Source organism: Ambystoma mexicanum, chromosome 2p (genome assembly GCF_040938575.1).
Source record: "Ambystoma mexicanum isolate Mex_15411 chromosome 2p, UKY_AmexF1_1, whole genome shotgun sequence".
Lineage (NCBI taxonomy): Eukaryota > Metazoa > Chordata > Amphibia > Caudata > Ambystomatidae > Ambystoma > Ambystoma mexicanum.
In genome coordinates this window covers 1,191,581,836-1,191,726,014 of record NC_090923.1, presented here as the reverse complement: position 1 = coordinate 1,191,726,014, position 144,179 = coordinate 1,191,581,836, and the positions used below count along the sequence as shown (strand labels likewise).

The 144,179-nt window shown below is 47.1% G+C and overlaps 1 long non-coding RNA gene across 1 annotated transcript; it reads right to left on the bottom strand.

Annotated features, from left to right (window-relative positions):
- Positions 1-54,792: 54,792 nt before the first annotated feature.
- LOC138567316 (uncharacterized) lies at positions 54,793-140,325 on the bottom strand. The gene is made up of 2 exons (XR_011302165.1): positions 140,153-140,325; positions 54,793-57,718 (listed from the first exon to the last, which is right to left on the bottom strand). It is a non-coding gene; the product is annotated as an uncharacterized lncRNA (long non-coding RNA).
- Between the last annotated feature and the right edge of the window lie 3,854 nt (positions 140,326-144,179).

The window sequence follows — 144,179 nt, the reverse complement described above, 5'->3', positions numbered from 1 at the left end:
TTTGTGTAGCAGGGTGAGAAGGCAGCCAGTCGTTCAACTTCTCAGAAGTGGACAGCCTCCTCCTGCCCTCCCAGCCCTGGCAGCCCTGACCCCGAGGCACCTTGAGACCTCACCCAATGGGAGACTGGGTTTGTGGGCTGTGGTCAAAGCTAGGAAGGTGTCGGAACGGACTCCATTGGTGGCTGTGCACACTACTCCTTACTGAGGCAACTGTCTTAGAGTCATGTAGTCAACTTCTTCAACAGTGTCATTTAAGATGCACCAGGTAAAGGCAGTGCAACAGCCACGATGCAAAGTGCTCTGCTATTGGTGGACCTGAAAGCTGGCTCTGTAGTTGTTAGCTTTCCTGATACTGTTGTGCCAGGTAACACTGAACCTGACCCTATATTTGTCAAGGCACACTGCACAAAGCTCCTCAAAGACTCAGGACGAGATCATGAACTTCAAACATTTTTTAGGCTGCTGGATGCCAACATGAGCAAAACATAATCTCCCAGGTGCACTGTCCTGAGTTATTGGATGCCCTGGAAATGGAATCTACAGTTCAAATCTTCCTGAGGCTGCCATGGTGTATACCATGGAGGCAGAAACTGCATCTCCCACAGGCCGTATGCTGATCGACTGAAAGACCAGAAACCAGACCCTGCACCTTCAACCCATCCTGATGGGATGCTTGGTATACTATAACGCTTGGAACAAGGCGAGATCTACTGGATTGAAGCACTTTCATCTTTGGTGCCCCAAGGTGCGATTTGTCTTGAATTGCTTTATCTGAAAAATATCCTTGGTGCAAAATCCTGACCTTATGGGCTTGGTCCTATTAACAGGTGGTAGAGCTTCTTTCTCCATTACCTATGGTTTTCCGGGCATATTGCCTGGTTCTAATTAGGACATAGTGGTCCACACACCATATCACCAGGTGCAGTACAGTCCTGTATTAATTTGACCCCTTAATTGAAGCATATAAGGTAATCCTAGTTTATACTAGGCTAAATAATGGTGTAGTTATTTAACTGGTTGATCTGCGCACCTTGCGTCCCTGGCGCGGCGTGCTCGTGTTGTGTGCCTCTCCTTTTTCACTTTGTGGAAGGGGGCGGGGGCACCCAGCGCGGACTGTCGTCGAAGGTAAACTCTTGTGCAGATGCTGGCTATAACATTGTGCATATATTAACCAGCACTAATAGTCAGTTATTTTCGAGTACTGATGCTTTTACACCCCACTCTGTAAATCTACGGATAGGCTGTCCACTAAATCTCATTTCCAGTGATCCTTTCCAAGATGCTACGCGCGATTGGGTGCAGGACAGGGGGGACTGTGATGGTCTTGTGACCTAGGCAGACCTCTGTGGTCTCCCTTGCGACCTCTGTAAAAAAAAAAAAAATCTATTTTTTTTTTTCATTGCAAGCTCCTGTGCTGTGGCCAGCTAAAAAAAGAAGAAAAATAAGAACCGGAGTGCGACAAGTCTAACGCTTTCAGCATTGACCCTAAATAAGAAAGAATAGGAATACCAAATAATGTGTCTTTCTGGAATTCCATAAAATAATTGCTAGACTCATTAAAAGTTTATTTGAAGCACACTTCAGCAGGTGAGTCACTGATTTAGTCTGTTCTTAAACGCCTCAACTCAGCCTTTCATCCTTCTGAGGTTGATAAATTAGTACCAACACAGGTTGGGTGATATTGGGTGTATATTTTTTCTATATAAAGCGCTTAAGCGTAAGTGCTATACAATAACACATCATTATCATTTGGTCATGGACATCTGCTTGCATTCACAGTAATTTGGTAATATGGGCCTATACACACTGATCTTAACGATACATATGGCGATCCATTCTTGTATGAAATGTACATCACATTATAGTGATATCGTAACCATATTTTTCGTAGTGTAAAATGCTATGTGATGCCACTTCCTGTTTTGTCTATGGGTGAAAGGTCGTGTTACATCGCTTCCCACGATATGAACTTCGGGGTGGGTCCAATGACATCACTTCCTGTACCCCCTGAAGATGGGACGTTCCACAAACGCGCCAGGTTCCAACATAACCTTGCTGTTAGGTGCTACGTAGATGTTAAATAGGTGTTAGGTGGACCACTTTGTTTGGTGTTCTTGTTCTGGTCTTCATTGACACTTCTCTGTCAGTTGCCTTTTTTTTTTTAACTTCTAATTGCTTTGCACGTTAAGTATTTTTTCTGTTTCTGTATTTTTACATGTTTGTCTAAAATTGTTTGTGAATAATTGAATGCTGATCTAAGAACCATGAATGCATTTACTTATGTTATAATAAAAGAATATTTGTTTTAATTTTCAGTGCTGTATTATTTTTGAGTACATGGGTGTACTCCTCTTGCAAAATTGCACCTGAATCGAATGTTTACCTAAGTATATACTATGGGCCTGATTCATGGAACGTTTTCCTATGGAATTGCGCCATTATAAAACACTTCCATGAGTCAGGCCCATACGAGTATTCATGATTTTTCTCTTCCTTCTTTGAATGTTTCAGTGAAGCCTCGATTTTCCTTAAATACCTTGAGTGTAGCCATCTCTCGTGTTTAAGCATTCACTCACCAGCTGCACCATCCACACAGGATAGAGGGATTTTACTCCCCCACCTCCTGCACTCATTGCGGGACCATTGGGATCCCCTCTTTGTTGAATAACTCACCATAGTCATTACCTCCCATGCAACCTTACATGTAACATCTTCACCACCTCCCATCGTTTCCAAGATGCCTTCGTTAAACAAAACAACAGAGAAAAACAACCTATCACCAGCCAGCCATAAACAACTTGGCAACAAAAAGTCTCAATGGCACTGTTCCATTGGATCCAACATGCCTCCATCAGGCGAAACATCGCCATAGGGACTACAGTTGGTGGGTACCAGCAAAATACAGGCCCCTCCTTAACAAGTAGATTTTCGGGTTGTTAGATGGACCACGCCATAAAGGTCAGTGCGATGTTCCCACTGACCTTCCGCATCCATTGAAAGTGCGCATTGTGTCTTGTCGAATTTACAAGTGTCTCGATATAGAAGATTCACGTCATGCCAAGTGCAGAAACCACCAGCTGCTCAGGGACTCTCCCCTATTCTTATCTTGGCCGTCATCAGCATGTTTATCTGTCATGCCATTGTGGTCCATCCACGAATTGGCATCTTCGGGCATTTCAAAGAACATTGCCCTCACTTTGTTGAGTGCTTTCAATTTAGCTGGGTAGATCAGCATATATTTGAGGCTCAGCTTCCGGGGTCTCTTTTTTATTGGAACAAACACATTTCTCTTTTTTTTTGTACTAACGATGAGTAATCCCGAAAAATAGCAAGATTCAAGTTACCAGGCTGTATGGAACCTCCTTCTGTGGAGTGTCACAATAATGGGTCCAGGGTTGGCACCTGGCAGTGGTCTTCGCTCTAGAGAGCAATGTGCCTTCTCAATCTTAAAGCCTTTGGACAACTTCCTGGGTCGCACCTCCTGCAAGATCATGTTCTCTATATAGGTGCTTAGGTCACTACCCTATTCTCCTTCGATAGGCCCAGGACACTGAATTAGACGGGGGATTTGTTAATTACCATGGTTGCGAACAAGAGGACTGGGCCGAGGAAACCCCCCACGCTCAAAAACAGACAAGTCCAACAATGTAACAAAGGTTAACTGCTTTATTAGAGAGGTCTCATACAGGGTTTAAGCAATGGACAATACAGCATTCTCTACATTTCTCTCAATAATCACAGGCTTGTCCAGGTACAATGCCATCACAAAATAAAGATACGTCCTACAAACCTGTGGTGGACTCGGATTGGTTAGTAAGATCAACTAGATACACACAACATAGGGTACTAGTTCATGGATTGGGTAAACATAGCTGGTGGCTCCTCCTCTGACCACCCCTTAAATGTTCCAACTACCTTATCTCAGGTGCGTGTAATGCAATTGCGTTATGCAACAAAGTGTGAGCTTAACGTGAAAGATGAACAGGGTTTGGTCAGAGAATGTCTTCTTAGCCTTGCCACTTTGGAAAGTCACCAGCCCAAGTTCAACAATTCAAGGTGGTGAGAATGGCCCCGAAGGTACTGTATGGTCCCGATAAATTACCATCTACAATGCTCTAGGCCTTGAGATAGAACATTTAAGCTTTGAATCTGGCAATACTTTTGTATCATCCTGTCTTCAGTTGGATGGGAACAACTGCCATAGTCTGGCTAGAATGAATAGACTTGGTTGCTCAGGTTCAGATCACGTCTGCAGGGAGCACAAACTTGAGTTTCTCTTGCCTACATTTACAAGTATTTTCAGCTTTTTTCTCATGCAGATGTCCCATCTAGTCTGCCAATATGAAACCTTTCCTCTGCGTTGTCCTTGGCATGGTTATGTACACCAGCTGCACTGGAAGCCTGGTCTGCATGTCTCTGCGAAATCAGCATGTCTGAGTCTCTCTGTGTTTTCAAGCCCTTTCAACATCTCCCATTCACTTCAATGTGAATGTGGCTTCCATATTGATTTACATGGCAACCCATGTTAGTTGCATTTAACGTCAGCAGACAGGTCATATGTAGTCTTGAGCGACTTGCGGTTGCCGCGTGGCTTTGGTGGTCTCACCTATGTAGGATGTTTCTGAGATATTTCCAGGCTTTTTTTCCCTACGAGTTTTACAGCCTTGTCTGTTGCTGGCTCTGCATGGTATGGGCCTAGAAAGTGAGGCTTGTACCATGACCTGGTAAAATTATTTAACAGTACTGTAAAAGTAAAAGGAAATATCGAGGCTGAGTACCCCAAAAGGAAATACACCAAACACAGGCTATAAAGATTCACAGATCTTTATTCTATAACTGTACAGTTTACAAAGAAACAAAGTATCAGATAGCTATGTGGCCCTCAGTACATCACAGCGAATACCAGCCCTTTCGGTGTGAGAAGTGAGAGGTACTGGACATCTAAACAGTTCTGCTTTTTATACATTTCCAATCATAATGTCCAGCCCCCCTACAGGTTAATAATACTCGGTCTAGGGATCTTGCCGAGTTCACTTCTAGTTCGTCCAACTATATGCATGTGGATCACCTTCAGTTTACACACTAACAAACTAACAAATCACAATGGCAACAGTGTATTCTTGGATCTTACAATAAGCCTTAACACATGTCCTATACAATGTAGTTCAACAAGTGTCCACGTTCAGTATTTAGATAGCATTGTGGTTGATGTATGTCTGCGGATCGAACATGTTGGCGCAGGTAATCCTCTGTCTACAAGTCAGACATGGGACAAGGTCTCTTTACTCAACCCGAACATTCAGCCAACAGACAGTTTAGTCATTAACTTGTGCACAAAGATCAGGCCGGCTCAATTAAAAGCGGAAGACACTGTCCACCATTTTAGAACACAGAGTTACTTTGGAGTGGAAATCAAAATGGCGGATGGACCTAAAATGGCTGCTAAGTCGATCTAAGATCGGAACTTTGTAACGCGAATTTCTTCGCAGAGCGCCTGGGCTTAGGCCAATATATACAGTAAAGGAGGAACAATATGATATCCCGTTTAACAGTACTTTGTCTCCAGGATACAAAAAAGGTGCCTTGAGAAGTTCATGTAGTTTTATTGGTGTGTTATCTTCATCACCCTCCTTCGACCTCCCAAGCCTTACGTCCAGCTGTTCAGATAAAAGGGGCACTAGCCATGATCGAAGCCAGACATTCATACAGTGCATCACCAAGAACAATGGCTGTATTTTGGGTATCTGTCAACGCTCAAGTGGGAGGAGTAAGTGGTAGACGCATGCGTCGCCCTGTCACCACCTCATGAGAGGTTAAATGGTGGTCAGGTGCAGGCTGATTCTGCTGCTTGCGCTGGAAAATGAGAGGGTAGTTTTGCGCTCTTCACTACTTCAAATATCCCGTCCTGTTTTAATTTCACAACTGCTGACCCAGTGTGTCGTTATCCCGTCGTTTGGTCAATTGTTGAGGACCCATCAATAAAAAGTAGCTCCCCCTGGGGAATTCTCTCATGCTCTAGAAATGTTGTAGCAATATTCTGTGTATGTAGCGCAGTCATGTACACTATCTCCCTCCTGTATGGGTTCTGCTATGAATGTCGCTGGATTTACAACTCTGCACCTTACTATCGCCGGATTCGAGATTATTACATTATATCCAGATACTCTCTGTGTGGTCAACGTGCTTTTTGGCTTTTCAAGAATAGCAAAACGGTCATGCTCCACATAAAGACTGGTACTACAGCCCATGGTGACACTTGCAGCAGCAGATAGAGTTTGTTCACAAAGATATTGGCCTTTCATAACTGGCTCTGGGTCTACATCTCTGCTGTAATAAACTATATGTTTATACTCTAAGGCATTCTTCTGTGCTAGTACTGATGTCATTACAGTCCCATTTGTGTGTGAAAATAAATACAATTCTGCACCATAATCAGGAATACCCAAAACTGGAGCTGTACAAATTGCCTCTTTTAAATAATTAAATGCTTCTGTCACCTCCCCTATCCATGTTAGGTTGCCGTCCCACCTCTGAGCCTCCTTGAGCGTGTTTAAAAGAGGTCTAGTGTACATGCTATAATCAAATACCCATGCCCTGCAATAATTGAAAACAGCCAGGAATTGCTGCATCTCCTTCACCTTCCTTGGTGGCAGTGTCCTCTGCTCTCTTGGGGAGTACTTTTCTGCCCTCGGGAGATATTAGCTGCCCAATGTATAGGATCTCTTTCTGGAAATACTGCAATTTTGTTTTGTCAACCTTGTAACCTTTTCTGCCATGATTGTCAGCAACTGTACTGAGAGTTCTCGGCACTGCTCTTCTGATCTGTTGCATATTAGAATGCTTTCTACATACTGAATTATTGTACAATCTAGATATATGTTTTCCAGGTCCATTTGCAAGACCCTGTTGAAAGTAGCAGCCGTGTTACATTGAGGTTCGAATGGCACCAAAATTCCCTGATGTGTTAGTGTGGAAATTGTTTAAAAAATAACTTTGTCGGCTTCCCCAGACAAAGGATACAGCTTTGCCCTCAGCAAAATTGCCCCTGGCTTAAGCTTAATTTTAACTGCTCCTATTCCTTTTAGTAGGCCAACATCATAAGGACTGTTGGTCCATAGTATGCTCGGTACTCATACCAGATCTTCCTCGAGGAAGGGCTTTAGCACCTTTTTCATCACAGCCATTCTCTGTCGGACTTCCCTGTAATGGACCCTCGTCTAGCATGTAATACTCATGTAAAACACTGTTTCAATGCCAGAGAATCATCCTTGAACAATTCTCTGTCTGTCAAGGCAGGCAGTCTGTGCACTTCACCCACTGTAATCAGTGCTCTCCATGCTCGCCCTGTATCAACGGTCCCGTGCAGCCCTAGCCTTTCATCTCTCACTATAACTGTCTCCAACTCAAGTGGTAACACCTTTCCTTTGTCCTCATCTAAGGGAATTTCTGATCTAAACAATACTTCGCAGGGCAGCTGAAGCAGCTTGCACTGTGTCCCTGGAAGCCATGCTAATAAACCTCCCCCTCTATATTGGAATAGCTCAGGGTCTACAGGCACCTCCCTCTGTACAGGCTGTCCGCATAAAGCATAAACAAATTCTCGTGCATTTGCATAATAGATTCCCGGGGTAGAGCACACTATCCCTTGCTCAGCAAATGAGATGGTCATGTTTGAGTTTGCTCATCATGTCCCTTCCCATTATGTTAACTGGCGTCTGGCGGAAATATAACAGTGGCATGGCAAAATCATTCTCCCCAAAGGTGATTGGCAATTTTTCAGTACATTGAACCAAATCTGTAGCCCCAGAGAAATGTTGTGCTTTCATGGCAATGCCTGATATCGGGTATTTTCCCTCCCTAATACAGGATCTGGTTGCCCCTCTATCCATGAGAAAGGAAAAGGTCTTGTCTCCTATGGTTAACCCTACACGTGGTTCCTCGTTCGGGTTGTGTCTAAAGGATAGGATTGAATACATCAAGTCAGTCTGCGGGCTGTCCTATTGTGGGTATAAAGTCATCCCTGTCCCCAAAAATGGATTTCCCCCAATTACGGTTGCTCCCCACAGTTGCTGTGTGGCAGTCTGTATTGCGATGTCTGCGCGTCTTACAGCTACAGTGTTCTGCTGCACGGTGCTTGCGATGCTGCTTGCTATGGCTGTCTGTACACCCAAGTCTGCTGAGCTTATGTTGTGGATTGTTATGACTGACCCAATGCATTCTATGTTTGCACCACTTGCGTTGTATATGACTGAATCAGTGTGTGATCTTGGGCATAATAGTCAGGTTGTTCGGTATTCTGTGCTGGATGGTATGTCACCTCCCCACCCTGCTGCATTTCCCTGCATACTTGGGATATATGGCCTATCTTCTCGCTTGTCCACATGGGTCTGGGCTATCCCCCAATAAACCAGTCTCCTCTCTGCGCTGGGTGCCCTGCTCCTCTCTCCCTTGGCACACCTACTCTTCCCCTCAGCCAATAGTGAGCATCCCCTCTGCCTGCAATGCTTCCCCCTGCCATCCACTCCTGATACTGGGCATTAGAGGTTACCACCCCATCTCGACTTGTCAACATCGCCTGTTTCATGGTGTATTTTGACAATTTCTTCTGAACCAACTTCGCTTCATCCTGCTTTCTCTCCTCATGTTTCTTTCTGGCATTTTCCTTGATAAGCCGGCAGTAATATAGTATAGTCAACTGAATTTCTGACCAAGGCTTAGCCTCCATCCCTACTGGTTTCATTATTTTCTTTAATTGCTTCTGTACCTGTTCTTGTTGTCCCTGGCTTAGTATGTGATTGAATAAGGCCACTGTTTTATCCCACGGTACTCGCGTCTCGAGACTCCTATGTTCTTATTTATCTTGAATATATTGAAGTGGCTCTTCGTCCTCCCGCATTTTGCATGCCATGTTTGCACTTATGTCAGATGTGTCTGGGTACCCTAAGAGCCTGCCATATGGCCGCTCTGCAGTTATTGAACAGCACTCTGTTGTGTGCTGTATTCTGTGCTGTGACTCCGGGATACCCTGCCTGTTTTCAAACATTGTCCGCTATCTCCCCAGAAATGGCTGTAAGTAAGCTCTTCATATCACCCACTGCCAATGTCATCCCTGCAGTCAGTCTCTCCAGCTCATGAATCCATTTCCCTGCTCCGGCAGGCAACAAAGGTAACTTACATCTCAAATTGTCCTTTTCCATCTATAGCCACGGTATAAATTGTGGTTGTACGCCACCCTTTTCTAACAACTGGAACTGCATCAGTTCCACACATCTGTCATGTCTCCCTGGACTTTTTGTAACTGTAAATGCTCCTGTCATGCTGGGTCTCTTTCGACCAGGAAATGCCAAAGGTGCTTCCTAAATCCAGCATTCCCCTTTCTGCGCCCTCCCCTTCATCCCATAGTGTCTCCCACTCTGGGCTTATTCCCCCCGAAGGAGTGGTGTGGTCCCCTCTCTTCATCATCATTGCTTTCCTCTGTATCACCATCTGATTCCCTCGTCCCTAAGCTGTCATTGCTGTCTTCACCCCCACTGTCCTCAAAGCTGAGTCTCCTCAGCGTTTTTATCCCTTGTCTCCCCAATGCATTGTCGAGTGAGTGGCTTCCCCCCTCCGTGGGAACCCCACTACACTTCTACTTGCCTTAGGGGCAAGAGTGCCATCTCTTTTACTCTTGTGCAGTGTCCCAGTTCTTCTCTGTGTTCCCTCTCCCACAGCGTCACTTGAACGTTTGTGTCCTGTCATTATGTCTTCCACCTCTTTGCGGCGTCTCTCTCTACTTCTCCCTCTCTCTCGCTTTCTGGCTCTCTCCTCTTCATCTCTACGTCAACATTTATTTATTTGAATTTGTAAGGCGCCCACTGCCCTGAGGCTTTGTGACGCTGTTAAGAAGGATCACTTGGTTTCATAAGTTCATTAGCAGGCATACAAAGAGGTTGCTTCATGAAAATTAAAAAGTACATGACATAAAATGCATGGGTATAGTGGTAGACTGTATGGCACAAACACATTTTTTATGGTAGCATCACATAGTGTACGTTGTCAAGTAGGTGGGCGAAAGCATGGTGCCTGCCATGTCTTATATGGCGGTAGCTACAAGCAATTGCCTGGTCATAATAGTGATATTATACAGGGTGTCAGCCATAAGTTGCATGGCGGCAGCGACCCATATGTGTGAAGTCGTAATCAAGGGTAAGTGTGTGGTGCCAGGCATAATAGGGCAGTGGAGGCATGTAACACAGGTATGCACGGAGGGTGGGGAGGGCGGACACAGGTATACTGGGAGAAACAGAGGGGGGACACAGGCATACTGGGAGTAGCGGAGGGTGGGGAGGGGGGACACAGGCATACTGGGAGTAGCGGAGGTTGGGAAGGGCGGACACAGGCATACTGGGAGTAGCGGAGGGGGGACACAGGCATACTGGGAGTAGCAGAGGGTGGGGGGGACACAGGCATACTGGGAGTAGCAGAGGGTGCGGAGGGGGGACACAGGCATACTGGGAGTAGCAGAGGAGGACACAGGCATACTGGGAGTAGCGGAGCATGGGGAGGGGGGACACAGGCATACTGGGAGTAGCGGAGGGTGGGGAGGAGGGACACAGGCATACTGGAGTAACGGAGGGTGGGGAGGGGGGACACAGGCATACTGGGAGTAGCGGAGGGTGGGGAGGGCGGACACAGGCATACTGGGAGTAGCTGAGGCAGGACACAGGCATACTGGGAGTAGCTGAGGCTGGGGTGGGGGGACACAGGCATACTGGGAGTAGCGGAGGGTGGGGAGGGCAGACACAGGCATACTGGGAGTAGCGGAGAGGGGACACAGGCATACTGGGAGTAGCGGAGGATGGGGAGGTGGGAGACAGGCAAACTGGGAGTAGCGGAGGGGGGACACAGGCATACTGGGAGTAGCGGAGAGTGGGGAGGGGGACACAGGCATACTAGGAGTAGTGGAGGGGGGACACAGGCATATTGGGAGTAACGGAGGGTGGGGAAGGGGGACACAGGCATACTCGGAGGAGCGGAGGGTGGGGAGGGTGGACACAGGCATACTGCGAGTAGCGGAGGGTGGGGAGGGTGGACACAGGCATACTGGGAGTAGCGGAGGGTGGGGAGTGGGGACACAGGCATACTGGGAGTAGCGGAGGGTGGGGAGGGCAGACACAGACATACTGGGAGTAGTGGAGGGGGGACACAGGCGTACTGGCGACATCGGGGGGCTCACCTTACCAACCGGGCTAAGAACAGGGTGACAAACAGGGCCTTACAAAGGTGGACATTCCTTAACAAGCCTTTCAATTTCCATTTTCCTTTTTTCCCTTCTTAATTGCGTCTGCCTCTCCTTCTCCTCTTCTGCCCTTCTATTCGCCTCCTATTCTATTTCTTCCTCTCTTCTCTCTTTTTCTCTGTCCTTTCTCCCTTTTGCTTCTACTTCTTCTGCCTCCATTCTCAATTTTTCTTGTTCCTTTATTTCCTCTTTTTCCCCTTCTGCTCATTTCCTCTATTTTCTGTCCTCTTCCTCTTTTTCTCTTTGTTTCTTAGCTTCCTCCTCAATGTCTCTGGGTCCCGTTACACTCTTTCCATCTGTCCTCCCACCCAGTGGAAGACTGGACTTCTTCGCCCTCTTTGTGTTCCTTAATTACTTTGTCGCCCTCAGTCAACTTCATCTGCAAATCGCTGCACTCCTTGTGCTCATCAACAAAAGCCCCTAGTTTCTTATTCACCAGCTTAGCGTCACCAAGAGTGTCTTTACTACTATACTCAGAGGATGCATAAACGGGATTAGTGTATCCTGCTGCTGTTTTAACTCCCTTAAGAGGTAAACTCCCTGGCCTTCTGTTGTAGGGTCTGCAGTTTAAGGACGAGGAGGAGGAGCTGTGGGTACTTCACCCCCCGCATCGTGCAGGCTGAGCATCCACTCCTTCTTCGCTGGTCCTTAAACATCTTCCATAGCTCCTATATTGCTAACCGGTTACTCAGTTCCTTTCCCTTATATGCAGCGTATAAATATGTGGACTTGTGTTGCAGCAAAGATTTCGAAAGAGAGGCTTGCCTGAGCCATGCCTTTGCCAACATGCCCTCCGTATCACAAGTCCATTCTGCGTTATATTTGCATATTTTGTCTTTATATTGCAGGAGGGACTTGCACAAATGTCTCACAGGTGAATCTCCCATGGCGGCACATCCCTTACTTGACCTCAAATTGGGATTTTGGATATCCCAGCAATACCAAATGCCAGCAGGGTTGTGTTTTGCACACCGCCCTGAAAAGGGCACAACACAATTCTTCCACATCGTCTTCGAGCTCAACCTAAAATGGTATAACCATCTCCAAAATGTTAACACCATCTCGTCTAGTTACAACCCATCATCTTTCCCCAGTTTCTTTTCTCCTTTAGCAACAATTCTGTGTCCCTCCACGGGCCTTCACTTCTACACCCACCACTTTGAGTGCACTCTCAAACCCCACAATACACCAAGACACAACACCAATACAAACACTTCACAGCCGTCATCCTGCTTTGCTTTTCCAATCACACCGGATACCAACTCTTGAAAACTTTGTTGTGCTTCTTCTACACCATAGCATAGGATTACATCTTCCATGCCCTAAGCTTTCAGTGCCTAGACACAGGGTTTTCTCTCACCATCCATAAACTAAGCTAACCACCTAGCAAACAGGTATACATAAACAATTAATCTGTGAGCTAAGTTTATACCGAGAAACATGTATACTTCTCATGATCTATAAACCAAACCAAGCTAGCATCTAGAAAACAGGTATCCATAAATAATTAATCTGTATCCTAGCTAACGACCGGAAACAGGTATACTTCAGAAATAACACAAAACATCACAAATTGACAACTTCCCTCCCCAATATTTGTTAGATTGTTGGCCCTATACTTACACTCTGTGGATCCACTGAAGCCCACGGGCACCGTCACTTCCCACAATCTGCCACTCTGCCTTCCGGTCTGCTGAGCATACCACGGGAAGCGAGTGGGAATTTCTCCAAGGCAGCTCATGATGACCTTCTTAGTTTACATGAGCGTTCTTTAATCCGGTCCTCGGAGAGTCTCAACGCATCCATTCAGGCATGCAGCGGGAAGAAACAGTATTAATTGCGGAGGTCTTGTCGACCATCCTCTGCTATCTGCGGGTGATTTGTAAATTACCCTGGTTACGAGCAAGAGGAACTGGGCGGAGGAAATCCCCGCACTCAGGAACAGAGAAGTTCAACAATGTAACAAAGGTTAACTACTTTATTGGAGAGCTCTCACACAGGGATTAAGCAATGGACAATACAGCATTCACCACAACTCTCTCAACAATCACAAGCTTGTCCAGGTGTTTTAAGGTACGATATTGTCACAAAATAAAAATACATCCTACAAACCTATTGTGGATTTAGATTGGTTAGTAAGGTCAACCATATATGTGAAATATAGGGTATTAGTTAATGGACTGGGTAAACATATCTGGTGCCCCTCCTTCGACCATCCCATAAATGTTTCAACTACCATATCTCAGCTTAGTGTACTGTAATTCAGTAAAGCAACAAAGTGTGAGCTTAACATGAAAAGTGAACAGGGATTGGTCAAAGCCTGTTTTCTCAGCCTTGGCGCTTTGGAAAGTCACCACTCCAAGTGCATCTATTCAAGGTGGTGAGAACGGACCCGAAGATGCTGCATGTTCCCGATAAGTTACCATCTCCAATCCTCTAGGCCTTGAGACAGAACAAAGCTTTGAACCTGGCAATACCTTTGTATCATCCTGTCTTCGGTTGGATGGGAACAACTGCCTTAGTCTGGCTTGAATTAATAGGCTGTGTTGCTCATGTTCAGATCACGTGTGCACGGACCACAAACCTGAGTTTCTCCTGCCTTCATTTACCAGGATTTTCAGCTTTTTCTAATGCAGGTGTTCTATCTAGTCTGCCAATATGAAACCTTTCCTCTGTGGTGTCCTTGGCATGGTTATGTACACAGGCTGCACCGGAAGCCCAGCAGTGCATCTCTGGGGTAAATCAGCATGTCTGCCTCTCTAGGTAATTTTGAGTCCTTTCAGCATCTTCCATTCAATTCAATGCGGATGTGGCTTCCGTCTTGATTTACATGGCCGTCCATGTTAGTTGTGTTTAGTGTCAACAAGCAAGTCATATGTACTCTTGAGCGACTTGCGGTTACCGCTTGGCAAATGACTGTGTGTGTCCTGTGAAGTTGGCATCATGGAAGAAGACACAGACAACAGATTCAATGTAACATCATACCTTTATTAAGTTAAATGTCCCTATGGTGTGAGGCCTAACTTGCTAAGGTGGGATTTCCCTACCTAAAGATACTAAGGATAGTCGGTGTCAATAAGATCAACTTAAAAGTATTTCTGTGTCCAAAACCTATGCTGGCCCTCACAACTAAACCAAAACAATGTGTAGGGATGTCAACCATAAACTATACAGAGTTCCAAAAGCATAGTTCTGAGCTATTTGAAGCTTGGGCGTATTCTTCAGCTCCTCCTACCCAAGTACCAACAAGTTCACCACAGTGTTCAAATGACATTCTCTTGGAGTAAAGGTAATACTGTTCCCCACATTTTTAAATATCAGGTTTTCCTTTCCCAAGTTCAATACAGTTTCATTGCAACAAGTCTCGGGGTTCACTTCCCCATGTTCAATGTAGCAGTTGTAACAAAAGGAAGTATCTTGAGGCTCAGTCTTTAAAGTAAGTTCCAACAATTCCTCACAGCTCAGGGTTCCCTTCCCCAAGCTTTAAATGCACCAATAGTAGTTTTCCTTGTGACACAATAGAAGTTTGCTGGTCTTGGCGCAGTTGTCAGACCACACGGTCCGCCCATTAGAGGTCACGAAACCAGGAACCTTTAGTTCTCTTGTATCCATTTGATATTCAATAAACAAATAGTTTCTCAAAGGTAGCTTCAAAATCAGTTGGTCAGACTTGACTTCACTCTGCAGTCAAAGTTTTTCAACTTAGTTTATTATTTTCCTTCAGTACATAATTCATTTTTAGCCGGTTTATTATTTTCATTCAGTTCATTTTTCAATCTTGGTAGATTTGCTGCTTTCTTTCAGGTCCGTATTCATTATTAGCAGGCTTGCAGGTTTTCATGCAGTTTGTTATTTAATATTAGCATATTTTCTATTTTCATTCAGTTTGTTATTCAATATTAGTAAGTTTGCTACACCTCACGCCATTTGCCTTGTTTTCAATCTTATTACTCCACAGTTCCATTTGTAACTTAAGCATACATCCCCTCAGCACTGTTTACTACTTTCGCAGCCCGCTCGGAGTACCCCAGTCTCTGGGTAACTTCCCCAGCACTCACTGGTGGTGGGCATCTTCCTCCAGCGGCGTTCGCTGCTTCTCTCCTTCGATGCTTTCAGTTCGGCAAGCCCCTTTCACATGTGGACAAGAGCTCGGCTGGAAAATGCTGCTTCAATAACTGCAAGGCTAGACACAGTGTCCTCTTTGCTCTTGCCTCACCACAGCTCCATTTGCTCCCACTTCACAGTGGAGGCTTCCCTCAGCTTGGGATGTCGGCCGGCGTCCCGTCTCCACCTCAGATTCCACCATGGATGCCTCCAGAGTCCCGGGTTTCCTGCTGATCTCTGCCCAAGTTCCCCAGGTCTCTCTCTCTTCCCACTTCATGGTTTCTCCTTTTATACACCTGTGGCTCTTCGGTAGGCTGCAGGTGTATTCCATTATTCAATTCTGCTTGACTCTGTTTAAGAGGACATGCCTGACCTTCTTACCTTGCAGGCATCTTCTTCATCCCAGCACCTAAGTGGTGAGAGTGAGTGGTGTTCATTACACTCAGTTGCGTCTTCCTCATCTCAGTAATGGAGTGGTGGGGGTGTGTGGTGCTCATTACTCTCAGCTGTTTCTTCCTCGTCTCAGTATTGTCAGGTGTCTCAAGAAGGGAAATAATGGGAGCTGACCTACAATAGTGCAAGAAGGTCAGAGAAGGGTTAGGTTGGTTGTCATTAGGATAAGGGGAATACCATGTCTTGCCTAAATACACCCCACTCTCAATCCCCAAGGACCCTCTACCCAGGTGATCTTCCCTCGCGTGTCCACCCCCAGGGTGAGGATCCAAAAGCAATGGCCTTTTCCTGGCCACCTGCATATAGGATCTAAGGTGAATGCAAGTGAAAATACCCTCAGGTTTCTCAGAGTCCTCTATCTAAGTTAGTCATAAGCAATTTAATGTAAAGTGTTTGTGTAGCTTCGTGTCAGAGTCCAGTCATGATGTCATTAGCTTCTGCATGGTCTTATTCAGTCGACCTTCTCCATTGACTGCAAGCCTATATCCTCAGTGACGTCATTAGCGTATGGTCAGAATTGCTGTCTGAGTGAATAGCGGTTCTTACACCTACGGTACATCGACAATTTTACTTATACTTTACTTTAAATTATTTATATAGCACCGCAATGGACCCATAGGGGTTAAGGCGTGGAACAAACACAAAACTTAATAACAAGAGGCGTTCAACAGGTAGTCATATTCTGAAATCATCAATCAGATCCGTATCGGAGTTCAAGAAAACAGCCAAGTTTTCAGTTCCTTCATAAAGAGGACTAACGAGACCTGGCCTTGCAACGCCGGAGGCAACTGGTTCCAGGTCTTAGGGGCTGCAGTATAGAAGGCACCATTCTCTACCTTCTTAGTTCTACATCTGGGGAGAAATAAATAATTATGGTTGCTAGACCTTAAGGTTCTGCTGTTAACCTTATTAATAATAAGGTCTTGCATCAATGAGAGAGATGGGACCACAAATGAAGTGCAACTCTCATTTCTCGGCTGCCGCAATGACTGTGCGGTGGATGTAACGAGGGCTACGCTTGTCTCCCTCTTCAACACAAATATTATTTTATCTAGATCGACCTCCTACATCATCGACACATAGCTCTAAGATAGCATTCTTAGCCTACAAGTCTTGCACAATAGTCTGCAAGGCGTTAGTGGCAGTTACATTCTCCTTCAGCAATGAATGGTTGGTTGTTACCCTTTCAGCCAGCGAACGTACATCTTGGCGCAGCAGATTAACGTTGATTTTGACTTAATCTATTTTGCCCTCTAAGGAGGTACTTTGGGCCGTGATTGCTATCAGGACCTTGTCTTCATTGCCCAACTCCAGAGTCGTCAGGGTCGTAGTCTGCAATTCCCAGAACAATGGTACAGGGTTCTTTTGTGATCCTTGGGCTGCAACTGATTCCATAATGGATTCCTTGTGTCCCCCTTTCTGTTTGGTGCTTGGCGTTTCGGGGACCTCCTAGCTAATATTTGCAATGCTGAGTCTGATAATGTAGTCCAAACATCAACTGGCGTAAATAGCGGATTACAGCTGTGTCAGTTATTCTCTACATTACGTGTGTCTGGTATCAGGCTAAACCGCCTCCATAGTACCCCCTAGAGATACTCCAAATCCAGCAGAAGGACCATGAACAGCTACCAAGGCAACAGTAAATTCCGCCTTTCACAGAAGCAAGTCCAGCTCACCTCTTGCACATTACTCCTGATCAAGGTGGTGGATCCCCAATGAAAGTCTCAGGGCCTACCAGGGTAAGCCAAGTACATCAACGGCAGGTGAAACAACAGCCCACTCAAGCACTGGACAGGTCTAAGATTTAGGTTAGGGGTTATATGTGATTTTTTCTAAAACAATTTCAGAGAGGGATTTCTTAACAAAACAAAAATAGCAAAAAAATACCGATTTATTTTTTAGTTTTTTTTATTATTTTTCAAAAATATATTTTGTTCTTCTTTCAATTTAGGGGATCCCGCCCCAACCCTTTCCCCCCATTTCCCTATGAGTTTAAGCACACCCCAATCCCCTCCCCATCCGTTTTATCCCCTTCCGTCACCCCAAGTATGTATTTTTTTTAATTCAGTGTTTTTTTGCTGTTTTATTTCATTAAAAAAATCCCTCTCTGAAATTTTTGTCACTGAAATCACTGGATACCAAGATAGGCTGTTTTGCAAGTCGATTAAATGTGCCTCTAGTCTCTTATCTCCCTTGCAGTGCACAACTCCCAGGTTCCCCGCAGTTGTACTGTTTCAGCCGCATCTCTATGGGTAGACACAGTCTGTCATCCAGACATAGTCTTCTGCTAGTTACGGCCTCTGTTCCACCGTCTGAGAGCCTCTACCGCAGCCACTCCACTATTACAAGCCCCACCTATCTCTGGTGTTGCCCGCTGGAAGTGCAGCACTGAGACCCCCTGCACCGCTCAGCGCCTATCCACGCTTCACTTCTCACTTGGTACCACCATGCGTTCCTTGCAGCTTTCCGTCTGCGTGATGCTCCACCATTGCTTCTTTTTCTGGTAGCCCTGCAGAGCAACAGGGGGTCACAAGACAAACCACTCTCCTCCATGGGTAAGTTCGGAGAGCTCGTAAGCCTCATCAGTCCCTCATACCCCCCTCCCCCCGGGCAAGGTCTTGCAATTCGGAGGTAGGTAGCCAGGATCTGCACTTTCCTCCGCTCCATCAGCACCAAAATTCACTGATGAGTTGCTGCAGTGTTCCTGTGAGGAATTCGATCATCCACACCGGTAGTGTGCGCTCGACTGGGTTTTTGGAAGTTTTGTAATTAAATGGAATGTTGGGAGATCAACCTGAGGAAAATGTGTGGGGCTAAACTGCACATATTTTCTTATGCTCGTTGCACAATAAACACATAGTCACATGTACTGTAGGTGGACAAAGCCTACCAGCGCAGTTCCCCTGCAATGTTCAGCTGGAATGTGACAGCCACAGGTACATCGAAGCATCTCAGGAAGGGGGAAGGCAACACCTTCCTCCTGCCATGGCCAGCCTAATTAAATACCAAAGGCTCCAGGTATCCACCCTATCCATTGTCAAAGTTCTGCTGGTGGCAGCGCATACTGATGAAAGTTAATTGAAACAGGCCTGCGAGAGGCCTGATCATGGAAATGACAAAAGGGGACAGGAAACCAACACCTCTTTGATATGTAATGTGTCAAATGGAAGCCTGCTCCCACCACTCAATATGAAGGGCAGTGAATGTCATGTCTGGGACACCTGTTTGCAGTAGGCAACCCCTGCAGGGTGACCCCTTTCAGAGAGAAGAAGTATGTGATTTGAAGGAGACAGAAAGTCTGTTCTCACCACAATCTTCAATGGAGACCTGCGCTTTGATCAGGAGCCACAGAGAGCTAAATTAACCAGAGAGAAACTTTGATCCACAACACACAGGAAGATGGGTGGGACTTAGTATTACATGTTGTCACCCCTTAACTTTCTTGCTGCAAAGCACTCTGGTTATGACCTCATGCATAACAGAAGATTGTTTGTGGGGACCCTGTATTGGTTCATTAAGGTAGGCTTAACCTGCACAAATCAATGGGGCCCATTTGGCTTTTAGAATAGGGATGAGCCCCTCTCTTAGCAGATCATCTGATGACTTTGAAAAGAGTAAGCAGGAGGACTCATTTGGACCCTGGCTGAAGGCACAGTCTGCCTTACAGCTTTCGTCAGTGAAAAAAGGCCAGGCTTTCCAAGAAGGAAGCAAGATTCCTCCCCTAAACATCTCCCAGGGAACAGAGGGAGATACTGACCTCAGATGACCTGTCCAGCAGCTCCAGAACCGGTACCCAGCCAGCACACAGCATGCCCTGCTAGGTTCTGCCAGCAAGCTTCCTAAGTGGGAAGTGCCAGAGAGTCTCTAACCAAAGGACAAGCCCGTTGCCTGCAAACACTCTCATCAGCTTTGGGCCGTCCGCCTTAAAGGATGACACGTCCCCAGCAAAGAAGCTAGGAGGAGGACCACAATAAGCATCAACCAGCGTCCATCTTTTATGGACATTTTCTAGGCAGTCGAGCCCTCGAACCACGACCGGCTGCACCACTGACTGTTGTCATGCTGCAATCACTAAAGCCATCCAAGAGACCCCCACCAGAGTTCCAGATCCGCCAACCAGCACAGAGACAACAATTCTTAACCCTGAGTCACCGTGTAGGCCAGCCTGTAGTCATCCGTCCAGCCTCGCTTGCCGAACTTCCTGTTGCCTAACATCCCTCAGCTGTCTCCCGTCTTGAATTATGTTGCAGGAGCTGTAAGGCATCCTGGCACCAACTCGATGCTGGCGGGCATCAAGATCATCTCCAGGTACATTGTGGTTCTGTCCCCTGGTCCTTCTCCGAAGGCCCCTGTTGACCTCCGAAGGCCTCTATTGACATTTATGACCCCTTGCTCCCTTTGTACTGAAACCAAATAACCTTGAACAGTTAAGATGGATTGCTTTACCGACTACCCTCCTGTCAGTATCCAGAGTGCATCCCTCTCCTTCGTGAAACTGTCTGTCCTCTGTGTTCCTTTACAGGATGGGTTGAATGTTGTAGTGTGCTAGAACTGTCAGTTGTTATAATAATAAAGTAGATATTTTTATACAACCTTAACTGAACAGTCCCTTTAATCATTGGGTAATAATTGTATTTTTGCTGTGTTGCAACTAACCAATGATCCACGACCTTGCAGAGATAAGCCTTCCATTCTGTGCACGTTACCAAAATTGGACAAGGATGTTTATAATTTACTAGTGTTTCCAATCTGTTAGGATCCCTTGTGGTGTGCTATAGATGTGGGGCTGATTGATGGTTTAGAAGCTGATGTTTAGAAGCTGATGTTCATCCCTGGACCACTGGTGCCCTGGAAGTGGATCTGTCACAGTTCTGACAGCCACGTCTAGAAATGTAGGATCCTCCACACTGTATCAAAGGATCACATGTCGTATCCATGAAGGAGCCTGCGCTGGGAACGTCCTCACAGCATGATCTCTAGCCACGCCCACAACCCCTTCTGCTATACAGCCTATGTGAGGGGCACTGTTTATCAATCCCTCTTCTATGTAGCTTGTTTGCGATGTATATGAAACCCTCTTCTGCACAGCTTTTATTAGGGGCACTCTGTATTGCGCTCCCTTCTATACAGCTTCTCTGAGAGGTACTGTTTATAAAGCCCTCATCTGTGCAGCTTCTATGAGGGGTACTCTATTTGAAATCGAGATTTGATGAGCAGGAGCTAAAACTAGTTCCTGGGTGTCGGGCATCACCCTGTTGGCAGGAGCTACCGCAGGGGAAGCAGGAGCCACCAGAGATGCTCCTTTAACTTTTTGTCAATTTTCTATGAACCATTGTGTTTAAATGTATGTTAGATGTGTTCTAATTCTTCTTTATTAACATTCTCAAATACTCAAAGTTAATGTCACGTTTACATGTTTGGAAGGCACAAGTTGGCACTTAGTGCCAAAGTTAGCTCCTGGTGGCAGTTGGTTTCAAGCTAAGCAGGCTCTACCATGCTAGAAGCAGGAGCTAAATAGCTCCCGGCTCCCCTCAATTTCAAACCCTGCAGCTTGTATGAGAGGTACTGTACATAAAGCTCTCTACCTCAGAGCTTGTATGAGAGTTACTGTATATCAAGCCCCTTTCTATGCCGCTCCTCTGGTGGGTAATTTATATAAAGCGCTTTCCTCACAGCTTGTATGAGATGTGCTGTATATATGTCCATCTTCTCTACAGCTTGCATGGGAGGCCCTGCATATAAAGCTCTTTGCGGTACATCTTACATCAGAGGCACTCCCCTTAAAGCCCTCTGCTCCGCACCTTGTGTGAAATGAGCCCGCCATATCCCATGCCTGATATGTGAATGGGGAATTTGCAGGGGGGATGAAAGACTTGGAGAGGGAGGGGTGGTGATAATGAGGCGGGAAGAGGCTTTTTCCAGGAGTCTGCGAGAGGCAGTAGCTAAGCTGCCCCGGGGCCTCGGCAGGCCGCGGCCCGGATGATATCTGTGGGAACCCTTGCCCTTAGCAGGCTCTGAGCGCGGGGCGACCTGCAGATGCCGGCTTTCATTTAAGGCAGGGGATTGCGCGTAGAAGCCGCCTCAAGGTTACGCTGCTGAGAAAGGGGCATTTTAAAGGTATGCGCTGAATGGAGGACCCAGAGGACAACATTTGTAAGAGAGTATCAAAAATATTTATTTAGAATGATACAAAAATTGTTTATGAAAACAATCATGAATAAATCAAAAGAAGCAACAGGTAAAATCACAATTATAAAAATACAGAGCGTGACCCACATTTTTTTTCATTCACATCCACCTATCAGATGATCTAAAAATCTAACCTTATTCAATCATTTAATCACATTTCACCAATCATATTTATACAAAGCAATGAGTAAAATGTCATCTCATTTCAACACCAATACAATAGAATATTTTTGTATCATTCTCAATAAATATTTTTGAGACTTTCTTACAAATGTCCTCTGGATCCTTTCAGTGTGCATATCTATGTGGTAATTCCCCTTCCAGAGAGTGGGGATTTCCTGCTCTTCAGTATAGCATTTTAAAGGTAAACATTTCGCTTCTGAAGGCCTCTTCACCATCGGTAGCAGTAGCGGGAAAAACAGTTTACGGCTACTTCTAATTCTGTAACAGCCGGAAACATGATCTATTTAGTAAACTAGAGCCCATCCAAATCCAGCACGTTCCATTGGTTCTTAGTGTGGGCTCAAATGTGTTTAGTTAGCACCTCACCATGATATGATATGATATGGCATTTATAACGCGCCTATGCACAAGTGTTTCAAGGCGCGACGAGGCAAGGGAGGGGAACAGTGGGAAGACAGACAACGATCCTACTAGGCCAGGTGTCATTCAGATCGCGCAAGTGCATGGGTAGGGGAAAAGGGCAAGCGCCTGGGGAAGGGAAGAGGCAAAAATATTGGTATAGACAGCGGAGTAGGATGTCGTTGCAAAGAGAGACAAAGTCCACAGCTGCCCTTCGGTTCATTGGTGGCACTTTAACATGACAGAGCCAGACTGCCACTTTTTGTCTCATAGGTGTTGCCTTAGATGCAGGGGCAGACTGTGCGTGCCCTGCCTGTGGACTCCAGGCCGCGGTCTGCTTGGGGAATAGTGAGAACACCTGAATAATGCCAGAGGGGAGACGGCCAGAGTAGAAGGGTATTTGGGAAATGGGGCACAGGGAAGTGCTTTGTGTAAGGATGAATATGTGTCACTCCATCTTATATGGCCTGTCTTCTGGAGAAAGTGAGTAGCTGGATATGTGTGTTGGGATTGCATAAGTAAAATGATTCCAAGGCAGTTTTGGAGAGCTATGAATTACATAGTGATTAGTGTTGGAAGTGTGAGGGGCCTGAGAACCTGCTTGGGCTTAATATATGGACTGAATCCATTTAAATGTCCATGGGACGAGCCGGTGATAGGGGTGTAAGTGCCCGAATGTGAGCAAAAGAAAATAAAACATTGGTTTTCAGGTGCACTTTTAATTTATTGATCTATTTTTAACTGTAACCTGTACATTGTCATGTAAAGGCATCGCCACTTTGACTGATTTGTGTCAAGGGATAGAAATCGTGTTTTTAAATAGAAGTAAAGCTGTAGGTTATGGGATGCAAAGACACTAACCAGTCCACAGAGGCTTCGCACACCCGAAATGGCATAGGGAGGGAGGGAGGAAGGGAGGAAGGGGGGAAGGGAGGGAGGAAGGGAGGGAGGCGGGGAGGAAGGAAGGGAGGGAGGGAGGAAGGGAGGGAGGAAGGAAGGAAGGAAGGAAGGAAGGAAGGAAGGAAGGAAGGAAGGAAGGAAGGAAGGAAGGAAGGAAGGAAGGAAGGAAGGAAGGAAGGAAGGAAGGAAGGAAGGAAGGAAGGAAGGAAGGAAGGAAGGAAGGAAGGAAGGAAGGAAGGAAGGAAGGGAGGGAGGGAGGGAGGGAGGGAGGGAGGGAGGGAGGGAGGGAGGGAGGGAGGGAGGGAGGGAGGGAGGGAGGGAGGGAGGGAGGAAGGGAGGGACAGAGGGAGGGAGGGAGGGAGGGAGGAAGGGAGATATGGCAGGCAACACTTATCCTAAACCTCATGTGACTTGGTGGGTCATAAATAATGTCCTGAAGGGCCTCATCTGGTCCGCAGACCATATTTTGTGCACCACTGCTTTAGACCTAGCCAGCACCAAAGTGGGGGAGCAGTGGATATTGGGATTATATTTGTAGGATAAGGCATGCAACTGGCACCAGGGCCAGTATGAAAGGCTGACGGGGGAAGGGTAATGCCAGGGAAGGACATGGGCCCTAGGCTCCTCGTCTTGGCATTGCACTTTTGGCAATGCAGGATGCCTTCCCTGTATACAGTCTTTTCACTGAGATATTTTTCCTCGAGAGATGTTTCACAAGAAAATGTTTATTGAAAAATGTTTCAATTCAATTTTTTAAAATCTAAAATATATGTATCTATGTTTTAGTGCGGTAAATCGTTACATTTAGATAAAGAGGTTTGTGGGGGACCCCCCAATAAAAAATAAATATTTGAGAATGTTTTGGGGTGTTTTAAAGGGCAGAAAACAGGTTTGGGGGTGACTCGACCCCCAAAAAATACAATATTTGGGAATGTTTGGGGTGTTTTAAAGGGCATAAAATGAGGGTTTGGTGGGGGGAACCGGCGCCCCTCCTCCCCCCGCAAAAAGATTCGGTATAGAGGTCTTTGGTGAAAAGTGTCATTAATATACATTAGGAGAAAAAAATTCATTGACATTTTGTACGATGAAACATCTTGCGAGGAAAAAGTTTTCAATGAAAAGACATGTAACCTGCCTCCCCAGTCCTTCTGCCGGGGAGGAGGCCAAATGAGGTCCCTTTAGGAAATGCTAAAGTGAGTGCTTTGCGGGGTGCTTGTAAATAATGATGAATGGAGTTACTGGAGTTACTGGAGTTACTGGAGTTACTGGAGTTGCTGGTGCTCCTTCCCCGAATAATACTTGAAAGGAAAGTAGTGTGTGGTCAACATGTGTTTCGCTAGTGGCAGTTTCTTCAGGGTTTGTTTCCTAAGAGCAGGAATTACACAAGGCCGCGCTGTATGCATGCAGTGAAAGTTTACCTGAGTGGTGCTGTGCCGTCACGGGTTAGAGTAGACGTTGATTTTGAGAGCGCATAGGATAGACATACATTTTTCTAGGCCTATCCAGGTGCAAATTAAATTGTGAAGAAGTGGCTCGTGGGGTTCCATATTTTGTGATCAGACAAAGCCACTCCACAATTGAATAGACAAATGGATCAGATGTAAAAAAATGTTAAGCCAAAAAGGGACTTACTTGAAACCCATGCACATTTGTTCCCTGCTTTCCCCACACATTTTGTTTTATACCTATTACTTATCTGGACAGACCTGCCTTTCCACTGGCTGCCTGTGATGTCACGGACCAATGCCGAGATCTCCGCCCCCACACACCAGGATGTCTGTTGACTGGTCCCCCTTGAGTCACACTGGTACAAGCACTTACACGGCCAGTCACCACCAGCGACCCTCACGGGCAATTGCCCATGAACACCCTTCAGTGAACTAGCCAAGATGTGGAACACCAACTCCCTGGCACTGTCCTTCCCTCCTCCCTTACACCGCTTGCACCTGCCCCTGTTGCAGCCATCAAAACGTGATCAGTCCCTTGTGTCCACCACCCCCTGCACCACACCCCCTCCTGTCCTGGTGCCCACAGCCCACCCTCCCCAGCAGGACAGTGTGCCCTGCACTTGCATGGTGGCCATGGCACAAGGCCCAGTACCTCTGCATCTGCTAATTTCCCCGCACATGCTCACCAACATCTTTCTGGTAGTGCCCGGTGACATTTGTGTATATGCACCATACCCTTTCTGAATGCATGAACTGTATGCAGCATGTACAGGCATCATGACTTTCATCCGTTCAAGTTTGCTGATATATGTGACCCAAAAACAATGCAGTTTCGATGTGGAAATATCCCCAATCAGTGAGTATCTGTTTCTTGGCCACATCTATTTCTACACAGTGTTGACTGCAATTCAATCTCCTCTTTCCATTGGACATGCTGAATCAATGTTTCAATTCACATCCTTTCCCGAGATTGTATCGTGGTGTCTGTACTTCTGCAATAGTTGATAAGAATCACTGTGAATTGTGTTGAATTTCTAGGTGCATCCTTTCCGTGACGCGATGCCGCGCGTGGTCATCTGATCCCAGGAAGAAAGCTGGGACGCGCACACAATGTGAGACGCAGACTGAACACCATGTAGCAAGGCCATAGGGTGGCACAGACTTCACTAATGTAATGCCCATCTCTCCCCCACAGGCAGGTCCTCTGACAGTGAAGAATCTGGCCCTGGCACCTCAAGGTCAGCCCCACGAAGGAGGAGCGAGACGCCACACCACGTCACATTGCTGCAGGGGCACTAGCAGCAGCAATTGCCCCCCCGCTGCACCCACAGTGGCTACACCAGTAGCAACTGCCACCACCCCTGCAGCACCCACAGTGGCACCAGCAGCAGCAACTTCCACCACTCCTGCTGACCAAAGAGGGGCGCCAATAGGATGGCAATCCCACCTCCCCACCAGGAACACATATACATGGGTGCATCCGCATATGCAGATTCTGTGCAGGATGCCAGGGACACTATCAATGGCACCTCTGAACATACCCCCTATCACCATCCCGCATTCAGCCCCCACAGCATTCACAGCCCGCCACCACCGCCCATCCCAGGCATCATGGACATGGATGCATGGCTATGGCGCATGGAGGAGAGATATGAGCAAATGGCAGGACTCGTGCGCCAGAAGGCACATCTGATGCAGGAGGAGGCACGGTTGATCCACAAAAGTGAGCAAGCCAATTGCCGGCAATGCACACGTGCCCTGGGCCGGACCACAAGGCAACGGTCCTGCTGGGAGGAAAATGAGTCTGTGTCAGCAATGGCTGAGAGCCTCGCCCATTCCCTGCGGGCGGCTCTGCAGAACAGGGAGATGGCCGGATCAGACCCACCCTCCACAAACTCCACACCTACTGGCTCCCAACAGAGCAGCCCGAGGCACCGGTCCCTGCACTGGTCCCTGCACCTGTTAGCCTTGCCATAAGCTCATGTGGCAAAAAGCCACGCAAATGAACCAGGCACACATGTGTAGTGACACTGTAGCTCACTAGGGGGTGTTGAGGGGTTGGCGTGATGGGGAGGGGGTGGTGGGAAGGGATAATTGGGCAGTGATGGTTGGTGAGGGAGAGTTGATGAGGGAGAGTTGGGTAGGGGTGGTGGGCCACACGTTCATTGTTCTCTGTATATTCCACAATACACATGGTTCTGCATTTGAATTATTGTCCGGACATTCATTAGTTGTGGTTGAGTGATTTAATATGTGTGCAGTATCACATGCGGTGTGTGGCCTGGGCTGTGTGCAGGTGCTGTGTGGTCAAATGTATTTCTGTATTTGTTTACGGAGGGCTGCATGGCTGTCCCTGTCATCTCTGCGATGGTGTATTTGCATGTCTGCATCTGCATCTGCTTCACTGCCGTCATCTTCGTCCGCCGGAGGCCTGTCTATGTCCAGGGGCAGGGGAATGTTATGCCTGATGCACATGTTGTGCAACATGGCAAAGGCCAGGACTGTCTTGCCCACTTTGACTGGCCTGTATATCAGTGCCCCATCCGAGTGTCTAAGTGAATTCAAAGGTCTGCTCAATTTTGCACCTTGTTCTGATGTGTGCATGGTTGTATGCATTTTCCTGGTGGCTCTGTGGATGTCTGACTGGGGTCATTAAAGCTAAGATGCTATCAATCAGTGAATTTGGATTTCATGAAGGGTTTCTATCTAAAAAAGGAGTATGATTTCATCAACATATCTGAGAATAGGATTCCCCTATTTTATATTTGTCCGAAAGTGCATAGAGGTAGCACCAACCCACCTGGACACCCCATTGTGTCCAGTTGCGAATCCATCTTGGAACCCATTTTAAAGTACATTGATTTCTTTCTGAAACCATTAGCAACTACCACTACCACCTTTCTGTTGGATTCCCGTGCAGTTATTAACCTAGTGGAAAGTGTTCCTTTTAGTCATTTGACTCAACTATTAGTCACAATGGACATCAAAGCATTATACACCAATATTGTGCAATGCAAGGCACTGCATAAGCCTGAGGTTATGCTGAACAGAAGACCAATCCCATATAATGTACCTACTGACTTTTTGGTGGTCTGTATAGAGGTAGTCTACAAAAACAGCTTTTTTATGTTCAAGGATGATTATTTTCTCAAACGCAAAGGCACAGCGATGGGCTGTAATTTTGCCCCCAATTTAGCTCTCTGCATATGGCACTATTTGAGGAAATCTTTGTGCTTGATAATGTGAATCCTTTTTTACAATCTCCATATGCCGTAGGTATATTGATGATATCTGTTTATTCTGGACTGGCACTGCAGAGGCATCAGGTGAATTTGTAGCCTGGATTAATAATCTAGACCCTGATCTACATTTTACTTGTGAACACTCAACTTCTGATGTCACCTTCCTGGATTTGAAAAAGTAGTAAAAGAAACACCACACTACATTTTTCAAGCCAACATCCGCAAAGCTTTCTCAACAATATTCCTTACAGAATGTTTTTGTGTCTTCCTCGCAATTGTACCTCACTGACCAACTTCAATAAACATGCAGCTATTCTGCAGAATGACTGGCCCATAGGCGTTATCCAAAGAGAATGGTACGCCACTGCCTCAAGAGAGGTAGAAATACTGATCGACAAACCCTGTTAGGTTTGACAGTGAAAGAGAGAAATACTGACAAATTGGTCAGTGCCACCACCTTTTGCCAATATAGTACTGCTATTCGTTGTGCTATTCTCAAAAACGGAGAGTCCTGTCTATTATTGATGAAAAATTTGAAAAAACAATGTTTGCTTTTAAGAAAGGACCCAGCTATAAACAGAGGCTGACCAAGCAAGCAGAAAAGATCATAGACCCACAGCAAGAATCAGGGATGTCTTTAATCAACCTGTGCTGGGCCATTACCCTTGCACTCAGTGTATGGCAGGTCAATTCTCTTTGAAAATTCAATCTTTTGAATATGGTGAAACAACTTGGAAGCTACAGATATTCACCACACGTAAGACCAAAAATGTGGCTGTTGGAATTTTTTGCCCATGCAATAAACAATATGTGGGAAAAACATTGCGAGAAGTGCATGATAGAATAAGCGAGCACTGTTCCAAGATTCGCAACAAAATCCAGAATGCACTACTGGTGTCACATTTTTCTGACCTTAGACATGATGTATCAGAATTGAGATGGCTCTGTATTGAGAAAGTTCAAAGCACTACTGAAGGTTCAACAGCTAACTAACAGAACTATAAAGAATGACATTGGATCTTCTTGCTTAAAACTCTTAGGAATGGCCTTAATACTGTTGAAGACTGGGATTGGGAAGGTAATATTTGATTGTTTTTCTTTTCTCCACTGACCGGCTTCTCAATTGCCTTTTTTACCCTATCCAACTACAATTTTCACTTATTCTGAATTGTCTACCGTGCCCTAAATGGGGTGATCATTCTGATTTATTTTATTTCTGGAGTTCACGTGTTGCACGATCCACACAGACTTAACCTTGGCCCTGATCTTTCTAAGATGGCACTCAGTTTAGCGCCTATGACCAACACAGCAGTGCCCTTCTTCTATTTCCTCTCAGGGACTTTCACATGTCCACAGTAACCATTGCAGTCTGCTGATGAATGCTTTGTCTGTTTATTCATCGATGAAAGATGTTCACCTCGCATGCTCAGCAATTAATGTGTCAGCTCTGGTGTTGCACAGACTCAAATGCCATTAGAGGTGAGTTCAGCAGCACCCGGTGCAATGCCATCACACCGGGCTGAGTCTTCTGGAGCCACAGCCACTATTGCCATGACACTTAGCAGGGCTTGCTGCTTTTTTCAGAGCCACTGCCAAGATTTATTTGGGCTCGGCTTCTGACTATGGTCTTTGTTTCATTTTCATTCACATAGCTCATTGCCTGGCCTCAACGACATCTGTACGCTAGTGCCCTGCCAAGCTGCACTTCAGGCACCACCTCCCCTGGTGAATGGTCCGGTCTAGCAGCTGGCTCTTTCCAGCCAATCTAGAGGCATTCCGAGTGGTGCATACCCACTGAAGACACCAGCTTGATGTGGATTCATTTCCACCCTGTCGATTTCAGAGCTGTTTGCACTAGAGGCTCTGACTCGCCCTGTCCAGGTAACTCAATTGTCAAGTGTTCCATTCTCACTTCCATGGTTGGTGCAGCAGAAAGTGGTGATGGTGCGCTGGCACTGGTGACGGTTGCATGGCCGTTTTAGTGACTGGTGTAGTAGGCATTGGTGATGGTGTGGCAGTGTTCAACAAGGGAGTTTAGCTGCTAAGTGTTCCATTTTCACTCGAGCTGTTGGTAGAGCTGACATTGGTGATGGTGTGCCAGTGCCTGTGTCCTTCATTTGGCACTTATAGTCTCACAGGGAGGTACTGGTTATGTTTGGCTGGCTTGTTAGCGTGTCTTTCAATGGTTGGTGGGTCCCACCAATTGGTTACACCCAGAGTTCATTACCCTTTTGTTCCTTCTGCACAGGCTTCCAAATTCACCATTGGTGCCTATAACTTCATTTGGTCGTGTGTGAATTAGACAACGTAGACTGTGAGTACATTTACAGGGTAATTCATAGAATTCAGCGCACAAGTAGCGCACGCGGCTGGCGCACAGCGTGCGCGTGCGATAGTCTGCGCCAGCCGCGTGCGCCAAAACCGAATCCGGCGCACAGCGTATTCATGGATTTTAGGCTCCCAAACCAGCCGTGGCGCAGAGTATCGCAGCGACCCTGCAGCAGCGCCAGTAACGCCCCCAAGAACGCCCTCGCGCAAGGAAAAGCCATCAAAATCGCTAAATCATCGCAAAGGGCTGCGCTAACCCTGGACCAGTTTACAGGGCTGCCAAACAAGGAACGCAAAGCGGGTAACGTGCATATCAGGGGTACGCGTGAAGTTATACACGCGATTAGCCAGGGTACGTGTATTACAGGGGTATGCGGGAAGTTTAACATGCGATTAGCCAGGGTACGTGTATTACAGGGGTACGCGGGAAGTTCAACACGCGATTAGCCAGGGAACGTGTATTACAGGGGTACGCGTGAAGTAGAACACGCGATAGGCCAGGGAACGTGTATTACAGGGGTACGCGGGAATCATCACACGCGAACAGCCAGGGTGCGTGTATTACAGGAGTAGCGGGAAGTTCAACACGCGATTGGCCAGGGTACGTGTATTACAGGGGTACGCGTGAAGTAGAACACGCGATAGGCCAGGGAACGTGTATTACAGGGGTACGCGGGAATTATCACACGCGAACAGCCAGGGTGCGTGTATAACAGGGGTAGCGGGAAGTTCAACACGCGATTGGCCAGGGAACGTGTATTACAGGGGTACGCGTAAAGTAGAACACGCGATAGGCCAGGGAACGTGTATCACAGGGGTACGCGGGAATTATCACACGCGAACAGCCAGGGTGCTTGTATTACAGGGGTAGCGGGAAGTTCAACACGCGATTGGCCAGGGAACGTGTATTACAGGGGTACGCGTGAAGTAGAACACGCGATTGGCCAGGGTACGTGTATCACAGGGGTGCGTGGGAATTATCACACGCGAATAGGCTGGGTGGGCCCTCACAGGTGTACCCTGTACACCCTCCACGGCCCCTGCAGGCAGCCCACAAAACAGGGGACTACCCTGCACACCTGATCATGTCCCCCTGCACCCCCATCCACCAGGGGCACCCACCACCAGGCCCCCACCCATGTCTCCCACCACCCCCACCCCCCAGCAGTGCAGGGGCACCTGCCATCAGGCCCCCACCCATGTCTCCCACCATCCCCACCCACCAGCACTGTGGGGCACGTGGCCAGCAGGCAGTCAGGCAGCAGCAGATGGCAGGTGGGAGCGTGCTCAGGGCTCTGGGGGACTGTAATTCGGCCTCCTGGCCAGGAGCGTGGTCTTTCGTGTTTGGACGCGTGGACAGCCTGATAGGGAGTGATTTTGCACGTAAAAACCCCACACTCAGCGAATCGCGCGAAAACCCGTCACCAGCATATGTGCGTCTATAGTTACCTGCACGTGCAGTGTCAAAGCGTGTGATTGGTGAAAATGGATCTACACGCAGGAGTGACAAAGCGTGTGATTGGTGAAAATTGATCTACACGCAGGAGTGACAAAGCGTGTGATTGGTGAAAATTGATCTACACGCAGGAGTGACAAAGCGTGTGATTGGTGAAAAGTGAGCTACACGCAGGAGTGTCAAAGCGTGTGATTGGTGAAAAAGGATCCACACGCAGAAGTGACAAAGCGTGTGATTGGTGAACATGGGCCAAGCACGTACACGCCGTAAGTGACGCTGTACGTGTGGGCCTGTATATAAGGTAGTGTTGAACACCATTTCCTTGTACGTGCTTTTCGTGGAGAGCGAGTGGGTGAATTCTGTACTTCTTGTCGTTTCACACGCAATTTACTTCACGGCGTTTCCAGTTCGTACTCCCTGTTACCTCTGACAGCTTTTTCTCTTTTTCCTCTTGTACTGGTTTACCTGGGCCTGTTCCCTCAAACAGTGTCCCCTTCTACTGTTGTCCTGTCTCCTCAGACAGCGTACACATCTTCTTTTGGCGGGGGTGTTGCCAACCAAACGCGCTCATTTTTCACGCTCTTTTACCTGGCAGACGGTGAGTCACGCACGTATCTAACTTCTGTGCTTGCCCCGTGTGTAGCCTACCCCTTCATAGGTCATTCTAGGCTGCGTGTGACACGCATACGTTCATTGTGTTACTGGATGCCACAGCGTAGTGCAGGGTTTTCCATCAGCACACGTGGTCTAGGAGGGGTATTGTGCACGTTCCTTAACTTTTCTGGGGTGCCTGTGCGTTGCGTGACCCGTCATCTTTCCCCAGGGGTGTCATATAGCCTTGCCACTGCACTAGGGTACGAATACCATCTGGTACCCAACCCCTTTGACACCCAATTGCCCAGGACAATTGTGCACACCGACTCCCATACGCACAATAACATCAGTGCCATGGTTGGGAGGCGTGCAAGCCGTAAGGGTGGCAAAGGTGGCCGAGCCACACGTGGTGGCCGTGGAGGATCCACTAGGGGACGTGGTTGTGACTTGCAGGGTGCCCCTGTCCCCCCCAGTCTGGAGGACCAGTCAGGGACACCCATGCCCCCCCCCCCAGTTGAGGGTCATGTGGCTGATACCAACCCTGATCAGCCCTTGTTGGACCAGCCCATTGTGGCAGCAGACCTGTCCGAGGGTGATCCCATCGCTGACATCCAGGTCAGCAGGTCCACTGCATGTGCACCGGTGCACATTGGTGTCATCAGGGCACGCGCATCTATGCCAGATAGGTCATCTGCTGGCCCCCGTATCCAGGGTGTGGCTCCATCCACCCCACCTCTTATACACCCTGCCAAGACTGTGTCGGTCCTAGTTCATGCACCTCAGATCAGGCCTGACCCCATCCCACTACCCCCAATGCCTGCACCTACTCCCATGCTGAGTGTGCAATCCCACACACCCAGTACTGAGTCCACCACGGCTCCTGCCCCTAGTGTCCACAGCGGCGTAGGACACTCTGGATCCCCACCCCCTTCCAAGCGCAAGAGGAAGAGTGCACGTCCGGCACAGGCTGATTCCCCAGGCACGGCTGCACAGTCCGGCCCATCAAGGAAGCCAAGCTTCACAGACGCCGAACTGAATGCACTTGTTCAGTATGTGTCAGATCATGATAGGGAAATGGTCATCGTTGCAGGGTCCAAGACCACACATGCCAGATGCCAGGCACACTGGCAGACCATTGCTGACAGAATAAGTGCCCTTGGAGTAGTGAGGCGCACAGCTAGTGATTGCCAGAAGCGCTGGAATGACCTTAAGCGCAGGGCAAAGGATAAGCTGGCCTCAAGTCATGCCGCAACCTTGGTGACTGGAGGTGGGTCCCCAGCACAGGAAATAGAACTCACACCACACGAGTCCGTAGCTGGATCCTACGTCACCGAGGGACAACTCCAAGGTGTGGGAGATCTCCCTGATTACGAGGCATCATCCGGTGAGTGCACATGCATGTGTGTATTATCCATGTGCATGGTGTGTGTGTGAAGCATCCATGTTGGGTGCCTGTCAAGGGGGTGTGTGGCAGAGTAGATAGTGGCACCCATGTGCCTCATCCAGTATGTTCAGTGCAACACCATCTGCCCACAGCACTATCCCAACTGGCAACAGTGCACATATGGCCCTACACCATGGAAGTTGCCCTTGAATTGTCATTTTGTCACTACATTGTTGCTCATACTCCCCTGTCTATTCATCTGATGTCTTACATACCATTCCTATACTTTCCCCCAGCCAATCAAGTTTCATCTTCACATGCCTGACATGCAATGATACCACATGCTAATGCGTCCTCTGTATATAAATGCCAACCAACATGCTGTCATACTGTGGATGTTGCCTTGACATCCACCTCCTACCTGTGTGCTTTGGTACCGTCTGGTTTCGAGCCCCATTCCCTCACACTCCATGCTGCTCTTCATGGTCTATCTTCCCTGACTTCTACAGTTCAGACCATCGTGCCCTACTCACGACACCTGCTTGCTAACAGTCAAATGAGGGCACCCTGCCCTCCAATGCGACCCACCCTATTGCTGACAAGTGCATCTGAGCCTACTCAAAGCCAACTCTCACTGACATCTGCTCATACATGCCTTTGCCTGTCCCATAGACCCTTCACATGGTCCCTGTCCTCTCTCCTTGCTCCTCTTCCACCATCAATGGTGGGACCCGTTGGGGTGTACTCCTGGCCTCCTTCCAATCCTCAGAGGCCACAATTGATGTGCATGGTAATGGGAGCATCTCAGTCCAAGGCCCTTAGGCCAACCTCATTCTCCTTGAGAAATGCTAGCCACATCTCATCAACTTCCTTACCTCTCCTGCTGTCCCCCCTCCTCTCTCCTCATCAATCCTGCACTGCCTCCCTGCACCCTCCCATGATCCTTCTCCGCCTCCCACTCCAACTCCTACACATGCTGCACCTCTGATCTCTAGCACTCCCCGTAAATCCTCCAAGGCTGTCAACCTCCTCCACAATTACACTCCTTTCACTGCGGCTGCATCAGGCATTCCTCCGATATCTGTCACTTACATGAGGTTATGCACCTTGACATCCTTGGTCTCATGGAAACATGTCTGACGGCCAGCTCTGTCTGCATCCTTCACACACTCCTACCTGATGTTCAGGAGACCCTCTCCTTTGCCCGCCACTACTGTGCAGGGGGGGTGTGCCCTTGGCTTCCCTGAGGGTATTCCTGCCACTGTCACTCCTACTTAGACCTACTCCACTCTGGAATGGCTTGTGTGACGTCTCTCTCTACCACACCTTGACATTCACAAACTGTGCGTACTGTGTCTGGGAAAACTGGTCAAATGTACTACTTCCTTTCTGAGTGTCCTCACCTCTCCTCCTCACTCATGTCCCCAGACACAGAAATCCTCTTCCTTGTTGCTGTACGCATCCACCTGCATGCTTGTTGACCCCCCCACGTGACCTTTCTGTGACCTCAGCAACTCCCTCTCACCCTCTAGACTCCCGTCTGTCCCTACTCATTCTGCAGGGCACACTCTTGATGCTCTGATCTCATCTGACTTTCCCCTCTCCGTCCATCTCTGCACTCCTCTCTCCTGGAGTGATCACATTCTCCTCTCCTCCCAGCTCACCCTCACCACACCACAGGCAAAGCCACCCTCACCACTGTCACACACCTTCTTGGTATTCCAACCCATGAAGTGTGTGTCAGTCGAGGCTCATGCTGCCAAAATCTCCCCCCCATCCAGCTCCCCCTTAGGCTCACTCCCATCCTGACAGGGCCCACTCCATGCTCCACTCTATGTCAGGTACACTGGATGTCTTTGCCACGGTCATGACCACCTGTCTGAAGCCCCATGCCAATGCAGAGTCCTGGCATCCTCTGGCAAACTGGCCTGCCACATGCTCCAAAGGCAATAGCGCCTCACCCTTTTCACCAAGATGAGATCCCCAATCCAAGGGCACATATCTGCGGCATGTGACAACTCTGCAGGACAGATAGAAATCTGCAAGGACCTTGCCGAGCCAGATGCAGTGTGTACCTCCCCTGTCCCCTCCGAGCCCACAGCACTGCATGATTGTCTCTGTACCCCTATAGGCCACCCCCCCCAGCACTTGTCTGCGCCTAACACCATCTGCCCTTGACGTTAAGTCCTACTTACCTTGTACAGCACTTCCAGCCGCCACTTCCCCTTGCACATCATTGTGCCACCCACCCCTGCACTTGCGTGACATGAATGACACCAGCACCAGTAGGATTGTTGACTGGCATCCCCTACTGCCCCACCACCCCTCAGTGCTCCGCTGTACCTTCATACATTTCTGGACCGGTGCTTCACGAATGCTATATGATTCCTTTACAGGTGATGGGGAGGTGGAATCTCATTGTTTACTGCATTTTGTTGATGTAGACAAGGCACTGTGCATCGTGGCCAATTTGGACTAGCAGATCCATGTACAACATGTCAACTTATTGATGTGATGATGCAATGTCAGGACCAGAGTGGTAGAAATCCAAAAAAGTTGCCCTCCTCTCCCTCTTCACTTGGTGGCTATGTCACATGCCATGTGTGTGATGGCATGTGCCTTTGACATGGCAATCACCGGCCAATGTGTGATGGCAGTGCTAGGCAGCATGGTGAGCAGGCGTTGCTCTCCAATCTGTACATTGTATGCCCTGAGCCTCCCCTACAGACCCAGTGATGGTGAATGCATAGGAGGTCTCCCAGTCATGTGGGACATGTGTCGTAGAACTACTGCCTCTGTTGTTCATCAGCCCTTGTTGCATGCCATGGTGCTAATGCCTGTTTCCATTTTTCTCTTTCATGTCTTTGCAGGGGACGAAGCACTTGTTGATGCTGGGGATGTGGTGGTTGAGCCGTCCCAGGAGGGCAACCCGGGCCGACCTTCCACAAGTGAGGGACGTGGTGTGTTTGTGGGTGAAAACCCACAAGTGCTGCAGGTCGTGCTGTCGAGGGGTGTCTCTGGGGGTTCCTCCCCCGAGCAGTATTCAGGTGTAGACTCGGAGGATGACACCTATGTGCAGTCGCAGGTGAGTGTTCTTGGGAGAGAATCTCCTCTGTCCGACCCACCTGCAGCCGGGCCATTGCCCTCAATGGGGATGTCAGTGTCGGCAGCTCAGCCTCCGGTGGTTACGGATGCAGGGCCACACCACACAATCTCTGATCCTGTTCCTGGGGCTGCAGATCAGAGAGGGAATGCAGTCCTGCAGCCTGAGGCCTTGCCGGCACAGCAAGGCGCAGTCCGCCTTGCCCCAGGCAGGTGTGGTGCCCGTCAACGTGGTGGCCGTATGCCACCTGGCAATACCGCTTGGGAGCAATCCATCTACGGTATGGCCAACCAACAGGCAGCATCATCCGAGATGATTGCACAGGCCATGGATAGGGTGGCCACTTCCATTGTCCCCCCAGAAAGGCTGATGGAGCGACTGGAGCAGGCTACAGAGTCCATCAGCCAGGCACACAGGGAGGATATGTTGGCGTCCAACAAGGACAGGCGGGCGGCACTGGCGACTCTGCGGGAATCACTTTCCATGGAGTCCCAGCGCCACAGGGAAGGCCTGAGGGAAGAATTCCGTCACCTCAGGTCGACCCTGTTAGAGCTTGAGGCTTCATCCCATAGAAGGACAGAGGAGCAGCTGGAGCGTCTGACACGGACGCTCTCGGCCGAGATGCAGGCAACTCGTGCGGAGGTCAGGTCATCCCGGGAGTTACTGCATGGGGACCTCCGCATGATTATAACCCAGAACCAGAACTACCAGACCCGCCTGCTTGCAGCCATGGAGGAGCAAACTCGTGCTTTGCGTGGGCTGCCTCCCATTGTCACACCATCTTCTGAGGCAGCTCCCCCACCTCCTGAGTCAGCTGCAGGGTCTGGCCAGAGCGATAGCGACTCATCTCCCACAACAGAGTAGCCGTGTGGGCCACGAGCCTATGGGGTGTTTTAGTTTCCCATGATCCACACAGGTGGATTGTGGCGTGCATCCTGTCCTCGGACCTCATAGGTGCCCCCCCCCCCCGCCGGCCCTTTCATGGCCATTTTTTCTCAATTTTCTTTTTTCTTTTCCAAGAGTGTTGCCTTGTGTGGGTACCTGGGCATACACTGTATTGTGGCTGGGCACATGCAGGCTTGTCCTGAGTTTGGTTTAGATGCTTGGGTAGCAGACATCAACACCCCTCCTGCTTCCGTTTCCATGGGCTTGCAAAGGGTGTGCCCAAGTGACAGCAAATTACACGGTGACATTGGACTCCCATGAGCTGTTGGCCAGTCCATAGTCAATACTGTGTAGACATTCATAGTGTACATTGTTGTTGCACCTAACTATGCATGATGGTTTGATATGTGCCTCTACTTACATATGTTGCTCATGTTTTGCAGGTATTTCACACAGTTCTTCACACGGGCATACTCTCTGGAGTCAGACTACATGTCGGTAGATGTGCACTGACACTTTTGCGTGGCGCCATCACTGTACATCTGGACGGTGAGGACATACCAGCAGAATCAGGTAATGAGACTACCATTGATTACATGCATTGTGTCTTGTTTGGGTGGGCTTCAGGGTGGGTTGGTGTGTAATTTGATTGAAATTACTCTTACACAGGTGTGTAGTAGTGGCTCCAGCGCGGTTAGCTGTTCAAGTGCGGCTATGTTCCATTTGGGGCACTGCTATTTGTGACACCGGTGTCATGTTGTGATGGCCAGTTTGTTTGCTCTCACATACCATGACATGGTGTCCTCAGTGGCGGGACTGTGAAGGGAATGGGTGACATGGCAATGTTGTCATGTAGTGAATCGCCTGTGGCAATGCATATTTGATTGATGGAGTTGTGTCTTCTCGTTGTGATGCATTGCTGGTGTATGTGTAGGTAGGGGTGCACACATAGTGACACTTCCATGTTAACAATCTCAGGCTGATGTGTATCTGACAGTTTATTGTCGAGTAATTTTGTGACATTGTCAGGTAGTGTCATCATTGATTGTCAGATGGTATGTGCCAGAGCAGTGTACACTAGCCAGCACTGTGATTCCTAGGTGAAGAAGTTGGCCACCAGTTGCGTACGGGCTGCCACCCCCCGTGCCCTTTCCCCTCCCATGCGCAGCGGGCGTGCATGTGGTTGTGGATGTGGGGGCACCACCATGTCCACGGGCAGGCCCCGGCGTGTTGCAACGTTGTGCAGGACACATGCTGCCACTATGATCCTGCACACTATTCGGGGAGCATATAACAGCTGCCCGCCAGAACGGTCAAGGGAGCGAAAGCGTGACTTCAGCACTCCGAATGTGCGCTCCACTATGCCCCGTGTTGCAATGTGGGCTGTGTTGTACCTTACCTCGGGTGGCGTGGTGGGGTTCCGGATTGGGGTCATCATGTGGGGGCTGATAGGGTAGGCACTGTCCCCTGCGGAGGTGGTGATGGGTATCATTAGTGGTGTTGTGTCATGACCCAGTATCTGACATGCATGCATGTGCAGTGGCATTCATGCTCACCAAGCAGCCATGTATCTCCATGCTGGCCAGCCTCCAGGTCCCGGCATAGTGTAGACATTCTGTAGATGAAGCTGTCGTGGGTGGACCCGGGATAGTTGGCATATACTGATGTGATTATTCCCTTGGCATTGCATACAACTTGCACGTTGATGGAATGCCAGTGCTTGCGGTTTCTATAGATGTGCTCTGTTGCCCTGGGTGGACGTAGAGCCACATGTGTGCAGTCAATTGCACCAAGCACTTTGGGGAATTGAGCCACACCATAGAATTCCTGGATGCACGTCCGCCTTTCTGCATGAGTCCTGGGGAGATATATGTGCCTGCGGACTGATGGCCGTGCAGTGATGATGTTCAAGACCTGGTGTAGGCAGCGTGACTGCGTGGCCTGTGACACACCACCCACTATGGCACTTGTCCGCTGAAAGGATCCAGTGGCCAAGAAGTGCAGTACATTCAGGACCTTCTGCAGGGGGCTGAGTGCTTGGGAGCACAGGGTGGGTGATGTGAGGTCATCCTCCCACTCACTGACCAGGTCCAGTATGATGTGTGCTGGAAACCTGTACCTCCCATACACCTGGTCATCAGGCATCCCGAATAGGCTGGTTCTGGGTGTGAATATTCTGGCCCTGACTCTCCTCCTCCTCCTCCTTTGGTAGCCCACTGCCACTGCTGCTAGGAACGGTATGTTCATCCTGGCATCTGGCTTGTTTATTGATAAGTGCGCAAATTAATGCCTTGTGCGTGTTCTAGGCGAGCGTGTGACCCTCGCACCCCTGGAATCTAGTTCCCACTCCAATAGCGTGTGGAAATTCCCACGCAGCAGGCATACAGGTGCGCTGACGTACTTGCGTGTGTAAGTGCCCGCGCACCCCTGTAATACACGTACATAGGCCAATGGCGTGTACGCGCACTTTTGGCCAATTACACGCGATGTAATACACGTACATTGGCCAATCGCGTGTACGCGCACTTTTGGCCAATTACACGCGATGTAATACACGTACATTGGCCAATCGCGTGTACGCGCACTTTTGGCCAATTACACGCGATGACACTCTGACGTGCAGTATTTCCACGTGTGCTCCGTCATCACGTGCTGAGTGGGGAACGCCCGTGCGGATCACGTCAGACGCGCTTACGCGGTGAGGGACTCTGGTCCAATAGAATCGCGTATGCGTGCTGATGCACTTACGCGCTAAGGCCCTTTCCTCGGATTTCACGCTGACGTGCAGGAATTTCACGTGCCAAATCACTCCGTATCAAGCTGGCCACCCGAAAACACACGGAACACCACGCTCCTGCCCAGAAGGCCGAGTTACTGCCCCCCCAGTGCCCTGAGCAGCCTCCCACGTGCTATCTGCTGCTGCCTGCCTGCCTGCCTGCCTGCTGCCACCGTGCCCTGCCATTTGGTGCCTGCACATCAGCCATCTGCAGGGGTCCAGTTGCTGTGTCCACCCCTGCTGGAACTGAAGACTCCCAACTGGGATTACATCGCTCCACAGCCCAGCCCCAGGACCCAGTTGCCCACCCACACCTGCCTCTGGGGTTGCCATGTCGGGCACTTCGACATCTGGCACCAGTGGCAACCCCAGGCCAGAGGGGCAGAGGGGCACCAGCTTCACTGCCACCGAAGTTGGTGTCCTGGTGGAGCATGTCCTGGGGCAGTATGATGCCCTCTTTGGATCGTCCCGCGCCAGCAAGGAAGGACGGGAGAGGATCTGGGCCGACTGTGTGGTTGCCATCAACGCGGAGGGGGTGGTAACCCGCAACGTCCAGAAGATCAAGAAGCGCTGGGAGGACTTGAGGTCCAGGACCCTTGTGAAGGCCCGGCGCCTCGTGGAGGGGGGCCGGGGCCGCATGAGTTCCATCCAGAAGAGGGTCCTGGAACGCGTACGCCCAGCGCTCCATGCCCAGGTCCTTGAGAGGGAGGCCCGTCTGGAGTTGAGCGGTAAGTGTGCAAGCATTACTGTGTGAGACAGGGCATGTTGCGGTGTGCTGGTTCTATGATACTTGCCTGTATGTGTGCCATGGGCCATGTATGCATGTATGTGTGCAGGGACATCATGGTAATGCATGTGCGACCAGTGATGTGTGACCCACATGGTTGTTGCATGTGTTGAAATGTGGCATGGGGAGCCCTATGCAGATTTAGGACATGAGAGCATGCCAGTCTCTGTACCTGGACATGGATGGGGGTGAAGGATGGGTGCTGATGCCAGGTACATATATGGTAGCCATGTCTGTGTGCCTGACCTGCGTGTCTGTGACTTGTGCATGCCATGGATGCATGACACATGTGTGTGACAATGCACAGATTCTGTGACGCACCCAACTAACCCTTGTTTCGCCTGTGTTCGTTGTGTTTGGGGCCAGATGGATGTGACTGAGGTGAAGTGTGTGCATGTGATATGCATGAGCCATGATGCATGTGAGTCACATATCATTGAATGTTTCAAGAGTCAATTGGACATGCATGGAAATGTGCATGGCATGCACCATGCCTGTTACTGTGTGTGTTTTGCCTGGACTGACCCATGTGTTGTGGAGGGACATGATGGAAGTGTACTTTGACAGGGGTGCTCATCTGCTATTGCTTCCTGTCTAGGGGACCATTTTACAGTAGCCTGATGCTTGTGTCCTTTGTCTCCCTCTACGCAGCGGCTAGTGAAGAAGAGGGCGGAGACGGCGCTGTGGAGCAAGGCGGCGGGGATGCCCCCACGGCTGCAGCGGAAGGGGTGGGTGAGCCCCCACAGGGGCCTGCTACGGCGGGAGACGGTGAGGAGCCATCCAGGTTGGTGGTTTGCACAGAGGAGGAGGAGGCCGACACTGGTGCACACATGGGGCCTGGTGGGAGCATCCCTGCTGGTGCAAGTGGTGCAGTCCAGGGCCAGGGGCAGGAGGCAGCACAGGTCACCGTGGAGGTGCCTGTGCATGTCGCTGTCCCTGACCCTGTGAGTGCACCACCATGCACCAGCAGGGATGCCCCGTCCCAGGCCCGTCCGCAGGTAGTGGGGATGTCCATGTCAACTGACTCCCCTCCACCTGCGGCCGTGGGAACCCCTGGCCGCGTGGAGCAGGTCCTGATTGGGGTCGCGATGCGCACGGCTGTGATTCGTGATGACGTGCGTGCTTCCCGGGAGGAGCACACACGTCATCACGAAGTGCACCGTGCCGACGTGGCCCAATTGGGATCGGCCATGTTCGGGGGGTTCCTGCATGTGTTGGCCAATCTGACGGCCCTCTCCTCCTCTGTGCAGGCTATCCAACGGTCGTTCTCCTTGCCGTCTTCCGGCCCAGATGCCACCATGGCCCCCTGTGGACCTGCCCCGACCAATGCAGCCAGCTCGGTGGGGATCCCATCCCTGCCACAGTTGGGAGTCGGAGGTCCAGCAGGGGTGGACGACACAGCAAGTGGACCCCAGCAGATGGAAGATGTGCCGGCATCATCGGGCAGGGCACGTGCACGACGGCGTCGGTGGTTACCATCAGCCTGGATGCCGTCGTGCTGGCAGAGGCAGTGGCGTCGGAGGCAGCAGCGGGCTCGACGTGGGAGGCATCATGGCTCAGGGCCATCAAGATCAGAGGGGCAGGCATCGGCCGGAGGGCAGGGCAACCCTGGCATGGCGGTGTGTTCCGTGTGGGAGGAGTTTGGCCAGCGGATAGGTGCGGAGCGGCAGCGGGCGGAAGAGGAGTGGCTCGCCATGGCCAGGGCGGAGATCTCCATGCATCGGGCATTGAGGCGGGCTGAGTGCCTCGAGGAGGCTCGCAGGGATTTTGGTGAGCACATGGGGTTGTCCCTGCGAGACCTCGGGGCCAGGACAGAGTCCCGCCTCCAGGACATTGACATGGAGTTCGAGGATGCCCTGGCCAGCATCACCAAGTGAGCCGCAGGACTAGCCCGCTGCCTTTGTATATAGTTTTTTAGTTAGTTAGTGCTAGGTTTCCTTTATTTATTTTTATTATTTTGGACCGCTCGGACAATGGCCACTTTTTTGTACATATTTATTTTATTAGTTAGTATTAGGTTTCATTTGTGCTGTTGGGCTCATGGACCCTGGAACATTCCTGTATATATTGATATATTTTGGGAGATACATTTTTTAAATTTTTTATTGTTTACACCATGACGTAATGGTTTTTCTTTGATTTCCTACTACATGGTTTTGCTTTGGACAAATTATATTGATTTTTTAATCCTTTGTTTTTTGGTTTATCATTTTTGTTCTCGGACATGGACCTTTTATTTACTTTGCCACATAGTTGTAAGTTTTATTGGTTTACTTGATTTGTGTTTTTAATACATTTTTATATTATCTTACACTTGTGTTATTTTCTCTTTGGTTTCTTACATGTCATGATATGGGTTTTGACATTCACTTGCACCCATTGTGTATGTGTGTGTGACAGACATGTGTTCTTTTGCATACTTGCCTTTGGGGTTGTGTCATGTGATTGCATTCACTATGTGGGTGCATGCAATCCTTGCCTGGGTGTTTGTGCTGGGTATGCTGGCCATTACTGCCATGATTGTGTATCGTCAGGACCTGGGGCCAGGGGGAAATGGGTGGGGGCCTGCTGGCAGGTTCCCCACAGTGCTGGGGGTGGTGGGAGACATGGGTGGGGGCCTGGTGGAGGGTGTCCCTGGTGGATGGGGGGTGGGGGTGGTGGGAGACATGGGTTGGACATGGGTGGGGGCCTGCTGGCAGGTTCCCCACAGTGCTGGGGGTGGTGGGAGACATGGGTGGGGGCCTGGTGGAGGGTATCCCTGGTGGATGGGGGGTGGGGGTGGTGGGAGACATGGGTTGGACATGGGTGGGGGCCTGCTGGCAGGTTCCCCACAGTGCTGGGGGTGGTGGGAGACATGGGTGGGGGCCTGGTGGAGGGTGTCCCTGGTGGATGGGGGGTGGGGGTGGTGGGAGACATGGGTTGGACATGGGTGGGGGCCTGCTGGCAGGTTCCCCACAGTGCTGGGGGTGGGGGGGGTGGGAGACATGGGTTGGACATGGGTGGGGGCCTGCTGGCAGGTTCCCCACAGTGCTGGGGGTGGGGGTGGTGGGAGACATGGGTTGGACATGGGTGGGGGCCTGCTGGCAGGTTCCCCACAGTGCTGGGGGTGGGGGGGGTGGGAGACATGGGTTGGACATGGGTGGGGGCCTGCTGGCAGGTTCCCCACAGTGCTGGGGGTGGGGGTGGTGGGAGACATGGGTTGGACATGGGTGGGGGCCTGCTGGCAGGTTCCCCACAGTGCTGGGGGTGGTGGGAGACATGGGTGGGGGCCTGGTGGAGGGTGTCCCTGGTGGATGGGGGGTGGGGGTGGTGGGAGACATGGGTGGGGGCCTGGTGGAGGGTGTCCCTGGTGGATGGGGGGTGGGGGTGGTGGGAGACATGAGCAGGTGTGCAGGGTAGTTCCCTGTGGTGTGTGCTGCCTGCAGGGGCCGTGGAGGGTGTACAGGTAATGCCTGGGAGCACACAGCCATATCGCGTGTGGGACTTCCCGCGCACCCCTGAAATCCACGTACCCGGCCATATCGCGTGTGGGACTTCCCGCGCACCCCTGAAATCCACGTACCCTGCCATATCGCGTGTGGTACTTCCCGCGCACCCCTGAAATCCACGTACACGGCCATATCGCGTGTGGAACTTCCCGCGCACCCCTGAAATCTACGTACACGGCCATATCGCGTGTGGAACTTCCCGCGCACCCCTGAAATCCACGTACACGGCCATATCGCATGTGGAACTTCCCGCGCACCCCTGCAATCCACGTACACGGCCATATCGCGTGTGGAACTTCCCGCGCACCCCTGTAATCCACGTACCCGGCCATATCGCGTGTGGGACTTCCCGCGCACCCCTGCAATCCACGTACACGGCCATATCGCGTGTGGAACTTCCCGCGCACCCCTGGAATCCACATACCCGGCCATATCGCGTGTGGAACTTCCCGCGCACCCCTGAAATCAACGTACCCGGCCATATCGCGTGTGGGACTTCCCGCGCACCCCTGAAATCCACGTACCCTGCCATATCGCGTGTGGTACTTCCCGCGCACCCCTGAAATCCACGTACCCTGCCATATCGCGTGTGGTACTTCCCGCGCACCCCTGAAATCCACGTACCCTGCCATATCGCGTGTGGAACTTCCCGCGCACCCCTGCAATCCACGTACCCGGCCATATCGCGTGTGGTACTTCCCGCGCACCCCTGAAATCCACGTACCCTGACTAATCGCGTGTGGAACTTCCCGCGCACCCCTGCAATCCACGTACCCGGCCATATCGCGTGTGGAACTTCCCGTGCACCCCTGAAATCCACGTACCCGGCCATATCGCGTGTGGAACTTCCCGCGCACCCCTGAAATCAACGTACCCGGCCATATCGCGTGTGGGACTTCCCGCGCACCCCTGAAATCCACGTACCCTGACTAATCGCGTGTGGAACTTCCCGCGCACCCCTGCAATCCACGTACCCGGCCATATCGCGTGTGGAACTTCCCGCGCACCCCTGAAATCCACGTACACGGCCATATCGCGTGTGGAACTTCCCGCGCACCCCTGAAATCCACGTACCCGGCCATATCGCGTGTGGAACTTCCCGCGCACCCCTGCAATCCACGTACCCGGCCATATCGCGTGTGGAACTTCCCGCACACCCCTGCAATCCACGTACCCGGCCATATCGCGTGTGGGACTTCCCGCGCACCCCGGTATGCACGCACACGTTTATTTTTTCTCTCAGCGCGTGTCTGTGTTTGTGGGTACCCCTTTGTACGTCATTTGTCCTGGAGGGCCACAGTATTGGACATTGATCATGTCTGTATATAGGTGCTATTTGTTGGTGCACCTTTTAGCGCACATTTCTTGCAGGCGCAGAGACGCTACCGCCTGCTTTCTTGTGGCGGTCGTGTTTGTGCCTGTTTGTGCCTGTGCGCTGCTTTGAGCGTGCGCTTTTTTGCCCTATTCTATTCCATGAATACGTGTTGTATGCGAGCGTGTGGGCGTTCCGCGCACTTGCCTCCTATACTTTCCCGTGCCGCCCACATTCTTCCCCATTCCGAGTGTTGTGCCCCATTTTATTCCCCATTCCGAGTGTCCCGCCCTGTGTTCCGCCTACTTTAGAGCTGTGCGCTGCGCTCGGAGTGATAGCGCAGTGGCCGTGGCGCACGACGTTGGTTGACCTGTGCGCCGGCCTGCGCCGCGCGCTTTTTCGGCGCACGTCCTCTGCTTTTCTTGCGCACGGACTTCCATGAATCGACGTGCGCTGGTTTCCCTGCGCTTTTCGCTAATTTTCGGCGCAGCGCACGTATTGGCCCCTCTGCGCCGGGATTTTCGGCGCACATTTATTCCATGAATCGGCCTGTTAGTTTTTATTCTAGACTGTATGTGTTTGGATACAACTTTAGGCAGCTTTTCTGTATTTTGATTTGAAAATGTGTATACGTTTATTTTTAGATCTATTCATTTTCCTGATGAAGATGTTCTGAATCATGTTGTCAACGTCGAAACTGGTCGGTGCTCTTTCTGTAGCAGGGAGCCAACATTGACAAGATTGAGCCATTCCAGTCCTCTCCTGTCTACATTTCAAATCACAAATTTTTTCTAGATTTATTTTTATTTGTATAGCGCAAACCAGGCCCAGAGGCTACCGGGCGCATAGATAGTTTTCCTTTGAATGTACAGTTTATATGTGTACATGAATGGATTGAATGTGGTGTATGGGTTGAATGAATTGAATTCTTGAATGAGTAGTTGCAATCTGTTATTGTTTTTATCCCACATGAAAATACTTTTTACACAAATCCAAATAAATATGATTGATTTTCATTGATGAGTTGATAATTCAAATGTTTTGACAATCAATTGTCCAGCTCTCAGTTCTTCAGATATCACCATGACAATGGTCATCAGCCATGGTAATAAGGGATAGCCGGGATCAACTGCATCGGAGGGACACAAGAACAATGTAATTGAGGTGAATGGGCACTGCATGCATTTCTGGACTGTGACAAATGCATATGGGTATGTGCCCTTGTAGGCCATCAATCACCATCCTGCATCCTGTGACAGTTACTGATGGTCAGGACATGTGTAGTATTTTGACTCACATTGATGTTTTGGTGGTGGTGGATGGTTCACAGTGAGGGTGTGCTGTATTTTGTGACATGGGTGTGATGCATTCTGGTACCTGTGGTGCATGTCATGTATCTATCCATCGTTGTCCAGATTGTGCTGGCGCATCCTTCTGGTTACTCATGTGGTACATGCCATCCATGGGCCCCTGCTCTTGCATGTAGATTGTGTCCTTACATTTACATGTTTCCCTGTGGCCCATGCACGGTTGACAGAGAACAACCCCCCCCCCCGTTCCCCAGTACACATGCAATGTGGTGTGTGTGTGTGTGTGTTGGTCCTTTGACTCACCCAGTAGACATGTTTGCTGTCCGCCATAACGCTCCATGTACCCAGGCAGCGTGCTATTGCGCAGGACCATGGAGTAATGTGTAGATCCCGGGAAATGTGTGCACCAGTGTGTGATCGCCAGGTCCGCATCACAGACGAAATGCACATTCATTGACTCGTACAGCTTTCTGTTCCGATATACCTACTCTACAGTGTGGCCCGCCACTCGCTCAATGTGTGGCAGTCCACTTTTAGTACATTGGGCATGCCAGCAAGGGCATAGAAACTGACCTTGGTGGCATTCACCTGGGGCTGTGTCATGGGGAGGGTGATGTGCTGGGACAAATGATGCAAGAGGGCATCCAGGACCTGCACAAGCACCTTTGGGAATCTGTGCTAAGAGATTCCATGCAGCTCCCTGACTATGTGCTGGGATGTGCTGGTGGCGAGGAAATGCAGCACAGGCACCATCTTCAACAGGAGGGGTATGGCAGTCCTGATGCCAATGACGTGCTGGATATTATGGTGGATGAGGTCCACTATTACAAGAATGGTATCCATGTTCAGGCGGTACAGGTGTGTGTATATGCCTGCCAGTCAGGGACCAGGGTGTGGCCCTTGTGCGGGATATGGGTGCTTGCCTCCGGGGCACTACTTGCTCCCCATTGTTCCTATGCCTCATCATCCTCCTCCTCCTCTGCCTGTCAACCTGTCCCCACTGTTGCACCTCCTACTCATGGAGCTGCATTCCTGCATGCCGCGCCTCCAGGTCTATGAATGCTGCTACAAGTGGCAGCATGGTTGTGTTGGAAGGGGTGTGGGTGTGGTCCTTTGCAGCATTCACAGTGCTCATTGTGTGCAGCTGGGTCAGTTGGGTGCACCTGTGGGCTGTTTCCCCGCAGCTGGGCATGCTTACCACCTGCTCTGTGGTGCTCGTTTTTCCAGCGTGATTTTTATGGTGGCACCGGCATTTTGGTGCTAGTATTTCCGTGAAGTCAGCTGTTCTAATGCTGACTTATTACCGTGCTGCTGGTGTTTCCAGCACAGTTCATTGTGGTTTGCGCTTTTCCCATTGGCGGTGCTGTCAGCAACAGTCCCGGAGTGCCCTGTTGCCGGCAACGTTGTTACCGACATCCTGTTTCATAGTATGGCAGTCCGAAATTCGTGCCAGTAATCGGAATTATCGGCACGTTGTTTCCGGACTGCCAACCTTGCAATGAGGCCCATTGTTTTTCTGACCCTCCTTTCCACCAAAGACTGCCAACTTTTATACATCACAATATAGGCGCCAAAACAAGGCAAAATCAATCTGTATTTGTTGGGCGTCTTTGAGAGGCAAATGTATTACGCTGGCAGAATCAAATTTACTAGTACACCAGTATACTGACTTCATGGTTGAAATCACCTTCAATCTAGCCCGCCCCACTTGCTGGCTGCACTACTACTGTTGTTGTTTTTTTATTTTCCTTTGCTCGGCACTTTCCACTTTTTCCCCTTCCCCCCTGCACTTTCCCCCTTCCCTCTGCACATGCACGTTCTCAAGGTCACTGGGCCTAGTAAGATTGTTGCTGTTCTTCTCCCTTGTTCCCCTCTATTGCCTCGTCGCGCTCTGAAACACTTGTGTATGAGCACGATACAAAATATCAATATCAATATCAATCCCGATTGAACCCATTTCTACAATATTTGAACATTAGCAGGCATTCAAATAAGCCCACATGGACAAATTAGGTTGTTTTGTAAGTTTAAAAAATAATCAAAAATATTTTCGACACTGAAGCCAGAAATCATACCAATTGTGTCAAAGTTTAGGTATGGGTAGAACATGTCAGCCAGGACACCACTTTATTCCAGAAAGGCAGCCCCTTTCCCTCTTTTTTCTGCATAGCAGTTATTTAGTAGGTGTGCTAGTTCTCTCCTGTCTGCAGGACATCCCATGTGGGGGGCAGCAATCACCTTGAGCGGGGGAGGGTGTGTCACATCCTCTCCTTAACTCTGGCAGGAAAGACCCCCAACTGGATGAATACCAAACAAATACCTGCTTGGGAATCCACAATTGAGAACTTGGGAACCGAAAGCCAAAGAGATGATAAACCCTGCTCCGTGGCACACTTTGGAGCTCCTCATGCCATGACTTTAGCCATACTCTGATACTGGATGTGGGCATCCTTCACATTCCTGGTCTCCCAGGCAACAGATGCTGCTCCTGATTGTGATGGGGACTGCCTGTACTAGTGCGCCTTTCAATGATCCATTCAAGAGCACAGTGCTTTTTAGGGAGATCTTCCAGACATCAGTACCTTGGAACGGCCTGCAGATACTGCAAATATGAGATTGCATTCTTGTGAGATGAACAACCTACCCCCACCTCTCCAAACCACAACCTCCGTTCTTTCAGGCTTAGCATGCTTCTCTTCATCTTCCTGCAGCTTGGCACCCCCATGACTTGAAGAGAAGGTGCATCCAGTTTCATGGGGAGCTATGAGGTATCCACACCCCACCTTTAACGTTACCAGAGCCTCATGTCATCCAGCATGAGGACCCCCCGCCTGTTTTCAGTATTCTTCCGAAACTGAAAATATAGAGCCACCTCAACACCAGGTGACAGGGCGGGCGGTTCCAGGGATTCATTTTGAGCCTCTGCTTGTGTGCCCTATGAGAGAGCGGCTTGAGGCTTTTTGGAGACACTTGGGTAAAGTTTGGGAAGAACAACCAGGCATTCTGCCACTCTTCCTGGTCACGCAAAAAACGCCTGCTAAATGCCTTTCCTTCCCCTCATGGGCAATGGTCCCAGCATGGCCCACTGAGCACAGCACCTGAGCATGTCCGAGTGAGGATGTAGACAACGCTCACCCTAGCAACAATTATACTAAGGAATGGGAAGTCTCGATGCAGCCTTTCACTGATTGTCTCTGAATCTAGAGCTCCCACCTCCCATAACCATTAGCACGCTGCTCAAGGTAAGGGGTGGAGTCTTCAGTGCCCGTGCTTCCGGTATCTGCTGATTTCCGGAACTTGCTCCACACAGTGCCCAATGTATCTATTTGCAGAGAGAAAGAGAGGGAGAGAGATTGATTACAATGTAATTACAATGGGGCCATTACGTTTACACTGTAGCATTACAGGCTCCACACCACCAAATGTTCATCAGTTGCATTGCAGAGTGCAAATGTAAAGGGCAAAAGGCGGCGTACAAGCGTGTACACCGCCTGATGCCCTTCACATTTGCACTCCGCAAGTGAGTAAACGCAGTCTGGCATGCTAGCAGGCAGCGTTTCCTTTAGCATTTACATTCCCGCATGGCAAGCGGTCCTCAGAAAGTAAAGGAAACCCTCCCGACATGGTTGGACGTCGGGGCATGGCAAGCAGTGTTTCCAGTTGAAATTAAACCCTCACCGAGGGTTTCACTTCAGTTGTACATGCTCCCTGCCAGAGCACGTAGCAATGGATGCCTATGCTTGCACATAAAGCAGGCGGACCCCACAGGGATCTCCAGCATTTGCACCGGCATGAAAAGCCGTTCCGGCACAAATGCTGGTGCATTTTTATGACCTGGAAGAAGGAGGTTGCGGAAATGCACGTTGCGTTCAGCCCCTCCTCTCAATCATACAAATGATGGGAAATGGGGTGTGACATGAATGAAAGCGTTAAAGCCTTACTCTGGACTTTTACACCTCTCATTCATGCTAATCCCCCCACGAACATGAGCTCCAATGAATTTAGTATACATTTTTCTGAACTGCCAAACTTGTAATGAAGCCCTTGGTATATAGTCCCTGTGCCTCCACTCTATATTCCCTGCATTGCTAGTCTATAAAGCACAGCGCAGGGGTTTGAAAGAGGTGCAAAGGGGACCATACACAACATAAAATGATAGATGGGTAGCTAACAACTATGGTGTTCATTTCACCTCAGGGTTCTGCGCGACATCACAGGCCGCTGCACTCTCGCTGTCTATCAGATGTCACTCTGAACTCCTTGGTCGAATATATCCCTATAGTTGATAGCTACTCTTCTTTAATGCTTTCTAGTGCCTTGTAGTGATTCTTTTAAATAACACATTGGCCCACTCATGCATGGCCTAAAACGGCTACAGTGTTGTAATATGTTTCTAATAATATTGTACATTTACATAGTGAATTCCAAAGACTGAAGCGCATCTTATGTCACTCAGTGTTACATCAAATTTGAGCCTTGGTTCTCGAGAATTCAGGGAAAAGAGATGAGACAGAGAAACATAGATCTGAAAATAATTATACTATCATGTTAGTAATGTCATGGAAAATGAACCATAGACTCTTCCAGTGGATTGGTGAATGACCTTTAATGGCAATCAGCAAAGCAGCATACACAGGACAACAGCAACCCAACGAAAAACGAGACTCAACACAGTAACCCACCCTTCCCTCCAGTCACTGGGCTTTATACCCAGAAGCACCCATGCCTTGCAAAGGAAAGGGAGGTTTCCGACATAGCATGACATTACGGGCAAACAATGTTTCAGGTGTAAGAACAGCATCTTAGCATACAAGTCCTAGGCAGGAGCTGCATTTCTCACACTCAGAAAGAAGATGGAAGGCGTACAGCGATACATGTTAGAGCTGACTTCTGCGGTTCTCACACGCCTCTGAGCAGTCGAGCCCGCTTACAGTATGATAACTATATGTTTGCTAAAGCCACCATGACTAAGAAAGCGCCACTCTAAAACCATGGTTCTATATGCCAAAGGGAAATACTTCAGAGGCGAGGACTGTGGAAGCTGGCATAACTAGAGGCAAGATGCTAACTTTGCTTTGGTTGGAACATACACATTAGAATGCTGGGCTTGAATAAGTAATGGCCGTAGGTACTTGTCCAACATGGCAGTTAGTAATGGATGAGCATTAGTTCATTACACTGTTAAAAAAACAAGATTTTCCTCCACAATTCCCTCCTATGAGACCTTCACTCAAGTCGCATCTTTGGGGGAACAAACATCACATCATGGCAAATCATAACATTTTACTTATTCAGTAGTATGACAGTAGTACATCTACAGTTTGGGGATCCTATAAGCACTGGGTACAAGCACGATAATAAAGGCACTTGCAACATCCCCATAGGCAGAATAGGCTCAGGATGAGTACCAGGACTAAAAGGAGGATTTGGTCAATGGTTGCACCCAGCGGTCCCAGCATATTGAATACCCAAGAAATTAAGGTCCATGTTGACTCAGGGCTGACGTGCAGGCGCACTTCTGTACTACAGATATGAGAGGTACAGAAATAAAGGGGAGTAGAGTCAACAGCTACCCAGGCCAAAGGCGTGACAGGGGGTCACAAAGCTCCTTGCAGGAGAGCGAGGTAAGTACTAGCTCGAAAAGAGATCACCGTAAGGTGCAAAAAACAGGAAGGTTTATTTTAACAAGAAGACATATTTACAGAATTCTTTATGTGCCGTGGCACATAATATATGCATACTGAAGTACATTTATAGTCTGCATTTCGGTGGGTTAGTAATAAATAGTGACAAACTATTCCATGTATTGTTCACATTCACAATACATTAAAATTGTCGACACATTGGTTTGGTGTTTCTGTTTCGGTTGGTTGATGGCAAAGGGCAGTGGCTGGATGAAATGGAGCAACGCTGCAGAATAGTACCGAACTGTCTTCAGGACATAAAGTCGTGGTTGGACTTGGTTAAGTAAGATGGGTGTCATCCATGTGCAAGTAAGTTGACGCCATGGTGGTGGTCTTGTTTGCCCAGCTGCTGATTATCACGGCTGGGGGGGCAGTCTGTGGAAGTCAGATGCCCGAATCTGTGCCGGACTGAGAAGGAGCTGTGTCACTGCAGGCTGTTGTGAGTCAGGCCCCCAAAAAAAGAGGGTTCTGCCCATTTTTTCTTCCTTTCCTATGGATATGAGAGACAATGGGCCTCATTACAAGTACGGCGGTAAGGGGTTAACAGCACCGGTAAGGATTCCGGTGCCGTTAACCCCCTACCGCTGCATTCCGAGGTCCCTTAGCGGGTCCCACTAGGGCCGGCTGGTTTTACCAGCTGCCCTTAGCGGGACCTGCTAAGGGACCAGGGAGCAAATAACGGGCCTGCTAATAACGGGCCTGCTATTTGCGGGCCCGTTATTAGCTCCTTTCCCATTCCCATTGAGCCCTATGGGGGCTTGAATGGGAATGGGGAATGGTTTTCAGAATGGGGACTTACTGGGTCCTCCAAGGTTGGAATGACCCGGTAAGTCCCCATTCCGACTACCCGGACCCGTACATGGGTTTGGAGGCAGCCGTGGTGCTAATAGCACCATGGTTGCCTCCAAACTCGTAATGAGGCCCAATGTCAGAGATATTACTGGCATAACTTGATACACCGGTGCAACATTCACTCTTCATGATTGCACAAACCCCTCCTTGTGAGGCTAATAGGGTGTCCAGCGCCATACGGTTCCGAAGAGCCATAGTTTGGACTGGTATTTGTTCATTGGACAAAAGTGTCAGTGAAGATGCAGCAGTGTTTGCAATATCCTCAATCAGTCATGATAATCAGGTCACACGGTCCCAGTTTACCTTGATTCCCAGGGCTGGTGTAAGATAACCCATTTCTATGAGAAACTCATCCCATGCAGAGCTCCTTTTCCATCTGGACTGTGTGGGAAAAGTGCGGGTATAGCGAACTGTTGGCAGAACATAACCCAGGTAACAACTTCCACCCCAATTCATGGGCAACCAGTGGTAAGCTTTATCTCCACAGATGAAGTAAGTCCCAGAATAAGTAGCATATCCGGATTGGGTGAATGAGAAATCTGCATCAAATGCAAAGGTGACATTATTGATGACTTGTGAAAAGAGAAAAATAATATGAGGCCGGGAAACCCAAAGGAAACACACCAAACACTGGTTACAGAGGAACATACATAGTACTTTATTTTAAGGTCAAGCAATGACAAAGTCAAATGACAAATCAGATAGCTATCGGCCCTCAGTACAACACAATGAATTTCAACGGGGTTCGATGTATTCATGGAGAGACTGTACATTGGGACATTCAGGCTTTTATACATTTCTCCAGCCTGCTGTCCAACCCCTTTGCGGGTTAAACATTCCATGAATGTATTACTGGTCTAGGGTCTCTGCCAGGTCAATTCTAATTTATTCATCAGTATGTGCATAGATCAGTTCTGTTGATACAGGTAATCCATTTACATGCCGGTAAACAGTAGGACAAGGTCTCATTTCATGACCCTAACAAATGGCCTGTAGGCAAATTATACATTAGCTGTACGGAGGTCATGTCGACCGGATTCTATTCGGAATGGCATCGTCCACCATTTTGATGTACAGGGTGACTTTTACACAGCAAGAGAACCTAAAATGGCGGTTTGATCAAGATGGCGTCTTACATCAATTTCTAAGGTCAAGACCTTGTCGTAGAGAGTTATTGGCGTACAGTTTTAAGCAACTTGACGTAGGCCAATATACATACAATCGTTTACAATAGGAGGCATAATTTAATATCGAGTTTTACAAACCCTCCTTTTGGCCTATGCTAAGTGCTAAGACTACTTCTGATCTCCTTGCAAGTAACTCCATACGTCATCGTCCATACACCTTGAATCGCCGTCAGAGATATCTATGGCCATCAGGTCGTTCACTAAGATCTCTTTTAACACATACTCCTTGGAAGTTTTATCCGGGGCATATACCTTTTGTCCTATCGTACCTATCGCCTGAGCACAACATCCCCTAGCATCGAACATATACTAGGAAGACATTGGATACAACAACAAAGGAATAACAGAACTCCCAAAATGACCAATAAAACTGAAAGTACCTTCCAACCCCAAGATCGCAAGAAATCCCAAAACCAAGCACTAAGATTCCAGTTCCCCTCGGGAAAATGCACTTCTGAGCTAAGGACGTGCAGATTCTGAATTGCTTTGAAAATGGTTGGGAAGGAGTCTGGTACAAAAACACAGCAAGCGGACCCCACTAATTTACATACTCCACCACGTTCAGCCAGAATGACATCTAATGTCATCCGGTTCTGGAGTGCTACTAATCTTATCGCTTTCTGCTCTAATGTCATGTTATAGAGTATATCTGTGGTCCGGTTGATGGTTCTCTCCAGTACTCTCGCTAGTCTCCTAATGCCTTCGGAATTTGCTATCTGCCCCCAAAATGGCACAACTGATTTCGCTATATCTCCCATCACTTGTGCGGGGGTATCACCATTCTCGTCCCGCCGTGGATGAGCCTTCGAAACTTCCAAAGTGCTTGCTATGAATACCCCAGGTAACAGGATCCCCAAATAACAGGTTCCCTGCCAATCTCTGGGCAACCATGGAAATGCTACATTAGCGCAAACGAAATAGACAGGTTCGCCTACATACAAAGGTCTGTTTTCCCAGTCAAATTTGCAACGTTGGCACAGCCTTTAAAATCTCCCATTGGCCGGGTACCATTCCTCTGTATGCAGAAAGAAACTGAATCGGGGATATGGTTAACAGAGTAAGAAGGAGGCATGGCATCCTTATTGCCTATCAGAGCCATTTTAAAGGAAACCAAAGATTGGAAAGGACGAGATAGTCTATCAGAAGGCCTAATTGAAGCAACGTTGCCAAAAGCGAGCATCCCAGGGGAGTCAGAACACATTTTTTCAAAATTATTCAAATTAGTTCCATCAAAATTCCCCCAGATGCTATCATTCCATCGGCCAAAGAACAGTGCTCTAAGAGAGGCATAACAAGTAGTCGTCAAAGGTAAGGGATGAATATACCAACCTAGCCCCTTATCCCTGTGTTGCGGTAAATGTGAACAGACCCAACAATTGGTTTTGTTAAAAATGGCATGTGTTGAATTCATAATCAGCATCATACTATTATTGTGATACTTCTGTCTATGCTCAGAGTCCCTGGGTGACAGAGTATGGAAATGTACAAAAGGAGTAAAAACAGTAGGTACAATTTCAGTTGGCAAAAGAGGCTCTAGAGGATAAATCTCCTCGACATACCAGAATCCTAAAGCAGTTACCATAAAAACCCCAATTATTATCATCAAAACAAAGCAATACGTTTTCGGCACATTGTTCATTGTCCAAGTTGGTCACCCCCTTATTTACAGTCCAATACGGGTAGTAACGGTGGCAGACATCGTAGTCTTCGGATGGAAACCCCAATGTTTGTTGCTGGCAACCCCCCGGTCACGTGGCTTCTTAGTCCTTCCCCAACCCTAGCCGACGGAACCCCATTTCTCAAATTTGGGCAAAAGAAAGCCCTTGATGATCCTTTCCTTTTTTTGTTTGTACAGTCGAACCGTGCCGTAGATCTATTTTCTCAGCCGAAGATTATATCTGGTGGTTCCCGGTACTGTTTGATCCGGAAATAAGGTAACGTCACTCCCTGAGGGAAGCAACATATCAGAGGCAACGGAAGTTGCAGAATTCAAAGCAATGGTTTCCGGAAATGACTTTTCCAGAGAGTGTGGAGACAAAATGAACACTTCCCCAAGCCCCACGGGCTCAGAGAGATTCTCCGACTCACTCACAGTGCTATTTGCTGCTTCAGGATCATCGATTGCAGCGTTAGTGAGGGGTCCTGTTTCTTCTGTAACGTGCGGCGTCGGGTGAGGAAGTTTCTTGACATGCGTCGCATGTATCCAATTCTTCTTTCCAGCCACCCGCACTGCCGTTTGGGTGACCAACAAGACCTGGAATGGTCCCCGCCAGCGAGGCGCGAGGCAAGAGGACCGCTCGTATGCTCTCACCAGGACCCAGCTACCAGGCCGGATGTTGTGTCCTCATAACGTACAGGTAAAGCTGATCGTACCTGATGATAAATGAAATACAGATTTTTAGTCAACTGGTTACAGTAGTCTGAAAGCAATACATTCTCAACATTTCTCAATGCTTTAGGTTTTGGAAGACCCCAGATATTGGCAGGCCTCCCCATCACCACCTCAAATGGAGAGAGCCCAGTCTTAGTTTGAGGGGTAGTGCGCATGGCTATTAACACGATTGGTAAGGCGTACGGCCATTTTAGTTTGGTACCGGCACACGTCTTAGCGAGTTTGTTCTTTAGGATACCGTTATGTCTCTCTACCAACCCGGCACTTTGAGGATGTCTAGCCGAATGAAATCGCGTATCAATATGTAGTGCCGTACATATCTGTAAAATTACAGCAGCAACAAAATGTGGACCATTGTCCGACCAAATGACTCTTGGCAACCCAAACCGTGGGAAGTACTCCTTTATCATAATTTTCGCAGTGGTCATGGCTGTAGCATCTTTGACAGGGAATGCCTCAACCCATTTACTAAAGGCACAAATGACCACAAGGACATATTTTAAAATATTGCACCGCTCCATCTCAATAAAATCAAAATGAATTACTTCAAATGGGACAGAAGGAGGCCCAAAGCTACCCCTTGGAGTTACCGTCCCCTTCCCCACATTGTGCTGTAGGCAAATCATGCAATTCTGGACATAATGCTGAGCAATTTTCGAAATCTTATCATTTACCCAGACTTTCTGTAACATTTTCGTAATCTGTTGAGCACACACATGTGTGGGACCGTGTACCATAGTGACCATCATGACTATGTAGGCATTAGGAAGTAACCATTTCCCTTCAACTGTGTCCACCCAAAACCCGTCATCATCTAATTTCCCCAAGCATTCAGCCCATTTCTTAGATTCTTCCATTGTGGCATCAGCTTGGATATCCCGCACAGACCCAATATCCTCGTCCATTAAATAGACATCCCTAGTTTCTCTTAGAGCATACATTTCTGTGCGAAGATCTGTGGCAGTTTGTCTGGCTATCTGATCAGCGAAAGCATTCCCTTTTCCTATATCGTCTGTGATCTTTCGATGCGCTGCGCATTTCATAATCGCTAACTGACTAGGGAGCGCGAGCGCCGAGAGCAATTGTACTATCAGGGGGCCATGCTGAATCTTGGTCCCATGTGAAGTTAGAAACCCTCTCTCTGACCAAAGTCTCCCAAAGTTGTGAGCCACCCCAAAAGCATACTGACTGTCAGTATATATATTCACTGTTAGCCCTTCGGAAAGCTCACAAGCTCGGGTTAATGCTATAATCTCTGCGGCCTGCGCGGAATTATGTGTAATTCGCTTGGTCTCTACAACCGTGCTTAATGTAGTGACTGCATAAGCAGCTGTGGATGTACCATCCAGAAGTTTGAAACAGGAGCCATCACAAAATAGCTCCCCTTGCGCATTATCCAAAGGAGTGTCCTTAAGATCAATTCTGCCCTTTGTTTCTTGTTCAGTAGTATACAGGCAGTCATGTGACACATCATCACCGCAAACAGTATTTTGCCGGAAAGGTAGGAGTTCAGCCGGATTAAGAACACAACACCTCCTAATTTGTATGTGGGGAGCAAACAAAATTAATTCATATCTCGTCAATCGTGCGGAAGTGAGGTGTTGCGTTTGAGTTTTGTTCAATAGAACATCTACAGAGTGAGGCACCATCAGGGTTAGATCATGGCCTAGGACCATTCCCTCACTCTGCTTTACAGACGCGGCAGCAGCAGCAACAGCTTGCAAACATCTTGGCAAAGCGCATGCGACAGGATCAAGGGCGGAAGAGTAGTAACCGCACGGTCTATTCTTCCCTCCATGTTCCTGCGTTAATACAGCCAAAGCACATCCATCACATTCATGCACAAACAACACAAAGGCCTTGTTGTAATTTGGTGTACCCAAAACCGGTGCAGAGCATAATGCAGTCTTGAGAAGCTCAAATGATTGTTGATGTTCCGATTTCCATGGCAATGCGAAGAAATGCCCTTCTTTGTCAAAGCCAACATCGGTTTTATCACTAGTGAAAAGTTTGGGATCCATAACCTACAGTAAGAAGCCATACCTATTAAGGCTCTGACTCCCTTCTGTGTACTTGGGACAGACATGCCAGAAATGTGTTTTATTCTTTCAGGTGTCAATCTTCTTCCTTCCTTTGACAGGAGGTAGCCTAAATAGGCAAACTCCTGGCAACAATATTGAAACTTTTTAAGCGAAGCTTTGTGACCATGCTTAGCTAGATGGATGAGCAATAATACAGTGCCCTCTTTACAAGAGCTCTCAGAATCTGCTGCTAAAAGCAAGTCATCAACGTACTGAAGCAGCGTACAAGTAGGGGGTAATTCAAGAGTATCAAGCTGTTCTTTCAAGGCCCTACTATAAAAGCTAGGACTCTCGGTGTAACCTTGAGGTGCACGAGTAAATGTGAACGAGCGTCCCCTCAAGGTGAACGCGAACAAATATCTACTGTCCTTGTGTATAGGAATACTGAAGAAAGCATTCTTCAGGTCCACAACACTAAGGTAAGTAGCCGTAGCTGGAATCATAGTTAATATCGTCGTCACATCAGGCACAATTTGAAATTGTGGAGCGACAACTCTATTGATGGCACGCAAATCAATTATAAAATGAAACGGAATAGCATTATCGCCTTTTTTGTACATGGGTAGGATCGGACTATTGCACAAACTTCCTGTAAACTTCTCAATCACCCCACGATGCACAAAATCGGAAACAATGCTCTTCAAAGTTCGCTCACCTTCAACCGAGATCTTATACTGCGGAATACGTGGCAGCTTAATACCATGTTTCAAGACTATTCTAACAGGCTCAATCTGTAGAACACCGACATCATTGTCGTCAGCCGCCCACAAACACTCCGGGACATTACTGAATTCTGGTGGCAAAGGTCTAGTCAAAAATTGTGAAACAGAAAACTGCTGTAGTGAAATCGTCAAACACACTCCATCAGATGAACAATGAATTACCGCATTTAATTCCTTCAACAGATTCAACCCCAACAAATTCTCTCCACAATTCGAAGTCAAAAGAAATGGACAATGGTCCGTAAAGGGACCCAAAGAAATAAGAACCGGCGAAGAAACCGGACAAATGACTGGCGTGCCAGAAAACCCTACGGAGACATTGGTTTGCCCTGACAGTGGAATGTTTGGAACCCGAGAATGATCAATGGTGAAATTCTGTGCTCCAGTGTCTATCAAGAACTGATGTTTCCTATTTCCCACTACCATTTCAACGTAGGGACCTTTCTGACTAACGGGAATAGGTGTAGGTTCCAAACCCTGCTCCGGGCAATCCTAACAAAACAGAATATCATCAGAAGGACGCTCCTCAGAGAGGTAAGCAGCAGAAGGATGATCGAATATGTTTCTAGTATCCACACTCGAAGTCTGATTGTCTTGTGAAAAAGGTTGCTGAGGATCCAGCAAAAACTGACCTCTACCAGGGCCCCCCACCCCGGGGCGAACTCTGGGCCATCTACCCATACTCCCAAATGTGTTATTCGACCTCTGTCGAAGGACGTGGCATTGTGCACGCCAATTACCCTCCTGGCGACAATAGGCACACTGGTTAATGTTCACAGGACCCAAGGGCACATTCCCTTGTGGAACATACTGACATCTAATCTGCAAACTACCCCCTCTGGGGCCTCTAACAATTTGTTGTAACAATACTTTAGTCTTTAAGTCTCCTTTTCTCTTTTCTACTCATTATTGACACGTAGTACTGAGCCATGTGCAGTACTTCTGATGGGGATTTCGCCTGCCAAGCGCTCTCGGAAGACATAATCTGTGACTGGATGTCAGGCAGCAATCCACGCACAAATTTGTCCACAAATAACCTTTTCCCAGGTTCTGTGCCTAAATCCTGTCCACTAAAGTCTGAGAATACTTGTTCGAACCGATTAAAGAACTCGGTGGCACCCTCAGATTTTCCTTGGACACAGGCCGTAAGCTTGTCCCAAATAATTCTTTTTTCGGGAATTATAGTTTTTAATTTTGCAATGTTTCTGTCAGGCAAAGTGAGTATCACCTGAGGCGGTCTCTCACCAGCTGGCCTTTCCCCGTCAAGCCTAGTTATATTAGCCCACGTATCTCCCAACCCATGTGCATCATCTATTGTTCTAACCTGCTTCCACAAATCTACGGGCAGGAGTACAGGGAATAACAAGTCAATATCGCCTAGGGTGAACACTGAGGACTGCAAGACGGACTCTATCTCTTTATAGAATCCTGTCAGATTTTTCCTAATGTTGGGAATAGATTGCCTAATAGTGTTTACTTCCTGTCGTGAAAACGGGACGTGAACCAACTGCGATACATAATGTGCAGGAATGCCAACAGCAGCTATACCTGCTGCAGCATTAGCGGCAATCTCAACTTTTGGGACAAATGTCGGAGGTACCTCTCTCAACAGAGCTAAGTCGAGCGCTAAAGTAGTCAAAGAAGTGTCAAGTGAAAAAGCTCTCTTATAAATACCCAGTAACTCTGTGGGACAACTAACCTTCTTCCTCACACATTCATCCTGCAGGTACTCTACCATTACCTGAATCACCTTCCTCTGCATTTCTAGCGTATATTGACTATATGTGTCATATACCTCAACCAGAGTTATCGATAATCCAAAATCCATCTAATCGCATCTTTTATACAAATTTGTGCTTCCTCAGATGCCCATTTATGACACGGAAGAAATCTTTTCTGTACATACATATTCTCCTCTTCGTCATCCTCATTCCGTAATTTCTCCAAATCTCTCCTATACTCAAACAACCTCTCGACATGCTCATGTACTTTCTCCACAGTATCTCTTGATAGTGCTAAAGTATTCAGATCCCTCAGCCCTTGTGGGAGATCCACATTATTTAATTTACCCCACATTACGCATAAATGAATCCCTAAACCTTCAATAAAAACATTTTTCTCAGGAAAATTATCCTTATTAGACATGTGGCAAAAACATTAGCTTGATCATCTCTCTCCATACAATGCTTAGCCCCTGCAAACAAATCCCGCTTTTTATCTGTAGGGACAGTATTACGAGTAACAACCTTCGACCCCGCACCCCGATCAACTATAGTCGGTACAGAACCACTCGGGAGTGGAGGTGCAGGCAGATTCAATGAAGGTGTTATTACTGGTGAAATGGGAAGAGGTAGTAGAGCAGGCGGAGGAACAACAGCCGGAATAATAGGAGCAACAGGTTGAGCAGGGAGAGCAGGAATAACAGCAGAAAGAGGCAAAGCAACAGGAAGAGGATCATACGGAGGTGGTGCACAGGCACCAGACCTTCGCTCGTTTAACAATTTGTCGAGAAACTCCTCAGAAACATGAAGGTCTTTAGAAGGATAGATTTTCTGAATACCGAGTGAGAAAGCACTATCCATATTCCTAACTGACTCAGACTGTTTGTCCTGATCATATAACGACGCCTTTTCAGCGTTCGTTTTATGACGGCGCACATGTTTTTCCCTACTCTTAAGCTGCTGCAACGCTTCTTTTTTCCAATTCTGTAGAACATCAAATGCTGCGGGTCTGGCCTTTTTCTTTAACAAGACCGACTCTAAGTATTCAATACGAGGGATCTCAAAACTACCATTGATTGACCACTGAAGTTCGGAGGCATGTCTGGTTCGTCTGTGCCAAATATCATTAAATACTACACTTCCAATGCCATGTTTACAATACATACTAAACGCCGGCGACCCCTCCTGTGGTGCCGGATGGCTAAATTCCAAAGATTGTCGATCGCTGCGGAATAATGCCCTAAAGCAGCTAGACAATTTCCCATGCATTTCTCAAAAACTTAGTGTTACCTGGTCAATAATTGTGTCTGCAGATACAATGCGCCAAATTCAAATTGTCAGGGTTAAATTAAGAGTCGGGTCACGACTCACCTGACCAAACCTAAGGAGGACCGTACGGTTTATCAAAGGACTTACCTAACGAATTTTACCTTGTGTTTGGTGATTTCGGCAAATCTGCCCGCCTCAAAAGTGGACCCTCGTCAAGATGCCGTCTCATACTGCACGGCTATCGTCCAAGGATCGGATCGTGCAGCGCTGTAGAGGTGTTGCGTCTTGTTCAGTCGGGCCCGTAGTATCACACCGTCCGATCCCGGTCCGATAGCATGCGTCAACCTTCAATGGTCCGGCATCAATTTTGATTATCACGGCTGGGGGGGCAGTCTGTGGAAGTCAGATGCCCGAATCTGTGCCGGACTGAGAAGGAGCTGTGTCACTGCAGGCTGTTGTGAGTCAGGCCCCCAAAAAAAGAGGGCTCTGCCCATTTTTTCTTCCTTTCCTATGGATATGAGAGACAATGGGCCTCATTACAAGTACGGCGGTAGGGGGTTAACAGCACCGGTAAGGATTCCGGTGCCGTTAACCCCCTACCGCTGCATTCCGAGGTCCCTTAGCGGGTCCCAATATAATGATATAGGGCTGGCTGGTTTTACCAGCTGCCCTTAGCGGGATCTGCTAAGGGACCAGGGAGCAAATAACGGGCCTGCTATTTGCGGGCCCGTTATTAGCTCCTTTCCCATTCCCATTGAGCCCTATGGGGGCTTGAATGAGAATGGGGAATGGTTTTCAGAATGGGGACTTACTGGGTCCTCCAAGGTTGGAATGACCCGGTAAGTCCCCATTCCGACTACCCGGACCCGTACACGGGTTTGGAGGCAGCCATGGTGCTAATAGCACCATGGCTGCCTCCAAACTCGTAATGAGGCCCAATGTCAGAGATATTACTGGCATAACTTGATACACCGGTGCAACATTCACTCTTCATGATTGCACAAACCCCTCCTTGTGAGGCTAATAGGGTGTCCAGCGACATACGGTTCCGAAGAGCCATAGTTTGGACGGGTATTTGTTCATTGGACAAAAGTGTCAGTGAAGATGCAGCAGTGTTTGCAATATCCTCAATCAGTCATGATAATCAGGTCACACGGTCCCAGTTTACCTTGATTCCCAGGGCTGGTGTAAGATAACCCATTCCTATGAGAAACTCATCCCATGCAGAGCTCCTTTTCCATCTGGACTGTGTGGGAAAAGTGCGGGTATAGCGAACTGTTGGCAGAACATAACCCAGGTAACAACTTCCACCCCAATTCATGGGCAACCAGTGGTAAGCTTTATCTCCACAGATGAAGTAAGTCCCAGAATAAGTAGCATATCCGGATTGGGTGAATGAGAAATCTGGATCAAATGCAAAGGTGACATTATTGATGACTTGTGAAAAGAGAAAAATAATATGAGGCCGGGAAACCCAAAGGAAACACACCAAACACTGGTTACAAAGGAACATAGAAAGTACTTTATTTTAAGGTCAAGCAATGACAAAGTCAAATGACAAATCAGATAGCTATCGGCCCTCAGTACAACACAATGAACTTCAACGGGGTTCGATGTATTCATTGAGAGACTGTACATTGGGACATTCAGGCTTTTATACATTTCTCCAGCCTGCTGTCCAACCCCTTCGCGGGTTAACCATTCCATGAATGTATTACTGGTCTAGGGTCTCTGCCAGGTCAATTCTAATTTATTCATCAGTATGTGCATAGATCAGTTCCGTTGATACAGGTAATCCATTTACATGCAGGTCAACAGTAGGACAAGGTCTCATTTCATGACCCTAACAAATGGCCTGTAGGCAAATTATACATTAGCTGTACGGAGGTCATGTTGACCAGATTCTGTTCGGAATGGCATCGTCCACCATTTTGATGTACAGGGTGACTTTTACACAGCAAGAGAACCTAAAAGGGCAGTTTGATTCAAGATGGCGGCTTACATCAATTTCTAAGGTCAAGACCTTGCCGTAGAGAGTTATTCGCGTACAGTTTTAAGGAACTTGGCGTAGGCCAATATACATACAATCGTTTACAATAGGAGGCATCATTTAATAACCAGTTTGACAGACTAAACTGGAATTGGTTGAAAGGTAATATTTGCACTAACTTATTCCTAAGGAATAGGGTACATCTGTCAACGTAACACACAAAGCTAGTAGCAGGAGATGAGCGGTGCAGTGCAGCGGGCCCCTTGAGTACCTGGTCTGGGGTTGGGAAATTCGGAGGCCCAGTAAACCCCACCTGGGAATGGGAATGATGACAGGGGTCAGAGCAACCAGTTTGAGATGCAGGCAGACATCTCCCCCACTTGAAGGGAATAGGGGCCACAGGGAATTAGCGGATTGGTCATGGGGTAGGCGGGCACATACCCAACAAAGTTTAATGTTAAAGATGCAGGCATTCTGTCAGGTGAGTTGTGGGTATGTATTCTCACTGTGAACCCAAGATTGGGCAGAAGGACTCATATTCATGACATGTAGTGTTAAAAGGAGCAGTCACAATGACGCTAATAGATCAATAAAGAAACAATAGACAACCAGACATTGTGGCAGGAGCTTCACCTAATGTCAAAAACCAGAGAGTCTGGCTCGTTCTGCAATATCAGAGCCCATGGCAGGGCCTCGAGACAGTTCTTAACAGGCAAATAAATGCAAGGTGCTGTTCTGCTGACTCTTCTCAATTCAGGGCACCAGTGGTGGCTCGTCCATAATGGGTGAGAGGCCATCGAACTGTCAGCCCCTTTGCCCATTACGGAGGAGCTGAGAAGCCAGCCCAGTGAAACACTGAGCACTCCCTCAGCTTCTTTTTCCAGCTGAGGGAATGCTTTTGGGCTGGCTGAGCTGTCAAAGGGAAACAATGTTTCCCTTTGACAGTTCAGTTGTCCAGCTGCGCATGCTCAATGAGCCATGCCAGGCTGGGGGCGGTTCCCTTTCCCAGCCTTGCATAGCTCATTGGAAATGCTGTCTGGGGAAGTGCATGTCTGTATATGTGAGGGGGCACTCCTACATCTCATCGCACATACAGACAGAGCAGCCTGGAGCGGGGCGTTTTGTCACCCATGCTCAGTCCCCTGCACGCATGTGCAGGAAGTTCTTGCTTCCTGATTTCTGTTAATGCTGCAGGAGCTGGAGCGCTGGTGAGGAAACTTCAGGACTGGGGCAGAAGGTATGTTTATGTTCATTTGTTTATTATTTAAATATGTGTATGGGTGCCTGTATGCTTATGTTATGAGTAAGTGTATGATGATGGATGCTCATGCGAATGATCAAGTTCTTGCTGTGTACATTTTGTGTGAATGCGTAGGTGTGTTTGTGCTGGTCTGTGGAGCTGATTTTGGTGAGTGGGGGAGAGGGGATTGTACAACAAAGGCATTTTATAAATGCATTTATTGCATAATCCCCCTCCCCACCAGCCAAAATCATCTCTCTTTCTGATGCACTGTGAGGTCCAGGGGACAGCAATGGTATTTTTTACTGGACATCTATCATAGATGTCCTGTAAAAAATACCATGCTTTTCCCCTGGGTGCCACAGCGCCTTGCATACACACATAATCATGTTGATTGTGTGCGCCTGTGAGGTGCTCTGAGGCTCAGAGGACAGAGATGGGATTTTTTTACTGGACATCTATGATAGATGTCTAGTAAAAAGTATCATCCCTGCCCCCTGACCCTTGCAGCACCTTACACACATGCATAATCATGTTGATTGTGTATGTCTGTGAGGCCCTGTGGGGTCTATGAGACTGGGATGGTATTTGTGTACTGGGCATCTATGAAAGATGTCTAGTTAAAAAAAACATGCCTGCCCCCTGGACCCCCAGCGTCTGGCATACTCACATAACCACATTGATTGTGTGCCTGTGTGATGAGCTTGGGGCCCAGAGGTCAGGCATGTCATTTTTCTTTAGTGGACATCTATGATAGATGTCCAATACAAAATACCATGCCTGACCCCTCTGCCCCCCATCGCCTTCCATACACACAATGACATTCTTCATCACAGTGATGAAGGGAATCACTCCAAATGTATCTGGTACTTGAGTTTCTCTTACCCCAGTCTCTCTGGAGGGGGAGGTCACTCCCTTAGCTTCTCACACTGGCTTTACAATCACCACCCCCTCTGAGAGAAAGGAGATCCTTCTTATTCATGTTCACACTCGTGGTACTTTGTTGCTAGTCACCGAGATGAGGGAGATTACTCCAGAGGTTTCCCAGACTTATAGTATTGCTGCATTTATCACTGAGATGAGGGAGATTACTCCCCAGAGACTCTCCCCTTTTACGTAGTTTGAACTTGACTACTGGGATGAGGGATATCGCTTTGGTTGCTGTTCTCAGCTGGTCCCACTCCCTTACAGAGTCTCCCCTGTCCCCAGTTACCTGTGTTTGTAGCGGGACACATCGTCAGTTCTTACAGGGGCAGTGTATCACGGGGCAAGCGCAGCAACTGCTTTTCTCGCTCTCTCGCATCCAGCGGTGCCTTTGTGGGTTCCTTTGCAGCACAACAGTGTCTGTGCTGTTCTTGGACCAGTCGGTCCACCTCCACGAGGTCGTGCCACTGTTTTCAAACTTCATTCTTCCTGATAAGCCCTTGCTCAGTCGGGCTGCAGAGGACTCCCTTGGTTTACCCCTGGCATCCTCAGCGGTATAGATCAGCTTCTGCAGCATTCTGTTTTCTCACCCATTTCAAATCTCCCGGGCTCTCCAGGCTTCACACCTGGTGCTCTCCTTTCAGGTAGTCCTTCATCTCTTCTACAAGTAGGCTGGGTCCTCCCCAGCGTAAGGTCACAGTCCTTCCCCTGTTTCCTTTGGCCTATCTTCATCCTTCCTAGTGGCCTCCTCGTCTCAGTACTTAGTGGGTGAACCCTCTATATACTTCCTTGAGTGCTCTTGCATGTCTCAAAAGCCTCAGGAAGGACTTGTAAGTGTCCTGGACTTTAATTGATTTGACTGTGCTAAACCTGTGTATTTATAGGTTGAAGAATGACAATACAAAACAGTAGTGCTTTCATATGGGTTTATAATACTTTGAGGAGGCCTTAAGGTCTCAGGGATGAGATGGCTAGGGGGTCCTGAACTGAAAGTGAGTCCCTATCCCCAGAAGGGGAGTCTCTCCATGCAAGGTCCTCCTGCTTTTTACCACCCCTGGGGGGATTATTGGGTAGAGGCCTCACCTCCCTAGCCTCCCAGAGAAAGGCTCCCCTCTGGGGAGAAGTGACAAGATCCTGTGAATCGACACACAGACCAGAGACGGACCCACTGCAGAGGCATTGACAGTCAAGGCAGAGTTGGGGCATGGCCATGGAAGATCAGGCCGAGTGGAGGTGGGGTCCTTGTCGGGAGCAGGGATCTTGCAGCAGTGGGTAGCATGGACCCATGCCAGCAATCCGGTGCACTTGACAGCTGGGTGCATCGTCAGCAGGATCTGGTGTGGTCCACGCCACGTGGGCTGGAGTGCCGACTTTCGCTGCTGGACCTTCATAAAGACCCATTCGCCAGGCTTCAGGGGATGGCAGGGCTCAGTGGCTTGTTCTGGCAAGTCAGCTTTGACCTGGACATGAATAGAACCAACAGTTTTGAGCAGTGTACAGCAATACTTTAGTATCGTCTCAACTAGGTGAAGATTCAGGAGGTGTGGAGCTGCTGGGGGTACTGTTCGTATTCTCATAGGACATCCTGTAGGGATCTCACAGGCGGATAGGCCTTGCATGCGTTGGAGGTTGTTGTGCATGGCGAACAGTGCTAAGGGCAGTACCTGAGCCACTTTAAACCTGTTTCCCGAAACACTTTGGAAAGCCTTAATTTTAAGTCACCATTTTAGCCTTCTACACAACTGCTCAAATAGGGTGGTAAGCACAGTGAAACTGCTGAGAAATACCTAGTGTTTTTCATATCTCCTTAATGATTTGACCAGTAAAGTGGATGCCTCAATTGCTATCTATTACAAGGGGCTACCCAAATCGTGGTATAAGCAACTTTTTTGGCAACATTGACTGCATCTGCCCTCCTAAACAGGAAGGCTTCTACGCACCCAGAGAACACACCAACTATGACCAAACAGTAGGCATAAGACATACATCTGGGGAGCTCCGTAAAATCTGTCTGCACCTTTAAGAAGGGACCCTCCGGTACTGGACTTGCAAACAGCTTTGTTTTAACCACCTTCCCAACATTGTGATTCCAGAAAATGGTGCATCTTTCACAATAATCCCATGCGTCTGTGGCAAAGCAAGGGGCTATCCAATCTCTATCTACAACATGTATCATTTTTACCTGAGTGGGCAATGCTGTGGGCCTCTGAGGCTAAGTATGTAAGGAGTACCATGGGTGCTACCAGGCAGCCGTCTGGGGAATGCCAAAGGGAGTTTGGACTCAAATCACAGGATCACTGAGCCCGAGTTACCTTCTCTGCTTCGGTCTTGGACAGCAATACAAACAAGAGTCTCGTTAGGAGCCAAGGCCCTGTTTAAGGCAGCTAACTAGCTGCACTATCTGCTAGAGCATTTCCTTGTGCAATGAAAGACTGAGAGGGGTCATGTCCTTTACACTTAACAATGGCTAGAGCAGACGGGAGCACATATTTTTTATTCAAGGTAGGGTTACCAGTGGATGTCGAGTAAAGTAACCTCGCTGTTTCCAGAGTCCACCAAAGTCTTGCACAACAAGAACAAGGGAACACGTGGATATGATTGTCATTCTTAGGCCTTGAAGATTCTGAATGATATAACAGCAATAACTAGCATTCTAGGCTGGGGCATTTCTACTAGTATACGTGTGTGACAAAGAGTGGGCGAAAAGGGAGGGGGGAGTGGGAGAGGAAAATACAAGACAAAAAAGGTTGGTCAACAATGTACCAATGCATACTGCAGGCATAACTAGCTAGGGTGGGGAGATTGGGGAGGGCAGGACAGACAAACTTGCTAAGCCTAGTACATTCAAGGTCGTGCAAGTGTGCAGACAGAAGTACAAGGGAGGGGAGGGGGACAAGTGCGCCCAGTCCAGCATGGGCCAGGGTTAAGTGCAGAAATGGATGCCACTCTCATGGAACGTATTCCGAGTGCAGAAATGTAAGGCAGAGGGTGAAGGCCCGAAGGCAAGTGCAGGACTGGTGGGGGAGCCTGGGAGCTGTGAGGCTCTGGAGGTGCACCAGGCAACCACTCAGGTGACTGATCAAATTTGGGTAAGAGAATGAGGGAGGGAAGCAGGAGAGAAGAGAAGAAGGTTACCAATGGAGAGGGAGAGAGGAAGAGAAGAGTAATGTCTTGAGGAGTTTCTGGAACTTAAGGCGGTCCGGGTCAAGACAGAGAGAGACAGGTAGGCGGTTCCAGAGGGATGCACCTGCAAAGGATATACCCCCAAATCTCTGTTTGGAAAAATGGCTCACCCGCAGAGAGTTGGAGGAGGCAGAGCGGAGGGCTCTGGAGGGAGAGTATTTAGGAAGAGAGCATTGTAGGTAGCAGGTGCCCCAGCCCCAGAAAGCCTTGGGGCTATACAGAGGGACTTGAACTTGGTCCTTGCAGTCACAGGGAGCCAGTGGAGGGATTTCAGCACTGGAGAGATGCAGTCCGTGGGCTTGAGAGCAAGGATAAGTCGTGCGGTTCTGTTCTGGATAAGTTGAAGAGTCGGAGAGTAGAGGTAGGAAGATTGTGAAAGAGACTGTTATAGTAGTCCAGTCTGGAGAGAACCAGTGCTCTGGAGACAGTGAGCCTTTGGGTGAAGGTGAGAAAAGCTAGAATACCTCGGAGCAGGTGCAGCTAGTAGTAGGACTTTCTGGCCATGTCTGAGATGTGAGGAGAGAAGGAGAGAGTAGAGTCGAAGATGACCCCCAGATTTATTGCCTCACTAGTGGGTGAGGGTGCAGGACCAAGGGTGGTCAGCCCATGCCAGGATACACGCCCGGGTGAGGGTAACAAGTTCTGCTATCTGGGAAGATTTTGCCCTTGGCAATTTGTATGCCTCGAGGATGTCATGGGGGTACATGAAGAATAATCAAACACAAATTCTCCTGTCACCTGACTGAGTAGACATGAGCCATCTACAAAAAGGTTCAACTATGGGTTCTGCAGCAGGACATCTAGCAAACAGCACACAGTGACAATTGTGTTTATACTACCAGGAGACAATCGTGCAGCTCCCCATCCTGCAGGGTGGGCAGCAGAGACGCAGGGTTAAACAGAAAAGATTGGTTCAATGGTACATTTGCGGAAGAAATAAGCAGTTTCTCATACCAGGTCATGTGGGAGTTAGACGCATGCTGTGTCTTCTCTTCATGCAATAGAGCTAAGACTGAGGGGGGCACTGACATGGGACCAGGTGGCCCTGTACCAATAGATCGGTCTTTTCGACCAACAGGGCAGTATCATCAATGACCGTAAGCAAGCTGGTAGTCCTACTGCCAACGGGTCTAGTTAAACACAAAAAGAATTGTGTCCTATACCCTTTTGTCATTGGTAGAACTGGCACTATGTTCCAGATATAGTGATTTCCATTTTGGAACACTGTTGGAGCCTAGGGAGGCACAAAATTCTCCCACATAAAGCACCACATTTATTTTCTCCCCGCAAATTAGAGGGTCAGTATACCTCGGGGGAATGCCTGTCTCTCATCTCATCTCTGGGGGGAGGGTGGCCTTCCAAAGCAAGCCCAGGCACCTAATGTAGTCTAATGTCCTAATTTATCTTTTTGTACTTTTGGTGGAGGAATCCTGAGTCCCTCACACCATGCAGTGGTCTCATTTGATGTTTTCTTGGTCCTTAGGAGTCCACCTTTTAGAATTTCGATCTTGAGGAAGGCAGAGCACAAACCATCCAGCCACCGAAATGTACAACCAGCTGTTGAACACTTTCTTCACACAACAGCGTGGTGGCATAGCTTCTTTTTTGGCCTAGCTGTGTCTTACGTAGACCACTGTCCCATGACTAGGTCTTTTGACCCTATAATGGTCAATTGAGAGGTTTAGTTAAAGTAGCAAGGGCTTTAGTGACAGGATTGAGAGGTCAATTAGAAGACCAACCTGCCTAGGAGTGTGTCTAGCGCTTGCTTCTACTATCCTCCTTTTTCGTTGAAACCAGCCATGTGTTTTTGTTTAAATCTTATTAATGATTGTGTATTTATTGTCTGTTCTATATGCATAAAAAAAACGAAAGGTATATGTTTGTAATCATACGCAGTGAGTAATGATTCTTTTGAGATTAAGCAAAACCTTTAAATTGTAAGGAAAAAGCATAAGTTGTGACTCGTCTGTTCCACATTGAGTGGCATTGATTGGGAACGTCTCTGCTGCGGATTGCATCAGGCGGATTGGAGAGGAATTGTATGTAATATTACATCACCACTTCACCAAGAGGTTTTGAGAATGTATTTCTGAACAAGTAATTTGTCTACCTAGCAGGGCAATTCTTTTTGGTTTTGACTTTACTACCCTTGCCCCGTACAGAGGAAGGGCTGCCCTCAAGTATATATGCCACTGGGTCTAGGCATACACTGTGGTATGACACAGCTGAAACTTATCATCAAGTAACTGTGTTAACACTCCTTGGGCAAAGCCCTCACATTCAGAGCAATGTAACACAAATGCTTCCCAGAATCCGGTAGACCCAATGATGGGGCTGTTGTGAGCGCTTGCTTTATGGTGACAAAGGCATCCTCTGCATCCTGGGACCATGGCAGGAGTTCTGTCGTCGAATCATACGTGAGAGTCTGAAGGGGCTTGAATATCATGCCTACACTAACTGACCATCCTGAGAAACCCTCTCATTTGCTTCCTGGTCCGAGGCTTGGGTAACTTCTGAATTGCTGCAATATGATCCTCGGACAGATGTCTTTCCCCAGCTGTAGTCTCATGGCCCAGATATTTCACACAGGGTAAACACCATAGCAACCTGTCTTTAGATGCCTTGTGACCCCTTTCTGCAAGTGCTGTCAACAAAGTGAGGGAGTCCTGCTCGCAGGCTTCCAAGGTGGGGGAGGGTAGCAGCACATCATCTACATACTGCACTTTCGTTGGCCCACCTGGGAACACCACCAAGTCAAGATCCTTCTTCAGGATTTGGAAGAGCAGGGTGCGGCTTTCCATGTACCCCATTGGCAAACATATGCATTTGTACTGTGAGGATTTATATTTAAAGGTGAACAGGTATTGAGTCTCGGTGTACTGGAATGGAGAAAAAAGCTGAACACAAATCTACACTAAAATAGGTAGCTGATGCAGGACAGGATAGTAGCTGGGTTGGGAACCATGGGAAAGGCAGGTAGGACAGAAGCGTTTACTGCCTGGAGGTCCTGTATAAAATGGTAGATCTGCTTACCTGGTATCTTGGTGGGCAAAATCGGGGTATTGCAGGGGCTACATGTGGGCACAATGGTACCTTGTTTACGAAGATACCCTATCACTGCACAGATATCTTCTTCCGCCTCTCGGTTCAGGGTGATATTGACCTGCTCAGATGTCAGCATATAACCGGCTTCATTTGCGTGAATGGATTATAATTTGGTGGGAACTCGGTCCATCAATCGCTGTTGCAACACGGGAGTGCTGTCCCGGTCTCCTAAATTTGAATCGCAAATCTCCTGTAACACTGCCAAAATTGTGTGTTCTCTGTGGGCCAATATATTGAGGAATATACCATTAGGGAAACAGTAAATGGAACATTTCAGTTCACACAAAAGTTCTAACCCAAGCAGATTGGCATGTGAGCAGGGACTCAATAAGAAGGCATGGTCCTCTGAGATAGGAGCCAACGTGATCATATGCAGGGAAGACACTGGATGGGGTATCAGCATACCTCCAATATCAACAGCATTGACATTTCATCAGAGTGAATGGCATTTGGAAATTCATAAAACCTCAGAGCAGAGCGTGATGCTCTAGTGTCAACCCAACATGAAACATTTTGACCAGCAATATTACAATCAACATAGGGGGCACTGGGATTGAGCAGAATGAGTAGTGCAACTAATTCAGGGATCCTCTAGCAATCCTAATTTTCACTTTTTTGGTGAAGGTGGTGGAGGTTGGGGCACAGCCAACCCAATTCTCTCTTCTTTACCAGGCTGCGCCCTCTTATTTACCAGACCTCTGCCTCTTCATACGCTCCCCTTCAGAGTCATCAAGGTCCCTTGTGCTGCGTTCAGTCACTGGTGTACTCACAACCGCTCTCCTGCAGTTTTTCTATTCTTCTTGTCTATTTCTCTTGTTCATGCCTGCATCTCAACCCCGCCACAGGCCAACTGTTCTTCTCCACGCAACTATTCTAATCTTACCTCTCCACCTTTGGCTGACCTTTCCCAAACCTTTAACATTGCATCTGGAACTCTTGTTCCCTTAGCAATAAGGACCACTCTGTTCTAGACCTTTTTCTCGTTTCCATCTTCACTTTCTCTGTCTCACAGAAACTTGGCTGTTTCCTTCCAACACTGTTATTCTGGCAGAGCTTTCTTCTGCCCAGTCCTTCTTTTCCCATACACACCGTCCTTTGGGACGTCTTGGTGGCGGTGTGGTTCTCTCCGCTGTATCTGCAGCTTCCTCTTCTCTTCCTATGTATCTTCCACTCTTCTCATCCTTTGAACACTACTACTCTTCCTTCTCTTGCCCCCCTTTGGCTTTCATTGTCATTTATAACCCTCCTGGCCCTGTTTCCACTTTTTGCGATGATCCTGACCTTCTCTCTACTGTCTTGCCCTCTGCTACATCTCTCTTTCTCTTGGGAGACCTTAATCTCCATCTTTCCTCTACCCATGCTACTTTACCACTACTTTCTATCCTAGGTTCTTCTTCACTGCTACAGTTCCCCACTCCACCCTCTCATACATCACGGTCCTCCCTCAACCTAATCTTTTTCACTATCCATATCTGTGCATCAGTTACTGCTCCCCCACTCAAGTGCTCTGATCACTCCCTTCTCTCTTTCTCTTGTTCTCTCCCTCCTCCCCCTTCTTCATCCTCCTTTACTGTCCATCACTGTAACCTTTGATTCTTTGATATTCCCTGTTTTTCTTTAGCTAGTGTCTCTACTCTCCCCACCCGTTCTACCTTCTCCTCTCTTTTGGCTGATTCTGCCTCCTCATTTCTTTCTGACACACTGACTGACTATCTTGACCTTCTTTACCCCTTGGTTGCTTTTCCCCCGTCCCATGGGCCTCCTCAGCCTTGGATGTCACTGACTCTTCAACCCACCCACCACTCGCTGCGACAAGCTTAGCAGCATTGGTGTAAGCCTAGGGCAGCAACCAACATGTCCCTTCTATCTTCTCTTCACTGTACCTAGCATTCTCTGCTCCTTTCTGCTAAACTGAAACCAAAAAATTGATGGATGGAATATTTTGAATTAATCTGAACCACTGGCATTGCTCTGGGCAACCTTCCGCACCACCTTTTTTTAGTCCATCTGACCCATTGCAAAAGGGGTCCAGCCATATGCAAATCAGTCAGGTACAGACACCAACAATGAGAGCAGCACTGCCCGAGTTGCTCAGCCAGGTCTCCTCTGCACGTAAACAGATGCAGCCCTAGACATGTTTCGGCCTTGCTGGGCCTCCTCGGTGAGGTGCAGCTTGGTTCCCTATGGGGCAGTGAGCAAAGGACCCACGTCTGGGAACACCCTCTATCACATAGGGAGACAAACTAAAACCAAAAACGTGATGGGTGGAAGATTTTGAATTAATCTAAACCACTGGCATTGCTCTGGGCAACCTTCCACACCACTGTTTTTTAGCCCGTCTATGCCAATGCAAAAGGGGTCCAGCCATGTGCAAATCAGTCAAGCGTGATTTGCATATGGCCTTTCCCCTTTCTATAATGGCTTGGTAGGTGAAGAACAGTGGTCTGGAGGGTTGCCCAGAGCAATGCCAGAGGTTAAGATTAATTCTAAACCTTCCAGCCATCACCTCTTTTGTTTTGCTTTAGTCACTCCAAGTGGGACGGTTATGCCCAGTCGTGGGTCCCGTGCCTGCTGGGCCTACAGACCCAAGCTACTCCTCACCGATGAGGCCCAACAAGGCTTAAATATGTTTGGGGTTGCTTGTGGTCTAGCGCAGAAGGGATGCGACCTAGCAGTTCGAGCTGGACTTCACCTTTGGGGGTAGGACCAAGCCTGATTTGCATATGGTCTTTTCCCCTTTCTGTAATGGCTCGGCAGGCGAAGAACAGTGGTCTGAAGGGTTGCCCAGAGCAATGGCAGAGGTTAAGATTAATTCTACACCTTCCAGCCATCACCCCTTTTGTTTTGCTTTAGTCAGCTGAGTGGAATGCGTATGCCCAGATGTGGTTCCCTTGCCTTCTGGGCATTGAGACCCAAGCTACTCCTCACTGATGAGGCCAACCAAGGCTGAAACATGTTTGGGATGCGTGTGGTCTCGTGCAGAAAGTATGTCACCTAGCAGTTCGGGCTGGACTTCCCCTTTAGGGGTGGGATCAAGCCTGATTTGCATATGGCCTTTCCCCTTTCTGTAATGGCTTGGCAGGCAAAGAACGATGGTCTGGAGGGTTGCCCAGAGTAATGCCAGAGGTTAAGTTTAATTCTAAACCTTCCAGCCATCACCTCTTTTGTCTTCCTTTCTGCTACGCAACAATATTTTCACTCTCTCTTCACCTCAGTTGCCTCTCATCCTCGTTGCCTTTTTCAGAATTTAAACTGTATTCACTCCCCTATTCCTACTTATCCTGCGTCACTGTCTCCCCTCTCTGCATCTGACTTTTCCAATTACTTTACTTTCAAAATCTCCCTACCTCATTCCTCCATTCCTCCATTTCTCCTCTCTTCGTCTTCAAGCTGTTCTACTTCTCCCTTCTGTGTGATCTCTTTATTTCATCCTCTCACCAATGGTGAAATTTCCTCTGCCCAAGCCCGAGCTCACCCCACTTCCTCCACTGATGATCTTCTCCCTCACCCCATTATGCTGCCGGTTTACTCGACACTTCTTTCCTATCTCACTGCCTTTTTCAACACTTCTCTTTCCTCCTCTACGGTTCCCTGTCACTTCAACCAAGCTTCTATCCTCTCCATTTTGCAAAAGCCTACACTCTGCCCCTCCTAGCCTTCTAATTTCTGCCCCATTTCTCTTCACCTCTTTTATCTCAAAGCTACTGGAGCGTATTATTCCCAAGTGTTTTTTAAGCTGCACTCTCTATTACCTCCCTTCCAGTCTGGCTTTAGGCCACGACACTCTACTGAAAGTGTCACAAACTCACTTCTCACATCTTACTATTCTAAATGTTTCTCTCTTCGTGTTCTTCTAGATCTCTCTGATGCATTAGACACTATCGGCCATGCTATCCTCTCTTCTCTAGCTGAACTATATTCTTCTCAACTGGATTTACTCTTACCCCTCAGGACGCACCTATTCTGTTTACCGGGCTAGTGACTCTTCACCCACTTCACCCCTCTTACAGGGTGTCCCTCAAGGCTCAGCTCCTGGCCCTCTGCTTTTTCCTCTCTGCACCTTTCCTCTCGTCTCGATCATCTCGTCCTTTTACTTTTCTTATCACTTCTATGCAGATGACTTGCAAAATGTTATATCTTTCACCTCTTTTAATGACTGTAATCACTCTTCCTTGACTGCCTGTCTTCTTGTTATTCAGTCGTGGATGTCCTCTCACTAGGGTAATCTTAATCTCAAAAACAGAGGTTCTTTTCTTCTCTGCTTCTAAAATTCCTCTCCCTCTCTCTCCTTCCCCCCTCTACGCTTTCTATTTCTCTATCAGCCCGTAATCTTGGTGTCATTCTTGATTTTTCACTGTCCTCTGCTCTTATCTCTTCTATTTTCTGTTCCTGACACTATCTATTGTTTAACATTCAAAATGAACGTCGGTTCCTCACTTTTTCGTCTATGAAATGCCTTATCTCCTCTCTAGTTTTCCCTATACTATTTTTCTTGTCGGTCTCAGGACATCTTTCCTTGCTCCCCTTCATTCAATCTATCATTCGTCAATCCAGGTACTCTGCCTTCTCTCTCCCGTTCACTCCATCACTTCCTCTCTGCACTCTCTATACTGGCTCTCCTTTGAAACTTGCATACTTTTCAACTTCCTCTGTATCATCTTTAAGTGTCTTGTTGTGGGTGTGGCAAACCCCCCTCCAACATACCAGCAAGATGACAGATGCCACTCATTGAAGTAGCCCACACAGATCATTACCAGATGACATAACCAAAGTAATCATGAAGAGGCGACATGGCTGAACATACACACATAGATGTGTTAGACATTTAAGCACATAGGCATTCCTGCACAAAGCTATGCAGACATTTAGCTTCATTGCTGGTAGACACGAAGAATATGCTTATGACCCACATAGTTAGAGGACTGACACACGTATACCTTTTGCTACGTGGAAAAAAACGCTAGATGCACAAGAATACGAGACGCTGCCCGACGTCATTTGCCTACACCTCTGCCACATAGTTGTAACTTCGGTGGATGATCCCTTTTCTTCACTGGACAGAAGCCTGCGCAGGCCAAGGGCGCAGTGTTGTGCACCGCAGGTGTGCAAAACGCTGCCTGACCATCTTCGGCCTAGACCTCCGCTACATAGACTTAACTTCCAACGACAATCCCTTTTCTTCACTGTACCGAAGCCCACACATACAAAACCCGCGCAGGCCAAGGGTGCAGTGTTGTGTGCTGCATGTGTTTTGGTGCCGATGGAGGTGCCGCAATCCCTGCTGCCACTGGCACCAGGCACCCTGTGTTCCACACATCTTCTGATTACTTTATTGCTGTTTGTCCCTCCTTTGGACTAGTACCCTGTGGAACACCACCCTCCCTTGCTTCATAATCTCTGCTCTGTGACCTGGGGGATGACGTGCTGAGTCTCGCAATCACTGCCGGAGTCTCACAATCTCCTGTGGTACGACATGCTAAGCTGTGCAATCACCACGGGAGCCTCCCAATATCTGCTGGAGCCTAGAAATCACTGATGGAGCCTCACAATCACAGCTGGAGCTTCGCAATCACCGCTCGATGACCGTTGAGATGTAGTGGTCCTGAGCCTTCACACCTGTTTTGGCTGCTAGGCCATCTGGTGGGTTTGTGTGCATTGTGCAGCTCTCTGTCCCCCCCTCTTTCCCTGGTACCTCTCTACCCCCAACTTCGATGGTTCTCTCTATCTCCCCTATCTATTCTAACTGCTACTCTATCACCTATCCTCCCTCTCTTTCGAAGCCTGGAAGGAAAAATTTTAAGAAGGGTCTCCTGGCCTCAAACCCAGGCCTGCCCATTGCGGACACCTACATCAATACTTCTCCAGCCAGACTATCACTGATATCCTCTTTGTCACTCCCTCTACGAACCTATGGACTCCCCATATGGCTTCTGTCCTTTCTCCTGTCTCTTCCTCATCCATAAATGGTGTAACCAGATGGGAAGTGCTCTTGGCTCACTTCCCATCCTCTAGGTGCATCATTAATGTCTACCATAATCGCACAGGGCTCTCAGCCCAATCTCCTCCTTCTGGATAGGTGTCTCCCGTCTCTCAATAACTTCCTCCTTTCTCCTGCCACCCCTACCTCAGTCACCCCTGTGGCATCTTCACCCCCTGCGAGGGCTGCTCCCCGCCCCTATACCCCTCAGAAGAAGAAGTTCAAAGGTGACAATCAGCTTCTCTTAGCTACCCTCAACTCATGCTCTGCTTTCAAACACTCCTCTGACATCTGTCACCTCCTTGAAGACCTTGACCTTGACGTCCTCGCTCTCACTGGGACTTGGTTCAAGGCCAGCTCAGTCACTGCTTTTGACACTCTTCTACCTGTTGGTTACACGATCCTCTCCAAACCCAGGCCCAACTAGTCTGGGGGCGGAGTGGCCCTGATTTTCCATGAATAGGCCCCTGCTACTGTCATACCAACTTTATCCTACTCTTCCTTTGTCTGTAGGCTTGGTGTCTCTCTCACCCTCTCTCTCACTCTCGCCACCATTAGGCCACCTGGACCCATCTCACTTTTCCTCTGTGAATGGGCCGACCTCTCCTATTCTCTCCTGACCTCCTCTGCCAAGCATCAGCTCCTTGGAGTCTTCAACATTCATCTTGACTCTCCTGACACGGCCACTTTCCTATTCCGTGACCTCAGTGGCTCTCTTTCCCTCATAATCCTTCCCTCCGGTCTGACCCACTAAGCCAGACACAATTTAGAGGCGCTCATCTCTGCAGACATTCCTATCGATATCCCCCTCACTACAACTCTCTCCTGGTCTGACCATGCTCTCCTCTCCTCCCATCTGGAGCTCCTGGACCCTCCGCCTGTGCCTCTGTCCGCACTGCCAGTCTTCTTCTCTGTCATTCTACCGCTGTCAGTCACTGCATTTGCCTCCCACACCTGCTATTGATTCTCATTCTGACTCAGCTCTTACTAACCTTCATCTCTCCATCTCCAACACCCCGGACATCCTTGCCCCTGTCATGAGGATACACATGAAGCCTGTCTCCAAGCACAACTCTTGGTATGACTACGACCTGGCCGCTCTGAAACGCAAGTGCAGAGTTGCTGAATGGAAGTGGCAGGCCTCAAGCATATCCTCTGACAAACTAGCCTGCTGCCTGCTCCAAAGGCAATGCAGTATCTCTATCTGCTCTAATAGGATGGCCCAAGTCCAAGCCTGTAACTCTGGATCCACCAATAATACAGCTGAACCTTTCAAAATCTGTACGGAATTTTCCAATCCTACTGCATTTTCCACCTCTCCTCTTCCCCCTCAGGCCCTCTGCAACGCACTGGCCTCCCACTTTATTTCCAAAACACAGGACATCCTGTCCTCACTCTCCTCTACTCCCATCGCCACCCCCCGCCTCTCTTGCCTCCCTTGGTCCCCCTTTCTATCTTCCCCCACACTCTCCTCCTCTCCCATTGCACCAGATGAACTCTCTAAAGTAGTTTGCTCTATGAAAGTCTCCTCCAAACAGGTACTCCCCTGCTCTTCCGGAACTATCAAGAACAACATCTCTGCTCATCTCTACTCTCACCCCTGCCTTGGCTGACTTCTGTAACCACTCCTTTGCCACTGTCTCTTTCCCACTGACCCTCAAGCACTCCCTTGTTCACCCTCTCCTTAAAAAACCATTCCCTGACCCTTCCTTCCACAACTATCGCCCTATCTCTATCAGCCCTTTACTGGGCAAACTCCTGGAGAAACTGGTCATCCCCCAGCTGACCCACCACGCTGAAACTGTGGGCTGTCTTCATGACCACCAGACTGGTTTCAGAGAATCCAGAGGAATGGGAATTGCTCCTCATGAACCCCCATTGAAAACCTGCTCTCAAATCTTGATTCCAACACTCCCCCCAATCTCATCCTCCTCACTCTTTCCTCTGCTTTCGACATGGTCAACCATGCCCCCCTCATAAATTGTCTCTGTGATACCCTAGGCAACACGGACCTGGCACTGGCCTCGCTGACCTTCTTCCTATCTAACCAACCTTCCCAGGTGCCACTGGGCTGTTTCCTCTCCTCCACCTCACACTATACCTGGGGCGTCCCTCAGGGCTCTATCCTATTGCTGTGACTCTTCAATATCTACATTGCCCACCTGATCTCCACTTTCTCTCCTCACTTCCAGAGTTATGCTGGTGACACACAGCTCTCCTTCAAGCTTCCCTCCTCTACCTCCTCATCTTTCTCTTTCATACCTGACTGCCTGACCGCTATTCAGGAATGGTGCACGGCTAATGATCTCTGCCTTAATGCCAGTAAGACCGAGATCCTTCTCGTCGGGACGCCTGCTCCCTGTTTCTCTCCCATTCTCTGGCTCCCTTCAACTCCTTTTTCTCTTTCTCCCCTCACATTTCGGACATTGCTAAGAAGGCCAACTTTGAGCTCCACATCCTCTGGGACATTCTCTTTTTCCTCGCCTTCCCTCAGAAGCTCAGTGTCTCCAGAGCCGTGGTCCTCTCTAGGCTGGACTATTGCAACATCCTCTTCCTCAATCTGCCTCTTTTCTCTCTTCGCCCCCTCCAACTAATCCACAATAGGACTGCAAGACTTATCCTTGGCCTCAAGCCCAGGGACTGCATCTTTCCAACCATAATATCTCCCCACTGGCTCTCGGTGGCTGCAAGGATCAAATTCAAGACCCTCTGCATCATCCACAAGGCTTTCCGGAGCCTGGGATCCCACTACATCCAACTCTCTCTCCCTGAAAACACCCCAGATGGAGCACTTCGGTCCTCTAGCTCCAACTCTCGGAAGATCTGATGTTTCTCCACGTACAGAGAGGGGGATAGATCTCTACCTTCAGCAAGAGCTTCCCTCTGGAATGGCCTCCCTGCACCCCCCGCACCCTTTCGGGGAGGAAGGATGGGTCAGGGACCACGTTTTTGTCTTGGAAGCAAGACAACGTGGCAATACAGGTTTGAATCCTGATCCCGCGCTTAGAAACCACTCACTGGTATTAAGCGCATTATAAATGAACAATAAAATAAAAAATAAAATAAATCTCCTTAAGTTCCGAAGGCAGCTCAAGACCCTACTTTTCCCTTCTTCCTTCCCTCTCGTCCTGCCCTGCTAATGCCCCCTCTGCTGAGACTGGCAGCCTGGTCCCTTATGAGTCTAACAGGGCACCAGCCCCCCTCATCCAGTCTACCTCAGCACTCGCCCAACCTAGCAACTAGCACTGCCCTTTCCGGGCACCCTCCCTGACCAGCCTGAGTTTTGGCTCCCCTCCCAAGATTGGCCCACTCCCTCCCCCGTACTTGATGGAGTTCCCAGTCCCCAGGCACTTGCCCTCCTGGGCTCCCCTTAGTACTTACCCATCCCTGGGTCTTTCCCCCCTCCATCCCACTGCACTTCTTGCTGCTGCACTTGCACGATCCGAATGTCACAAGGCCTAGTAGGACCGTTATTGTTTTTTATCTCCCTTTGCCCCGCCCCTCTTGCTGCGCCTGGAAACACTTTTGCATAGATGCCTTATAAAAATGCAATAATTACATAAATACATCTATCCTCTATAAAATACATGTCGTCTGTTCATAATGTGCACCCAATCCAATCACATCTGAAGGTTTACAATAGATCATTTCTTTGTGACCTCACTGTGCCTTAACATTCCATTACATACCTGTTAACACTGAGAGTGCATTGGAATCTTCGGCCGTCCATGTGCCTATTCCTGCTTTTCAAATTCTTTAATAAAGCCATCATTTTGTCACATTTCTGGACTCCTCCATGTCTTGGGCATGGGGATTTCCCCTGAGCGCAACCTCTGGTTTTTACTTCGCTTCAGTCTCTATGGTCTTGCCCCTCATTCTACTCTTTAGCCGGTTTCCTCGGTACATTTCATATCTTCTTTTCCCCTTTTTAAGTACCGCCTTATGACTCGCTTTCTTTCGCACTGACCTGTTAGTTTTGTTTTTTGGACATTTTCATTTGAATTGTGCCCTTGCCTACTCTGTTCAGCGCGTAGGCGCCAACCGCAATGCAAAATTCAATACATATAAATACCACCAGCTTTCCAGTGTCCAAACTGTTTGCAATAGTTACATTAGTCAGGGTGCGATCTTATGTGAGAATGCTTGCTACTCTGACCATGGTCATGTGACTGTGGAGCGCCCGGGCCTCGTCTCAGTTCCCCGTCTCCCCGGGCATGGAACACAACCCTCCCCTTCCCGGGGAGGCTGTAATTGCTGTATCTGCAGAGCCAGGCGTTTGGCTTCAGTACTGTCATTTTGCCTCTCAATTTTCTCATGGAAATCTTGTGCAGCTAGTAAAACCTCCATCAATTTCTGTCCCTCCCAAACTCTGAGGACAGATTTGATTCCTTGCGCCACCTTCGGTTGCAACTCATAACGAACTGTAACACCACAGGTTTCAACTACTGCATAAATATTCCCTGAATGATGTTCAAACAATTGCTTCAGTCACTCAAGATATTCCACCGGATTTTCATCCATCGCCTCTTTGCAGGTATTTCTTTTTTGCCAAATCAGTCTCCCGCAGCCAGATTGCAATAATGGTGTGCACTAGTCTGTCAGTGAAAGCCTTCAGCCCATCAGTGGAAGGTTCTTCATCTGGCCAGTTGCAACTCAGTTTTAGCAGTGCAAAAGTGTCAGCGGGAAGGGGGTGCATGCAGTTATTGGTTCAGATCTGCACACTTGGGACGGTAGCACTCAATGATCACCTGCAACTCCTCTTGGGACCTATGTAGCTCTTCACCTATCTTGGGAAACTTTTGCACAATATTAAATACGTCTGTGGCACTCCAGGGGGCATGCACGGTAACCAGGGTGTTTCCTCCTCCTGGGTGTTGTCCGAGTGGGAATGCACATTGCTAGTTGTGGCAGGGGAACCAGGGAATCCCACAAATGTGCGGGAGTCAGCGATTCATGGTGACTGGAACATTTGGGAAATCTGAGCCTGTAGTGCAGCTGAAAACGGGCCAGTTCTGGAACCCCAACACCAACAGGGTTGACTGGAGATAGGGCAGTGGTTGGTTGGAATCCAGACTAGTGGTGGACCCTGGACTGCCTAGCTGAGTTGCACGATTTCGAATGGATGGATTTTAAGAGTCCAGAATGCCATCAGGGGATTTCATTGGCGGGGCGGCTCTTGGATGGCATGGTATAGGCAATTGTACCCGTGTTTATTTGCAGGAACCTGCAAGTTAGAGCACTCAGTCTTTAGTATCTTAATTTGTTCCTGGAGCTTCTCTTGTGTGTCTCATAGGGCTCAGGTCTTGGGTTTGGACTGTCTTTTGGTAGTTTTGGTATACCATTCTAGATAGCTATCCCATTGTTGTTGGTGCACTGGGCCTCCTTTCTTCTCCAACGCCTTGCATAGGATCGTTATATTATCTAAGTCAAATGTACCTTCCTGTGAGAAGTGTCTGGGTGATTAATTCTGTTTATATGTGTACCATCTATCCAGAAAGGTGCATGCGTTGGATACTACTGATAGTGTATGAAGTGAGCTGGACTTCCTTTAGGAAGAAGTGCCACTTTTCTAGAGTGACCTGAACCCATTCTCACGGATGACCGCTCTACACCAAGTATTCAGAAGTTCTAATGGGTTCACCTGGACTCTGCTCCTCCCCAGTTACATACATTTTAGTGAAACCTGCAGGTGTTGGTAAAATCCAGATGGCTGATGGTGCACAGTCTATGCCTCCCGTTAAGCTATCCCAATACAGAGCAGTACTGAGCCTGCCAGAGAAAAGGTTGGGAAAGGTCGGAGACAATACACATAGACGGGGAAATAAAGCCTATCACAGCTCCTGTACTAGGATAGGGGGAGAGAGTGAATGCAAAAGCAGGGATCGCAACAGGGTTGCACATACAAGATTTCAAATGTCGTTTAGAGGGTAGGACAGGACAAGTACTGGACTCTCAGCCAAACTATTTTCTTTGCATTCATCCAAGGCTCATTCATTCCAATTTCTGATCTACGCTTCTCTCCTCTGACCCTTCTCTCCTCTGACCGTCAGCATGGTCTCATGTTATCTTTAGTCAGTAGGGAGCATAGATGTTTTGCTTACACTTCTAACTGCAGTGGCCAACCGTTTTTTCCTCTCAGTTACATCTGATCAGATCAGACCTGTTCATAGGCAGGATATCTTCCCTCTTATGTTCTAGGACACCTCAACAGTTTCTAGACTCTGGATTTCAGAATTCTTTAACCAGAGACAAAACAGTTACCCAGAACAATACACAGACAATGAAAAATAGCAACTCAATTAACTACACTCATAAACCCGTGAATTTCAGTTGGCTCTTCTTCTGCGTCTGCTCTGTCTTCTTCCCAGAATCCTTGGCCGCCCCTGCCAGTTCTCCCCACTAATGAAATCATCTTAACTGGGCCCTTGTGGATCACTGGGAGTCGCGTCCAGCGACCCCTGAGTTTGGCCGCACGGCAGCCTGAATCTGACATCGCAGGCACCACTCTTGTCGTGGAAAAGGAAACACAGACTCTTCTAGCGGATTAGTGAAGAACCTTTAATGGCAATCAGCAAAGCAGCATACACAGGACACCAGCAACCCAACGGTAAATGAGATTCACCACAGCAACCCGCCCTCCCTCCCGTCACCAGGCTTTATACCCAGAAGCACCCATGCCTTTCAGTGGAAAGAGAGGTTTCAGACATCGGGGAAACAATGTTTCAGGTTTAAGAACAGCATCTCAGCATGCAAGTCTTAGTCAGGAAATGCATTTTTCATGCTCAGAAAGAGAGTGGAAGGTGAACGCGATACATTTTAGAGCTGACTGAGCAAACCTCTTCAGTGGTTCTCACTGACCTCTGGACATGAGAGCAAGTTTACTATATGATAACCTCCGTCTTCTAACGCTGCATTGTCTAAGAAAGTGTCAGTCTAAAACATGCTTTTATATGCCAAAACGGAAACACCTCAGAGGCGAGGACTGTGGAGTCGGGCACATCTTGAGGCTAGATTATAACGTTGCTTTGGTTAGAACATGTGCATTAGAATGCAGGGTTTGCACAGCAATGCCAATAGACACTTGTTCAACATGGCAATTCATAATGGCTGAGCATTAGTTAATTCAACTAGTATGATAGTAACAAATGTTTGTCTCCTCCCCCCTTACTCGTTACCCCCCCCTCCACCCTCCAGCACTATCTGAAATGTTGTCAGGCCTAGTACTATAGTTGCTTGTTTTGTTCCTCTCCCTCCTCTCTCCTCCCCTCTCCCTCACCTCGTGTAATTCTCTGGCTCTACCAGAAATGTCGTCAGGCCCAGTATGGTAGTCGCCTGTCTGTTTCCATTTCCTTCCTATCTGTGTCTTAGCACTTGCACTATCTGAAATGTTGCTAGGCTGAGTACGATAGTCAATTTCACATCTTGTTGTTCGTGGCCTGTACGAATGTTTTGTATTTTCCCTTGTCGTAAAACACTTTGAAACACATTGTGTATAGGCGCTGTATAAATAAACTATCATATCATATCCTGTTCAATATCTAGGCTTTTTCCTGCAGTAATGCGGGTGTAGGATGATTCGGGTGGTGGTTTGAGAGAGCAAATGAGAATTTTATGTCGGAAACATGAAAGGATACCATTAAGACTGAGATGCATCTTACAAGTAGAAGGCATTTAAAAAAAGATCTGAGTCACAGTTAAAAAGAAGTCACAGTAATGTATAGTTATTGCTTCTATTAAAAGTACATCCAAACTGATGGTTACCAACTCACCATGCTCTCCATTTTAGTTGGGTACTCCACATAGCTTTTTGGGTCAAATTTAGTAAGAACCCCACACCCAATTTCCTGAGTAAGCTACAGTCCTGGGATGGTCCAAGGAGCATATAAGGTGAGGTGGTGTGTCTCATCACCCTACCAGACGACAACGACAGATGTAACAGTAAAACAGCCTGGAGACAGTCCCATTATGGAAGGCCTGCCTCAACACCAAAGTGGAGTCACTAGGAAGGCGCAGCAAGGTCAGCCTGGACATCTGGCAGCAGAAAACCCCAACCAGCATGTGCTTAAAACACTACACCCAGCCAGTATAACCATATGAAATACTAAAAAGGCAGCATTGTGGGAAAAGAGTGGGAATCCTCCAGCAGGTAAGCATACCTGTTTCTTCCAAAATAAAGAGATAGGATAGCAATCAGGGAATGGGAGACCCCTTAAGTGCCACTACTCTTAAGGGCTGGCCTAAGCCAGTCGACTAATCACAAGAGGAGGCTACCGACAGGCCAGGGACTTGACTGGTCTATACAAGAAAAACTAACATGGAGACTGCCATCTAGGATCTCAAAGAGTCTCTACTATATAAAGTTACCTGGTACGATCTTGATCACCAAGGCAATAACCCTACTATAACACAAAAAGATCAAGGCCGCCAAGTGATAGATGGGCAAAACTGATTAGATTAATTTCTAATCACACAATTTCTTAAAAACAAAAAGGTTGCCAACACGTGTTTTAGATGGAATATATGAGCCTTTCACTGTGGCCCTTTGATGCTCCAGCCTTCTTCAGGACATAAGTGGGTGCTGTATTATGCCCCAAGTCTTACAACATTTTGTACTAGTGGCTGTCTAAAAAGCAAACCAAATAGCTAACATTAAAAAAACAAGGCCTGTCTACACTTACCACTAGAATGAATCACTCCACAATGTACATCTCAAATAAATGAAAACCAAGGTGCATACCTCAACAATTGAGCTCTGGACCTCAGATTATGCAATTTGTCATGCTCAGGTGACTGCTTCACTTGAAGATGAAAGCACATAATGCCGCAGAAATACAGAAAACAGAAAAGGAAATGGTCAAATTCCTATATCTCTCTCTGTGCTGATCACAAAGAGCCCACGTGGGCATAACAGCCATTTCACACCTACCCCACTGTTCCCTGGAAGAAAGGAAGTCTTAAAAAACTATATCGCTGACAGCAGGACCTATAAAATGCATTGGTAACCGAATGGCTGTGTAAAACATACATTGGGCTTCCATTTTGTTAAAATGGCTTGCACCAATGGTGAAGCAAACCCTGAAATACAGATGCCACCAGCCTACTCCCTAAAACCACTTTAATGAGATAGGCTCACCATAGAGTAGAAATGGGCATGTAGGAAGCACCCCTGGGACTGGGAGCTGTGAGGAACCTGAGGGCATACGCACTTCCTTTTCCCCAACATCCTCTGCTCAGGTGACCAGGGAAAGGCCATCAGTTTTGGATCGATTTACGAGGGAGGATCATCTGGGTGTAGGAGACTTGGGGAGTGGGGAGAGGATGCCATTAGGTGAGGCATGGTATCCCCCATTACCCTTTCACAATGACCCCTCTTATATAGGTTACTGTCAACCCTCCCTTGTTCCCTCCTTTCAAAATGACCCTCTGAGATGTTGTTATTATTATACTGGGGTGAGGAAAAGATCAGTTAGGAGGACCCCTCCTTAGTTGGCCAGGTTAAACACACATCAACCTCCTTTAATCAATGCAGATAAATATCAGAATTAAATCTACCCTCCCCCTTCCTATGTAGGTCATTGTCAGTCTTTTCCTCTTTCTTACACACCAAATGTCCCACAATTTAACTTTAAGACTGGTACGAGGAGGTGGCAACTGGGAGTTAAGCACGCTTCCATTCATTCACACCAATTTGGTACTGAGACCTTTGCAATAGCCAGGCATGTCCAGCTAACAGGCTTAACTATGGTCAGGCACTTAAGGTAAAGGACTTGCACATGCAACCATTTAACAGGCTACAGCTTCATAAAAAGGGAGACCGCCAAGCAAACAAGAGAGAGATCCAGGAGAGAAACCCACCTGGAGAGAAAGATGTGGCTGGCAGACATGGAGCAGGCTGGAGAGGGGCGGGCGGGAAGGACACTGTGTGCAGCAGAAGGGTGAAAGAAATGCTTGGGCGTGAGCAGGCCACAGGAGGGTCAAGACACCAGCAGTTCCCCTTATCTTTTGGGATATAGAGACTTCCTGTCTCTGCCGGCTGCTGCAGCAAGGCTCGAGGACGGCGAGCACAGCTCGCTGGAGCTCCAGAGAAGCACAAGTAGAGCGAATGAAAGACGGAAAGGAGAGAGAAGACACCCAGAGAAGCGGCCGTGCATCAGTTCGTGTAAGAAAGGGATCACTCGTACTGAGGTGCACCAGGGGCTGGAAACATCATATTTATTTGTCGAACAAAATGAAAGCTATAACAGTTGGTTTTGGAGACCAAATTGAGAGTCCTTGAATAACGAACAAGCTGCTAAGTGTTAACAATATGTTTAAGAGTGCAAGAAGTATTATTGAATACCGAACTAAAGGAAAAGATGTAATGAACATGAAAGCACAGCACAAGTTGAAAACAAATGATGAGCACTTATGAGAAAAGTGAAAAGCAAGTGATGAGCACTTATGAATAATGTGAAACAAGGTGGTGGGAAAAGGTGAACATCACGTAGTGAGTTGTGTGAAAACATGTTGTGGCAAAGCCAAGAGACTACCAAGGAGAATCAGAAATGAATGTTAACCGATGACACTGGTTTAGGGAGAGAAACCATGTGTTGTCAAGAAAGCCTGAAGAATGCTGAGGCATCACAAAGTGGCAACGGTTATCGGTTGCGTGACCTGTAATGGGTGTACCATGTGATCCGACAACTGCACCTAGACTGAGTGACCGCTGCTTGGAAAGAGCAAAGGAAAGTCAAGATAAAGAAACTGTATTTAATAACAGATTGATAAAGTGCATGAGAAAGAGAGCAATATGTGTGAACTATTGAAAAGCCTGAACGATTACAAAGTTGAACTGAATCTATTTTTGAAAGCTAAGAGATTTAAGCTGATTGTGGATTTTGAAGCTGGAAGAGGTGACTTCTTGGGCAAGGGAACCCCAAGACTGTGAACTGTGTTGCCCTCTTGGGGACAGGACCCCCAAGGCCTTTTGGAACTGTTTTGAACTTGGGGAAGGGAAAGCTGGAGAGTAAGCCAGGAGCTGGAAGAAACTCTGAAATTTATTTGGCGCACTGTTTCTTTTGTTGCTGACACATTATATATCTTTGGTTGTTTTGGGGGTGTAAGCATAGGTTCTGGACACAGACAGACCTTTGAGTTTGAGTTATTGACACAGACTATGCTTAGTTTCTTAAAGGAATGGTTCGCCCAAAAAATGTTATTGCAAAAAAAGATGGGCAATAATAAAAAAAATTGATTGGCACTTTTTTTTTGTTAAGTCCCTATGTAAAATTCTGAGCAAATGAAGCTCAACATTTACAAAAGGACGCACATGGGGGCATCCATTTTGTGAAATCGATGCCCGCCTGTGCTTGCTTTTGCTTTTGTGGCACTAATGAAGGAAAAGCCAGCCAGCTGTAGTAAACAAAAGCTACCACAGGGTGGCTTTTCCTTCATTGGTGCCGGGACTCGGAGGACACAGACTGGAGACTACAGGCAGAAAAGCTGCAGCTGCATCTTGGTAAGTGCTATTTTTTTTTTAAAAGCACTAGCTGCAGTTTTTTTTGGCTGGAGGAGCCCGGAAAACTTAGAAATAAAACCGCAGCTTTAACAACGTTGTATTTATGTTTGCGGTAGCTTTTGAAGCTACCGCAAACATAAATACAACGTTATTGTGTTTGAAAACGCTGCGGTTTTTCTTTCTAAGTTTCTCAGGCTCCTCCGGCTTGGAGGAGCCTGATAAACTTAGAAAGAAAAACCGCAGCATTTTTGAAACACAACCGCGTTGTGTTTCTGCCTGTCGTGGCTATCACTTTGGGTCTCGGGTGCTCCCTCAGAGGAGCACTGGAGACCCAAAGTGAAAGCCAAGGCAGGCAGAAACACAATGCGGTTGTGTTTCCATGCCGCAGTGTTTGGGAGCCCGAAAGCCCCAAATGGGAAAGCAGCTTTAGGCAGAAACACAACACAGTTGTTTTCTGAAATGCTAAATGCTGCAGTGTTTCTGCCTAAAGCTGTTCTCCCATTTGGGGCTCTCATGCTCCCCGTGGGGAGCCCGAAAGCCCCAAATGGGAAAGCAGCTTTAGGAAGAAACACAACGCGGTTGTTTTCTGAAATGCTAAATGCTGCAGTGTTTCTGCCTACAGCTGTTTCCCATTTGGGGCTCTCAGGCTCCCCGTGGGGAGCCCAGAAGCCCCAAATGGGAAAGCAGCTTTAGGCAGAAACACAACGGGGTTGTGTTTCGAAAACCCTGCAGTTTTTCTTTCTAAGTTTCTCAGGCTCCTCTGGCTCGGAGGAGCCTGAGAAACTTAGAAAGAAAAACCGCTTGTTTTTTCCAGTGGTCTATGTAAAGGTATCATGAAGTAAGACACAGACAACAGATTCCATTTTCTAAATAAAATGGTTTATTTTCTTAAATGTCAGGATGGTGTTAGGGTGATAAGTAGGGGTGTTCAGGCAAGAAAACATCAACAACAATGTGAATGTACTTGTAAATATTCAAACAGTCAAGGAAGGGGTATTAAAAGCATGGTGGTCCCTTAAAGTTGACCAGGGGACAGGCCCTTCAAAATACCTTTAGTTCTTGTCTTGGTTGCTCGACACAGTTGAGCTGTGATTGTAGGTTATTTTCCTGTGGTCTTGCTTATGTTCGAGTCGTGCAGTTCCTCTGACGAATCACCCTTGAGTCTGTTTTTATGTGCGAGTTCTCATTGGGTTGAGCCAGTGTTCAAAACAGGCAAGCCAATGGCTTCCAAAGGTTCAAGGGGGCAGACTAATTGGCAGCAAAATTAAACTTCTGCTGGGTCAAGGCACTGTTCAAAACTGGTGAGTAAATATCTTCAAGTGGTCAAGTCAGCCTGTGAATTGGTTGCCTTCATAAAGTGGAGCCAGCGATCGAGGTTATTGATGAGGTCTGCTGCAATGGGTTGAGCCAGCATCTGGATGGCTTGAACAGCAGGTAAGCAGTTTGAAGATGTGGGGTATGCCAAAGCAGCACTTTGGTTTCTGTAGTGGCTTGAGGAGCATTGAGCACATCTGAGCCGACTCTCAGGTGTCATGCGGTAATCAATCAGTGTTGATTGCTGAGAGGCCCAATCGTGGATCTCCTGGGAAAACTTGAGTCCTCAGTTCCACATTTCCATTCCAAGAAGTTCTCTGACACCTAGGGGGGGTCCTTTATCTCCAGTGAACAGGAAACTGATCCCAGAGCTCAGCCAGCCCAGAAGCCTTAGTCCAACAGCTGTGTCATCCATCATTATTCCCTGGGGATGGATTGGGGGCAGTGCTCTCTTCTGTTCTGGAAGCTTCTATCTTCACCCCTATGACAGAGGACTTTGGGAAAGGCTATATCCACAACAGAGTTCGGGTGAATTCTTTGTGTTCTTCTGAGAGTCAGAGAGGAATCCAAGAAGGGTTGGAGGAAGGGGTTGTACTACTCCTTATAAAGGTGAAAATGTCACAGGGGTTTGAACTAAAGCAAGACTGCTGTAGGGGGTCCAATCCAGGCTGTTCTAACAAGTGCCCTTTGTCTTCTGACATCATACAAAGAGTGCCTTGCCCTCAGCAAATGGGGAGGACAGGAAGTTGTAGAGAATCCTAACAGAAACCAAGATGGTGGAACCCCTATTCCTGCCTCCCTCCCTCCTCTGGTTACCCTATCCTTGCCCTATTCCACGACTCTGGTGTGAGAGTAGCTTTATTATGTCAATGATGTCTTTGAAGCACTGACTTTCAAAGAATTCCCACAGAGAGTTATTGTTCCTGCAGGAGGAAAAATGTGGCATTTGTCTGCCCATTACCCCACATGCAGTTGTGAAGACATCCTATACCAGATGGTTAATCGACATTAGATATGTCATGGCCGATGCCCTGCTCACAGAGCTGACACTTGTTATGATATCCAATTGTCGTTGTTGTGTAATTGTGTGACCCTAGCAGCCACTATTCTACAACAAGGCATTACCTATTTTTCAAGATTAAAATTCCAAGAGGCTGACTAATGTACGCAATTTTCATGTTTTGAATCAGAGATTTTGAAGATTAAAATGCCAGAGCCTTCTGTCACTTTGTTTTCCAGCAGCTGTCAGGAATGCACATGTAACCTTTAAATCTGTCCTGTGCCACTGCAGGACTTGTGCTGAGATAGCGGGCAGACTATCACAGCAAAGGCATATGTTTGCACTATAATTTTGATATGCAGTATTTATGACAGAGGTGTCTGATTAGCAGACCTCCATTTCAGAAACAGAATTACTTGCATCATTTTCTTTACTAAATATCAAAAATACTTGAGCTGCTCCACCGAACCAGCTGCCCATGCTGTCCTAGTGGGGCAGAGGATATTCCTATAAACATTGAAGGTCAAGCACTGGAGTACCTGGCTTTGGGACTCAGCAGCGCCACTCGCCCTAGGAAAAACGTTGCTTGGCTTTGGTGAAATGTGGGAGGGATTCTACCAAGCAAAGCATTCACCAGACCCCTGTCCCCAGCGTAGGACGGCTGGACTCTCACCCCTGAGGGTCCAACTCTGCGAGGCTGTGGGCAGGTAGGCACAGGGGGCAGTGCTTGCTCCTGGCAAAAGCAATGTCCCTCCCTGACTACCCAGCCTTGTATCTTCCTCACTCTAGGCCAAACCATTGCCCCCTTTTTTTCTCTTGGAAAACCTGCCTTATCAAAACACCTTCATATATTTCAGTAACGGGGGCTAGCTAATAGCCTCCTGGGGCTGATGTGTGTCACCCCTAAGAGTGGTAGAAACCAATGTCTCCCGAGGGTCGGCGCGGACACCAACTGTGCATCTGTTTTTAAAGTTTGCAGACAACACATCTAGAGGCTTCTTAACACAAACATGATTTGCATATTCAGCTAAGGGACTTGACAGAAACAAAAAAAACTACCTTCATGGCCAGGTTAAACTTGGGTAGGGGAACTGAAATACCTCTTCACTTTTCCTTTACTTTCTCTGGCACGACTGGTCCCGGTGTTTGGGCCTTCCTGGGTTACAAGATGGCTGCATGTCCCGGGGGCACCCTATACTAGCCCTGGGCATTGCTTTTACTTTAGCTTTACTTCATTTCAATGAAGGAGCCCAACACTACAATTCCCAAAATGCAAGTGATGAAGTAACGAAAGCGCAGGATTGGGACATCCTGTCCCTGATGACATGAAGTCATCTTCTAATCTTGCAGATACCTGAATGTGCAGTGGGGTAACCAGTAGTGAGCCCTCCTCCACCAGAAATGGGTTTACCCTTGGAAACAATGGAACTGTTGTAAACAAGGCTCCATTAGAAGGGCTTCTGCTGGGACTCTAGCAAGCCCTGGAGAACAATGTTTATGCAGTAAAATAGGTCACAGACAGGATGTTAAACGGGAAATCATATCGTGCCTCATTTCGATTTATATTGGCCTAAGCCTAGTCGCTCTGCGAAGAACACCGCGTTGCAAAGTTCCGATTTTAGATCGACTTCGCCGCGATTTTAGAATCATCTGCCATTTTGATTTCTGTTCAAATGATTCTCTGTTCTAAAATGGTGGACTGTGTTTCTAACTTTCAACCAAGCCTTCCTGACCTTTGAGTTCTGTTAATGGTTAGACTGTCTGAGGGCTGACTGTTTAGACTAGGTAATGAGACCTTGCACCGAGCATGACTTGTTGTCCTAGGATTATCTGCATTAACAAGCCTCATCCACAAATACACATCGAGGACAATGTTATGTAAATGTCAAGCGTGGACACTGGAAGAACTACATTGTGAAGGGATATGTACTAAGGCTCACTGCTAAATCCAGGAATCCACTTCGCCATTGTAACTTGTTGGAAACACAAACCTATGTAATCCATGTGAATATTATTGTATGAGCTATATGTGAACTTGGCACGAACTCTAGACCGCAGATTATTAACATGCAGAGGGGCTGGACAATATTGTTGCAAAAGTATATAAACCCAAATGTTTAGATGTCCAGCACACTGCCTCCACAGTTTGACAGGCTGGTACTCATTGTGGGGTGTCGAGAGCCAGATAGCTATCTGTATCAGATCTGTGTTTCTTTGTAACAGTGCAGTATTAAAGATTTGTGAATCTTTATAGCCTGTGTTTGGTGTATTTCCTTTTGTGGTACTCAGCCTCGATATTTCCTTGCTTTTACAGATGGCCCCCGAATAGGGACCCTCAAGATTGATGCCATCTCATTGAAGTGTTGATGCGGCTATCGGACCAGGATCGGACGGTGAGAAAGGGGGCCCCTTCTTGGATGAGACACGATACCTCAACAGTACTGCATGACCCGATCCCTGGATGGTGAGCCCGCGGTCAGAGACGGCATCTTGACGAGGGTCCATATATCGTGGCGGGCAGTTCTGCCAAAATCACCAACCACGAGGGTCCTTTGTTGTCCTTTGTAATCCGATCGGACCTCCTTTAGCTCTTTGATCAGGTGAGTCGTGACCCGATTCTTAAGTATCCTGATCATTTGATTTTGGCGTATTGTCCTCGCGAGAACAATTATTGACCAGGTAACACCAGGAATCTGATTTGCCTGAGAAATTGTTTGCCTGTTTCAGGGCATTATTCCACAAAGACAGACAATCTTTGGAATCTGCCCATCCGCGCCACAGGAGGGGTCTCCGGTGTGTACTATGTACTGTAAGCATGGCATAGGTAGTATAGTGTTTAATGATATTTGGCACAGACAAACTAGACATGCTTCCGAACTTCAGTGGCCAACCAATGGTAGCTTTGAGATTCCTCGTATAGAATATTTAGAATCTATATTGTAAAAGAAAAAAGCTAGACCTGCAGCATTTGAAGTATTACTAAATTGGAAGAAAGAAGCTATGCAGCAACTTAAAAGTAGAGAGAATCATGCGCGCCGACATATGTCCAAAGCTGAGAAAGCGTTATTGTATAATCAAAACAAACAGAGTCAGTTAGAAATATAGATAGGGCTTTTCAACTAGGCATTCAGGAGATATAACCGTCTAAAGATTTTCATGTGTCTGATGAATTAATTGACAAGCTTCTAAATGAACGAAGGCCTGGTGCTACTGCGCCACCTCCGTATGTTCCTATTCCTGTTGCTTTACCTCTTCCTGCTATAGTTCCTCCTTCTGTAGCAATTCCTGCTCCTCCTATCGTTCCTCCTATTGCTCCTCTTCCTCTGGTTAATGTTCCTCCTCCTATTGCTGCTCCTCCGCTTGTACCTCCACCTTTGCATACTGTTACAGGTCTGGTAGATTTGTCTCCTGCACCAGTGATAGCACCTTTGTTACTGATTGTACAAGATTTGTCTACTCTTTCTCTTCCAAGTGGTTCTGTTCCGCTTGTAGTTGATAAGGGAGCGGAATCAAAGATTGTAACTCGCAATACAGTGTCTAAAGAGAGTAAGCGCGACTTGACTGCATGGGCTAGACAGTGCATGGAGAAGGGTGAACAATCTGATGTTTTTGCTACACACTCTAATTTAGAAAGTTTTTCTGAGAAAAATGTTTTTACCGAAGGACTGGGAATTCATTTATCCATAATGTGGAACATACTGAATGATGTAGATCTCCCACAAGGATTTAGGGATGTGAACATATTCAAGAGATACTGCAGAGAAAGTATATGAGCACGTTGAGAGGGCTTTTGAGTATAGAAGGGAGTTAGAAAGGTTACGGAATGATAAAATATATGGTGATAGTTTGAGCGCTATTTTTGTACAGAAACGGTTCCTTCCTCTTTGTAAGTTGATGAGTGAGGAAACACGAATTTGCACAAAAGATGCAATTAGATGGATTTCAGACATGTCGATATCTCCCGTAGAAGTATATGACACATATAGTCAGTATACGCCAGAAATGCAGAGGAAAGTGATACAGGTTATGGTAGAATACATGCAGGATGAATGTATAAAAAGAAAGATTTGTTGTCCCGCAGAATTATTGAATATCTATAAAAGAGCTTTTTTGTCTGACACTCCTTCAGCTGCTTTAGCGCTCAATTTAGCTCTGTTGCTCAGTGAGCGTTAGGAGTTGACTACTTCTCAGTTGCCTGTGAGATAGGTTCCTCCGACATTTGTCCCAAAAGTTGAGGTTCCAGCTAATGCTGCAGCAGGTACTGCTGCTTATGACATTCCTGCACATTCTGTATCACCGTTTGTTCACGTTCCATTCTCTAGACGAGTAGTGAACACCATTAGACAATCCATCCCAGATATTAAAAAGATTCCGACAGGGTTCTATAAAGAGATAGAATCTGTCTTGCAATCGTCAGTATTTACTCTGAGTGATATAGATTTGTTATTTCCTGTGCTCCTACCCATTGATTTGTGGAAACAGATTAGGACAGTATATGATGTACCACGGTTAGGGGACACATGGGATAATATGGCTAAACAGGATAGAGATAGACCAGCTGATGTTAGACCGCCACAGGTAATACTGACTTTGCCTGATAGAATAGTGACGAAACTGAAAGCCTTAATTCTTGAGAGAAGGATTGTCTGGGACAAACTTACTGCTTGTGTCCAAGGAAAGTCTGAGGGTGCTACCGAATTCTTTAATCGATTTGAACAAGTGTTTTCAGATTTCAGTGGACAAGACTTAAGCACAAAGTCTGGAAAACAACTATTTGTAGACAAATTTTTGAGTGGATTGTTACCTGACATCCAGTCGTAAATTATATGGCTCAATACTATGAAAACCGAGTCAATAATGGAAAAGCGAGGATTGAAAAGAAAAAGGGAGACCTAAAAACTAAGGTTTTGTTGCAACAGATTGTCCTAGAGGGGGTAGTACACAGTTTAGGGGACATTATGTTCCATAAGGTAATGTGCCGTTGGTTGCTCTACACGCGAACCAATGTGCTTATTGCAGACAATAGGGTCATTGGCGAGCACCATGCCCAATCCTCCAGCAGAGGTCGAATAACACATTTGGTATCATGGGTAGATGATCCAGAGGCCGCCCTGGTGCGGGTGGTCCTGGTAGAAGCCAGTTTTCTCAGAATTCACAGCCTTTTTCACAAGACAATCAGTCACAGAGTGTGGATAATCTAAACATTTTTGATCATCCTTCAACTGCATATCTCTCTGAAGACCTTCCTTTTGATGATATATTGTTTCTCTAGGATTGCCCGAAGCAGGGTTTGGAACCGACGCCTATTCCCATTAATCAGAAATGTCCCTACGTTGAAATGATTGTGGGAAATAAGAAACATGTATTCTTTTCTTTTTTTTAAATTGAATTTTTATTGGTTTTTGGAAAACAGCAGCATCGGTACACAAATTACAAGATTTGGGCAATCGCCCTCAACAAATCAAACTATAAGCCATTATTTCCTGCGTTTGTTCCCCTCCGCCCCCTCCCACCCACCCCACACAGTATCTCGAGCTCTGCTATCTGCTTATAGAAATGATGCGGCATAGGGCAGCGTCAATCCGGGTCTTCTCCGCCAGTGGTCGACCGGCTTTCCAAGTTCCAAGGCCATTCGTTCCATGTCGGGGCTTGATTTTGGGCCGGGCCAAGGACACTTGAGGGTCTCAGGACGTGGCCTGTGTATTGCCAAACACCTCTTGAAATTGCAGCCAGTCTGTCTCTATTTGGGTGCTTGAGCCATGTAAAGCCGCAGTAAGTCTTTCCATAAGGAATATGTCTTTGGCAATCATCACCCATTCTTTCTTCGAGGGGAGGGCGGGCCTCTTCCACGTTCTAGCGCGGGCCGCTCTGGCTGCCAACAGTAGGGTGTGCGAGAAGTCCGGTAATGTTTCCCAGTGGTCATCCTTATGCTGCAGGCCAAACAGTATCAACATCGGGTCCAGTGGGAGCACACCTTCTCCCGCCTCTTTCAGCCAGCTAAGGACTTCGGCCCAATACGTTTGGACCTTCCTGCATGTCCACCACATGTGCCAATAGTTTGCCCTTTCCCTACACCCATGCCAGCAAAGGGGGATTACGTCTGGGAACATCCTAGAAAGTGTGATTGGGTCATACTGCCATCTGTGCAGAAGTTTGACAGCAGGGGTTTTGTATTGGCAGGAGATTGAGGTCTTAAATGATCTACTACAGAGTCACCCTCAGAGACCGTCGCCGATCCTACAACCCAAGTCTCTTTCCCATTTCCCCCTGAGGCTTTTGGTGGTTCCCTCCCGGGGGGTTAAAAGGGCAGAATAAAGGAGTGAGATGAGGCCTCTCATTTCTACATGGGTATCTAAGATTTTTTCAACTGGGCTGAGTTTTCTTTGTAATTTGGGCTTTAGTTTTGGTTTCATTAGGATTCCCTTAAGTCTCAGGTAGAGGAGTGGAGAGAGCCTACCTATTCCCAAGGATTCTTCAAGGTCCTGAATACTTATAAGGGACTCCTCCCTGACCAACTGACCAACTCTGCATAGGCCCGCGTCAAACCAGGGCTGATAGTGTTCATGGCCTGGGATTTCCTCTAAAACTGGTGTGGACCAGATGTGACTCATGGGGGAGGGCCAAGTGGTCACCTTCTCACCTTGTCCCTTACCCTCCAACGCCTTCCACATTGTTACTAGTATTGGGTGATCCCTGATTCTCCTTGGCAGCTTTTTCATCGGGACCCATAACCACTCACCCACTGTGACAGGGCTCAGGAGGGAGTTTTCAAGAAAGACCCATTGTTTGTTGGGGTCCTCTCTGAGGTGGGGGGCCAGGGTTCTGAGCTGGGCTGCTCTGTGGTAAGTTCGTAAGTCTGGGAGGCCGACCCCAACTCTATCCTTGGGGAGGGTGAGTGTTTCATAACCTATTCTGGGTCTCTGGCCTTGCCATATGAATCTCGTTATGCGTTTTTTGGCTTCTTTAAGAAGTGCTTCTGGGGCTTCCAAAGGGAGCATCTGGAAAACGTACAGGACCCTGGGGAGGAGGTTCATCTTTACAGCATTTATCCTTCCCATCCACGAGATTTCCCCATTACCCCATGTCTTCATATCTTTAAATAAGTTATCGAACAGTGGGGGGTAATTTGCCTGGCTTAGATCTTCGTGGGGCCGAACAATGTTGATCCCTAGGTATTTAATCCCTTCGGTACGGATTTGAAACCCCAGGGGGGACAGTTCCGTGAGGTCCCTGTCTGTATCTGGGGCAAAGGGGAAGATCATAGACTTCCCTATGTTCATCCTGAAGCCTGAGAATTGGCCAAACCGTTCAATAACCCGAACGGCCGCCGGGACCGAGCTAGTGGGTTCACTCAGGTGGAGCAGTATGTCATCTGCATAGAGATTTTAGATCGACTTCGCCGCCATTTTAGAATCATCTGCCATTTTGATTTCTGTTCAAATGATTCTCTTTTCTAAAATGGTGGACTGTGTTTCTAACTTTCAACCAAGCCTTCCTGACCTTTGAGTTCTGTTAACGGTTAGACTGTCTGAGGGCTAACTGTTTAGACTAGGTAATGAGACCTTGCACCGAGCATGACTTGTTGTCCTAGGATTATCTGCATTAACAAGCCTCATCCACGAATACACATCGAGGACAATGTTATGTAAATGTCGAGCGTGGACACTGGCAGAACTACATTGTGAAGGGATATGTACTAAGGCTCACTGCTAAATCCAGGAATCCACTTCGCCATTGTAACTTGTTGGAAACACAAACCTATGTAATCCATGTGAATATTATTGTATGAGCTATATGTGAACTTGGCACGAACTCTAGACCGCAGATCATTAACATGAAGAGGGGCTGGACAATATTGTTGCAAAAGTATATAAACCCAAATGTTTAGATGTCCAGCACACTGCCTCCACAGTTTGACAGGCTGGTACTCATTGCGGGGTGTCGAGAGCCAGATAGCTATCTGTATCAGATCTGTGTTTCTTTGTAACAGTGCAGTATTAAAGATTTGTGAATCTTTATAGCCCGTGTTTGGTGTATTTCCTTTTGTGGTACTCAGCCTCGATATTTCCTTGCTTTTACAGATGGCCCCCGAATAGGGACCCTCAAGATTGATGCCATCTCAATGAAGTGTTGATGCGGCTATCGGACCGGGATCGGACGGTGAGAAAGGGGGACCCTTCTTGGATGAGACACGATACCTCAACAGTACTGCATGACCCGATCCCTGGATGGTGAGCCCGCGGTCCGAGACGGCATCTTGACGAGGGTCCATATATCGTGGCGGGCAGATCTGCCAAAATCACCAACCACGAGGGTCCTTTGTTGTCCTTTGTAATCCGATCGGACCTCCTTTAGCTCTTTGATCAGGTGAGTCGTGACCCGATTCTTAAGTATCCTGATCATTTGATTTTGGCGTATTGTCCTCGCGAGAACAATTATTGACCAGGTAACACCAGGAATCTGTTTTGCCTGAGAAATTGTCTGCCTGTTTCAGGGCATTATTCGACAAAGACAGACAATCTTTGGAATTTGCCCGTCCGCGCCACAGGAGGGGTCTCCGGCATGTACTATGTACTGTAAGCATGGCATAGGTAGTATATTGTTTAATGATATTTGGCACAGACAAACTAGACATGCTTCCGAACTTCAGTGGCCAACCAATGGTAGCTTTGAGATTCCTCGTATAGAATATTTAGAATCTATAGTGTTAAAGAAAAAAGCTAGACCTGCAGCATTTGAAGTATTACTAAATTGGAAGAAAGAAGCTATGCAGCAACTTAAAAGTAGAGAGAATCATGCGCGCCGACATATGTCCAACGCTGAGAAAGCGTTATTGTATGATCAAAACAAACAGTCAGAGTCAGTTAGAAATATAGATAGGGATTTTCAACTAGGCATTCAGAAGATATAACCGTCTAAAGATTTTCATGTGTCTGATGAATTAATTGACAAGCTTCTAAATGAACGAAGGTCTGGTGCCACTGCGCCACCTCCGTATGTTCCTATTCCTGTTGCTTTACCTCTTCCTGCTGTAGTTCCTCCTTCTGTAGCAATTCCTGCTCCTCCTATCGTTCCTCCTATTGCTCCTCTTCCTCTGGTTAATGTTCCTCCTCCTATTGCTGCTCCTCCGCTTGTACCTCCACCTTTGCATACTGTTACAGGTCTGGTAGATTTGTCTCCTGCACCAATGATAGTGCCTTTGTTACTGATTGTACAAGATTTGTCTACTCTTTCTCTTCCAAGTGGTTCTGTTCCGCTTGTAGTTGATAAGGGAGCGGAATCAAAGATTGTAACTCGCAATATGGTGTCTAAAGAGAGTAAGCCCGACTTGACTGCATGGGCTAGACAGTGCATGGAGAAGGGTGGACAATCTGATGATTTTGCTACACTCTCTAATTTAGAAAGTTTTTCTGAGAAAAATGTTTTTACCGAAGGACTGGGAATTCATTTATCCATAATGTGGAACAGACTGAATGATGTAGATCTCCCACAAGGATTTAGGGATCTGAACATATTCAAGAGATACTGCAGAGAAAGTATATGAGCACGTCGAGAGGGCTTTTGAGTATAGAAGGGAGTTAGAAAGGTTACGGAATGATAAAATATATGGTGATAGTTTGAGCGCTATTTTTGTACAGAAGCGGTTCCTTCCTCTTTGTAAGTCGATGAGTGAGGAAACACGAATTTGCACAAAAGATGCAATTAGATGGATTTCAGACATGTCGATATCTCCCGTAGAAGTATATGACACATATAGTCAGTATACGCCAGAAATGCAGAGGAAAGTGATACAGGTTATGGTAGAATACCTGCAGGATGAATGTATAAAAAGAAAGATTTGTTTTCCCGCAGAATTATTGAATATCTATAAAAGAGCTTTTTCGTCTGACACTCTTTCAGCTGCTATAGCGCTCGATTTAGCTCTGTTGCTCAGTAAGCGTTCGGAGTTGCCTACTTCTCAGTTGCCTGTGAGATAGGTTCCTCTGACATTTGTCCCAAAAGTTGAGGTTCCAGCTATTGCCGCAGCAGGTACTGCTGCTTATGACATTCCTGCACATTATGTATCACCTTTTGTTCACGTTCCCTTCTCTTGACGGGTAGTGAACACCATTAGACAATCCATCCCAGATATTAAAAAGAATCAGACAGGGTTCTATAAAGAGATAGAATCTGTCTTGAAATCGTCAGTATTTACTCTGAGTGATATAGATTTGTTATTTCCGGTGCTCCTACCCATTGATTTGTGGAAACAGATTAGGACAGTATATGATGTACCAGGGTTAGGGGACACATGGGATAATATGGCTAAACAGGATAGAGATAGACCAGCTGGCGAGAGACCGCCACAGGTAATACTGACTTTGCCTGATAGAATAGTGATGAAACTGATAGCCTTAATTCTTGAGAGAAGGATTGTCTGGGACAAACTTACTGCTTGTGTCCAAGGAAAGTCTGAGGGTGCTACCGAATTCTTTAATCGATTTGAACAAGTGTTTTCAGATTTCAGTGGACAAGACTTAAGCACAAAGTCTGGAAAACAACTATTTGTAGACAAATTTTTTGAGTGGATTGTTACCTGACATCCAGTCGTAAATTATATGGCTCAATACTATGAAAACCGAGTCAATAATGAAAAAGCGAGGATTGAAAAGAAAAAGGGAGACCTAAAAACTAAGGTTTTGTTGCAACAGATTGTCCTAGAGGGGGTAGTACACAGTTTAGGGGACATTATGTTCCATAAGGTAATGTGCCGTTGGTTGCTCTACACGCGAACCAATGTGCTTATTGCAGACAATAGGGTCATTGGCGAGCACAATGCCCAATCCTCCAGCAGAGGTCGAATAACGCATTTGGTATCATGGATAGATGATCCAGAGGCCGCCCTGGTGCGGGTGGTCCTGGTAGAAGCCAGTTTTCTCAGAATTCACAGCCTTTTTCACAAGACAATCAGTCACAGAGTGTGGATAATCTAAACATTTTTGATCATCCTTCAACTGCATATCTCTCTGAAGACCTTCCTTTTGATGATATATTGTTTCTCTAGGATTGCCCGAAGCAGGGTTTGGAACCGACGCCTATTCCTGTTAATCAGAAATGTCCCTACGTTGAAATGATTGTGGGAAATAAGAAACATCTATTCTTGATAGATACAGGAGCACAGAAGTGTTCCATTGACCATTCACGGGTTCCAAACATTCCACTGACAGGGCAAACCAATGTTTCTGTAGGGTTTTCTAGTACGCCAGTGGTTAGTCCGGTTTCTTCGCCGGTACTTATTACAGTGGGTCCATTCACAGATCACTGTCTGTTTCTTTTGACATCGAACTGCGGTGAACATTTGCTGGGGTTGAATTTGTTGAAGGAATTAAATGCGGTAATTCATTGTTCTTCGGATGGAGTGCGTTTGACAATTTCACCACAGCAATTTTCTGCCTCACAGTTCCTGACTAGACCTTTGCTGCCGGAATTTAGTGATGTTCGGGGGTGTTTATGGGCAATTGATGACAACGATGTTGGTGTTCTACAGATTGAGACTGTTAAAATCATTTTGAATCCTGAAGTAAAGTTGCCACGTATTCCTCAGTATAAGATTTTGGTTGATGGTGAGAAGCTTTGAAGTGTATAGTTTCCGATTTTGTACACCGTGGGGTAATTGAAGGAATTGCAGGTAGTTTGTGCAATAGTCCGATTTTGCCTGTGTGTAAGAAAGGAGATAATGCAATTCCTTTTCGTTTTATCATTGATTTACGTGCTATCAATAAGATTGTTGCTTAACAATTTCCTATTGTGCCTGATGTAATGATGATATTAACTATGATTCCAGCTTCTGCTACTCATTTTAGTGTCGTAGATCTTAAGAATGCTTTTTTAGCATTCCTATACACAAGGATAGCAGATACTTGTTCGCATTCACCTTAGGGGGACGCTCGTTTACATTCACCCGTGCGCCACAAGGGTACACTGAAAGTCCGAGCATTTACAGTAGGGCTCTGAAAGAACAGCTTGACACACTTGAGTTACCCACCACTTGTACATTGCTTAAGTACGTAGATGATCTTCTTTTAGCCGCTGATTCAGAAAGTGTCTGTAAGGAGGGCATCATGTTGTTGCTTATTCACTTAGCAAAACATGGACATAAAGCTTCACTGAAAAAGTTTCAATATTGTTGACAGGAGGTCGCCTATTTAGGCTATCTCCTGTCAAAGGAGGGAAGAAGGTTGACGCCTGAATGGATTAAAATAATTTCTAGCATGTCTGTCCCAAATAGACAGAAGGAAGTCAGAGCCTTGAGAGGAATGGCTTCTTACTGTAGGCAGTGGAACCCCAATTTCTCACTAGTGATTAAACAAATGTTAGCTTTGACAAAGAAGGGCATTTCTTTGCTCATTGCCATGGAACTTGGAACACCAGAAAGCTTTTGATCTGCTCAAGACTGCACTGTGTTCAGCACCAGTTTTGGGCACACCAGATTATGAAAAGGCCTTTGAGTTCTATGTGCATGAACGTGATGGATGGGCTTTGGCTGTATTAACACAGGCACATGGAGGGAAGAATAGACCGTGCGGTTACTTTTCTTTCACCCTTGATCCTGTTCCATGCACTTTGCCGAGATGTCTGAGAGCTGTCGCTGCTGCTGTTGCGTCTGTAAAGCAGAGCGAGGGTATGGTCCTAGGCCATGCTTTAACCTTATTGGTACCTCACTCTGTAGATGTTCTATTAAATAGAACGCAAACACAACACCTCTCCTCTGCACGATTAACGAGATATGAATTGATCTTGTTTGCACCGCATATACAAATCAAGAGGTGTTGTGTATTGAATCTGGCTGAACTATTACCTTTCCCGCAAGGTACTGCTTGCAGTGACGAAATGTCACATGACTGCCTTTACACCACGGAACAAGAAATTAAAGGCAGGATTGACCTGAAAAATACACCTTTGAACGACCCACAAGGGGAGCTGTTTTGTGATGGCTTCTGTTTCAAACTTCCGGATGGTACATCCACGGCTGCTTATGTCATCACTACACTAAGCACGATTGTGGAAACCAAAAGAATTTCGCATAACTGCGCAGGCCACAGTGATTATTGCATTGACTCGAGCTTGTGAACTTTTCGAAGGGCTTAGAGTAAACATATATACTGATAGTCAGTATGCTTTTGGGGTAGTTCACAACTTCGGTAGACTTTGGGTAGAACGAGGTTTCTTGACCTCACATGGAACGAAGATTCAATACGGCTCCTTGATAGTGTGGTTACTTTCAGCACTTGCATTTCCCACTCAGTTAGCAATTATGAAATGTGCAGCGCATCAGAAAATCATAAATGATGTAGGAAAAGGGAACGCTTTCGCTGACCAGATAGTCAAACAAACTGCTACTGATCTCTATTCAGATATGTACACTACAAGGGAAGCCACAAATGTCTGTACCATAGATGAAGGAATTGAATCTATAAAGAATATCCAAGCAGATGCCACTCTAGAAGAAACTAAGCAATGGGCTGAGGGTTTGGCGAGGTTGGATGATGATGGGTGTTGGGTGGATATGTTAGAGGGAAAATGGATGCTGCCAGGTGCATACATTACTATGATGGTCGCAATGGCTCATGGCCCCACCCACATCTGTGCCAGGAAGATTTGTAAAATGTTAGAAAATGTCTGGGTAAACTATAACATCCCGAAAACAGCTGAGCGTTTTGTTCAGAGTTGCATGATCTGTCTACAGCACAATATGGGGAAGGGCACATCGACACCAAGAGGTAGTTTTGGGCCACCTTCTGTTCCCTTTGAAGTGATCCACTTTGACTTTATTGAAATGGAGTGTTGTAACAATTTTAAGTTCGTTTTGGTTGTTATTTGCGCCTTTAGTAAATTGGTTGAAGCCTTTCCAGTAAAAGATGCCACAGCAATGACACCGGCGAAAACCATGCTTAAGGAATTTTTTCCTAGGTTCGGTTTGCCAAGAGTCATCTGGTCGGACAATGGTCCACATTTTATCGCTGCTGTAATTCTGCCGATATGCGAGGGGTTACAGATCGATAAACGGTTCCATTCGGCTAGACATGCTCAGAGTGCTGGATTGGTAGAGAGACACAATGAATTTTAAAGAACAAGCTCGCTAAGACGTGTGCCGGCACCAATTGCAAATGGACAGACACCTTACCGATAGTGTTACTGTCAATGCACACCACCCCACAGACTAAGACTGGGCTCTCCCCATATGAGGTGGTAATGGGTAGGCCAGCTAACATTTGAAACCTACCAAAACCCAGGGCTCTAAGGGACATTGAGCTTGTACTTCTTTCCGGTTATTGTGACCGATTAACTAGAAATCTGTATTTTATTTACCAACAGGTGCAAGAAGCCCTCCCAGCAAAAAACGAGGGGCCAGGTCATAGCTACCGACCTGGGCAGTGGGTGCTCGTTAAGGCATTTGAAAGAGCATCCTGTATCGCACTGCGGTAGAGAGGGCTTCACCAGGTTCTCGTGGCCACACAGACGGCGATTCGTGTGGAGGGCAAGAAGCACTGGATACATGCGTCGCATGTCAAGAGGTTACACTTCCCTTTGCCACATGACAGAGAAGATACCGAGAAACTTATTTGCTCTGCTCCCAATGATCACTCAGCATTGAGCATTACTGAGAGGCTTCAGAGACACTCCCTGAGCCTGTGGGGCCTGGGGAAACAGCTGCTTCATCTCCACACTCTCCTGAAGATCCTTTTGCATCTCCGTCTGGCTCTGCTGCAAATTCATCACTTCCATCAGGAAGCAACGACAGGCTGTTCGCAGATCACACTGTACAAGGAGTCACAAGGTACAATCTGCATCCACGGAGCTAGACTTACTGCATGGTTCGGCTGTGCCAACAAGGAAAATAATCACAGGGCTTGTCCTTCACCCCATCTTTGCATCTGGAAGGAAATAGTTAGCTGGGGATAGGGAAAGACTAAGAAAATGCGTGATCTGGAGATCACCAGCAAAACGGACTACAGAGTTTTTCATTTCAAAGGAACAATGCCTGTTACCGCCTCTACCCGTATGGAACAAATAAGTGACTGTTTGGCCAGCAAAGACAATGGACAATCAAATACATGGTCTTTTAAAACGTATTGTTTTCTTGTAGTCATGTTAACCGGTTTCACAATAGTAATTGCGTTAGGATTTTGGTACATGGAAGAAGTACGTCCACTTGAAATATTTTTGCCCACTGAAAATGTACCCACTGTACCTACAACTTTCGTGCATCTGCACACTCTATCTCCTAGAGACTCTCGACACAGACAAAGTTACCACAACAACACACTACTGCTTATAATGAATGCAACACATGCCATTTTGAACAGGTCTAATTGTTGGGTCTGCTCTCATTTTCCGCAACATGGAGACAAAGGGTTGGGCTGGTATATTCATCCTTTGCCTCTAACTACTGCATGCTGTGCTTCTCTAAGGCCACTATTCTTTGGCCGATGGAATGATAGCATCTCGGGGAACTTTGATGGAATGAATTTGAACAAGTTTGAAAGTCGAGTTCTAACGCTACCTGGGATGCTCACTTTTCACAAATAGAAGCAAGCTAAATGTCGCTTCCATTAGGCTTTCTAATAGACTGTCTCAACCTTTTCAATCTTTGATTTCTTTCAAAATGGCTCCTATAGGCAATACCACCTTCCTATACTGTTAACCATAGCCCCGACTCAGTTTCTTTCTCCATACAGAGGAATGGTACTCAGGGTTGCACCAATGTTGCGAACTTGACCAGTGAGAACAGACCTTTGTATGTAGGCAAACATGTCTACTTCGTTTGCGGTAATGAAGCTTTCCCATGGCTACCTAGGGATTGGCAGGGAACCTGTTATTTAGGAATCCTGTTGCCAGGTGTATTTATAGCTAGTACCATAGAAATCTCTAGAGCTCGTCCAAGGCGGGACGAGAATGGCGATACCCCTCCACAAATTCTGGGTGATGTAGCAAAATCCTTATTGGGGTCAGATTATGAATTCCGAGGATATTAGAAGACTAGCGTGAGTACTGGAGAAAACCATCAACGGACCACTGACATACTCTATAAGATGACTCTAGAACAGAAAGCAATAAGGTTAGATGCCATCCTGGCTGAGCGTGGTGGAGTATGCAAATTAGGGGGGTACACTTGTTGCGTTTTCGTACCGGGTTCCTCCCCAACCATCTTTAAGGCTATACAAAATCTGCACGTCCTTTGTTCAGACGTGCATGTTCCCAAGGGAAATTGGGATCTTAGAGCTTGGTTCTGGGACTTCTTACGATCTTGGGGATGGAAACTTCTTTCGGTCTTATTGATTATTCTGGGTATTCTGTTGTTCTGCTGTTGCTGTATACAATGTCTTCCTGCCATATGTCCAATGTTAGGGGGATGTTGTACACAGACAATGGGAACGTTAGTACAAAAGGTACGCACCCCAGAAAGGATGACCAACGAATTTGTGTAGAAGGAAATTTCTGTTATTGACCTTATGGCGATTGATATTTCTGATGATTGTGATTCAGGTTGTATGGACATTGAGACGTAGAGTTACTCGTAAAGTGACTAGTTGTAGTTTAGCGCTTGGCTTGGACCAAAAGGAGGGTTTGTTAAATGGGAAATCATATCATGCCTCCTTTCGATTTCTATTGGCCTAAGCCTAGTCGTTCTGCGAAGAAAACCGCGTTGCAAAGTTCGAATTTTCGATCGACTTCGCCGCCATTTTAGAATCATCTGCCATTTTGATTTCTGTTCGATTGATTTTCTGTTCTAAAATGGTGGACTGTGTTTCTAACTTTCAACCAAGCCTTCCTGACCTTTGAGTTCTGTTAATGGTTAGACTGTCCGAGGGCTGACTGTTTAGACTAGGTAATGAGACCTTGCACCGAGCATGACTTGTTGTCCTAGGATTGTCTGCATTAACAAGCCTCATCCACGAATACACATCGAGGACAATATTATGTAAATGTCGAGCGTGGACACTGGCAGAAGTACATTGTGAAGGGATATGTACTAAGGCTTACTGGTAAATCCAGGAATACACTTCGCCATTGTAACTTGTTGGAAACACAAACCTATGTAATCCATGTGCATATTATTGTATGAGCTATATGTGAACTCGGCACGAACTCTAGACCGCAAATTATTAACATGCAGAGGGGCTGGACAATATTGTTGCAAAAGTATATAAACCCAAATGTTTAGATGTCCAGCACTCTCCCTCCTCACTCAGACGGGCTGGTACTCATTGCAGGGGTGTCGAGAGCCAGATAGCTATCTGTATCAGATCTGTGTTTCTTTGTAACTGAACAGTATTAAAGATCTTTATAGCCCGTGTTTGGTGTATTTCCTTTTGTGGTACTCAGCCTCGATATGTCCTTGCTTTTACAAGGATACATCCGTTTGGAGCATGTTAACAGTCAAGGAATACCCAGCAAATGGATGGAAAAGGGGGTGCATTTCAGGGAACCTTGCATACCAAAACTTCGGAATCTTCACGAAAAGGGATCATTTTGGGATCGTTAACTGTAATTGATCATATGCATGTTGAGGGCCAAGTCCCTACTACAGCTCTCAGCTGCTGATTGGTTTGCATTTGGTGAGGAATTATTTCTTTAAAGAGAAGGTCAACTAGCTACATTGAAAAGGGTACAAAGCTGTCTGCTTGTTTGACATACAAAATCAATATTACTCTTTGGTGAAACTGCATTTTACTCTACAAGGCATGCAAAATGCAAGATGTCTTTATTGCTAATGCAACCAACCTGCAAGAGAGTGTACAGACATTGCAAATTATCCCGCTGTTACATCTGAACAGCAGAGCCAGCCCTGCCTACCTTTCATGCATTCTGCCACTTTCAGCCCAGGATTCACGTGGATAAACAAAACTACAAGTACCAGAATGCAGAGGAAGAAACACTACAGGATGCACCAGTCACGTCTGACATTGGTATTGTTACATCCAGAGACGTCTTTATGGAATGGTAAAAGGGGTGATTGCCCTGGACCGCCCCCTTAAAGATTTAACCCCACAGTAATGCCTGAGCTAAAGAGGTCAGTTCCCATTGTTGACCAACCTTAAATAGCACACATCTGGATATGTTATGGCATGCTGTGAGGGTCTAAAACTACTGCCTGTCTGTTGTTGACAAGTACATTCTGCTCTGATTAATTCACCCTGTAATGCTTTCTGTGTTCACTGTGGTATGCATAGTTTGTGCATTCACTGCAGCTCATTTTGATTGCTGCAAAGCAGCATATCAAGCTATGAGCCTTGATCGTGATGAGGGGGTTGCGGCTAGATAGTCTGGATCTCTTAATTCATTTGGTTTGGTGGAGGGAGGCCCCAAAGAGTTATGTGCCCCAGGCCCCAAAAGTGCTTCAGATGGCCCTGGTAACACCTCTCTGTTACGTTCTCTTGGCATTCCGGCACACTGCTATTATGCGGCTATACAATACAAGTGAGGCCGCTTTCCTGCACTACCAGTTGGTAATTTAACCCCAATTACTCTGGATAAGATAGGCCCTTGGCGTGTGCTGCAACCTCTCATCTCAGTACAGGTTATCATGCCATGTTCTTTCTGGAGAGGAGTGCCTGCTACCTTTTTTGAAATATTTTCAAGGAACTTGGGGTTGGTCACCCTGAGATACCTGGGGGCAACCAGACGTGGACTCCCTGCTCACTGTTCTCAGAGAGGCTCAGCTTCACCTCACTGATGAGGTCCATCAAGGCTGAAACACGTGTATGGGGTTGCTGTTGGTACTCCCGTTCAGAGAAGAATTGCCATAGCATTTCAGTGCTGGACTGCCCATGTGGGCGGGACAAAGACTGATATTCAAATGGATATTTCCCATCCGTGAAAGGTACAGTGAGCAAAAAGCGTGTGCTGCAAACTCTCATCTCAGAACAGGTTATCATGCCATGTTCTTTCTGGAGAGGAGCGCCTGCTACCTTTTTTAAAGCAGCAGTATTGTATAACCCTGTAGACGATGTTCTGCTCTTATTTGTTTCCCCATGAGCATTGGGGGGGGTTTATCTTGTAGATGTCAGATTGTGAAACAGAAGCCTTACTGCAGGTGTATAGTGGCAGGCGTTGTTTCCATTATAAAATGGTCCCAAGTATTTCCCTGTGTTTATGCAACGTCAGTCGACGGAGGACGGAGCCAAGAAGGAGACGAAGGCCGTGGAGATGAAGTACTTCATTTATTCATGAGCCACCTCCCGACATGGGAGCCGCACCATCCAACTTTCAGCAGTGCACTGCGACTCATCCTGTCCAGCACGGTCGCCAAAGCTCGACACCACTACACACCTTCCCCCTTAACCCAACAAACTTAATACAAAGTCTTTAAAGTTTGAGGGTAACACCAGTTTCCTGACTGGTGCTGCTTTGTCGCAATGCGATCTTAGGAGTCTTACATACCTCCCCTTCTGGATCTCTCACCAGTTCTCGCATACAATCCCCTTAATGTGCACTCAAATCTGGTGTTTCCCCCTCTTTTGAGTCTGCACCATCACCATTTCGAGTCATATCAGACTGAACATCACCCAGCAGCTCTCAAAACAACCCTCGTCCCACAAAATCCTTTCCTTACCCCATGACAGTTCCCATGACCCTCACAATTCTTTTCGGAGAGAATAGATATGGTACCTCTCTTCCTCTAACCCTGTGGTTCCTCACCCTCATATTATCCCCAACTTTAAAAGGCTCTGCACAAACACGCCTTTTACTATCAAACCACTGCTTGTACTTATCTTGACATTTTCAACTCCTCTCTGCCTACCTTAACGGGTCCTGACGTCCCCAGCCACTCTGGGGTCAACTTGCAAACCGGGTTCCTACCGTTCAGTGCCACAAATGGCGAAATACCCATGGTAGAATGGGGAGTCGTTCTATATGCCCACACCATATCTTTAACCTACCCATTAAGGCTCAAATTTGACATCCTAGCCAATTGGAGAGTCTCCTTGACCACTTTGTTGAACCGTTCTACCATGCCATTCTGTCAAGGGCAATACAACAATGTCATCTCCTGGCACACAACCATCCCCTTCAGCTACTCAGACACTATGCTAGATTTAAATTGGACCGCATTGCCTATTAATAAGACAGATGGAAATCCCTCAACCCTGAAGACTCCATCTAAAAACTCCACCATGGACTTGGCCGTGGCCTCGTCAGACCAGCCCACGCAGGGCCACTTAGAATGGTAGTCCATCAACACGTGCATGTACTTCTTGCCTTGGTGGCAGTTCGGCAGAGGCCACATTATATCTAAGGCCAGTTTCTCCCAGTGTTTACTAGGGATTTTCATGGGACACAAAGGAGGTTCCACCGCTACATGCGACTTGTCAGTAGATGCACAAGGCACACAGTACCTTACCAACTGCTCCACTTCAGCATCCATGTGTGGCCACCAATACATCTCCCTTACTCTCCCCCTTCATATTTCTCCTCTAATGCCACCTGTGGGTGATTTACAAAATGAGACCTCTCATGCCCTTACATGGACCAATCTTCTCCCCCTACACAGGACATCACCTTCAACCCACAATTCAGCTTTGACCTCCCCTTCCCCTTCTGGGCAATCCTTCTTCCAACAACTGATGAATTGTCGCCATTTCTACATGAGCATGCTTTCTTCACGCCACTGCGCCACTTTGCCAAGTCCAGAACACCCTTGTGGGACACCTGCGCTATAACAGATCATCCTTCCACAAACTGTGCTTTGCCCCCTCTAGAGGAAGCCAGGATAAGCAATCTGTGGCAACATTACATGGCCCTGGAACATAAACAACAGAAAAATTGTATTCTTGCAAAACCAAGACCCAATGATGAATTCCCTCCCAAGGCGTGTACCAAAGTCTTAAGGTCTGCCTTAATAACAAATGGGACCCCTCACAGAAAAACCCTGAAATGACTAACAGCCAAGAAACACACCAGGGCCTCCCTTTCCATGGTCAAATAATTATTTTCAGCACCTAGCAATGCCCTGGAAGCAAATGCCACCACATGTTCTCTCCCCTCTTTCACTTGAGTGAGGGCAGCTCCAAGCCCCCACTCCACTAGCATCAGTTGCCAAAACAGTCTTTTTGTTGGTTTTTTTGTTTTTTTGTTTATTGGCCAAGACATTTCTCAACCTTAGCAAAAGAAAACAATAACAATAAGCATAAAAAACACATAATGTCATAAAACTATGTGACATATTTAACCCTCTAGCAAAATTACAAGATTGTCCGCTTCATTTATATTTTCAATAATCCATTGTTAAAAACAAAAATCATTCTTCCACCATAAGAAGCATCTTTACAACTATCAAAAACACCTCTATAGAAATACAAGGAGCAGTTTATCAAAAATCATTCTAAATTACGTGATAAAGACCCAATGAATTTAAAAAACCCACAATGGAAATCGCTTAAGAGATCGGAGAGCCCCTTAGGCAGTTTTTCCAGAATACATCCACTTCAAACAATTCCATTTTGCTCACACATTTAGAAAAATAAAAATTGTGATTCCTATTCAAGGCTGGACACAGCATTTTTAAGTGTTCCAGGGATTCAATGGATTCTCTGTCTTCGCAAAAGCTGCAAAACTTCCTTTCCCTTGCCAACTTCTTGCGACAAACAAAAAGGTCACGTGTCTTGTAGACGTTCCATCAAAATTGCACAAAGTCTTGTCTCACTTTTTGGCAGGGGAAAAGTTTCCAATGCTGTGCCAAATCACCCACAAGTTTATGTTCGTGAGCGAGGTGAAGCAAGCTTTTTTGTTGATGGAATCTATCTGTCAAGTTGGCCCATTCAGACAGCTTTAAAGTCCTCTTGACCCTGTTTGGATTACTTATCAACTCCAAACCTGATGATCCCAAAGCTGACCACAGTACTTAATACGCCCCCTCAAATTCATTTAAAGATTTAACTTGTCCCTCTTTCAACATCCGACCAAGATCATAATGTAGGGAATTTGTACAGGAAGTTAAAAGCTTACGATAGAGTGACAATTTTTTCCACTTCACTGCACATATGATCCCTCCTAGACCAAAATCAAACAGAATTGCTAACGTTGGCACTGACTTGGGATCCCCAAGACTCTACACCATAACCGGCTTTCCATTCTAACTAACATATCAGCAACCCAATTGGGGTATATTTCGATCCCGTAAATGAGTTTTGGAATTACAGTTCCAACATCAAATTTTACAAGTTGTACAATTGAGAATTTACAGAACTTTTGTGCCGATCATCTGTGAGATAAGCAAATCGTCTTTTTTGTAAAATACTGAAGAACCTTAACCTTGTTTGGAGAACTGGTGATTAGAAAACCCATGTACTTTAGTTCTGTTATCTTCTCCAAGCTCTGTCCACCCAGGTACCAATTTGCCTTTGGCCTTCCCCTTCCAGTTGGTAGGGTCAGAATCTTGGTTTTATTATTAGTGATTTTTAAACAATTTTCATGACGTACTTTTCAAAACGTGTTAACAGCCTTTGAAGGCCGATAGGGGTACAATCAATTAGCAAAATGTCATCTGCGTATACCATACAAAACGCACCAGATGACCGAATTGAGGAGGTACGAAGGACCCTGATTCAAGCTTTTCCTAAACATCTGAAGCGTAACGGTTAAACAGACAGAGGGCAAGCATGCACTCCTGTATTAAAACATTACATACAGGGATTTCCCTGGTCAATTCCCCCTCTAATCCTTATCTGGATTACAGCTGATTCATGCAATCTCCTGATTAATTTCAGCAGACTTGGAAACGCCATTGCCAACACACCCATCTGAGTGGCAACCTCCTTAGCCAACATAATCCCTGACCCTTGTTTTATGAGGGTAATTAAGCCGGCCTTAGATTTCCCCAACACCCCCCTGCTGGCACCTTGTAAAACAACCTTGTAACCATCAATACTCAGGTAATTCAACAGCCAATGTTCCTGGAGAAAGACTAGTATGTGTACTCTTAGTACTACATTGAGGACAGGATTTTTAAAGAGAGCACTATGTCACCTGGAATTCCAAGAGTACAAACTTAAGTAGTTCTTACCAACTAGAGAAAACGTTGCTTTGCTGTATCACTCTTGTCGTTAGAAATAGCATGTAGAAGCCATGACCAATCTTCTTCTAGATTACTCCCACTGAAATTTCTTTACGGAAAGTGAACATTTCTCACATACTCCCCCCTATTTTCCATTGTGATATTACCTTCACAATGGTCATTTCTCTGCTTTTGGGGACCGTATATTCTCCTAGTTTGTGTTGAGTCCATTTTGTGCACTTCGAAACCCAGATTTCTTAATAGTGAAACTTCACGCAAGATTTTACTGCCACCACATAGAAGCCCACATAAACGGTAACAATATTAATTATGAATGGATGGCAGGATTCCACTCTTTCAATATCCTTTGTTCCAATACCGTAAAGATTTGGAATTTATGAAAATAATAACAAAATTGTTCATCTATTTCAAATTAAGCATGGATCTTCTTTAAACAAGCTCTCTATCATGTTAAAATGTTTAGCGTGTGGGTTTTATCCCTCTTTGCTTTCCTTCCTGAGGCGCTAAAGATGACCAATCACCTGTCTCTTCCACCCTACAATTACCATTTAAAAATGGAGGTTGGTTTCCTTTGACCTCAGATTTCCCACTTATGGACAATGATTTGGAAAACCTACACAATTTATGATATACGTTGTCTACTGCACTGAGGTTGGTTTGTTGAACTTTAGAAGAGGGGGGCCTTGATGAATTTTGTTCTATAACTTCTTTCAGCTCATTAATTAAATCAGCAAGCTGCAACCCCCTCTTCTCGGAATTTGCTTCCCTATCATTTGTTAACAATGGTTTAGGAATCATAAACAGTTTGTGGCGTAATGTGTCTGCTAAACCGGAGCAAGATTGTACATTTTTGGAGGAGGAGGCTCTTGAGGGGAATTGCTCTATGACCCTTTCCAGTGATTCAATTATATCCACAAACTGCATCACCCTATTCTCCATAGTCGCCTCCTCCTCCAATTTCTGCTGCCCCCTTAGCACCTCTGGCTCAGATTCCCATGTGGTAGAGTTGTACATATGAGAAGGAACATTCATTCCCTTCATGTCATTCCTTTGGTCATACAGAGGAGACTCACTATCTTTCTTCGTTTGCACAGAGACTGTGTGCCTTAAAATTGATTCTTTGGATTTCCTTTAATTATGAACTAAAACATTTAGGAAACCCCAGGCTTCTCCCTGACCAGGGTCATCAGCAACTTTGTTAACCATGGGGACTTCCCTTGTTTGCCACCTACATGAACCAAGTCATTACTGTGTTTGTATAGACAACGAAGATGGCTCCTTTGTGATGGATCCCCATTCTTTGCCCCTCGGCAGATGTACATATGTAGGACTCCATCCGACCATTCCTTACTTCAGAGGTAGCTAGCTGCCTGAGGTCCACACACAAGCTTATATTCCCATCCCCCTTCTTCACAATCACTACTGGAGACAACCACTTTGCAGCCTCAATCAACTCTGCAAGGCAAGTCTTGCTAAGTTATTCCTAGGGTTTCACTCCTAGGATCAGAAGTACTGCTGCAACCTTGTGTACTGCTGGTTTGGCCCCCTTTTTTAGAATTATTTTGTGACTTAACTCCTTTAAACAATATAACCTATTAGCAAGCACATTTTTGAACAGTGCACGCAAGTCACTCTCAACCAACATAACAGGCTCAACAGCATTTGTATCCATAAAAATCTGCAGGCCTTTCTGATGTTTCCTACTTAACAAGGATACCCCCTTGTCTGCCACATACATAATCCCTTTTATTACTCTGTTTTTAAAAGCAATTTATACTAGCCTGGGCCTGGCATATATAGAGTGTCGTTAAATCAGTCAAGCATCCACCCCTACCACTGTATATTTGGAAACAGATTCCGCCAGCACTCTCAACTCACGTCCATCGACCTTCACCATACAACAAGGGGCATCCCATCCATATGTTCACCATTAACAGTGGAAATCACCAAATCACTTGAGCCCTCCTGGAATAAGCTATCTTCCTCCATAAATCTCGCTTCTCCCCCAATTTTGGTTCTGCACACTTTCACCATACGCCCCCCGCTTATTACATTTCCTGCATGTCACATTTCTGGCTGGACAAAGTTCATTTGTTGAGATATGGCCACTCTCCCCACATGCATAACATTCAAAGTTCACTTTCGCCACTTGGGCTTTGTATCCTTGAGGAGCAAGCACGCTGCTTTGACTTCTTGGCACATTCAGGACACCATGCGCTCTGGGGGTCTTGGAAGTCTTGCTAATCATGCTGTTCACTTCTCCCTTGGAAGAACTCATGGTCAAGGAATAGGCCAAATATTGTTCTGCCAACTTGGCCATTGTGATGGCCTGCTGCAACGAAAGAACCTTCACCATAAGCAATCTCTCTTGTCATCTCTTATATGTTGTGCACCGCACTATCTGATCCCGCACCAAACTGTCAGTGGATATCCCAAACTCACAATGTTTAACCAGCGCTGCCACCTAAGTACTCACTTTGTCTCCAGGTTCTTGCCAGTGGGAGAAAAACAGGTGGCGTTCCATAGCCACCTTTGTAAAGGGCCCAAATGGCCCAGCAAGGTGCGCTCTGTAGCTTGGTAAAAGTTCTGTGCATCATCTTCCGCTTCCCCAAGGGGAAACAGTGGCTGAGACTCAAAAATCCTTTGTCCTTCCACATCCAGGCTATCGAGCAAGACTGCTTGCTTCCTCTCTGGTTCAAATGCCTTCCCCCCATGACAATCGGGTATGTGTCAAACATCTCCTTCCATTGAGTCCATATAATAGCCAGTTCTGAGGGGAGGCTTGAAAAACAGGGTGTAGGGGGCTGTATGACAGCTCCCACGTCCACTCCAATGAAAAGGGGAATATCAGAGGCTGGTGACTTAACTTAGCCAGAAAACCAGCACTCAGCCCAGTACCCTTGCATGGCATGGCTCCCAAAATCACAGCCAGAGGCCTGGTGACAGGACCCTGACGTGCCAGCCCTGCAAGGTCACCAAAACACCCTGCCTTCTGTGCTCCTGCAGTGACGCCCTTCTGCCACCGGATGCTGCAGTCAAACCACAATGCACTTGCCTGCTGTGCTTCTCAGTTATGCCCTTCTGCCACCTGATGGTGGTGCAGCACCAACCATCCAGATAATTCAGCTGACACTGGGTGGCGCGGTGGCTTCTCACAACTCAGAACCACAGGCGAGGGGCCATGCATGCTCAAAACAAACTCTTTGTCAAAATGTTATGTTTGCAAAATGTCAGTCGATGGAAGACAGAGCCAGTATGAGACAAAGACTGTGGAGATAAAGTAAGTACTTCTATAATTCATGAATCGACTCCCAACATGGGAGCATCACCATCCCACTGTCAGTCGCTGGGCTAACTCTTTGCTCCTGTCTCCAGGCGCCACGTCACACACTAGCATTCAAAGTACACTCCTGCACGACACGGTACGGGGAGACAATGGCAGCGGATCTGGGTGATCTGCCCGCCAACGATCCGCCCAGTAAAACTGCTTGGGCCCCCGTTTTGACCGTTCATTGAAAACAGAGGCCTGAGCAAATTTTGTCCCCCGCCTCCATGTTTAAGGATGTTGGGGACACCCCCACAATCCCTGAGGCCACAGATACCGAACATGCGGAGTGAGGGAAACCCCTGCTCCTAATGTGTCGAGCGGATAGCTCAGGGGCAACGTGCTCGCCTTGGAAGCTAGATGACATGGAGCAACACAGGTTCGATCCCTAGGTCTGCGCTTAGAACCCTCTGTGTATTAAGCCTGTTATAAATAACCTATCATATAATATCAGTGTTTGCTATTTTCGGATCCACACTATTCGAACTACTGGTAGTGACTGAATTCGGTCAAATCTGCCATGCGTTCAAACAGCACCAGCGGTGCAGCACGAGTGATCCTGTCCAGCACGGTCCCAACAGCAGGACACCACTACATATTTCTTGCCTCTACATGTTCTTAACAGTTGAAATTATTGATTTGGTGATATTTGTTGAATGAACCTTGAATGGATGAAAAAGCATGCCAGGCCTACAAAGAGTCAATCCTGAGATTTAGAGATCACTCTCGCTGAGCTACATTTTCATCATTGTTTTGCATGTTCAGGTACATCACACACTAATCAATCACTAAGTAATATGTGGAAGTAAGTTTTTTTCAAAAACTTACCTATAGTAATAGTAGCCAGTGGCGTTCGCTCATTTTAACATATACAAAGTTGTTTCCTTCCCTTCTATTTGGCAATGCAGTCTTTTTTTAAGATTCATTTTTAATGCCCATGCTTTGCTGGGGGCCTTGTATTCATTTTACAGATGTACATTCTAGATTCTGCACTTTCATCTTTCAAAGTGAGTCATGTTTATGTTGCCTAAACTACTTCTAAAAATATATTTTTAAAATATATTGTAAGGTTGATTTGCCACAGGGTTAGGTGTTTTGCAAGGCTGTTTTATTGAACACAAAGTACTAGAGTTTATCTTTGGAAAGGCAACTATGCAGGAGATATTCTGCCATAATAGAACTAAGAGTGGGAGAGGAGGAGATGTAGTCTACCGCTTCAATTGCAAAATTGTAGAATGTGGAATCCTGAAATAAAATGTAAATCCTGGCTTGCCCTCTTCACCAAACTATGTGATCCAGAGTAAATCTCTTATTTTCCTTGACAAAACCATTACCTACAAGTGTTTCTTTTAGGGGTGCACTACACAAAGTGACTTGCTGGTGCATGTTTTAACATGCTTGTGTCACACTGTATATTATATGTTGAATTATACCTGGGTAGCTGCTACAGCGATATCCTCTATTGAGGAGCTCCAAATGACATCTGAACAAGAGCAAAGCTCAAGGTTCTCCATGATGTCAATCGGAACCCAAAGGAAGACTAACCCCAGTAGTTGAAAACTAGTGTAGACAGGGGACCAGATCTGACCCTCATGCCCCCCACGACTCCCAACACAAAGGCAGAGAAACGACAGATGGGCCTCACTCTTAGGCCCATCACAGCAATCATCGATGTATCGCAGGTGTGAGAAGAGTTACTCTCTCAGACAGCCGTTCAGACGATACCCAATCAATGACTTAGAATACATGGAAATGAAATCGATTGAGCAAGTCGACTAACTGCAAAACCAGAAATCAATGACGTCATCACTGACATCACGATGTAGCTGCACTTATACATGAAGTACATATACATCCATTCATGAAGTTACACAAACATCCACTTGTTTATTGCGTATAGGCACAAAGCACATGCTTATGACCCACATAGGTTGAGGACGGACACACATACATATTTCTATATATTCATATCCTTCCTCAAAGCTGAAATCACAAGATGCAAAGTATTCATTTAGCTTGCACATGCTTGACTGCAATTACATAGAGAAGCCATAAGGAACGATATGAAGCTATAGGCCTATAAAGCGAACAGAGAAGGAGGGACAGGCCGTAGGTGCATGGTAAGGCTGACATGATCACAGCAGCCATATGCAAGCAGAAACAAGGCACCCAGCCAAGGACAAGTGGAGACGGGAAGATTCAATTTACCAAGACAACGAGCCACTTGCAGAAAATCAGGCTAAAATCCTCAGAATTACAAACAGGACTGCTTCAATTTGTGGTCTCAACACACGTGAACCAGCTAAACGTGACAATGCCCATTCAACTGATGTAGATGAAGAGGACTGTTCCCATCGACCCAGAAGAGGAAAGATACAAATGTTGTCCACAAACTGCTAACTGAATGCACTCTCCCAGGCTTAGGTGATCAGAGATGGCAACATTAGAAAACACTTCGCACCTCCATGTTCATTCCCATTGCCTTGAAAAGGTACACTCAGTCTGGTAACCGCCCAGCGTCCCAGGGCTGGGCGGGCACATTCTACCCAATCCCGAGTCGCCTTTCACGTGGGGATATAATTTGTTGCAAGGGCCATTGGTCTCTCTGGGACCCTGCAACATTGTAGATTGATACTAGTGGAGGTAGTCCTAGGAGGAGCCACTAGATATGGCTATCCAATGGAGGTACAACCCCCTATAGCTCCTACGGGTAGCCTACCCAAACTAACCAATGTGAATGTCTGATAGGTTTCTGGAATAGAACCTGGATTTGTGATGTCACACCAAGATAAAACCGGGTGACACATGCTTAAAAGACTAGAGCTCCGGAAGATACTTGTTTTTCTGGTTTGATCCCTGTCATTTTTGTTTGCAAATAAAAGACAGTAACTTTGCCCCATGGCTGAGTCTTCCGATCTTGTGGGAGGGAGTTTTTGATGGGCCCAAGTGTTCGCTGCTGATAATTGGGGTGACTGCTAAAGAGCCCTGGCCACATCGATACATGTAGTTTTATATTGTGTATGTCCCCCGAGTCCTTTTTCTACCCCCTTGCACTGCTCCCATGATCCACAGTTCAGGTGGCTAAAAGGGGTGGCATGAGTGGGAGCTCTTAATTGATGCAGCGGGGCAGTGGGCTTTCTCTGCTTCCCCTGGATTTTAGGAGATCTGAAAAAGTAGAACACATGCTGTATCCCCCTGCTGTGGCATTGAAACAGTAGGTTATGCATTCATTGATCCTCTGCTGTGATATCACAGAAGAAGGAAACGTCATTTTGAAAGGGAAGTTGTTGCTAATGGCTTTCAAAGGAGGCCTTACACAACCATAATATTGACTATTTATACAGTGCAAAGGCAGAATCCTAAGTTATCTCACTTGTGGCTACATCAATTGTGACTCATAGTTCCCTCTCCATTAATTAACGGAAAGGAATTATACTACAACAATGGGTAGTTGGGTGTAGGGGGGTGGGAGGATTGGGTATTACCATGCAGAATTCTGGGCAGGAGGCAGGTTATGTATGACATAAACCCTGCAAATGCAAGGCATTACAATGATAAATATGAAGGCAAACAATCTTAGTAAGATATATAGCTACTCTTCTGTTTATGCCACCTGGTTCTAAGGGCCGTGCATTGTGGTAATGGCCCACAGCACGAGTAAATAGGCCCAAGCATAATGGGGGACTTTAAAGTGTGTTCCATGTGTTACCACCAGGTTGAGCCCTTGGAACTTAGTATGTTGCTATTACTATCTCTAGTTAAACCTCTATGGTGCTGAGGGCTTGTTGATTAAAAAAAAAAAGACACCACAGGCTGTGGCAAACATGCAACCCACAGATTGGCAAGTAAAATAAAACATGGCTGCCATGGAAATAGAAGCCAGGGCTTCAAGTGGAGTCCCTCTTCCATGTCCATGGCGCTGGGAGGCAATACAGGTGGAAGATGCTGAAGCAAAAAGAGGCTTTGGAGGTATGTGGTGTGTGCAGGAGTTAAAGAGTTGGTTCTGGTGGAAGAGTGGAAGGGAGTTCGGCATGCTGAGGGAGTGAATAAGACGGGGCCAGATGAGGACGTGTCAGGGTCTGTGGGGGCTCATTGCAAAATGATGTTTGAGAGCCCCCTTTCCTACAGCTGGGAAAATCTGTACATAAATTATAATGGTTCCATGTAATTTTGCCAATGGTAATTACTTTGAAGTAATTTACTTTGAAGTAATTACTTTGAAAAAGCACGTCGATTTCTTTTTTTTTTTTTTACAAATTTTGGGTGGTCACCCTGTCCCTATATTCTCTTCTGCTAATACCCCTACACCAAACCCCTCCCTACCTCTATTGGCCCCTTAACCCACAATCCTCTACATTATTCGAAGTGTTTTAGAAGTAATTACTTCAAAGTCAATTACTTTGAAATAATTACTGTTAGAAAAAACACTGGATATTATAATGGTGAGATAAAGAAATGCAGACGGGGGTTTATAGCCGCAGATTATCCAAATGTCCACTGCAAAGCTATTAAAATAAGCTCACTTTTGTCAGCAAGATGCTAATGCATATGAAACTGGAGTAAAAAGGAAGGCAACAGGGTGATATGAATTCTGATGGATATTACAAGGCCCGAAGGAGGTGAGGGCTTGAGGTCCTCAGCAAAGGTAACCTGTGCGCTGCAAAGAGCATATTTAATGTATTGAATTAAATAAGTATTTTGCTTTCTGGTAACACTGCCAACATGGGGGCTGCTGATTGAACCCCTCTACCCTCCCGAGCCTCGAGGCACATTTCAACTGAAAAGGTTGAAAGGCCCAGGCACGTCTCTGTAATAAGGAAAGGTGGTGAGGATCCGAGAGGGCGGGTGGAGGTATGGAAGTATGGTAGCCTGGAGAGAAAAGCGCAATGTGGCAGGAGCAAATGCTGATTTATATCAGCGAGTTAAGATTGGGCACTGGTACTCTTGGTTGGCTGGCGCCTTCTCTGCGGTTGCTGATTTAAAGTATGTGATAAAGTGCTGCATGCAATTTATGTTCTCGGGAGGATAGCTCAGTGGCAACGTGCTCGCCTTGGAAACAAAAAGACACAGATTCAATCCCTGTGTCCGCGCTTAGAAACCTCTGGGTATTAAGCATGTTATAAATCACCTATCATATCATATATCATACTCCCCTTTTTTAGATGGCTACACAACTTAGGGTGTTTGGAAAATCCGAGAACCACAACACCTCCCTCAATATTAATATCTCAGCTAGGCCCTATGGATCACCCAGCCTATGCACAACTTGCACCCTCTCGCCCGAGGGGACATGGGTGACAGCGGGCCTCCAGCATAGGCGTCCCCAGAGAGGGGTGAATTGGGGAAATACCCGCTCTATTTGACGCTCAGCCCCCCCCTCCTTCCCCAACCTCTAGCTAATGATACTTCAGCAGCCTTAAAGATGCTCCTTTGCCCAGCCGGCAGTCGTGTGTTAACCATCCCTTTCCATGCTCAGCTTTCCTTTCTTCCGGCCCTAAGCAGGTGCCACGGGAATAGAAGGGCCATCAATATCATTGCGATGGGGGCCATCTATTTTAAAAGTGCCCTCACCACATGCTGGCCACACAGCTGTTTGGTAAATGTGTTGCTTACAATTTAATTTGAAACAACAAAAAAAGGCATTTTAAGAGTGAAACAAATTCTTAAACCTAAAGCCCCCAGTTGATTTCTTTAATCTGCGTTTATTTTATTTTGGGAATACCCACACAAAAACTCTGCCATTCTTGTTCGCCTTCCTTTGAGTGTGCCATCCCAGGATATACTTTTAACACTTTAACTGGTTGTCAAACTGTTCAATGTAAATGAATTGCTTCTATTGTGCTGACACCAGCTGCTAGGAATTTGAGGTGTGGGTTCCTGGGTGTCAGCATTTGATTTTCATAATAGCGGTAGAAAGTCCCTCACCCTGAATACGAGCAACTGGCGAGGCCAGTCCTTCCCCTGTTCGAAAAGTATATTTTACAGCACATCATTTTTAAGGCACAACAGCAAAAAGCCATACGTATTACAGACAGCTTTGAATTTATAACATCTCAGCAACATTCGCTCAACCTGCTGAGCTACCTTGGTTGCTTTCTACTCTAGGACGTGTCACTCTACTTTCAAAGAATACAACCTCAGATGTGGATCCCTGATTGTGCTCAAAATTATTATATTGCCAACCGGGTAGTACGTATACATGACTAAAGCCAATAGTGTCATTTGCATCACATTGACACAGCACTTAGATTCATTTAGGACTTGCAGTCAGAAAATGAAACCTGTAAACATCTGTATGGTGGCAAAGTGATGTTCCTGCACCTGTTTCCAAAGAGCTAAGCAGGACGTTGCTGATGTACTTCTCCTGTTCTCTGCACCTGTGGTGACATCTCCCCTGTTAAAGGAGGCTGCCTTTCACTACTGGTTGTGATGCCTGTTTAAGTTAAAAGCAAGCACATTGTCTCTTGCTGAGTTCATGCTGTTTGGTGGTTGAACTATGAGTGATATATTCTCCTTAAAGGTCTGCTGTTTTTCTTTTATGCACATCATCTGTAATAACAAGCTGCATGCCTGCATGGAGCAACAACTTCAAGCAGGTACCTATTACACATGTATAACCCATTGGGAGGATTATAGACATCTCAAATGAGCCCATGTCAGGTTGTGAGGCTAAACCAGTTCTTTTCATCACATTTCATTCTGGTAATTATACACCTGGCTTTGTAGTCCGAAACTAAAACTATAATTACTGTACAAGAATATTGAACACGGTGTGCTTAACGCAGGTGCTTGAAAATCTCAGCACTTATGCCCCAACTCAAGGGCCTTGAGTCTGCATATTATTAACTCACAGGACAAATAAGCAACACTGGGTTAGTCCTGTGCCCCCATAGCCATTCCTCCAGACTGCTCAGGGCCCCTAAAAAGGGTCTGGAAAACGTTGTCGGAATGGCATGTAGTAATCTGTTAATTCTCCCTTTCCCTCCACGCTGACACACACCCACAAACATATCATCACAATCAGTGTATACATAAAAATGAACTACAACCTTTAAGGGTAGTTTGTGGTTAAAAGTGCCCGGATAATAAAGGGTGGGGTTCATTGCTGCAAATGCCGGGTTATTGCAAGTCGCTCCACAACCCTAACAGAATTACATTAGGTTAAGTGCAGCACAAGCAGCATGAGGGCACAGGCAGCAGAAGTGAACGCGTCTCTTACACAGAATACGTACAGAAATTGCAAGCTGCACCAAAACCTACACTCTCACCTTCTCACCCTCTTGCTCCCATCACCCCACTGACCTCACTCGACCAACCCTGTGATTTCAAAGTTTGTAAAAATATTTATTTTTATTTTGGCGCTACTAACCCACAAGACGGGGCCTAAATGTTTATGTTTGAATGAGGCCTATCTAGGTGGACCTCAGACTATGGGGCAGGCTGCAGCTTCCTTGGATACGTGGGGCCTGAGATCAGTATTCCTTGTGATGAGTCAAGCCCAAAGTTTAAACTCTGACCCTTGACTGTCCATCAGGTGCCAGGATAGGGACTGCAGTGCACGAGTGATCATGGGCGTAATTATAGAGGGGGACAGGGATGTTTGTCCCCATCAACTTTCATGGCGCACTATTTTGTCCCCATTCATTTGGCTGGGGCACCTTTTGTTCAGATGTCATGTCCCCCCCAACATTTTCAGCAAGGTTACTCCACTGCGAGTGAGTATGGATGCCTGGCTGCGTGATTTCAGACTAAGCCCTTGTCTCCGACATCTGTGTGCAACCTGCAGTCACGCATTTGAATTCTCAGCGGCTCGACATGACCCATCATCCTTCAGAAGGTGGTCAATTGCGCGCCTTGAAGATCCTCTGCCTCTTTGCTATCAGCCACACAATAGAGCTCAATGCCCAGGTAAATACGCACCGAGGACGATCGCCTGGTTGTTGTGACCACTAGACCACAGCAGAAACTAACATGCCACCCCCACCCCCAAAGACTGTACCAATCAGAACTTTCAACCTCTAACCACTCCAAGCTATGACATAAAGAACCCACCAGAACTGCTCAAAAGAACTAGCACGGTCCTGCAACACCCACGGGACAGACAATGCAGATGTAAACATAATAGCCATCACACATATAGACACAAAGACCAATCAGTGCACTATGGATGAAATAGAGGCTGGCCCGTTCAGCTCAACCTCCCTTCCATGCCGTAAGTCTGTGCACAACATTTACATGAACAACACCTTGGAGATCCACACCCTGTCGGGTCACTGTCCAAATGTTTCTCCCCATCAGACATAAGACTCTGGCACCACCAAAAAAGCGTCATAAAATGGAACCCAGAACAGTAAGAATACGACAACTCGATGGACAGCAACATGACTTGGAAGTTCATAAAATGAGAATACGACAACTCAATGGACAGCAACATGACTTGGAAGTTCATAAAACGGAACCCAGAACGTTAAGAATTCGACAACTCGATGGACAGCAACATGACTTGGAAGTTCATAAAATGGAACCCAAAACAGTAAGAATACGACAACTCGATGGACAGCAACATGACTTGGAAGTTCATAAAATGGAATCCAGAACAGTAAGAATACGACAACTCGATGGACAGCAACATGACTTGGAAGTTCATAAAACGGAACCCAGAACAGTAAGAATACGACAACTCGATGGACAGCAACATGACTTGGAAGTTCATAAAATGAGAATACGACAACTCAATGGACAGCAACATGACTTGGAAGTTCATAAAACGGAACCCAGAACGTTAAGAATTCGACAACTCGATGGACAGCAACATGACTTGGAAGTTCATAAAATGGAACCCAGAACAGTAAGAATACGACAACTCGATGGACAGAAACATGACTTGGAAGTTCATAAAATGGAATCCAGAACAGTAAGAATACGACAACTCGATGGACAGCAACATGACTTGGAAGTTCATAAAACGGAACCCAGAACAGTAAGAATACGACAACTCGATGGACAGCAACATGACTTGGAAGTCTTCCGCTTTAGCCAAGCACTAACATTCCCAAAATAGGACTTTCAAGGTGCCCCAAACTACCACCTCCGTCCCCAACTGATTGACTCACCTTTCTCTATACTAGCATCCTTAAACTACTCACATGCCCCAAAACACACATGACTGATTTACAACTGCTAACACTGCGCTAACTACAGGGATTTTGGGGGAGCCAACGGCTCAGAGCTCATCGCACTGCCTTCTACACCTTTGGCTATGACATACTGTACCCCAGCATGGGGTGGCCCAGCACGGTCATCTAATAGATGTTATGTTTTTTCCCTCTGCCACATAGCCAAGTATCAATGCTGCCAACCACATAGGACCAAACCGACACACACCACTGTATTACTTCCGGCACACGCTCATCAACGCCACGTGTTTCACCCCTCGCTTCTTGCTCATAAACACTTCCCTCAGGTAACCAGCCACTTCAGAGGAGTGATACACAAGCCCACTCGACATTGCATTGCCATTAAGAGCATTGCGTGCAGAGTGATAACACGTACTGCAGCTCTTAGGCAAGGGAGGTACCCACCATAGGTACTAGATCAGAACATCATGTTGCTATCATTATTGCTAAACTTGAAATGACAGAGAAGGGTCAGGACGATCACTGTTATGGGCCTTTGCTCAAGGCGCTGAGTGCAGACTTTAAGAAACACTGCAGAACTTTGGAGTTGCAATGTGTAAGTGTTGCTGGGGTGCAATTCAGGGCGCTGTGGGTTGGACCTTAAAGGTACCTTAATCAGAGGAAAGATTGGGGGTGCCCGCAGAGTGAACTTTTTTAATGTATGTTTTTCCTTCATTACATTTAGGCTACAGCAACAAAGGATGAATCGAGAAAGAAAGAAAACGACGCAGCAAAATACTTGTAAAACCAGTGGTCTTTGGATGGGTTTTTTAGGTCATTTTTGGACAGTTGAGCGTGTTACTTTTAGAGTGTCCATTAACTTAATTCAAACCTTGCATGGCCTGAAACCTACTCTGAACTTGCATAGTGCCACCCCAAGTCCTATTTGTGTGCCCTAGCCTCCACCCTCCAAATAATGATCTCTAGAGACGCCCTCTAATCGGAAACAATATTCAGAGACCCCGACAGAGGGCAGCCAGGGAGCCTCGGGGTTGAAGTTCCTTGGAATGGCCTTGAAAGCTCAGTGTTGTCATCTGGCTCCCACCTGGGACCGTAGAGAGACGCAGCGCTCGCCGGCCTCTTGAAGAGCGGCAGGGACGATAGCGCAGGCTGAAATCAAACATGTCCTAGCCGCCCTTGGCCTACTTATGGTGGCAAATTAGCACTTCGCTGTGCTGGCGGGGGCCACGGCACAATGGAAAAGTCGGCCCCCTCCCGCCCCAACAAGAAGGTTTGATCCTAGTGACAGTCTGTCAGACATTTTTTTCTACAAGCCCTCCTCATTCAATTGCTGACCCATCCCTCCCCTCACTCTTATCTACAAATCTCCATTTTGAATCGCTTCTTATTTGTAAACACCTGCTTCGAGTATTTCCTACCTCTTTTGGTTATATGTCTCCCCTAGTCCATACCTCTCAACTCAAATGCTTTTGGCACCAGCCATGGAATCGGCTCTCTCGCCCACCAAGCTCCTTACACATCGAGTCACTTAAATGGGCTCACATCCCCAACAACATGAAATTGTCTGTTTTCACCCGCCCAGAAAACTAAAAAGGTTTTGTGGTATGCAAGTCTCTCTTCCCCTATTTCCAGGTAAATAGGTGTCTTGCCAGACCACCATTCCATGTAGACCCAAGACTCAAAAACCTTCAAGTTAAGTAAACTTCCGTGCAGACCAGGGGTGTTGCTAGGTCTGGAAAAGATCTGGGGCTATACTAATGTCGGGACTGTCAGGACTCGGGGCTAACCAGCCTTTTCTTTTTCTCCCCTGAGCTTCTATCCGGGACTACAGCCAAAAGACCCGGGGCTACAGCCCCCTCACTCTACCCCTAGCAACGCCTCTGATGCAGACCAAAGGCCCAAATGCCCTCAAGTTGAGCAAACCCTTTGAAGCATGTTTGGTGTTTTAATCAAACTGCATCCGAAAGTCGCCCTTTGGTCACTGGGAAGCTCCAACTCAAACAATGAAATGGTCCAAAACCCGTATATGTGTCTCATGCTTTGCACGCATTTTACTGTAAGGATGACTATTCTGACAGATGAAATTAGCATCATACTGTTACGCTCACCTGGCTCCCACAGGGGCGTCGGACGGACCCGGACAGCTGCGGTCTCCGCCCACGTGATGCGTAGTACAGCGATGACAGACTGGATCTGCCCCCCTAATCTTGTCTGCTTAACCCGTAGAAATATTCTCCTGCAAGTGGAGGGATGGATTTAGCCACTTGTGGATTCAAGTGATGGCACCCCCACAGTCCTCCCCAACTAATCACCTCCGAAATGCCCTCACAGCAATCTCACCTTATATTCTTGAATGATGTGCTCTCCATCCTGCATGGATTTGCAGACGCGCGTCGATTCCAGTTACTTCACTGGTTTGAAGGCTCAGGAGAGTTCCGGAGAGTATTGACTCTGAGGTTCCTGGTGAGGACCAGTAAGTATTAAGTTCATAGAGTTCAATATGTCCGCTGTTCACTCTTGTTCCCCCCTTCCTTTCTTGTAGCTGGCTCGTGAAAAGATGCTCTTGTGGCAGCTGGTGGCGCTCAGGTAAGAGTCTGTATTACCCGGCGCTGTCCAGTAAATGTTGCATGAGGAAAACGTGTTGTTTTGTCTCTCTTTACAGATGCGGCACGTGAAAATATGGAGAGTCACAAAAGGATGCCTCCGGTGGTAAATCAGGTAAGTCTATGGTGGTAAGAATTATATTTGTTGGTTCCCTCGGCTCACCTTGTGGTTTTTTTTTGTCTCCTAGGTGCCGAAGTTCAGCGAAGAAATGATGGAGGCAGTGCCGACCCGAAGGATGCTGTGAAGACTGGTGAGTATGGTGCGGCGCTGCAGCTGGAGGTGCGGCGCGTGCAGAAATGATGTTCTTTACAGGGGCGGAGACAAGATGGATCCAGAATCAGGTGTGGAATAGAAATAAGTTCGTTTTCTAGTGAGTGTTACGCTGCTGGATGAAGAAGAACGCGAAGCGTGTGTTGCTGGTCGGGTGTGGTTTGAATAGCCTCAAAAGTAGTCCCAGGTAAGAAGTCCCTAGAACCACACCCGAGTAAAAAATAGTCCCTGTAGAAAAATAGTCCCTTTCAGGCTTCATGTTGGATTGGAGTCATTTGCAGCATGGTCTGCCTGAGGTAAGGCGCCAGGACTGATTCCTACTATGAGCCTGGCACCTAAGGCGCCAGGACTGAACCCAGATAACCCCTAGCCGGGGCTGCTGAGGATTTACTAAATGTCTAGATGCCTGCTCCCGGGGCTGATGGGCTTTGGCTGGATTACTGGGGGTAGGCATCATGACAGCACTCCCCCCCAAGGCCCCTCCTAAAGTTGTTCTTCCCCTGGGCCCTGGTTTGTCTGGGAAGTTCCGATGGAATCTTTTCACCAACCGAGGTGCATGGACGTGGTCACTAGGTTCCCATGACCTTTCTTCTGGTCCGTAGCCCTTCCAATCAATTAAATAAAAAAGTTTTGATTTAACCATCTTGGAGTCCAGGATATTTTTTACCTCAAATTCAGGTTCTCCATCCATCAAGATGGGGTCGGGTGGTTTGGTTAATCTTGTTCCTGGTTGAACTGGTTTTAAAAGTGAAACATGAAAGACAGGATGAATGCGCATATTAGAGGGTAATTCCAATTTGACGGCTACCGGGTTGATAATGGCCTTAATAGTGTAAGGTCCCAAATATCTAGGGTTAAACGTCCGAGTTCCCTTCAGAGGTATGTGTTTTGTAGCCAGCCAAACTTGATCCCCAATCTGGTATTGTGGAGTTTCACTTCTATGTTGATCAGAATTTTTCTTATATTTCACTTTTGCTTGTTTCAAATGTTCTGTTGCCTCTTTAAAGGCTTGTGTAATAGTAGAATGCAAATGACTAACTGCAGGCATTTCTAAATGCTGAGGCAAATCTAGTTCTGAGGTTCGAGGGTGATGTCCATATATGGTATAAAAGGGGCTTTGTCCGGTTCCTGAATGTGCAGAGTCATTGTATGCATACTCGGAAATCCATAAAATATCTTTCCAATTACTTTCAGTCTGGTGTAGCATGCAACGTAGGTACTGTTCAAGGGTCTGGTTGGTCCTCTCCGTCTGACCATCGGTCTGGGGATGGTGACTGGTTGATAACCTCACGTCGATTTGCGCCAGTTGAGAACATTTCTTCCAAAAATGTGAAATGAATTGACTACCTCGGTCAGAGACCAATACGGAAGGAAATCTGTGTATTCGAACAATGTTTTCGAGGAACTCCTTGGCCAGAATTGAAGCAGAAGGTAATCCTTTTAGAGGAATAAAGTGGGCCATCTTGGAAAAAAGATCCAAAATAACTAGAATGGTGTTAAATCCATTACATGGAGGTAGATCTGTAATAAAGTCTAACAATAAGGTGTGCCATGGTGTAGGTGGAATATCCAAAGATTGTCAGAGACCAGCTGTTTTTTTCTTCTGACTTTTGTTTGGGCGCAAATGCCACAAGACATTACAAATGAGTTTACGTCTTTTCGCCAGGTGGGCCACCAGAATTGTCTTTTAATTTTAGCTTCAGTTTTTGTGATACCTGGGTGTCCTTCCATCAGGGTGTCATGATAATTGGAGATGACTAGTTCTTGTAGTTCCTTGTGTGGTAGAAATAGTCGCCCTTGACAATAAAGTAGGTCATAGATGACTGAGTAGTCCGGGCCTTTCTTCACCCAGTCCTGCAGGGCTGTTGGATCAAAGAGTTGTTGGATCTTTACTTGAATATCCTCTAGTGTCTGTAGAGTGGTTATGCAAAGAATTCTTTGTTCTGAAATTATAGGCACCGGTTCCGGGTTTGCATATGCTTCTCCCATCCCTATTCGGGATAAGGCATCTGCCTTGCCATTTTTACAACCTGGTCGATAAGTGATCGCGAAATCGAACTCGGCAAAGAACAATGCCCATCGAAGTTGATGCGACGATTGGGCCTTGGCTGTTTTTAAATACTGCAAGTTCCGGTGATCTGTGATTAGCGTAATGGTATGCCTGGCACCGAGAAGATAATGCCGCCAAGCCTTGAAGGCGGATTTGATGGCTAATAATTCTTTATCGGTAACCGCATAGTTAACTCGGGTGCCGAGAACTTTCTGTACCAAAATGCTACTGGGTGAAGTTGACCGGTTTCAGGATCCTTCTGGGACAGGACTGCTCCCATGGCTAAACTGGATGCATCAGTTTCAACTATGTACGGAAGTTCGGGGCGTGGATGCTTTAAGACAGGTACAGACGTGAATTTCGCTTTCAGCTCTTGGAAGGCCTTTTCAGCTTCTTCGGTCCACAAGAAGTGTTTGTTTTTTCGCAAAAGTGCTGTGATAGGGTGTACAACATGTGAGAAATCCGGAATTAATCTGCGGTAGAAATTAGCAAATCCGAGCATGCTTTGTACCTCTTTAACTGAACTGGGTGATGGCCACTTGAGGATTGTGTCCACCTTTCGAGAGTCCATTCGGACTCCTTTTAGAGTCAGGATAAATCCAAGGAATTCAACTTCCGTAGCATGAAAAACGCATTTTTCCAATTTTGCATATAACTTGTGCTGGCGTAGTTTCTCAAAGACTGCACAAACGTGCTTCACATGGTCTGATTCTGAAGAGGAGTACACTAGAATATCGTCTCTGTATACAACAACACAGACGTCAATGAGTTCACGAAGGACATCGTTCATAAAATACTGGAAGGCTGCTGGTGCATTGCACAACCCGAAGGGCATCACCTGGTATTCGAATAACCCGTACTTAGTGCGAAAAGCAGTCTTCCATTTGTCGCCTTTCTTTACACGTACCAGATGATATGCCCCTCAGAGATCTAATTTAGTGTAGATGCAAGCGTCCTTTACTTGGTCTAGTAATTCGGGGATCAGAGGCAATGGGTATCGGTTCTTAACCGTGATCTGATGTAATGCGCGGTAGTCTATGCACGTTCTGAGGTCACCTTCCTTTTTAGGCACAAAGAACAAAGCTGAAGATGCAGGGGACTTGGATGGACGAATGAAGCCATTAGCAAGGTATTGGTCCAAGTATTGTCGTAGGTGAAGGTTTTCGGGTTCCGTAAGGGCGTAGATCCTACTACATGGAGGTTGTGCACCGGGTATGAGATTGATTTGACAATCGTATGATCTGTGAGGTGGTAGGGTGTTTGCCTGTTCCTTTTGGAAAACATCCTGGAATTCTTGATATTCCTGAGGTAATTGCACGACTGGAGTAGCGACTGTGGCCAGGCCTTGGTTCAAGGGTTTTTTTGGTTAACAAGTATGTGCACAATCTGGAAAGGTTATTCTCTTCTCTCACCAATCAATACAAGGATTATGTGTTTCCAACCAAAGTATCCCAGTATTATTTGGAACTGCGGGGCTTTGATTAAATCAAACACAATAGTCTCTCGATGCCCATCCTGACCCAATAGTGTCATCTCTGCGGTGGAATGAATTACAGGCCCAGAGGCAATTTCAGTTCCATCGACTGTGGTGATGACATCCGAAGTGGTCTTTTTGCAGAAAGACAGATTCATCTCAGAAGCAACTTGTGGTCCACATAGTTTCCTATGGCCCCGCTATCAATGTATGCCCTCACTGTGTGCATACGTGATGGCTGCCTTGGATCTATAAGGACCATTGGTATGATGAAGTGTGAGGTCTGAGTATCCTTCTTCAAGCTTGGCAAGCAGACCTCTACGCTTGTCGGGCGTGGTTGTTTCCCGAATCAGGCTCTGTTTGATTTTTATCAGCAACTCCGAGTACTTTTTTAGATGTTTTTATAGGGTAATCCCGTAGAAAATGTCCTGAGGCCCCACAGTACAGACACAATTGCATCTGCTGTCTTCTTTCTCTTTCCTTTTGAGTTAAGGGTCCCTTGACTCCCCCGATCTGCATCGGTTCTGATACATCTGTTCCTTTGAGGGTAACATTGGGTTTAACCAATACCCGATTCTCGAATTTAGCTCGATCAGCCTTTCTATTCTGAAGTCGGTGGTCTAACTGGACCACTAAGTCTATATATTCTGCACAATCCTGAGGTGGGTACACAACTTGGGCCAAAACGTCTTTGAGTTCACCCCGAAGTCCACGATGAAATAATGTAATTCGTTTTACCTGTGGCCATCCGGTTTCCAGCACTAACCTATTGAAAGTGGCGATATAGGTTAGTAGATCCTGGTTACCTTGTCGTAATGATAAAAGTTTGTTATCCAGGGCCTGCCCCTGTGAATGTCTGGCAAATAGTCTTCCCATAATTGAAAACCTTGAAAATCCTGAAGAAGAGGGTCACCCTGGTTAACTAATGGAATTGACCAATCCGCTGTGCTGCCACTAAGATATGATAGTACAAAGGCTACTTTGGTTTGGTCGTTCGGAAAAGCTCCAGGTCTGCATAAAAAGTGCAAGCGGCATTGGTTCATAAACACAGCAACATTTTTTGGGTCCCCAGCAAAACGTTCGGGTGGAGCTAAAGGAATGCTCCCTGGTAGAACCACTTGCACAGGATTGCTCAATGAAACAGGAGTTGGATTCCCCCCGAGTCCAGGTAATGGTGTTTGCCCAGCTTGGTTTTGCAGTAATTGTCGAGCAAGATCATCAGTGCGTTCCTTTGACACAATCAGTTCTCTCCTGAGGACATTAGTCTCTTGCCACTCGGAGTGCACTTCTGCCCTAAGTTCCCCTAACAATAGGGCTAGTTGGTCGGTTTCTGAGGTTTCCATAACGCCCGGGTGGGGATTTGTAGATTGGCTTTGTGTTCTGTTACGCTCACCTGGCTCCCGCAGGGACGTCGGTCGGACCCGGACAGCTGCGGTCTCCACCCACGAGATGTGTAGTGCAACGATGACTGACTGGATCTGCCCTCCTAATCTTGTCTGCTTAACCCGTAGAAATATTCTCCTGCAAGTGGAGAGATAGATTTAGCCACTTGTGGATTCAAGTGATGGCACCCCCGCAGTCCTCCCCAACTAATCTCCTCCGAAATGCCCTCACAGCAATCTCACCTTATATTCTTGAAAGATGAGCTCTCCATCCTGCGTGGATTTGCAGGGGCGTGTCGATTCCAGTTACTACACTGGTTTGAAGGCTCGGGAGAGTTCCAGAGAGTATTGACTCTGAGGTTCCTGGTGAAGACCAGTAAATATTAAGTTCATAGAGTTCAATATGTCCGATGTTCACTCTTGTTCCCCCCTTCCTTTCTTGTCTTGCAGCTGGCTCGTGAAAATATCTCTTGTGGCAGCTGGTGGCGCTCAGGTAAGGGTCTGTATTACCCGGCACTGTCAGGTAAATGTTGCACGAGGAAAACGTGTTGTTTTGTCTCTCTTTACAGATGCTGCACGTGAAAATATGGAGAGTCACAAAAGGATGCATCCGGTGGTAAATCAGGTAAGTCTATGGTGGTAAGAATTATATTTGTTGGTTCCCTCGGCTCACCTTGTGGTTTTCTTTTGTCTCCTAGGTGCCGAAGTTCGGCGAAGAAATGATGGAGGCAGCGCCGACCCGAAGGATGCTGTGAAGACTGGTGAGTATGGTGCGGCGCTGCAGCTGGAGGTGCGGCGCGTGCAGAAATGATGTTCTTTACAGGTCCGGAGACAAGATGGATCCAGAATCAGGTGTGGAATAGAAAAAAGTTAGTTTTCTAACCTTGTCCCTTTCTTTCCTCTTTGTTTTAGGAGCTCCGGATTCGAGGCGGGCGTGGCAGAAGACTGGATGCAGGCTGCAGGCACGGTGAGCGTTACGCTGCTGGATACAGAAGAACGCGAAGCGTGTGTTGCTGGTCGGGTGTGGTTTAAATAGCCTCAAAAGTAGTCCCAGGTAAGAAGTCCCTAGAACCACACCCGAGTAAAAAATAGTCCCTGTAGAAAAATAGTCCCTTTCAGGCTTCATGTTGGATTGGAGTCATTTGCAGCATGGTCTGCCTAAGGTAAGTAATGACTATAAGCCTGGCGCCTTAGGCGCCAGGACTGATTCCTACTATGAGCCTGGCGCCTAAGGCCTAAGGCGCCAGGACTGAACCCAGATAGCCCCTAGCCAGGGCTGCTGAGGTTTTACTAAATGTCTAGATTCCTGCCCCGGGGCTGATGGGCTTGGTCCGGATGCCTGGGGGTAGGCATCATGACACATATCCAGTTTGCATTGCATGCTCAGAAAAAAGGAACCTTTTAATAACTATCACAGACATGTTTGATAAATAGGTGGTTATGTTCATGTTCCCAAAATGCACTTTGCTTTTTAAGCAAAGTATCAAGCATTATATATTCAGGGCACCCACATTATTACAATTACAATACCCTCTCCAACATCCCCGCAACCTTGACCACTCCCTCACGCGAGATGGAGAAGGAAAGGAGGGAGCACCAGCAGCAAATTTTGTCCATTTCCAGCACAGCCCATCTCCGATGACCTGTATGGTTCTGTGCCTTTCTTTCGCCCCTCTATCATACATGCGAACCCTCCCGATTTAAGCAGGAGACTCCCGATTTTTCGATGATAAATATTGTTATTTTTCATATTATCCCGCCTAAAATAATTCTAGCCCCAATGCATTTTTATGGTAGGGTGACCTGAGTTTTAAACAAACTCACCCGGACAGGCCATAGACATAGAAGTAGGACTACCGTAAATACAAACAAAATTGTAGTCCTACTTCTATGTGGCTGGCCTTTTGCGTGCACGGGCAGGGGGTCTGCTCACAGGCACACTCCTCTCATTGGAGGAGAGTGTCGGGGAGGGAAAAGGGAGGAAATGGGGACATGAAAAGCATTTTACAACCCCATTCGTGGAGGAGGAGTTGCGCCAGGACCCGATTTTGGTTTTCGAAATCGGGTCCCAGCAAAAACCGGGATTGTAGCCACCCACCTTGCAAAGCATCGGACAGGGTTTTTAAAATTAAAAAATCCCGGGACCCCGTGATGGAGGGCGATTTCCCCAGACTGTCCCAGGAAAACCGGGACGTCTGGTCACCCTATCCTATGGCAACATGTATGTCTCACGATTGCTCTGACGCATACCTGCCTACATTTGAAAATCAAAATTCCTGAGATTTATGCCCCGCCCACAGTCACACAAAACTCCTCTGATTTTCACATGCCTCCGCCCACATGTTAAAAAGGTAAACTCTGTTGTAATGTGATGTGATGTCAGAAATTTGCAGTTCCAACTGAAAAATGCATATTTCATTAAATTGCCTTTTCACAACCACCCAAATTGCATAGGACAAAAGGCGTTCACCTTCCATAAAATCAACACGTTAAACTGTGCACATGTAAACTCAAAGAACCAATACAAAGGTTTTCCCTGAATTTTGCAGTACCGAAATTGGACATTTCACCTTGGTTGTTTTTCATCAGGTTATGTAGTGCAGTTGTGAGTTGTCCAGCCTGCAAACCTGATGGCTGTGGTTCAATGGGACCGAGTCCCCCCAAACCTGGGCAAAAAGAACAAAAGCAAAAGAAACGCGCGTTCGCATTGAAAGTCTGCAAAAGAGAATGAAAGGTGAAGCAAAATAAACTTGTGTTATTTTGCTTCACCTGCATTCTTTTTACCAATGTGCTGGAAGCGTTACAGTCATTGCTGCAGAGACAAAGCCACAGTCAGGCAGGGAGTCCACTCCAGCGCAGTCCTGCAAGCATAACAACAACAAAAAAAAGCAATCAGTGAAAGCTGTCCCCCACCAAAATCCCTGAGATTCCAGGATCTTTCCTGGAGACCCGGAGAAATGGGTAAAATTCCTGAGTCTCGGGAAAAATCCAGAGGTTAGGCAGGTATGCTCTGACGAAATCTCCCTCACAGCTGTTTCAGAATGTTGGCACGTATGCTCTTTGGTCAGACCCCACACACCTGGTCACTCACCACTCCATTCTCCTGCGTCTTTCACTTGTCCACTCTTGCACCCTTTTTGTTCTGGGCCCTTTCACGCCTTCTTCCACTCTTTAACCTGCAGCTTGCAAGCTCTCACTGTATCCATCCCCTTTTCTCTTTCCATCAAGCAACCGTTTAGTCTCAGCCACTTCCTGCTCTTTGCAATTTCCTTCCCGTCTTGCGGCTCCCTATTCCTCCCACAACCCATGCTTCCATATCTCCTCCTCTGCCTATGACGTTCCCCGTCCCCGCCGTCCTCCTTTTCTCAGCAGAACCTTCTGCTCTCCTGTTTGCCCGAGGGAGCCGAGACCCTGTCCCTCCCACCCTTCCTCGCTGCCTTGTTCCACCAACCCTCCGCCCCCTTCCTCACACTTGTGACTGGCGCCCTCGGAGCTGCTCCTTCAGCTGCAGTAAATATCACGCTGGCTGTCACCGCTGCCGTGTCATCATGTAACCATTCAGCACTGACAGGGCTGACCCGTCACTGCAAACCACCTCACAGGCAGCCAGCAGCATGTCCTCTCGTACTCCCCACCCCACGCCTGCTCTAGGCTCCCGTCACCAGCCTATGCTCTCCTCTATATGCTGCCCTAGAAGCCCCCTCTCTACGCCCCATTGACCCCTCTCTTCCTGTACTCCCGGAAGACGCCCTTACCTCATCTTTCTGGCAGAAAGCCCCTCTTACCGGTCTGTGTGTCTGTTCATGCACCCTTTGTACTCCCGCGGAAGCTCTCTGGGCCTCATTACAAGTATGGCGGTAAGGCAACAATGGCTCCGGTATCACTACCGGCACCATTGCTACCGTACCGCCATACCAGGAGTTCTGCTCGTGGTTGCCCTTGCAGCCACCAGGTCTGATCTGGTGGCCGTACCGACACCCGCAAGCAGAACATGATGGTAGCACCGGTACCGTTATTAGTGATGCTACCACCCTCCCCATTCCCATTTAACCCTATGGGGCTACATGGGAATGGGGATGTACCGGGCCTGGCACCCGCGAATGGGCAATTATCATGTCCGGCTGGGCCGGAATAGCCTGGTAATTGCCCATTTGCGGGTGCTGCATCCGGATGCGAGTTTGGAGGTAGCTTTGCCGGTAAAACTGGCAAGGCTACCTCCAACCTCGTAATGAGGCCCCCTGTCTCCTCTTTTGGGCTGCATCTAGAAGCCCTCTTTCTCTGCGCATTGCAGAAGCCCCATGTTCCACCCTGCGCTCCCTGCATATACTCTCCTGACTGGGAACCCAATCTCTGTGCACCCTCGGAATCACCTACTTCCTGTACATGCTCCCTGCTGAAGGGCACACCTTCCTCTACGTTCTCACTCTCCTCTTCCTGGGCTGGGCACAGGCCCTTCATTTCATGTTCTGATGGACCATGCAGAAGCTCACCCACTTCGCTCTTTACACTGGTTCTGTGGCAGTCCCACGGCCAAGAGGGTTCCCTAAGGCAAACAGAAGCGGGTGTCTGACTGTAAGCCTGATATGCTGTAGCCTGGCTCTCACAGCATCCTATCAAGCAACTTTCAAACAGAGGTAGGACAAAAGCCTCATTGCAGCACCCTTGGCTCACATATAAGTAGCGGGGTCAAGCTCAACCTCTACCTCAAGCTACGGGGACATTGCTATACTTACTTCTTGCAAAGTCTTCAGGTGATCTGCCAAAAGAAAGAGGGGCTCAGCCCTCTTTTAAAGACAAGTGGGCCCCAGTAATTAGTGTAGGGTAAGCCTACCTTAGTGAACCAATCCTGGGGTGCCTGCCAACAATCTTCTGTATGCGTGAGGTCATAACCAGAGTGCTTTGCAACAGGAAAGGTAAAGGGGTGAAAACAGGAACACGGTGTGCCCTAGATATAAAATGGCTGCACCCTTCTCTGGACAGAAAGAGCTTTGGGCTCACTCCCTGTGCTATCAAGTACCACCCATCTTCTTGTCTGTTGTTTTCAAAGAGTCTCCCTGGTTAATGGTCCTCTCTGTATGGTTCCCGTTAAAGCGGCAGGTCTCCCTTGAAACTTCTGAAAGACCAGACTCTCTGGCTCCTGCAAAGCACATTCTCATACCTTATGAATGCGGCCCCTCTAGCGGGGCTGGCCTACTGCAAAGAAAGACCCATACAAGGATACAATAAAACAAGCAACGATGGGGACACAATAACACAAGCAGCGGGATTGACACTAATAGTGAAAATGTATGAAGTAGTTACCCCCGAAAGGTCAAATGGGAACATTCAGGAAAATAAGACCCTCAGTTATTTTGGAAAGTGATTACATATCAAAAGGCATTCAAACAATCTCTTTGGGATTTAAAGAGCCACACAACTAGTTTACTAAAACATTCAAAACCTAAATCAAGAAAAAAAACAGAGAAAATAGCCTGTAACATAGCTAGGGGATCCCCAGATAGCCTCAGCCAGATGGGTTCTGCACGTAGCTGTTCACCCTGGTGAGAAGCTAGCAGCTGCAGGCTGACTACTCACACAGGCCACTTTGCACCCTGCTTGCTGGTTGATGATGTTTTTTGCTTCTCTTTTTTCCCACCATGAACAAAAAGATTCAGTTCAGGCTTAAAGATGATGAAAACAAAAGCCCTTCCCCTCCTGTATAATTCACTTCCCACTAATCAGTCATTTGCGTATTTACCTTTGGCTGTTCTTAAATGTGTAGTTCGCCACACTTACAATTTTCTCCATGGGTGGCTAGCTGATGACCCTGCTGAGCGCGGATAGTGCCGATGTCCACCTCCCACTGGCCCCTGGGCTCGGTGTATAGAAGTCATGACTCTCATCTTTGAGGACCTCATCTGCTGGTGTCTATGAGAAACCTACGCATGGTCCGATTAAGTCCATGAGTTCCCTTTTACCTTGAGGGACTCTAGACACACTGCTGCCTAGCTTGGCATCCTAGGACCACGTGACTCCTGCTGACTCCTGCTGCTGCAAGGGGACCCAGGTCTCCAAACAGAAATTAAGAAGGCCTCACTATCCCTACATTTGCCGCTGTAAGACCGAGCAGTTGTGGTTGGATCCCTGGTGGTAGTGGCGCTGGTTATGACTGTTGTCACTTATTATGGTGATGCCTGAGTATATGATCACAAATCACCACTTGAAACAGTCCCATTTTCATTTTGTTAAACTACCCCACCTTGATGAAGACACCTGGTTGAAACACTTGTTTTTCGTTATGTACAAATACTTGCTTGCAAGACCTAGGCAACCCATTGCACGTTAAGAACCAATATAAAACCAACAAAAAGAAAACCGGATTGTTTCAAGCAGTGATTTCGTGATCATATACAGCGCCACTGCCACCAGAGATCCGACCACAACTACTCGTTGCTCACAAACCTCACGACTTCAGGAGCTCTCTCCTGCAGGAAGTACCCTACACTCATGATTCATTAAGCAGATCAGCGCAGGGATCCGACCTTTCCTATAAGCTCCTACCTTCTCTAGACTTTACTGTTGTAAGACTGGCCTAACTCAACCTGGAAAATCAGTTTCCACTCAACATGGCCAATACTCTTGACAGGGTGTCCCCACAGATCTTCAAAGGGTGTCTTCCTAAAGTGGCACTCAGCTTGGCATCAGCATTGTCAATAGTGAGGCTGCACACCTAATGCACAAGCCATTGGTGACTGGCCTGTGCCCTAATTCCCAAGTGTGCACCATTATTTAAATGCAGAGAAAGCACACGCATCTAGCGAGAGAGAGCCAGGAGAGAGGGTGGCATGGTGGATTATGTGAATCTCACATGGCAGCTCCTAATCACGTTTAACGCAACCCTGCTACTCTCTGCTTACAGGATTGTTGTGTTGCATCATGGCAGCGCTAATGCCTTGAGGTAGCCACTGAAGCTCATGAATACAAAAAGCGATGTGTACATTTTAGAGTGTGACCTGTCTGTGGGTCGGGGACACCATAGCTCGTTCAACAGGATGGTTCCCAGTAAAGCATTGTCATTTCTACAAACACCTTGTGATTTGACCACACAACAGAAAGGCCCAAACTATCAACCACACTCC